Source organism: Narcine bancroftii, unplaced genomic scaffold (assembly GCF_036971445.1).
Source record: "Narcine bancroftii isolate sNarBan1 unplaced genomic scaffold, sNarBan1.hap1 Scaffold_1066, whole genome shotgun sequence".
NCBI classification, from domain to species: Eukaryota; Metazoa; Chordata; class Chondrichthyes; order Torpediniformes; family Narcinidae; genus Narcine; species Narcine bancroftii.
In genome coordinates this window covers 8,017-152,195 of record NW_027211824.1, presented here as the reverse complement: position 1 = coordinate 152,195, position 144,179 = coordinate 8,017, and the positions used below count along the sequence as shown (strand labels likewise).

The 144,179-nt window shown below is 44.4% G+C and overlaps 1 protein-coding gene and 3 long non-coding RNA genes across 6 annotated transcripts; 3 read left to right on the top strand and 1 right to left on the bottom strand.

Moving 5' to 3' along the window:
• Window positions 1-27,307: 27,307 nt before the first annotated feature.
• LOC138750215 (uncharacterized) lies at window positions 27,308-33,244 on the top strand. The gene is made up of 4 exons (XR_011349168.1): window positions 27,308-27,459; window positions 28,564-28,753; window positions 29,371-29,451; window positions 32,801-33,244. It is a non-coding gene; the product is annotated as an uncharacterized lncRNA (long non-coding RNA).
• Window positions 33,245-68,152: 34,908 nt separating this feature from the next.
• LOC138750218 (uncharacterized) lies at window positions 68,153-102,710 on the bottom strand. 2 transcript variants are annotated; one of them, XR_011349170.1, is made up of 5 exons: window positions 102,570-102,710; window positions 100,152-100,251; window positions 76,905-77,045; window positions 69,558-69,622; window positions 68,153-68,697 (listed from the first exon to the last, which is right to left on the bottom strand). It is a non-coding gene; the product is annotated as an uncharacterized lncRNA (long non-coding RNA). The 2 variants fall into 2 exon arrangements; XR_011349171.1 differs by lacking the exons at window positions 100,152-100,251; window positions 102,570-102,710 and adding exons at window positions 85,083-85,171; window positions 86,552-87,683.
• Window positions 102,711-103,346: 636 nt separating this feature from the next.
• LOC138750217 (uncharacterized) lies at window positions 103,347-126,430 on the top strand. 2 transcript variants are annotated; one of them, XM_069912346.1, is made up of 8 exons: window positions 103,347-103,407; window positions 104,288-104,390; window positions 105,451-105,526; window positions 113,552-113,646; window positions 115,196-115,255; window positions 117,089-117,229; window positions 119,984-120,142; window positions 125,125-126,430. In XM_069912346.1, the coding sequence occupies exons 1-7, from the start codon at window positions 103,402-103,404 to the stop codon at window positions 120,115-120,117; spliced, it is 615 nt and encodes a 204-aa protein (XP_069768447.1). In that variant the 5' UTR covers window positions 103,347-103,401; the 3' UTR covers window positions 120,118-120,142; window positions 125,125-126,430. The 2 variants fall into 2 exon arrangements, with proteins under 2 accessions (XP_069768447.1, XP_069768446.1); XM_069912345.1 differs by lacking the exon at window positions 119,984-120,142.
• An 8,560-nt stretch (window positions 126,431-134,990) lies between these two features.
• Window positions 134,991-140,885, top strand: LOC138750216 (uncharacterized). Its single transcript, XR_011349169.1, has 4 exons — window positions 134,991-135,122; window positions 136,223-136,412; window positions 137,069-137,149; window positions 140,469-140,885. It is a non-coding gene; the product is annotated as an uncharacterized lncRNA (long non-coding RNA).
• The last annotated feature ends 3,294 nt before the right edge of the window (window positions 140,886-144,179 follow it).

Here is a 144,179-nt window from a genome sequence, read left to right as displayed (position 1 = left end):
AAACATGACCTTCCTCCCACAAATCCATGTTGAGTGCTCCTGATCAGACCCTGTCTATCCAGATGTTTATAAGTACTATCTCTAAGAATTTTCTCCATTAATTTACCTACCACAGACGTCAAACTTACAGGCCGATAGTTGCCAGGCTTCCTCCTTGAACCCTTTTTAAATAACTACTATCTTATAATCTACATTTAATAAAGATATTGGTCGATATGAGGCAACTTTCATTGGGGCTCGTTCTTTTTTGCAATAGCTAAGTCTAGGTCTAGAAAAGGATTCTGGAAATGCTTTTGCTCTTCTGTAGCTTGTTTAAGAACATCCACCAAAAATTCTTTATAAAACCCTCCTGTAAACCCATCTTCTCCAGGTGATATTCAATATAGCTTCTTCAATTTCTAAGAAATTGAAAGGAACTTCCAATTCTGTCCTATCTTTATCGTCCAAAACTGTTATCTCCAAACTACCTAAAAAAGACTCAACACGTTCCTCATCCTGACTTACTTCAAAAGGATATAAATTCTGGTAAAATGAGTGAAATTCATCATTCATTTTCTGAGGTTTAAAAGTGACTCCTGTATTATCTCATCGCATTTATTGTCCTTGATGCCTGTTCAGTCTTTAATTGCCGAGCGAAAACCTTATGCGCTCTTTCTCCTTACTCATAGTATCGCTATTTGGATCATTGTATTAATTTTTCATATTTATATGTTTGCATTATATTATAACAGTTTCAACTGAATCAAAAAAGTCTTTTTATCCACAGTCGAATTTCATTGGAATTCCTTCTCTCAAATTGTTATTTCCTTCTCCAAATTTTGCCTCTCTGCCAAATGCTGTGTCTTAATTCTTGCAGTATAATTGATTATCAGACCTCTTAAATAAGCTTTTAAAACATCCCACAAAACAAATTTACTTTGTACTGAATATGTATTAATTTGAAAATAAGACTGAATATGGTCTTTGATATAACTTAGAAACTTTGGTTGCTTCAATAACATCCCATTAAACCTTCACCGATAAGGGGTGTCTACATTATGCAAACCAGAACATGTGCAGGTGCACAATCCTTTATCCAGAACCCTTGGAGGGGTCACTGTGGTTCGGCTTTCAGATTTTTCTGGATTTTGGAAAGCTAGATTTAAGCCCACCCGAATCGTGCTGCTGTATCCATTCCCTTCCAGTCATGCTGCCATTTCCCTCACCCACCCCTCTCCCACCTGACTTGAGCTGCTGTCTCTCTCCCCACTTGCTGGTGTTTGGAACTTTCTGGATTTTAGATGTCTGGATAAAGGATTGTGTACTTCTACTTAACAATGAAGAATGATCAGACAAATCCTACTCTTATACTCTGCATGTATAAATCTACCCTGTAATTATACTGACATTAAGCAAAAGTCGATTCTCGAAAAAGAATCATGTCTGGGTGAATAAAAATAAAAGTCTTTTTCTGTCAGAATTAACTTCCTCCACATTTCTACCAAATTCAAATCTTTCATTGAGTCTAACATCCATTTAGCTATTTTGGTTCCTTGTATAGTTTTTGGAAATTTATCCAACACTCAATTAAAATCCCCACCAACCAAAATATTTTCATTAGCTTGACCCAGATTCAAAAAAGTTTCAAAACTAACATCTTCATCATTTTCAATGGGTGGATAAACATTCATCAAAGTCCATGCTTCAGCAAAAATTTTACATTTCACCAACAGCTCTCTACCCAATGTGGCAGAGAATGATTCCAACTGAAACGGTATCATCTTATGAACCAAAGTATCAACTCACCTCGAGCTTTCGAATTAAATGGAGATGAAAAACATGTCCGACCCAATCTCTTTTCAATTTCATATGTTCTTTCTCAGCCATATGAGTTTGTTGCAAAAAAGCAAGATCAACCTTCATTTTCTTTATATATGCCAATATTCCCTTCCTTTTCATCGGATTATTAAGTCATTTAGCATTAAAGGTCACAAAATTTAAATGAGCCATAACTTAATTTCCTCCCGAGATTGACACTTCACACAGCAATTACAATTAGGTATAAATTTTTTAAAAACCCAAAACCCTCTTTCAAACAATAAGAAACCCCTGTAAAAAATGTAAAAACCTAAGAGCCCAAGAGTCGGATCCGCCTCTGTGGACCAGGTGCAGTCAATCCCACAAGTGGCAGATGACTTTAGAAGTAGTAGAGTCAACCATCACCCCTCCAACCGAACATTAAAACCCATAAGTCATCCCAGTGATAACACCCACATTGAGCTTGAGCTTCATCTTCAACATCACTCACCAATTCTGATTCCAACTTCTTTTTCCCGTTCCCATTCTCAATGTTATCCTCGGACATTTTCCCCATCGATTCCTTCAAATCTGGGAAGGAATTTGCAAAAGATAATGCACCATAAGAACTCTCAAAACATTGAGACTGATCTCGCCCATAAGTCACCTTAAATATCATCAGATACCAAAAAGTAAACTTGTACCCTTTCTTTCACAGCACTGCTTTGACCAGATTAAACTCTTTCCATCACTTAATAATCTCCCGACTTAAATCAGCATAAAAGCTGATCAAGGCAACTTTCTGATCCGCAAGCCACAATATAATTTCTCTTTCCTGATATCACAAACATCTTAAAAGAACTGCTCTTCACATTTGACCCAGAAAAGGTTTTCTCCTTCACACCCTATGAGCCCGATCTAAAAAGACTCGACTCCCAACATCTCTGGAATCCATTTCCAAAAATAATTTTACAGGATCTGAACCTTCAATATCTTCCGGTAAACCAACTATCTTAATATTATTACAACAACTTTGATTTTCCAACAAATCAATGTTTTTTAACAAATCTCTCTTCTGGACATCCCAGCCTGTAAACAAATCCTCAATATGATCCATTCTCTCCACATAATGGTGGTCCACACGGTCCTTACAGTCAATAGAAATGTCTTCTATCTTCTTAAATTGACCTTGTCCAGTGTCCACTGCAGTTAAACTCTTATTAATATCAACTTGAATAAATGTAATTTCTTCACACATACCAGCCATTATTTCCTTTATACCAGCAAATTGATCATTTAAAGTTTCAAAATTTTAGGTCATAGAAGACATCATCTTTTCATTTGGTTGGATCAGTTCTGTAGACATGAAGTTGACTTCTATCCCTGTTGCAGGGGCCTTGAAGATTGGGGAAGGTGTCTGTGGTTAAACAACAGCTTTAATTGAAGGAGATGTTCTTAAAGCCTAAGGCCTTCCTTCAGTGAGTCCAACTGCAGCAAGTAGTCATTCTTGCTCTTCTTCTTCTCGAATTTCTGAGTTGTCCTCCTCCACCTCATACCTGGCAGCCCTACTGTGGATCTGATCCAGAATTTCCTGCATGTGATAACATCCATCCATGCTGAGAAGCTCAGTAGCACGCAGGGGAGCATCTCCAGATGGGGCGCTGCATACTGTCAGTCGTCTTCCTGTTAATTCGTGCTTGCATTTGGGCACCCACCCCCCCCGCTCTCCTTAGTCAAGCCAGGCTCGGGTCAGATTCCATGCTCGCGCTCCTCCTGGCCCACCGCCAGGCCAAAGATCTTGGCGACATCTTGCATCTCTGGATGCGCAGAGGATGCGGACGTTTCTTCCAGCTTCTCCCGAGTTCCATGTTGAGGATTCGGATCTATCTCTAACTGCTCCTGAGGTTCCTTCTGAAAGGTCGGCCTTGCTTCTTCTGCACTTTTCAAAGGTTGAAAACCTAGGTTTTTTTCCTAAGTTGCTGGTAATGAAATGGTATTGAATGTACTGACTAGTACAGGCATGGGCTGGCCCACCCTCCTGATGACATCCTCTCCTACACTCCTCCCTGGACTCCTCCCCTGTGATCCAGGCCATAAAGGTCGAGCCACCTCTTCCATCCCTTCACTTCCCTCACTTGGACCCGGGCCTGCAGTCTTGTGTATAATAAAGCCTATCATTCCCCTCAGTCTTTGTCTCTGTGATTATTGGGGCAACTGTCAGTGCCCAACACTGCTTTTTTCCTTTCTTCATTTCCAGAATCCTACAGTAGAAAATTACTCTTCAAAACACTGATAAAGTCAAAAAAGTCACTACAGTTCGAGTATTGAACAGTTCAGTCAGGGAGAGGTGTCTTCTCATGTCATTTTCCGATGCCATCTTTCCACGACCCCGCACCCCCCTCCCCTCAGCTGACTCCTTGAACACCATCCAATCCAAGGACTCTAGGCAGCCCTGCAGCTGTCTTCCCTCCCGTGACCACCTTCTGGTTGTCCTGATGTCGTAAGTGTTGTGAGCAATTTTAGGCCCCATTTCTAAGAGAGGATGTGATGGCCCAGAGGTTGTTTGCAAGAATGATCCTGGGGATGAGAGGAATAATGTTGGAGGAGCATTTGATGGTTCTGGGCCTGGACTCGCCAGTGTTTAGAAAGATGAGGCAGGACCTCATTGAAATCTGATGAATAGTGAAAGAGCTGGAGAGAGAGGATTTTGCCAGTCCTGCGAGAGTTTAGGATCAATGGGCACAACCTCAGAATAAAAGGATGTCTGCTTAAAACGGAGATGGAGAAACATTTTCATCTAGAGCAGTGATTTTCAAACTCCTCCTCCACACCCCCAGCCCCACCCCCCGGATAATATTCCACTTAATCCTTGTGCCAGAAGTGCTCTGTTAGTAAGGGATTACTTAAGGTGGAATGTGATTGGAAAGAAAAAGTTTGAAAACCACTCTTTTAATTGTACGTCATTGACTTGTTCTGTGTGTGGTTTCATAACTCCAGAGGAAATGGGCCAATGAGAGTTTTCCTCAAGCAAAATATTTCCTTCACAATTAGGTCCATTGCAGTCTTTCTCAGCCTTTTTTCTCATTCATATGCCACTTTAAACAATCTCTTACTCATTTTTTGACACTCCAAGGAATAAAGTCCCAACCTGTTCAACCTTTCCCTGTAGCTCAACTCCTGAAGACCTGGCACCTTCCAAGTAAATCTTCTCTGCACTCTTTCAATCTTACTAATACCCTTCCTGTAGCTAGGTGACCAGAACTGCACACAATACTCCAAATGTGGCCTCACCAACATCTTATAAAACCTCACCATAACTTCCCAACTCCTATTTTCTTTTTGTTAATTAATGAAGGCCAAGATGACAAAAGCTGTCTTTAGAACCCTGTCGTCCTGTGACACCACTTTCATGGAATTATGTAACTGTGTTTTATCTCTTGCTGCAGATTTGTATAACTTCTCTGTTCAATTTCATAATGTTGGCTTCTGGACTATTTTATTGTGCCCCTTGATCTAGAGAGTTCTGGCAGAGCAAAGCAATTTTGTTTTCTTTTGTCAGCTCAAATTTTGTCACATTGATCCAAAAACAAGTATTTTCACCATTCCTTCATTTCAGATTCTCTGCAGCTGTGGTATTGTACCTCACAGTGACGGCATCATGTTTGTCTTGTTTATCCTTTTCTCCTCCATCCAGACAGATGTGTTGATCAATGAGTCGACTCCACTCATCCAGCACCACTGCCATTTCTGCTGCTCGGGCTTTTCACCTCACGTATTCATTTTGTTATTTCCCTTCTTCTTTTTCTCAGCAAAGAGAATCCGGTTTGTTTGATCATCTTTCTGAATCCCAGTGAAAGGTTATCGACCTGAATGTTTCAACTCCGATTATTTTTCCAGTAGATGACCTGCTGAGTATTTCCAGCATTGAGTTTTTATTTTACTGCCTTGGTGTATTACTGAGTGCTTTGAATGGGAGAAGAAATGTGGGCTGTGTTAAGTAAAGATGTCTAGATTATGGAGTGGATTTAGAAAAATAGATGTAAATGTGGAGGGTTCATGGAAATAGTTTAGTAATCTTTTCGAATTTTGAAGTCTCCTGCCGGAAAGCGTGGAATACTCACGGGGTTTAATTCAAACCTGCCGGCAGAAAACTCTTAATGATGTCCCACTTTGTCCCGTGGAGCCCAGCACATATAATCATAGGACAGTTTGCAGCATGGAAACAGGCCATATCGATCCTTTGAGTCTGTGCCAGTTCACATGAACAATTCCACTAGTTTTCCCCTCCAACACTCTGGCCATATCCCTCCAACACCGTCATATCCATGTACACATCCAACCTTCTCTTAAATGACAGAAAGGACCCTGCCGCAGTTCTCTCTTCTGGAAGATCATTCCATTCTGCCACCACGCTCTGAGTGAAGAAGCATCCTCTAACATTCCTAAAGTTTTGCACCCTTACCTTGAACTCATGCCCTCTTGTTCCAACCTCCCCTGCCCTCAGGGGAGAGAGTCTACTCACGTCTTGTCTATCTATTCCTTTCATAATTTTGAATACCTCTATCATAACCCCCTTCAACCGTCTACATTCCAATGAATAAAGTCACTGTCTCCTTAATCTTTCTCTGTCCTCTAGATGTTGTAAGCCACGTAACATTTTTGTAAATCTTTTCTGCACCCTCTCCACCTTATCTATTTCCTTCCTCTATTTGGAGACCAGAACTGAAAACAATTCTCCAAACCTGGCCTCACCAATGCCTTAAACAGTTGCAGCATCACTTTCCAGCTATACTCTAGTCTATGCTATGATTTATGAAGGCCAGCAGACCATATCTCAGGATAAGACCCACTGTCTTAACATCCCTCATATGCAAGATTTTGCCTCCCATCTTCACAATTTCTGTGCTTTCTCCAAGGTTGATCTTGTCATAAGATACCATCAGATCCCATCCATAAGGAAGACATTCCTAAAACGGTGATTATTACCCCTTCTGGGCTTTTTGAATGTCTTAGGATGCCACTTGAGTTGAAGAATGGTGCTCACACCTGCCAGCGGGTTATAGGTACTTTGGGCAGAGATTTAGGGTTCCCTTACATCTACTTGGATAACATCTTGTAAAAACAATGCCATCACGAATATGCTGTCCAGACTGACTATATATAATATTCAGGGTGACATTAATATTCCTGAATTACCCAGTGTCCAGGCAATGGGCCCCGATGTTCAGGCATACAGTATGGCCATTACTAACCTGACATACAGCAGGGGGCAGCACAAATTGGTGGCCAACCTTACTTTGTGACATGTCTTTGGGCTACATTAGACCAATGTTTCCTGCATCTTGGAGGAAACACCTTATTGATCAGAGACACAGCTTATCTCATCCATCCATCAGAACATCTGTCAACCTCATGTTAAATAAATATGTATAGCATGGACTGCGAAAAGGCATCGTGCAATGTGTTTGCACATGTACCTCCTGCCAGGCTGCCAAGATTCAGTGCCACACTAAAGCACCTCTTCAACATTTCCCGCCAGTATGCAGGGAGTTGGAACACGTGCATGTGGACCTGCTTGGACCATTGCCAGAATCTCAAAACATGAGATACATTCTCACAGTTGTAGAACATTTCACGTGCTGGCCAGAGGCCATCCCGTTGCCATCCAGTGACACTGAGACAAGGGCCAGAGCATTCATCGTCAACTGGATGGCTAGATTTGGTTTTCCGACACAATAATTCAGTCCGTGGAACACAATTCACTCACATTCCCACTGGCAATGCGCTCACATTCCCAAAGTCCACTTTGAAGGCCCGACTCACTGGTCCCAATTAGGTTAATGAGTTGCCATGCGTTCTTTTGGGAGTGCACACAGCTCCAAAATAAATACGTCTGCATTGTCCGCAGAGATGGTTTATTGTACGGTCCTTACAGTTTCATGGGACAATCATTTCCCAACCAACTCTGATCTGAATATCCTTTGGCAGCTTCAACATGTTATCGCGATCAGCAAAGCTTTTCCTACCCATTGGCTTGGATCCCCTTAACAGAATGTGCCCCACCACTCCTGGACGCTGATTTTGCTTTTGTGCGCAGACAGTACCCAGGAGTGCTGTTACAACGACCGTATGACAGCCTTTTCCACGTGGTGAAGAAGGATGGATTTGAGTATACTTTGGATATTGGGGGACATTCGCAGCTGTTTAGTTTGAAAAGACATAAGCCTGCCCATGTGGATCCCGCTTCAACCTTTCAGTGCCCCCATCCCAGATGATGAGGGTGTCCACCTAAGGTGAATGCAGCTGGTGTTTTACTTTCTGGCGACGGTTCTGGGGGGGTGTAGCAGCTGTGAAGCGGGCCGAGTGGGCATGGTTCTTTGGTGGGCGCATGAAATCATAAGGCAGACAGCTGGGAACTCATACATTTAATTGACCGCATCTACGTGGTGTTGAGTGCTGAGGAACAGCACGTTGATCTGTGAATTCTCCTGCTGGAAGGTGCGGGACACTCAGGGATTAATTTAAACCTGTGGTCCCGTGGATCTGCAACAAACTCATAATGATGTCCCACCTTGGCCCATGGAACCCACGACACGCTGTAAATAGAAGAAGCCTGTAAAGACTGAATAAAGCAGTCTTGTGTTGACTAACCTGGTATGTGTGTGTGTGTGTGTGTGTTCCTTTAGTAGCTCTATCGAAGTATCCGCTACATATATAAATATTTGGGAGGTTTATCGCACTTACAGGATACTTTTCATCCATCTCACAGCCTGTGGGAAGAAGCTATTCCCCAGCCTGTAAGTCCTCATTTTGATGATGGACATGGTTAAAGATGCTGTTCACTAGATCAAAATGGTCTTTGTACTATTCCTTGAACCCGATTTGAACTACACTCCCAGTAAATGTCATCTACAGAAAAAGAGAGACCCCAGTGATCCTCACAACTCTGCATCATTCCTGTCTGATGCTTTACAGCAACTAGACCATCCAATGGTGCAGCCAGACAGGAGGCTCAACTGCGCTCCTGTAAAATCTCAGGATGAGAGCCGTTCGCCTTGACCTCCTCAGTTTCCTTGGGAAGTGCAGGCCCTTCCTGAACAAAAAGGAGATGTGATTGTTTTGTGTATTAATACATGTGCTGTATGGATGAGAATTTTATGTGATTGTATTGTCTATTCTTGCTTTTTAACAATCTTTAGTGGATAGAAGTAGTCATTGTACTTTAGGATGTAAAATCATGTACAGATTGTCCTTCAATCGCCATTTGGCCCAGGTGTCTATTCAATCCAAGAATACTTTCAATCACAGGCAGATTTTGAACAATAATACCATTCATACTTAAACAAACATTGTTTTTAATTTTCTTTAAACAGAAACACAAACAGGATCAAACTTTAACTTATCACTATTAACAGCCTTTCATTACCACGTTCTAATTTTAAGCGCAGGTGTATTTAATGTGCATAAAGTTCTTTGACACAACTCCAAGTTCACCGGTGTCTATCAATTCTTATACTGTGCACAGAATTCAACATTTATGAATTTTCATCAAGCTCTTGTGCTTAAAAGTAAATGTTTACCCTCCAGGAAGGCTCTTGTTGGTTTCAGAGAGGGATTTCCTGCTCATTGAACACACATTAACTGATTCCCTCTGATCAGCCACTTTGGTGTCTTGCCAAAGAAACTTGACCCATTAGGGTTTTCCAAATGATAACCTCTTCTGCAGGTCACCATTGAGTTCCTTTTGTTTCCCTTATTTCAGGTGAAACATCATTTCTAGCCAGACATTTCCTCTTGTATGGACAACAAAGTTTTTCAACAGCCTGAACTGAAAACTCACAAACTGTCTTCAAAACAAAATGCCAGCTTGCCATCTCTCTCTCCCCCACCCCTCTCTCTCTCTCTCTCTTTTTAGAAAAAGCCTAATTGGTCTCTCCTCTCTGCTTGCAAAACCACATGACCTTCTTAGAACAGCAAACTAGAACCAGCCAGATGACTACACCAGACCCAAACTTCTGAGTCCAAACATTTGTTGTTTAAAAACAATAATCCATTTACACCTGCTTTTGAAATTCTTTAGCAAAACAGTATCCTTGTATTGTCTTTGCAAAGGCTCTTGGCGCCTGAATGACTCACTCTCAGCAAAGCTCTTACATTTTAAATAAAGGTTGTTTTGTGAAGTGTTTGTGTTTGTTTGTGACCTAAACGACTCCTCCAATCCATCTCTTTCAAAAACATCTCTATATAAAATGTAAAATATATAATCTGTCACAGGACAGATGCAGCAGAGGAGTTGTGATAAAATTAATGATGTCCTTGCAAACAAAAAGTGGGAAGAGGTATAATCTGGTGAGTGGAGTTTGTAATAGTTTGAAACTTGAACCTCTCTCTATTTCAGGAGACAATTTACTGTCATGTAATTAAAAAGTGTCATATCACACAAAATTGCTTTTTTCCTGCTGTCAGACAGACAGACTTACCTCTGGCAGAAATTGCCTGAAATGCCTCTTGCAGTCAGAGATAGACTGAGTGCTCCCCCCCCCCCCCCCCGCACAACACCCCAAACCCTGGGCCAAGTCACTGAGGGTCTGTGGATTCTCTTTCAATGCTCACAGACCATCCAAGTCATTGGCAATGTGAGCTCCAGTTTTGAACCTCTGACATAATTAGGAACCATTTAGCACTCACTTGTATCCCAGGTCTGATACTTGACACCCTTTTAGCCAGTTTTGACCCATTCTCTAGCATTCCACAGCCTGGTGTGAGTTCCTTGACTGCTTTGTCCAGAAGCCCGCAGCCTGCGTGGGTTCCTCTCCTCAAGTCACCAACAGCTTGCCACCTATGTGGGTCTTTTAGCTGCAGAACTCCTCACTGGTCTGCTTCCTTGGACACTGACCTTTGGATTGAATCCTCTGCTTCTGAGATGTTGGTGGGGTGTGGTCTTTCTGTTTTCTGGTGCTCTGCACTAGTTGTCCGCTTACCCAGAGTTCACGGTGGCAAGGAAATCAAACAAATCTCAATAAAAAAATTTAACTAAGAGGAGAATCTCACATATCTAGAGGGATGGAAAGGGCATTATTACAAATTGAAGCCTGATATTTGAATATTCAGGTGCCAAATTTGCAAAAGCATGGAGTATATATTTCTCAAGCTATATGTAATTTTCTCCAAAGGAATACAACTTTGAATATTTGCATGTCATCTTGGCATCCCTAAAATGTATGTATATATATATATAACTGATTTCCAAGTAAATGCAATACATGTCCTCATCACCGCTAACGTTAATTTAACAAATTTCAATTGATATATTAATAGATTTAATTTAGCCTTGTTCCTTCAATATTTCCTAATAAAAATAAGGTCAGATTCTGTGGAAAAACATCTCCTATAACTTGTTCCATTAATATTGTAATTCTCCCCAAAGAGATCTTGCATTAGGACAAAGATAAGTTGAATGCAAGAAAGTTGAAACATCTTCAACACACCTAAAATATTGATCTGATAATTCTGAATTTATTCTATTCAATTTCACTGGTGTAATAAGTAACTGAAGAAGAAAAACTAGTTGTGAATTCCTTCCTTACTGCTGCAGTGTGGAACTCTGGTCAATAGATCCAAAATGCTGCGTTGAAGTGAATTAATACAACTTCCCTGGATCACGTGATCTCTATTGCCAAATCAGCTTCCTGAGGAGGTTTTCAAATCCAACAGCCTGAGTCACCTGACTCAAGGTGCAGCTTTCAAATAAAATCCATGCTGACATCTGCTACATGACTGATGTAAAAACAATTATACTGAACTAATTTGTATCTTGCATTGAAATCCTTTTATGGATCTGCCCATATTTGCCAATCATTTACAATATTCAGATCCATTTCCCTCCTTTGTCTCAACTTATGAACTTCTCATTTAAAAGTTTCTACTTGTAATAAAGAGAACATCATCAAATAACTTTTTTAACAATTCCTCTTATAAGGAATTTCTATTTCAGTCCAACATGGTTGGTCCTAACTTATCCTTCAAATATGTTCTAAGTTGGAAATAGCAAAAACGATTGCTATACGATATTTATTTCTCAGTTAGTCAAATGGCATTAATTGACCCCTTTCATAACAATCTTCAACATTTATAATCCCCTTACGAAACCCGCTGTCCAGAAATTGATGATCCTTTGAAAAAGATACAAAGATTTTGAATCAAAGACATTCTGGGAGATGTACATCCACTTACACCAATTACATCATTTATTTTATTCCATATATTAATCAAATGTTTCAACAATTGTGTATCTTTATCACCAACCATTAATTTTGATTCCCATTTGTACATAAATTCTTCTGCTTTTCCCTCTCCTATTTTATTTGATTCTATTTTAACCCTTTCAAAAAAAGAAGCAAGAAATCTCATTTGAGCTGCTCCATAACAATTTTTAAAATGAGGAAGCTGCAGTCCTCTCAATGCAGAATTTGCATTGGGTTACTTGTAACATGGGATTCAATCGGAAATGGGTTCACATGACACAAACTCATGATGCAGACTGTTTTCTGAGAATGGAATACAAGAGGAGGGTTGACTAGGTCTCCAGCAGGATATAGATCACAAGATAAAGGGGAAAAGTAGGCATATTGAGTCTGCTCCACCATTCTTCCACTCACCCCCACTCCCCAGCTCTCTCCCCATTACCTTTGGTTCCTTGACTAATCAACTACCTGTCAATCTCTGCTTTAAATACACCCAATGACCTCAGTTCCACAGATTCACAACCAAATGACAAAATCAATTTTGCCACATCTGTTTTAAATTGACACCCTTTTATCCTGAAATTATTCTCTCCTGTCCTAGAATCTCCTACCATGGGAAACATCTTTGCCATATGTACTCTGTCCAGGCCTTCCAGCATTTGAAATGCCTCTGAGGTCCCCCTTATCCTTCTGTATTCCAACTAGTACAGTCGAAGAGTCGACAATTTTTCCTCATGCACTAACCCTTTCATTCCTGATATCGTTCCAGTAAATCATCTCTGACCTTCTCCAACACCAGCACATCTTTTCTCAAATACGGCACCCAAAACTCTAAACCTGATTGAATGGGAAGGCAATTCTCTAACGACACAAACACAACAGTGAAATGATATTATGTCTTGTTGATATTTACAAAAATTATTGAAGAGTCAATTCACAGTGATGTACAATAAATTCTGGCCTATAATTCTAGCCCATTAATGGACTATTATCATAACCTAAAGAATGAGGGTTGTTCTGAAGCTTGGTTCTGTGTTACGAGACCAGAGGATCCCAAAACCCAGCAGCAATAGATATTCACCAAGACAAATGGTTACTTAAACAAAAGCTGATTTTAATTATCTTTAAACATGAAAACAGATAACACTTTAACTTATCACTATTTTACTATTTTAACTTACTTTATCTAACTTACCCCCCTTCTAATTCTAAGTGGACGTGTGTGTAATGTGTGTGTAAGTTCAGAAAAGTTCTTTGGTTCACAGTCCAATCTCACTTCTCATTCCTCCAAGTCCACTGTTTGCAGGCCATTCTTATACTGTGCACAGAATTTAACATTTATCAAGTTCACCAGATTTTGGTGCTCAAAATGTGAATGATTACCACTGGGAAGTTTTTTGTTGGTTTTCAGAGAGAGGTGTGTTGTTCAGGGAAGCATTAGTGTTTTTGTGACTCAATGTACCAGCATCTGAAGTCCGCTATCTCTTCAGAAAAGCTCTGATAGCTTTAGCATGGAACAGAGCTGAACCAGGACTTTGCAGGTATTTAAGGGAGTGTGTGTGCAGGGTTTGTTCTAGACCAAAAATCTCACCAAATGACTCTGCTTGAAATCAAGATTCAAAGCATTTTGAGGAATACAACAGGAATTGTTCAACAAGAGCCTGGTTTTCCCTGAGGAGTTTTCTTTCAATAGTGGAAATGATTTTTTTTTTTAAAGCCCATTAATCTTCCTGATACAAATCTTTGCATTTAACTTTCAGGTTGCTATCTGTTGTTAACTTGGAGGCCTTTAATGGGGTGTCTGGGTGGAATCTTTGCTTTAACCAAGCAGTTCGCTTGCAATTTTCCAGCTGTAGGATGCGGTGCAGTTGCTTGCAAGTTTAGCAAGTGGGATTATGATGTGAAACTGCAAATCACAGCGTCATTTTTGTTTTTGAAAATGCAAATGTGAAAATGTTAACTTTGGTCTCCTTGGTTTCCTTAAGTTTACAGAGGAGACGTTGGGTCAAGCTGAGAAGACAGAGTTGGATGCCCATTTGGCGTATCGGCTGGGCAAAGCAGAAAGCACAAAACAAGGGACTGAAAAAATAATGAAGCAGACTGAAGTGCCGTTGAACCAAACCCAGGTAAAGAATTTAATTTTGTGCAGTGTACTTAAGAGACCAAACGATTTGGGCTTTTAGTGGTGACCTATTTAAATGAACAAAATATGATTAGAATAGAAGTTTATGGAATGTTTGGAAGTTGTCACAAAAAAATGGAGCATATAAATTAGATGTTGTAATTAAGATAAATGAACAATACAATGAGCTTGGTGTCACAGTATCTGCCTCCCTCTACCATACATCACCGTTAAACCTTTTCCCCAATATGAACCTGATGTCAAAATATCTGACACTGTTAATCGTACATCAATGTTAAACTTCTCAAGAATGTGAATCCTGTCTCAAAGTTTCTGCCTCAGTCTATCGTAGATCAACGTTAAACTTTCTCCCCCTATGAACCTGGTGTAATAGAATCTGCCTCAGTCTACCGTCCATCAACGTTAAACCTTCTCCTCACTGTGAACATGGTGTCATGGTATATATCTCAATTTACAGTATATCACCGTTAAACCTTCTCCACAAGGTTAACCTGCTGTCACAGTATCTGCCTCAGTCTACCGTATATCACCGTTAAACCTTCTCCCCATGTGAACCTGGTGTCACACTATCTGACACAGTTTATCGTATATTACTGTTAAACATTCTCCCCACTGTGAACCTGGTGTCACAGTATCTGACACAGTTTATCGTACATTACTGTTAAACCTTCTCCCCACTGTGAACCTGGTGTCACAGTATCTGACACAGTTTATTGTACATTACTGTTAAACCTTCTCCCCACTGTGAACCTGGTGTCACATTATCTACCTCAACATACCGTACATCACCGTTAAACCTTCTCACCATGTGAACCAGGTGTCACAATATCTGACACAGTTTATCGTACATTACTGTTAAACATTCTCCCCAATGTGAACCTGGTGTCACAGTATCTGACACAGCTTATCGTACATTACTGTTAAACCTTCTCCCCACTGTGAACCTGGTGTCACATTATCTACCTCAACATACCGTACATCACCGTTAAACCTTCTCCCCATGTGAACCAGGTGTCACAATATCTGACACAGTTTATCGTACATTACTGTTAAACATTCTCCCCACTGTGAACCTGGTGTCACTGTATCTGACACAGTTTATCGTACATGACTGTTAAACCTTCTCACTGCTGTGAAGCCAATGTCACAGTAACGATCTCAGTTGTCCACACATCAGCATTAAACCTCTCTCCACTGTGAATCTGGTGTCACTTTGCCTGCCACATTTTATTTTACATCAGCGTTAAACCTTATTCCCATTGTGAACATGGTGTCATAGTATCTGTCACAGTTTATTTTACATCACCTTTAAATCTTATTCAAATTGTGAACCTGGTGTCACAGTATCTCACACAGTTTATCGTACATTACTGTTAAACCTTGTTAATGTTGTGAACCCATTGTCTCAGTATCTCTTATCAGTCTACCATACATCATCGTTAAACCTTTACACATTTGTGAATGGGTGTCACTCTATCTCACAGTTTATCGTACATTACTGTTAAACCTTCTCCCCACTGTCAACCTGGTGTCACAGTATCTGACACAGTTCATAGTATATTACTGTTAAACCTTCTCACAAATGTGAATCCCACGATAAAATAATACTCCCCTTCTAAGTCTCGCTGTATTGAATCCCACCTATTTAAAAAATTCCAAAAAAAAGAGAAAAATCAATCCCAAAACAAGTTACTCAAAAGTAGCAGCCCCCTAAAAATCTGGGTGTGGTAAAGTCCACAAGTGGCAGGTGACTAAAGGACTCAGTGTCACCCACCCCAGTCAGACTTTCACAAAGTCCTGAAACAAAAACATTCAACCCAGTGATTCCAGTCCCAATGATTGTTCCGGATCATCAATATCGAGAAGACTTTGCGTCAATTCAACTTTTTTCCCATTCTTTCCATATTTTCCAATCTTCCCATTTCCATTCCCATTGACCCTTCCTTTCGGTGATAATGGTGAAGATCGCCCATTTCCTCGTACATCTGGCAATGAATTAGCAAATATTAAAGGATCATGGTCATTTTCAAAAAACTGAGATTAAAAATTCCCATAAAAATCTTTCAATACTGCTGCATAACGAAAAGCAAATTTATATCCCTTTCGCCACAATACTTCTTAAGCCGAATTAAATTCTCAGCATCTTCTGATAATTTCTTGACTCAGATCTGCATTTAAAAAAACCCTATTATTTTGAACCATCAGTGGAGCCTGATTTTTCCGTGTTTTCTGCACCACCAATCGGAGGATCACCTCTCTGTCTTGATATTTAAAACAGCGAATCAAAACTGCTCGTGGTAATTGGCCTGGAAACAGTTTCTTCCTTAACGCTCTGTTTGCTCGATCTAATTCCAGTCCATCCGGAACGAATTACCTGCCCTACACTTTTGGGATCCATTTCTTCAAAACCTTCACCGGATCCGAACCTTCCATATCTTCCGGAAGACCTACTATTTTAACATTATTTCTACGACTTTGGTTTTCTAATGAGTCAAACTTCTTCAATAATTCCTTCTTCTGAAACCCCCAATCTACAAAAGGATCTTCCACTTTTCCATTTTTTCTCTATTATGCTCCACTTGACTCTTGCATTCAAGAAAGCCTCCTCAATCTTTTTAAAATGATTTTGCACAGTATCCTCTGATCGTGTCCATCTCGTAACATCACTCTTAACTACATTAATATCTTGCTTCATCAAAGTTATTTCTTCACACACAGTGTTCATTTTAGATTTCATTTCCGAAAATCTGATGAGTCATCTGCATTGACATATTTGACATATCTTCCATGAGTTGAGCAATCCCTTCCAGAATTGGAAACACAGAATCCAGTCCAGGATCCATCACCTCCCTTTGAGGCCGACCTTCTTTTGCCACAGTCCCCAGTTCTTCAAATTCTAATGAAGTTGAGCATCCTCTTCCTCCATAGCAATAGGTCCTCTTCCGGTGCTGCTGCGTGTCTGGATACCCGACACAGTGTGCCGACCTCATCAGTTCACCGTCGCTCAGGCTCCCCCACAGCCCACACCTTCTCCAAAGGTTTGTGGACCCTCGACGAACTGTGCACACCCGGTAGGGCCACCGACTACGCAGGTGCGTCTTCTGATGCTACACTGTATCTCTCCCGACCACCAGGCAATGCTGCAGGCTCACGGGCCTGTCCTCGCTCAGCTGGCCCGCCCTCACGCCTGTGTTCACGAGTGCACGAGTCGAAACCGCTGAACACATCACTGAGCTGAAGCCATCTTGCGATAGCGCAAGTGGTACCTATGTAATACTTAGCCGGGCAGGAGTCCTCTGAGACTTGGGGACTCCAGTCGACAACTCCGTTGCTTCAACTTGAACTCGGCCTCATTTCTTCAACACTTTTGTAAGGTAATTTCTTCTGTAACTGAGTTTTCGATTTTTTCACATTTGCAGCCATTTCGATCCTCCACTATTCCAAAGTCTATAAACAGTATTTTTAATCACTTTTACAACTTTTAAAATCAAGCATTTAATAGTCTAACTGGGGAAGGGTGGAACCACACGTCTACCCATCAGTGCTTAAATATATTAATAATGAAATCATGAGGTTTCATCTCTTTGTGACCAACAGAGAGAATGAAAACCTGGACAACAGCAAATGGCAGATTTACCACAGGACAAAGTTTCACCTGATGAATTCCCATTTACATCCGTGGAAGTTGATTATTTTGGTCCTTTGAAAGTAAAGTGAGGACGAAGTGTTGAAAAACGATATGGAGTTATTTTCACTTGTTTGACTATGAGAGCAATTCATATTGAAGTAGCGTCATTGCTTGATACAGACTCTTTTATTAATGTTCTTTGGCGTTTTATTCCTAGACCTGGTCAAGTAAAAGAATTATGTTCTGATAATGGATCTAACTTTAAAGGAGCTGAACGAGAATTATGAAAAGTTATTCAAAATTGGAATCAACATCAAATTCCTGATGCGTTATTTCAGAATGAAGTTAATTGGATATTTAATCCACCCATAGTTATGGGTGTGGTACGGGTAAGGGTCAGTTGGTTGTGGAGAACGTTTACAAAGGTCTGTACTGGGCAGTACTGGGCAGCAATGCCTAATGTTGTAATGGATGCGGAAGCTCTGGGAAGGGTAAGGGAGGGACTGGCCAGGAAGTCTGCAGATGCTGGGGCCGAGGGAAATGGACAAACATGCTGGGGAAACTCATGGATAGTTTTGTGAGGAGCAGGTCCTGCTTCACGAGTCAAATTGAGTATTTTGAGAAGGTGTCAAAGGAAATAGATGAAGGTCAAGGTCTGTATGCGCTGCACGTGGATTTTAGTAAGGTGCTTGACAAGGTCCTCACAGTGGCCTCATTTAGAACGTCAGGAGGCATGGGATCCACGGAGCCTTGGCTGTGTGGATTCAGAATTGGCTTGTCTGCAGTAAACAGAGGGTAGTAGTAGATGGAACAATGACTAGTGGCTCTCCAAAGGGATCTGCTCTGGGACCCCTGCTCTTTGTGATTTTTATGAATGATGATGGGAGTGGAAGGGTGGGTACGTCAGGGGATGACACAGAGGTAGAGATGTTGTAGACAGTATAGAAGGTTGTCATAGGTCATCCAGTTTGCAGAGAAGTGACAGATGGAGTTGAATCCTGTAAATACAGATGTACTTAAACAAGCAACTGGTACAGGTTAATGTCCAGAGTCATTTTCAAGGGCACGAATAACAGTTATTCCAAAGAAGGTTGGAGACCCATTAAAATTAGCTTCATATAGACCAATATCTTTATTGAATGTGGATTACAAGAACGTGAGGGCAGAGCACATGGTTAATGGCAGGATTATGAACAGTGTGCAGGACAGAGAAATATTTAGATCCTGCGCCATAAATCGCTCAAGGTTGCTGTGCAAATTGAGAGGGAGTTTAAGATGGTGTATTGTGTGCTGGCCTTCAGGAGTCAGGGGATTGAGTTCAAGAACTGAGAGGTAACGTTGCAGATGTACAAAATTCTAGTCAGACCACACTTGGAATATTGTGTGCATTCCTGGGGCGAGAATACCAGTGGACGTCTAAATAAGGTGAGATGAGGGAACTTTAGACAAGATGTGAGGGGGATATTTTATTCACACAGAATGTAGTGGGTGGCTGGAATACATTGCCAGGGGTGTTACTGGAGGCTCATCCAAAAAAGGCATGAAAAAGATTTTAATATAGGGACAGGAATAAAAGAAAAACAGAAGGTACTGGTGAGAGGGAGGGAAGAGTAATATTGTTGTGGGGTAGGTTCAGATGGGTCAGCTGAAGGGACTCGACTGATCCATCCATGATTTGTCCAGCATCTTGCTGCCATGTCGTGGTGAACCAGGGTGTTGCCTGATGGAGACACGGTACTCTGAGCTCTGCAGATATAGATTGTGGTTTTCTCCATAACACACTTCCTCAGGTAAAGCAGAGGAAGGGAAAGGCCCTAGTGTGCAGGGGCAGGGAGGGGGGTGATGGGGGAGGAGTTGGGGCCCTCCAAAGTCATCGTGATCAGGCCTCGGAGACGGTATCTCTATCACTCGTATTTCTCTTCCCAGCAGAAGGACCGATCTCAGAGAAAAGACACGAGTCCAGAAGAACATTGCATCCCAGCTGAACAGAGGATGGACAACATCATGATGGCCTGAACCCCTCCCCTTCTCCCTCTGGCCCTGCCAACTCCATTCACCACCTCTTCCATATCCCTTCACCCACTTCCCCTCCCATTTCTCCCCTACCTCTTCTCCATTCCAACCCCCTCCCACTCACATTCCCCTTCACCTACCCTCACACCTATGCCCTAAACTTAGCCCTCCTCCCTTCACCTCCCCTTCCCCTCTCCTTTCCCACTCCCTTTTGTCTCCTACCCTTCCCCTCCTCCCCTTCCCTTCCTACCCCTAACTTAGGGGAAGGAGGGATAGGGGAAGGGGGTAGGAGAAAGGGGGGTAGTGAGAGGGTAGGAGTAGGTAATGGGGTAGTGGTAGGGGGTGCGTGTATGGGGTAGGGTTAGGGGAAGGGGGTAGATGTAGAGGATAGGGGTAGGGTTTAGCTTAGGGTTGGGGAAGGTGGGTAGAATTAAGATAGGGGTCAGGGACGGGTAGAGGTACAGTTAGGTTTAGGGTTAGGAGATGTGGGCTCGGGTTAGGTCGAGGTTTAGGGTTAGGTTTAGACTTCGGGGAAATGGGCTTGTGTTAAGTTTAGGGGAAGGGGGTAGGTGTAGGAGGTAGAGGTGGGGTGTGAGTTGGGGATAGGGGAAGGTGGGTAAGATTAGGGTTGGGTTTAGGGGACAGCGCAGGGATAGGGTTAGAGGACAGGGTGGAAATAAAAGTTAGGGTTGGGGACGTGGTGTAGTGTTTAAGGGTATCGGTAGTGTTAACGTTAAGGTTAGGGTTTGTTAGGGGTTAGGGTTAGGTTGGGGAGGGGAGCGTGGGCGGCGAGCGGGGCACAGGAAATGGGGAGGTGATGAGGGAGGGGAATGGGCAGGGAAATGAAGAGGGGTACGGTGTAGAGGAAATGGGAGGTGAATGTAGGAAGGCACCCCTTCCCCCACATTATCCCTGCCTCCTCTCCTCCTTCCAGAGGAAGCCGGACCTCATTCCGGCCAGAACCTCCCTGTAGTTTCAGAGCCTCCGTTTCAGGAAGTGCCTTCGACGCTTGCCGCTGGACAGACATCTTGTCTCTTGATTCATTCTATACCGTTGATATTAAATTTAAAAATGGTTTGATCTTTTAAAGCTTGAACTCAAAAGGCTGGTCCAGATAGACAACACAGAAACAGGCCCTTCGGCCCCACTCTCCTGCTGGCTGTGCTGTTGTAATCAGTCCATATTCCTCTCCACCTTTTCATTCTTAGCTCCCATCAAGCTCATGTTGCCTTGTCAATCTCACGGCCTGTGGGAAGAAGCTATTTCCCTCCCTGGCTTCTCTGCTTTTATTCTTCCATATCTCCTTCCTGATGGCAGGGGGACAAAGATGCTCTTTGCTGGATATCTGGGAGTCTATTTACAGAGCCCATCCCTGCAAAGATTCAGGGGTCCCTTGCCTTGAGGTTCCACCCATGTTGCCTCTCCCTCAGCACTCTCTCATCAGAACACAATTAAACCCTCCTTCCCCTCCTCTCCCAGGTCTCAGTATCCCCCTGACAATTCCAGTCAGCTGCCATATATACACCCTGCCCCACCTGCTATCGAATGCCCTGCATCCTCCTTCCCCATTGGTTTCCTCCTGTTATCAGGCATCAGAATGGACCCCACCCTGTTGAAACTATCCGTATTCTCACTGATCACTCTGCGCCTCTGCCCTCCATCCAGGGGTCTTGGTTGTCTTGTGGTGATGGTGGAGAACAAAGTACCAACTCAAGGAGATGGGGAGCTGTAAGGAGACCCCCAGTTCCAGGAGACAGGAAGAACCACAGAGATGCCCAACTCTGTCAATCCGGTAGAACCCGGTCATCAGGTGCAAGGAGCTCTTGGTACTGCTGCACGTGAGGCAGGTGTGGCCCATCCCCACACCTCCACCCTGTCAATTCCCAAAACACATTTCCTATTCATGTGGGGGTCCAAAATGGATAGAGTCTGGAGGACCATGTACATCGTCAATCAATGGGGGAATATCCCTAACCAGCATGGCTATTGTGTATGGCTGTGCTTGGAAACAAAGTTTAAGGGCACCAAAAGCCGCTATGTGCTGAGGTTCTACCTGGCTCAGGTGTTGTGAAAGATTGGTCTGGCCCTGATGCCACACAATGTCCTAGTCAGCAGGACTTTGCCCCATCACCTTCATGGGAATGGTTGCATAGACAAACACTATTGACCACAGGGCCATCAGGCAGTGGTCAGGATGGAATTCCTGCTGACACAGAGACTAGGACTTGATGAGATACTGCGGGGTGGTCCCCTGAGCAGAGCATCCAGAGACAGACATCCAGAACTGCTGGAAGAACAGAAACTCAGTGAAAGATGCCCTTTGGTCTGCCTGAAACCCAGATAAGAGAATCAAACACTAGAAGCCCAAAGCAAAGGGAGGAAGGTTTAGGGGAAATATAAGGGGTACTTGTTTTTACACAGAGTTGTGGGTGCCAGGAATGCCTTGCCAGGAGTGGTGATGAAGGCTGAAATATTAGCGGCATTTAAGGGCTTCTTGGACACATGAATGAAGGAAACATAGAAGATAGGAGCAGGAGTAGGTCATTCGACCCTTCGAGCCTGCTCCGCCATTCAACGAGATCATGGCTGATCTTAAAGTTCAGTACCCCATCCCCACCTTCTCTCCGTAACCTTTAATACCCTTATACGGAAGAAATATATCTAATTCCCTCTTAAACATATTTAATGAACCTGACTCTACTGCCCTCTGTGGCAATTAATTCTACAGATTCACCACTCTCTGGGTAAAGAAATTCCTCCTCATCTCTATCCTAAATGGTTTGCCTATTATTCTCAAACCATGGCGCCGGGTTCTGGATTTTCCCATCCTTGGAAACATCCCATCTGCATCCATTCTGTCCAGTACTGCCAGAATTTTATATGTCTCTATGAGATCCCCTCTCAATCTTCTAAACTCCAGCGAGTACAATCCCAATTTGCGCAATTTTTCCTCATAAGTCATTCCTGCCATTCCAGGTATCAGCCTGGTGAATTGCCTCTGCACTCCCTCCATTGCAAGAATGGAGGGTTATGAAGGAGGAAGGGTCAAGTTTTTATTTTGCTTGGAATTGATAGGTCAGCGCAACATCTAGGTCCGAAGGGCATAACTGTTCGACGTTAACCTGCTGGTCTTTTAGCACATGGAGATGTGGGTGAGGGAACGCTGCCCACCGGCCTATTCCAGGTTGCTGAGAGATGCACTGAGGCTTGGCGCAGCCAACACGAGGGCGCTGTGGGGAAGGACTCTAATCCTCCGGGTCTTGAGGGGCGGAGACTAAGGGGAACCCCTTCAACCACAGAGTGCAGGGAGTAACCACAAGGTGTCAAAGTGGTGGAATGATGTTAAACAGAGAACGTGTGCAGTGAAGGGAATATAGGCATGCAACACGAGGATGAGAAAAGACATGGAACAGTTGTCCTCTTGGTCAATAATTTTAGAATAAAGTTAATTTTGGGGTGAAAAAGAGAAAAGCCCGAACTCAGTCAACTTTGTTTCATGAGATACATTCTCCAATCCAGGAAAGCTCCTCTGTACCCGTTCAAATTTAACCTGAGGAAACTGTATTCATGGTGGAAACCTCTGCAAACACACAACTGGACCTAAGCACAGAGAGACAAATGATACACGTGCAGTCCCTCCCAAAAAAAATAAATTCTGTTGAATCAATAGCAGAGTCATGGAGTCTTTGTCTGAGCCGGTCATCCATCATTCTCCATTCTCACTGCTCGCAGGAAGAATCTGTTTCTGGGCCTGGTGCTACTGGCTCCGATATTCCTCGACCTCTTTCCTGATGAGAAGAGCTGCCAAATGCTGTGGGCAGGTGGAAGGGATCCTCAACGACATTGACAATGAACCCGGTTTATCCCATTGATATTTGGCGTGGGTGGGTTGGGGGGAGAGAGTCCCCATGATCCTATCTGCCACTCGTGGTCCTGCCAATCATTTAAAAAAAATATTTATAAACTTAAAACCACAACAAATTCACACAATTAATAATAATGCTCATCTAATTTGTGGCATCTATAAAAGAAAGAATAAAGAAACCACCCCCCACCCCCATCCCCAATATCCTACCCTCTCCCAATTCTCTCCTCAACAGAAGTGTCTGCTACAGTGGTGACCTCAGCAGGACCCAGCCCTTCAGTTGGACGTGAAGATCACGGTCCAGGCGGCTCTTCAGATGGTTTGGTTGAAGCTGTCAATGTTCTGGATGTCGCAGCCACACGTGGGGTTCAAACAGGCCAAGGACCAGTTCCACCTCCAAGAGATCACCGCTGATGACATCCATTACTCCTCCATGATGTTCTTGCTCATCAGGACATGGCAGCAAGGCTCATCGACTTCTGACATCAGCCTCCCGAGCAAGGCAAATAGGATGCCCTCAAGGAGCTCTTCACCCGCACCTTCAGGCCACGCCTTCATCCTCCACCACATTCTGTTCCTGCTCTCACTGTCGCATGGCCCAGACAGTCATCCCAACATGAGTCCCTTCAAGCTATTTCTTTTCAGCTCTCACCAAATGCCCTGGACCCACTTTTCAGGAACTCTTCCATCTTCCTCCCTATGTCATTGGTATCTCCATGTGCCACAACCTCTGTCCCATTTTAGGATGTCTTGGACACCAGCAGCAACACCCCAGACACTGGCACCAGGGAGGCACCACCTGGAAAAGGTCCAGGGTCCTTGTCCAACAGTCTTTTTCCTGAGCATCCAGGCAGCAGAAAAATATCAATGGTTGCTCAAAGCAAAATCCTCATTGCGGTGCCCACCAACAAGTTGAGGCACAAAGTTTTGTGTGTGTTTTGGGTTACTGGTGCCAACATCTCACCCTGTCCCTCCATCTACTGTACAATGTTGCCCAGAAAAAAAAACTCTCCGCTTCATTGATGACCGGAACAACAAATGGCTTCTTAAATGGTAAAACACGCTGTTGAACAACACTGCCACTGACCACAAGCACCCCACAACCCCTCAAAACTGGAAGACCCTTTGAATGACTTGTCTCTGCAATGAAGACAATGGTCTAGTGGAGCCTCGAGCAAAAGAGGCAAGATCGCTGAGTCCCACAGAGATTCTGGTTCAATTCCCTCCTGGAAGCTGCCTCCCGCGACTCCCCATCTGAGTGTCAGATGCTCGCCTGCTCACCACAGAGAACCAGATGGCAGCAGAGACAGTCACACTCCAGCCACACCTCCCCAACATGTGATGGGTTCAATCTGCGGATGCCACTCACAGCGGACCGAAGAAGTGGTACATGGCAGACCGCACAGAGGCCGGGCCCGAAGGGCTGAGCCACTTGCAAGAACAGATCATGTCCTGTCCGAAAGTGACAGCCTCCCACTTGAATGACCCCGAGAAGAGCTTGGCACCATGGCCTGGGGCAAACCGTTCAACACCCTCGATGCTGGACAGCAGGAAAAATCTTGGTTTACTGACGGCTCCGGCTGGTGGAGGTGCGAAAAATAACGGTGTAAAGTGGGAGCGCTCCAGCCCACCACAGATAAAGTACTGACACAAGAGGGTGAGGTGGAGGGGAGAGCCAACTGTCCAAGCTGGCAGCTGTGGCACTGATACGAAAAGGGACAACCAGGTGGACCCAGGAGCCTCTTTTCCGATCAGTGCAACAGGATTTCTGGGCTGTGCCAAACAGCACGTCAGTGTGGATGGGTCGGCGTCAGGAGACAAGGAGGCAGATCCATGGCTGCCTGCTCTGAGGACAACAGCACTGGCAGATCTTCTGAGAGGTGGAACAACAAAAGAATAGTCAGGGTCCACCACGTGGATGGACACTCCTCCAGGGCTGACGCGATGCCACTGTGGACTGAGCTGCTCAAATATGCTCTGCCACTATTTTCCCCAAGCAGAGTGACCCCGGAGCCTTGGCAGCATTGGTGCATCATAAATGTGGGCATATGGGGGCACTATGATGGACAGAGGTTCTGGGGGTCTCATGATGTTGCAAGAACTGTGATGGCCAAATGCCCTATTTGTCAGCAATTAAAACCAAGGGCCACATTCGCTGGGGTTCGGGAGCTGGGCAAGTCTGATAAATTGACTATATCAGGCCTCTCCCCAGCCAAAATAAAAAGTGATATGTTCTCACGATGGTCAGCACATACTCGGATGTCCTGCCAGCGGGCCGACCAAGCACCATTTAAGCGTGCTCCATATGTGGAATACCCTATCGGGTAACGTCTGACCAGCAATGGGTGGTGATGCCAAGTATTTGGGGCCACCTGCATATCCCCTACCACCCACAGGCATCCAAAATCAATGAGTGAATGAATGACCTGTTCAAGGTATCGTACGTGACAAGTTGATTGTCAAGTTTTCTATCCATGAGTGGTTGCAAGTGTATCGATTAATCCGGCGAGTTTGTGTCTGTGTGTGTGTTTTATTCCTCGTGCGACTTCACTACATGTGTCAATAAAAGACAACTGTGTTCAAATTCGCCACCCTTGGGACCCCTCGAATCAGTTTCACACACATAATAATTGGTGCAGTGAGCAGGGTCCTTCGAGTTCCGACTGAACACAGCTGCAGTGGAGATGCTTTGGAATCGGGGCAGGAAATCTAGTGCAGGCAGGGAGAACAAGATCTGCGTGTGTACTGACGAGAGTGCAGGGTTGGGGAGTTTGGCAAGCATGCTGGCGGACCACAGCAAACTGGTAGACTGGTCCAAGCTCCTGGATCCACATCTTGAGAAAATAGGTCACCACGTGTTGTCCCACTTCAAGAAGTCGGGGTTCCCAAAATCTAAGGGGAATCAGAGGGTGCCTTTTGGCTGCCAGTGTTTCTCCTGAGAAACCAATGTGAGATCATAGAAAGGAAAGATTTGGAGAGGGCCCAGGAAAATAAGGAGATAAAGATGGTCCAGCAGTGCTGCTGTGCACTGCAGGAGCCAGCACAGACTCCCCCAACCTGAGCCACTGATGTCGAGATGAGAGGGACAGAGGAAGCCAACAGCCATGCCAATCAAGGTCTGACTCCCCCCCACTCCCCCAGTGAGTGAGTTTGTACTGGCCATGGAGCGATTAGCTGAGGCCATTTGCCAGGATTCAGGCATTAAAGGTTTCAGAACAGGCCAGGAAGAGCATGAAATCAATTTATTTGCAGAAGTTGTTCTGATATATCTGACAGACCGGATACACTCATTGCCCAAGTTGTGCTCCACCCTGGAGGACTATGGGGAGATCTCTGGGTATAAGTTCTTTTGGGATATGTGCAAAATCATGTCACTTAGGAAGGGGGATTAGAGCCAATGTCAAGAAAATAGTCAACAAATGTGGAGGCAAAATGGAATCAAATGTCTAGAAGTTAGAATAGATAACAACGAGTAATTTAGACCAGCTGAATTATTCTCCCCTTGCTTGGGGAAATTGAGGAGGATTTAAATGGTTGGATGTCCCTGCCCATTACACTAGTGGTGTCACAGAGAGGGGAGGTGTCACAGAGGGGGGAGATGATGACACAGAGGGGGCGATGATGTCACTGCATGGGGCAGCCATAGCTGAGTCGTGTCATGGCACAGCAACAAGAGAAAGATGCCTCTCCTGGAAGGGGATTCTGGCCCCCATGTCGGAGTAGGACGCAGTCTCATCCCAGGGACCCTCTGATCAACAGGGTTGTGTTTAAATGCACCCTGCACCCATGGGTGAGATAAAGAGCCTGTTACAGGCTCCCTGACTGGGACAGAGCCTCCTCTGGCACCATCCTTCACCCAGTGTGGGCGGAGAGAATGGAGGCTGCATTTAATCCCCTCTCCCCATCCTGAGTGCAGGGCACTTTATGAGGCAGCTGGAGGGGGCTGGGGAGGGGAGAACAATGGCATGTGAGGGAATACAGGGATGGGGTCTGTAGGAGTGGAGGGGAGAACCAAGGAATGGGGTTGCACCACAGGCTAATGTCAAGGGAGATTGGATCAGAGGTAGGGGACATAGGGTTGAGCTGGGGGGATGGGGTGCGAGGGGACGGAAGGCACTGGGGAAACCATGGGGGTGGTGTTGGGTGGTGGATGAGAGTGTGGTAAAGGAATCGGGGCAGGGGAGAGTGTGAGGTGTCTGAGGGAGAAGAGAAGTTGCGAGGGGGATGGAAAGTAGACCTTTCAACAGAAATGGGACAGAGCTCCCCCTCCACCTGGAATGGGATCTGTCCACTGAGAGACAGGACCGCTACTCCACCCACCCACCCCCCCCATCCGGGTTACAAGATCCCTTCCTCCCTTGCATACACTCCCACACCCCCCCCAACCGGGATAGGATTCTTTCCCCCAGTGGACCTGGATGAAGGTGCTAGAAAGTGTTTCTGCTGCGGCGGACCCAGCAGAGTTGAGCGATGAAGCGTGGGGCTCTCTCCGCATCACCTTCTCCCTCAGGAGACGAGGTCTCGCTTGCATCATGGAAGATCATGGTGTTGCTGAGCTTCTGGGAATGTGGAGGGCTTCTGCTAAACCCGTGGTGGGGTTCAGAGTGCTTCATCTCCCCGGGACGTGCTCCCATGGAGGGAGGGTTGTAAACAAAGTGAATGGCTGCAGAACTGGCCTCAGTCTGAGGAGAGTGATCAAAGAGGGACCTGGGGTGGCAATATTTCTACTGAGAGGCTGGAACGAACCACCAGAGGATCAATTCTGACATTTAGGTGACCCTTGGAAGAGAGTTAGAGGGAGGGGTAGAGACTAACTCGGACAACAAGGCTGGGCTGGGATAAATCACCTGTTGTGTACCCTCTGGGTGTGTAAATGCTGATGCTTCTACCCCAGAGGACATGGCAATAAGGTCACAACAGAGGTGGCCACACCGGGTCATGGACCCAACGTCCCCAAGGTGGTGTCCTGCACAGATGTTAAAATCATCGACAATGGATCTTTCGGTGTGGTGTCCCAGGCAAGGCTGGTGGACTCCGGAGAGCTGATTGCCATCAAGAAGATCTTGCAGGACAAGAGATTCAAGGTGAGGGGGAGGAGCAGTTGTGTGGAAATGGAACACCCTGATATTTAATTTAGGCCTACAGCACGTTCACAGGCCCTTGCGACACATGAGACCGTTTTCACACCATTACACCCAATTGACAAACACCCCAAACACATTTTTGAAGGGTGGGTGGAAAGAGGAGCATCTGACAGAGGCCATGGGGTTTGGAAACAGAGAAAGTCACACAAACCCACAACAGCACCCCCCCTCCCACACACACACACACACACACACACACACACACACACACACACACACACACACACACACACACACACACACACACACACACACACACACACACCTGGCAAATATCAGAGATTTTCTGCAAATTAATTGTTTAGTAGAAGCTGGGAAAACAATCATAAAAACTGAAATGATACTTCATTGAACCCCCTGACGAGTCCCCACTCCAGCGACACGAAAAGTCCCCCCAACTGACTCTTGAAAAGTCCCCCACTTCGGCCTCCCTTGGAGTTCCCCACCTCTGACCTCTTGACGAATCTCCTCCCCGCCTCCCCCCTCAACTTGGACAAGTCGCCCCTCAGGTCCCCGACCCATCGCCCAGCCTTGCTGATGTTCCTCTCTCGCCATAGAACCGCAAACTGCAGATCGTGCGAAAGTTGGATCACACCATCATCGTCCCTCTTCTCAACTTCTACTCCTCTGTAGTCAAGGTAAGATCCACCTGCACCCACCCCACCCCCACTCTGATGCATATCATTTGCTGCTACCTTCCCCATTCCTTCAATCGATCTGTCTCGCTGCAGTCTCTCTGTTGCCTCCATCCTGCCCATCTGACCAGTGCCGACTCCTTGACGCTAGCTGCCCTGCTCCTCACCCATTAACTCATGACCTCTTGCCATTTCAACTCCAGACAGCAGCAGCCAAGACCACAAGACAAGGTCGCCAAATTCGGCCACTCAGCCCCTCCAGTCTGTTTCCCCAATTCATTTCACGAATGTATTTTCCCACATAACTCACTTCCCCAGAACCTTTTGGTGCCCTTCCAAATCAACGCCTGCTCTGAATTGTCCCAACAACTCAGCCTCCACATGTTCGACCCCAGCCAACACCCGGCTGCAAACATTTCTCATCTCGAAACGTCAATGGTTTTTCTCTCCCGGTGAATCCTTGCCTCACGAGGGAGGGCGGTCAGAGCTGCACATTTTGTGCAGTCTCACCAGAAGCCGAATGATGGGGCAGCGGACGGGTCCACTACGGCCTGTTGACGCTCTGCTCGCTGAGCACTTGGATTCATGCCATGTTGTGTTGAGCAGTGGGGGCATCAGGCCTACAGAGAGCAGGAGGGGCTGGCACTCCAGTTGGGAGAGGCACTGGGTGTTGGAGGGTAAATCCAGCTGACATGTTTGTATTGTGTCCAAGAGAAAGAGGGGGTTTATTTGAATCTGGGTCTGGACTATGTTCCCGAGACGGTTCACTGCATGGCCCAGCACTTCAACAAGGCCAAGCAGCCCATTCCCATGATCTACATCAAGGTGGTTGTGGGTCTGGGTGGTCAAGTTGTCCACTGGGGCAAGCTTGGATGGTGGGGTTGGAGGATATGAAGGAGTTTACTGGCTGAGTCTCGCTGGGGACTGGATATCGATGAAGGGTGCATGAGGGTCTCAATGGGTATTGGTGAGGAGAGAAAGGGTAGTGAGGGGAGAGGGGTGGAGAGGATGATGAGGATGGATGTTGATTGGCAGGGAGGGGCCTTTCACCCACCTCCCCTTACCCTCAGGATATAGACCCGGCAAGTGTGGAGGCAGAGTGGGTCATGTTATATCGTTGTGTTGCCAGATGTTCATGTACCAGCTGTAGCAGAGCATGGCCTACTTCCATCCTCAGGGGGTTTTCCATTGAGACATCAAGCCCCAGAAGATGCTGGTAGATCCCGAGATGGCCTTCTTATTGCTCCTTTATTTCGGCAGGTAGATCCACCCATGTCTGTCCGTTCACCACCTCAACGCGGTCCTGATCCCTCTCCACAACACGGCCTTGTCCCCTCCCCACCAGCTCTCACCCCTCTCCCACCAGCTCTCTCCCCTCCTCCCTCTCCCAACTTGCCCCTTCCACAGCTTACTAACTTATTCTAAATAAGATTGTGGGGGGCTTAGATGGAATGAACAGCCAGAAACCTTTCCTAAAGTGTCAGGTGCAAATCTCAGAGTGCATCCGCTTTAGGTGAGGGGAGATTTTTTTTATGCAGTGAGTTGTGAGAGCTTTGAATGCGTCACCGGAGAAAGTGGTAGCGGTTGGTAGAATAGGTACATATAAAAGTCTCTGAGACGAGCATGTGTATGTGAGGGAACAGAATTTTTACATGATAGAGGAATTTGGGGATGTGGCGAGAAGGCAGGGTAGGTCGAGTTAGGTCATAAATTAGATCAGCCATGATCGTATTGAATGGCGGAGCAGGCTCGATAGGCCATTTTTGTCCTACTCCTGTTCCCACTTCCTATGTTCCTATGGGTGTGGTACAGGTAAAGGTTGTGGAGAACATTTACAAAGGTCAGTACAGCCTTTATGGGCCAAAGGGCCTGTACTGGGCAGCAATGCTTGATGTTCTAATGGATGCGGAAGCTCTGGGAAGGGGTAAGGGAGGAACTGGCCAGGAAGTCTGCAGATTCTGGGGCCGAGGGCAATGCCCAAACATGCTGGGCAAACTCATGGATAGTTTTGTGAGGAGCAGGTCCTGCTTCACGAGTCAAATTGAGTTTTTCGAGGAGGTGTCAAAGGAAATAGATGAAGGTCAAGGTCTGTATGTGCTGCACGAGGATTTTAGTAAGGTGCTTGACAAGGTCCCCACGGTGGCCTCATTCAGAATGTCCGGAGGCATGGGATCCATGGAGCCTTGGCTGTGTGGATTCAGAATTGGCTTGTCTGCAGAAAACAGAGGGTAGTAGTAGATGGAACAATGACTAGTGGCGCTCCAAAGGGATCTGCTCTGGGACCCCTGCTCTTTGTGATTTTTATGAATGATGATGGGAGTTGAAGGGTGGGTACGTCAGGGGATGACACAGAGGTAGAGATGTTGTAGACAGTGTAGAAGGTTGTCATAGGTCATCCAGTTTGCAGAGAAGTGACAGATGGAGTTCAATCCTGTAAATCAGATGTACTTAAATAAGCAACTGGTCCAGGTTTATTTCCAGAGTAATTTTCAAGGGCACGAATAACAGTTATTCCAAAGAAGGTTGGAGACCCATTAAAAGTAGCTTCATATAGACCAATATCTTCATTGAATGCGGATTACAAGAATGTGTGGGCAGAGCACTTGGTTAATGGCAGGTTTATGAACAGTGTGCAGGACAGAGAAATATTTAGATCCTGCTCCATATATCACTCAAGGTTGCTGTGCAAATTGAGAGGGAGTTTAAGATGGTGTATTGTGTGCTGGCCTTCAGGAGTCAGGGGATTGAGTTCAAAAACCGAGAGGTATCGTTGCAGATGTATAAAATTCTCGTCAGACCACACATGGAATATTGTGTGCATTTCTGGGTCGAGAATACCAGAGGACGTCTAAATAAGGTTAGCTGAGGGAAATTTATGCAAGACGTGATGGGTACATTTTATTCACACAGAATGTAGTGGGTGGCTGGAATGCATTGTCGGGGTACTAGCGGAGACTGGTCCAAAAAAGGCATGAAAAGGATTTTAATATGGACAGGAATTAAAGAAAAATGGAGGGTACTGGTGTGAGGGAGGGGACGGTAACATTGTTGTGGGGTAGGTTCAGCTGGATCAGCTGAACGGTCTCGACTAATCTATCCATGATTGTCTAGCATCTTGCTGCCATATTGTGGAGAACCAGGGTGTTGCCTGATGGACACACGTTGCTCTGAGCTCTGCAGAGAGAGATCGTGGTTTTAGCCAAAACACACTTTCTCAGGTAAAGCAGAGGAAGGGGAAAGGCTCCAGTGTTCAGGGGTAGGGGGGATGATGGGGGAAGAGTTGGGACCCTCCAAAGTCATTGTGATCAGGCCTCAGAGATAGTATCTCTATCACTCGTATTTCTCTTCCCAGGAGAAGGAGCGATCTTAGAGACAAGACACGAGTCCAGAAGAACCTCGCATCCCAGCTGAACAGAGGACGGACAACATCATGATGGCCTGAACCCCTCCCCTTCTCCCTCTGGCCCTGCCAACCCCATTCCCTGCCTCTTCCATGTCCCTTCACCCACTTCCCCTCTTCTCCTCTACCCCTCCTCCATCCCAACCCCCTCCCGCTCACCTTCCCCTTCCCCTGCCCTCACACCTATGCCCTAACCCCAGCCCTCCACTCTTCACCTCCCCCTTCCCCTCCGCCCTTCCCTTCCCCTTTCCCCCTCCCCTTCCCCTCCCCCATCCCCTGCCCTAACCCTCCCCCTTCCCCTCCCCTTCTCCTCCTCCCCTTCCCCTCCCCTTCCCTTTCCCCTTCCTACCCCTAACCTAGGGGAAGGAGGGGGAGGGGAAGGGGGTAGGAGAAAGGGGGTAGTGGAAGGGGGTAAGGGTAGGGGTTGTGGTAAGGGGTAGGGTAGGGGGTAGTGGTAGGGGGTGCGGGGATGGGGAAGGGGTAGGAGGTAGGGTTAGGGGAAGTGGGTAGGTTGTAAGGGATAGGGTAGGGGTAGTGGTAGGGGGTGCGGGTATGGGGAAGGGGTAGTAGGTAGGGTTAGGGGAAGGGGGTAGGTTGTAAGGGATAGGGTAGGGGTTAGTTGTAGGGGGTGCGGATATGGGGAAGGGGTAGGAGGTATGGTTAAGAGAAGGGGGTAGTTGTAGGGGGTGCGGGTATGGGGAAGGGGTAGGAGGTATGGTTAGGGGAAGGGGGTAGGTTGTAAGGGATAGGGGTAGGGTTTAGTTTAGGGTTGGGGAAGTTGGGTAGAGTTAGGGTTAGTGTTAGGAGACATGGGGTAGGGCTATATCTTGGTTTATGGTTAGGTTTATAGTTCGGGGAAGTGGGCTTGTGTTAGGTATGGGGGAAGGGGGTAGGAGCAGGGGGGTAGAGGAGGAGTGAGGTTTGGGGTTAGGGGATGGTGGGTAGCATTAGGGTTGGGGTGAGGGGGCGGCATAGGCGTAGGGATAAAGTTAGGGTAAGTGGACGGGGTGGGGGTAGAGTTAGGGGATGTGCAGTGGTGGTAGGGGGTATCGGTAGTGTTAAGGTTAGGTTTAGGATTTTGTTAGGGGTTAGGGTTAGGAGTAGGAGGAAGGGAAGGGGGAGGGGAATGGGGGAGGCGAGCGGGGGACGGGAACTTGGGAAGGGAAGGGGGGGGGATGTGGGAGGGGAACGGGCAGTGGAAAGGGGAGGGGAACGGGGTAGAGGAAAGGGGAGGTGAACGGTGGACGGGATCCCTAGCCACGCCCCTCCCCTCCTCTTCCCTTCCCCCACATTTCCCCTGCCTCTCCTCTCCTCCGTCCAGAAGAAGCTGGGCCTCTTTCCATCCAGAACCTCCCTGTGGTTTCAGAGCCTCCGTTTCAGGAAGTGCCTTCGACGCTTGCTGCTGGACAGACATCTTGTCTCTTGATTCATTCTGTACCGTTGATATTAAATTAAAAAATGATTGGGTTTTTTAAAGCTTGAACTCAAAAGGCTGGTCCAGATAGACAAAACAGAAACAGGCCCTTCAGCCCCTCTCTCCTGCTAGCTGAGCTGTTGTAATCAGTCCATATTCCTCTCACCCTTTTCATTCTTAGCTCCCATCCTGCTCATGTTGCCTTGTCAATCGCACGGCCTGTGGGAAGAAGCTATTTCCCTCCCTGGCTGCTCTGCTTTTATTCCTCCATATCTCCTTCCTGATGGCAGGGCGACAAAGATGCTCTGTGCTGGATATCTATGAGTCTATTTACAGAGCCCATTCCTGCAATCAATCAGGGGACCGTTGCCTTGAGGTGGCACCCATGTTGCCTCTCTCTCAGCACTCTCAGAACACTACTGCACCCTCCTTCCCCTCCTTTCCCAGGTCTCAGTAACCCGCTGACAATTCCAGTCAGCTGCCATGTCTATACCCTGCCCCACCTAAACCGATGGATCGACCAGCGCCTTCTCCCCTGAAGAGTTCGAGGAATCCACTCTCTCGCAATGTCCTGCTATCGAATGCCCTGCATCCTCCTTCCCACTTGGTTCCTCCTGTTATCAGGTGCCTGGATGGACCCCACCCTGTTAAAACTACCCGTGTTCTCACTGATCTCTCTGCGCCTCTGCCCTCCATCCAGGGGTCTTGGATTTCTTGTGGGGGTGGTGGAGAACAAACCACCAACTTAAGGAGATGGGGAGCAGTACAAAGACCCCCAGGTCCAGGAGACAGGGAGAACCACCTTGATACCCATCTCTGTCATTCGGGTAAAACCTGATTAACAGGTGCAATGTGCAAGGAACTTTCGGTCCTACTGCACGTGGGCCAGGTTTGGCCCATCCCCACACCACCACCCTGTCAATTCCCAAAACAAATTTCCTATTCATGTGGGGGTCCAAAATGGATAGAGTCTGGAGAAGGACCGTGTACATCATCAATCAATGGGGACAAGGGTGTAACCAGCATGACCATAATTGTGTGTGGCTGTGCTTGTAACCAAAGTGCAAGGGCACCAAATGCTGCTATGTGCTGAGGTTCTACCTGGCTCAGGTGTTGCGAAAGATTGGCCTGGCCCTGGTGCTGCACAATGTTCCAGTCAGCAGGACTTTGCCCCTTTACCTTCCTGGGAATGGTTTCATAGACAAACACATTTGACCACAAAGCCATCAGGCAGTGGTCAGCAGAGAATGTCTGACACAGAGACTCTACGACTAGATGGGATACTGCGGGTTGGTCCACGGAGCAGAGCATCCAGAGACAGACATCCAGAACTGCTGGAAAACCAGAAACTCGGTGAAAGATGCCCTTCAGTTTGCCTGAAACCCAGATGGGAGTAGCAAACACTAGAAGACATCTGTCTAAAGCAAAGGGAGGAAGATTTAGGGGAGATATCAGGGGTATTTTCTTTTACCCAGAGTTGTGGGTGTCAAAAATGCCTTGCCAGGAGTAGTGATGAAGGCCAAAACATTAGGGGCATTTTAGGGGTTCTTAGTTACATTGAGGGGCTGAGACCAAGGAGGATATTCTCCCACAGCAGAGGGTGGCAGTAACCACAATATGTCAAAGTGGTGGCAATGAAGCTAAACAGAGGTCATCTAATGTGACTGCGCCTGGCTGCGGGAATTTGGACTTACTATATAAACCTTGCTAAGTGCTAGTTCAGGTTGGAAACGTTCGACTTCCTTGGGGGTCAAATCAACAGGCATGGAACTAAACCCTGCTTGAAAAGGTAGAGTTTGTTAAGTGCTTCCTCAAACCCCACATAATGAAGGGGCTGCAAGAATTCACTGGTACGATTAATTTTTATCACCGATTCATACCGGTAGTGGCCGACATCATTTTTTTGTTTTTAAACTTTATTTAAGATTTTATAACATGAATAACATATAGAATTACATTTAAAAAATTAAGAACAAAATAATAAAATTACAATACAGTATCAGTAATCTAAATAAACTATACCCTCCCAATAATTATTACACATTAATAACCCAACTCAAATTAGTCCAACTCCCCCTTCCCCCAAAATAAAGAGTGAAGAATTAATAAAGTTAATAATATATGTGAGAAAAAAACCCACTTACAAAAAAAAACAAAAACATAACCGATTAAAATACTAACAAAAAGAAAAGTAATTAATACTAAGATATCAGACTTAAAAAACATATTTAAATCAAACTTAAATGCATATATTTAACAGAGTTAAGATGAAACATATAATTAACAAACTTAATATAAAAAATTAGTAAAATTAGTAACATTGTCTATCAAAAATTCTTAAACAATAATCAATTCTTTAAGAAAAATTGTAGCATGAGAAAAAAAATGATGAAAAATAAAACTTTCTCTATAGAGATAAACCTTCACCAAATATCAACTAACTTCACATCTATCATCATATTAGTCACATAAACTGCCATCTTAAAACAAAATTCCAACCTCATTAAACTTTGTACAATTCAAATTTGGTACTCTTCCACCATTTTTCCCTTTTAACCTTGAATAATTACCCAATAAAAGCTCCAATACCACATTTAAATATCCCCAATCATTACGTTAAAATTCAGATATCCAAATAATAAAAATACATCAACAACAAAATCTATATCTTCAACAAATAGAGCATAAGCCACAAACAAAATTCAAGCCTCATTAAGAATTGTATAATTCAATTTATAACTTTCACCATTATTCCCTTCGTTCTATAACTAAAATAGCAAAATAATATACACCAGAATTACCACTCCTTTCACCTTAAGGTTAAAGAAAAAATATTTTAAAAAAACTTATCTATCCCATTCACATTTAAATTTCAAATATTCCTTATCTACTGAATAAACTTTACAAAAAAAACCACATGAATTTTTAGTTTTTTAAACAATCAAATACTTTCTTATGCTTTTTTTTATATTTAAACAAAAAAAACCCTTCACTCTTTAATCTAATAATACAAAAAAAAGGAAAAAAAACACGTAGGAGGTTAAAAATACCCCCTCCCGTCTAAACCTCGCAATGCGGTAACTCCCAAAAAAAATGGCACGAAGCAGATGACTTTCAGGAAATAGTGCCCATCCAGTTCTCTCCCCCAACTCTCACTTCATCTTAAACTAACATCATCATTATTTAATATTCCTTTTTTTTTTAAATTTAAAAAAAAGAACAATTCTTCTTTTAATCAGCTCCAACTGCTGAGTCACCATTACAACCATTCCTTCTTGGAGCACAGCTCTTTTCTTCCATCTCTTGTCTCCTTAGAGATCGCGGTGACTACGTCTCTGTTGAAACCGAGTAATTGGCAGCTCTTGAGCAAATGCTATAGCTTCCTTTGGAGAATCAAAGAACTTTGGTTGGCAACCATCTTGAAAAACCTTCAAGACAGCTGGATATCTAAAGGTTGCCTTATAACCTTTCTTCCACAACAACTCTTTAGCAGAATTGAATTCCCGTCATTGGAACATAACTTCTTGACTCAAATCCGCATAGAAGAAAACTCGATTATTTTGAATCATCAAGGGTGATTTTCTCTGTTGTGCATTTCTAATAGGACTCGTAAAATTATTTCTCTGTCATAATAATTCAAGTAACGAACCAAAACAGGTCTTGGACTTTGACCTGAAATAGGTCTTCTACGCAAGGCTCTGTGAGCACGTTCCAGTATTATACCTTCCGGGAATTGTTCTTGACCCAGCACCTGCGGAATCCATTCAGTATAAAATTTTCTTGGGTCTTTAATCTAATAATACAAAAAAAGGAAAAAAAAACAGGTAGGAGGTTAAAAATACCCCCTCCCGTCTAAACCGCGCAATGCGGTAACTCCCAAAAAAAATGGGTGTGAGATAACTCACACGTAGCAGATGACTTTCAGGAAATAGTGCCCATCCAGTTCTCTCCCCCAACTCTCACTTCATCTTAAACTAACATCATCATTATTTAAACCAATAATCTTTATATTGTTCCGTCTGGATTGGTTTTCCAAATAATCAATCTTTTTCACCAAATTTTTATTTTGAGTTTGTAAGTCTTTGACCATTTTGGTCACATCCGAAACATGATCTCGTATTTCGTCTATATCTTCACACGAATTAAATTTATCTCTCACTTCAAGCTTAAAAGCTCCAAACTCAGCCATCTGTTGAGAATGTATTTTCACCACAGAGTATTAAAGCTAGTACCAAGTTCAGTCATAATCTTGGATAATCCCTGCATTGTATAAGATCATTTAGATTCAAGATTCACAAGAATCTTTTCAATTGGAAGAGATTCTGGCTCCACAGATTCCTGCTTCTTCTGCATAACCAAAGGGTCTTCTTTTGCTTCCTTCATTCTGGTTGCCTTCCTTGTAGTATAGCTGCGTGTGGAAACGCCAGCCACAGCCTCTCCAGCAATGACTGGAGGACGCTGGCCGGGGTTTTGCCCAGTCCATCAAGTTGTATAGGTTATTTTATCTCAAAAGGTGCAGTTTGCAGTGCCACCGGTACAGTTGACAAATGCCTTTCCCCAGCCGGTACTTCAACTGATGTTACTACAAGTGGTTCATTCATAACATTGCCGTCAGATGCTACTGCACATGTGCGAACCTGAGTAACTCTTTGTTCTAAAGGCTGTTTGGCGCCCTCTTTAGAGGGCTCTACCGATGTAATATTGAACTCTACATCCGAAAGCTGTACCTTTCTCCTGGGATCCATTTCAGGCTGAGTCTCGATGTCTTTCCTGTAGGTAGGCTCCAAAACTTGAACTTTTGGAAAATGTAGTTTTTTGATAATCTGTTGTCGTTTTTTTTTTGCTCTTTTCTACCAATTTTACCATCATAAGTTAAATTAACAGCACTGAAGTTATCTAAACTTTTAAAGAATTTTAACGGGCATTTCTAGACAAAACATTAAGATAGAGTCAGGAGAGGACTGGAAGGCACGTCTGATCCTTACGCAATCTTGCCACGCCCCTCCGTGGCCCACATCATGCGGAGAAAGGTAAAGACATTACCTGGGACAATAGGATTTGGAGGCGTTCCAGAAGGCCAAGGACGCACTGGCCAACACAACCCTTGTGGTACACGCCAGGCCAGAGACACCCACCACTCTCACAGTAGATGCTTCGTGCACAGCAGTAGGGGGTGCACTGGAGCAATTCATCAAAGGGGAATGGCAGCCCCTGTCCTTCTTTAGCAGACATCTCTGGCCACCTGAACTGTAATACAGCGTCTTTGACTGAGAGCAATTGGTGCTGTACCTGGCAGTCAGGCACTTAAGGTATTTTTGGAAGGTAGACAATTCAGTGTCTTCATGGACCAGAAGCCATTAATTTTTGCCTTCCATAAAGTGTTGGACCTGTGGTCGGCCAAGCAGCAGCGACTCCTCTCATATGAGTCTGAGTTCACTACAGACATTCAACACATCGTGGGTGACGCACTGCCCCATCCCCGCAATCAAGTCTATCCAGGCCCTGTCCCAGTGAATAGACTACTTAGCCCTCGGCAGGGGACAGCAGGATGACCCTGAGATCCTTGCAAGCAAGACAGCAATGTCCAGGCTCAGGCTGGAGGATGCTAACATCGATCCTGGTAAGTAGACGCTCCTCTGCGACATTCCAATGGCAAACACCACCTCATCGTGCCGACAGAATTGAGATGGCCGTTTTATGATGAGGTGCACAATCTGACGCACCTGGCCATCAGTACTGTCAAAATGGTGGTCAATCGGCTGGTCTTGCTGAGCCTCCAGAAACAGGTTGTCAGTGGGCCAAGGCCTGCACACTCTACCAGATGACCAAAATGCAGACATACGTGAAGGCACCATCCCAGACATTCGAGCCAGCACCACATAGGTTCAGCCACATCTACAATGACATTGTAGGGTCACTACTGGCCTCCCGCGGGACGAGTTACCTTCTCACCATGATTGCCTGCTCCATGAGGTTCCCCGAGGCGGTCCAGCTGGCTGACACAACCACTTGTGTCCTCCATTAAATTGGAAGAAGTAATAAATATAAAGGAAAGTTTGATAATAAATAGTCTCCCTTGCAGTTGGGGTACAATGTATTTCTTGAAATCAGAGGAATCCTGGAGCCAAGACAAAGTGATCCTGTGTTTCCCAAGGATTTGATTGAGTTGTTGGGGTAGTTGTAAGTGGAAGGGCCGAAAGGTCTCCTGCTCCTTCCACTGCCTTTGTTTTCTGTCTTGCGATGCTGATTGGGTTCACCTGTGTGTTCGCTCGCTCGCTGATTGGTTGCTTCAGTTGCGCGAGCCAATGGGTTGATTCGGTGAGGCCGCTATTGCATTGGACGCTGAGGTCGGGTTGGATTGATGGGCGGTTTCGCGGGCTGATTGGCTCTAGCTGTGAGGAGGCGGGACGTTGGCAGCGGCGTCGTCTGCTCGGGGTCCGTCGCCACGGGCCTAAAGGGAAGAAATTGGCGGCAGCGCCGGGACCTTCCTCAGCCGCGCGGTCCAGGGAATGCGGGCGACCCGCAGCCCGCCGGGACCCACCCGGGAGTGGCCGGTACCGGCGGGGTGTTTGGGTGGAGCCGAGGCGTCGGTGCAGGGGGCGGGGAGGGGAGGGGGATGAGGGAGAGGGAGGAGGATGGGAGGGGCGGGAGCCCGGAGGGGGCGGGGCAGGTCAAGGAGGGGAGGGGGCGGGGCCAGGCAGTGGTAAGGGGGAGTTGGAGGGCGAGGGGGAGGCTGGGCAAGGAGGGTGAGGGGAGGGGAGGAGGGCAGGGGGGGGGAGAGGGCAGGGGGGGGGAGAGGGCAGGGGGGGGGAGAGGGCAGGGGGGGAGAGGGCAGGGAGGGGGGGGGAGGGAACCGCCTGTTTGCCCCAAGTATTTTCTTCCACCAAGATTTCATCAACTCAGTCAAGGGCTGAACTAAGTCTCCATTTAAAAATGGTTATGTTGCAAATGCAAGATTACTTTGGCTTTATTCATCAAAAGTGGCCATTTCCACGGTTTCAACGAGGCTGCTCTCTTGATCTCAAAGAGACGGTTAGAAATGGTCTTCCTCCTTCAAAATCCACTTGTTACTCCTGGTGAAAGGAGAAGACGATGTAACTGTACCTTCTCTGACGACTGTATCTTCAATCCTCTCTTCCCCACAGCATGGACAACATTTTCTGCCTCTCATTTCTCCAGAATGTTTCTCCAGAATGGCTCATCCCATGACACGTGCCGTCATTTCTGCCTTTGAAGTCCATTCAGCCTCTTCAAAAGTATGAATCATGAGCCAATGGACTCCAGCCTTGAATCAAGAACTCGCTTATTCGAACAGCTGCCATCTCTCAGCACTCTATTGACTTAGTTTCAATTTTAAGAACACAGATAATCAACAGATGGTCTCTCGATTTGATCAGCTGTCTTTCCTGACGACACAAATTCTTCCGTTTTTAATAAAGCAAACACTCCAGTATCTCAAGGACCATCATGAAGGTTTTCCTCTTTCGGTTTCAGATGTAGAATGAGCAGACGTTTCTTCTGCGTACAAGGCTTGCCTTCTGGCATCTCAAAGGATTGTGTGTGTGACCCTGAATCCAACCCACAAAATAACTTGATAATATATATAAACTAGTGTAACTTTAAAGATTAATATTCGCACAAAATTGTCCATGATAATTCACAGGACAATGGCATCTTCAAACAATAATTTTAATTGGTAAAGATTAATAACAATACTTTTTACTTCACTCTAACTCCACTCTGCACAAATATATATGTGTGTGTGTGTGTTTGTGTATCAAAACCAAAACCATTCCAATTCAGGCAGTGTCCATCTTTTTTTTCTTCCTACAGTCGACAATCATCTCCTTGGTTTTGGTGGCATTGAGTGCGAGGTTGTTGTTGGTCCATGATTGAACCCTGCTTTCAATCTCCCTCCTGAATGCTGACTCGTTGCCCTCCTCATGCAGCTCATGACTGTGCTATCGTCAGTGAATTTGTAGATGGTGTCGTCATACCAAGCCATGCAGCTATAGATGTAAAGCGAGTCGAGCAGGGGTGAAATATGCAACCCTCTGGTGTTTGGGAGCTGATGGAGATTTTGGAAGAGTTGTTCTTGACAATCCACACTAATTTGGGCCTGGAGATGAAGAAATTCTGGATCCAATTGCACAGTATGTTATGGAGTCCCAGGACTTTGGAATTTGCTCATCAGCTTTGATGGGAGGATGGTATGGAATGCCAGACTCTAGTCAATAAAGAGCATTCTGATGGATGCACCTTTGTCGTCTGGGTGTTTCAGGGTTTTGGCAGAGCCAGTGAAGATGGCATCTGCCATAGGTCTGGTACTGCCTTAACCAAATTGGAGTCGATCCATGTTGCCCCTTGGACAGGAGCTGATGTAGTTCAACACCAGCCCCTCAATCCACCTCATCACTGGATGTGAGTGTCACTCGTCAATCATCATTTAGGCAGGTTACCCCACTCTTTGGAACTGGTATGCCACTCCCTGTCGGAGTGAGATGTTGAAGATATCCATAGCCAGTTGGTCAACACAGGTTATCAGTCCTCTGCTGGGTTCTCCATCCAGGCTTGATCCTTTCCTTTGATTCACTCTCCTGAAGGCAGCCCATGTTGTCATCTTTGGTTACTGATAGCAGCGGATCATTAAGAGATGTAGTGGGGGAGGGGAGATTTGCGATGGTTCTTCCCTGTACTAGTGGTCATATCAGGTGTAGAAGGCATTGAGTTCATGTGGAATGAGGCTTTGCCGCCTCCCATTGCACCAGATTTGTTTTTGCACCACTTTATGTCATTTAGGCCCCTGTCACAGCTGATGGGTATCCTTCGTTGTTTCCATTCTTGTGCTGAATCTCCACCACCGGAGAGATGGCTTTCCATGGTTCGTATTGGCTCCTTGTGTATCTGTATCACCAAACTGTGATTTGGCTCTCAGCAATTTCTGGATATTGTTGTTCATCCAGGATTTCTGGTTGAGAAAACTCCCTGAACAATTTAGTGGGGATACCCTTGTCCACAGCTGTTTTGATAAAGTTTGCTATGGTCCTGGTACAGTGATTCTGTTCCTCAGCTGAGTTCTTGAACACGATCCAATCCAGAGACTCGAGGCAGTCCTGCAGCTCGCTTCCCTCACGTGACCACCTTCTGGTTGTCCTGATCTAATAAGTGTTGTGAGCAATTTTAGGCCCCATTTCTAAGAGAGGATGTGATGGCCCAGAGGTGGTTTACAAGAATGATCCTGGGGATGAGAGGAATAATGTTTGAGGAGCATTTGATGGTTCTGGGCCTGTACTCGCCCGAGTTTAGAAAGATGAGGCAGGACATCATTGAAATCTGAATATTGAAAGGGCTGGATGGAGAGTATTTTGCCAGGAGTGGGAGAGTTGAGGATCAGTGGGCACAACCTCAGAATAAAAGGATGTCTGCTTAAAACTGAGATGGAGAAACCTTTTCATCTAGAGCAGTGATTTTCAAACTCCCCCTCCACCCCACCCCCAACCCCACCCCCTCCCCCCGGATCATATTCTACATAAACCTTATACCAGAAGTGCTCTGTTAGTAAAGGATTATTTAAAGTGGGAGGTGAGTTGAAAGAAAGTTTGAAAACCACTGTTTTAATTGTACCTCATTGACTTGTTCTGTGCGTGGTTTCATAACTCCAGAGGAAATGGGCCAATGAGAACTTTTCTTAAGCAATTTTTTTCCTTCTTAATTAGGTCAACAGCAGTCTTTCTCAGCGTTTTTTCCCATTCATATGCCACTTAAAGCAATCTTTTACTCATTTTTCAACACTCCAAGGAATAAAGTCCCAACCTGTTCAACCTTTCCCTGTAGCTCAAATCCTGAAGACCTGGCAGTGTCTTAGTAAATCTTCTCTGCACTCTTTCAATCTTACTAATACCCTTCCTGTAGCTAGGTGACCAGAACTGCACACAATACTCCAAATTTGTCCTCACTAACAACTTATGCCACCTCACCATAACTTCCCAACTCTTATTTTCAATATGTTAATTAATGAAGGCCAAGGTAACAAAAGCTCTCTTTAGAACCCTGTCTTCTTGTGACACCACTTTCATGGAATTATGCAACTGTGTTTTATCTCTTGCTGCCGATTTGTATAACTTCTCTGTTCAATTTCATAATGTTGGCTTCTGGACTATTTTATTGTGCCCTTGATGTAGAGCGTTCTGGCAGGGCAAAACAATTTTGTTTTCTTTTGTCAGGTCAAATTTTGTCACATTGATCCAAAAACAAGTATTTTCACCATTCCTTCATTTCAGATTCTCTGCAGCTGTGGTATTGTACCTCACAGTGACGGCATCATGTTTGTCTTGTTTATCCTTTACCCCTCCATCCTGACAGATGTGTTGATCAATGAGTGGACTCCACTCATCCAGCACCACTGCCATTTCTGCTGCTTGGGCATTTCATCCCACATATTCAATTTGTTATTTCCCCTCTTCTTTTTCTCAGTGAAGAGAATCAGGTTTATTTGATCATCTTTCTGAATCCCAGTGAAAGGTTATCGACCTGAAGGTTTCAACTCCGATTATTTTTCCAGTAGATGACCTGCTGAGTATTTCCAGCACTGAGAGTTTATTTTACTTTCTTGGTGTTTTACTGAGTGCTTTGAATGGGAGAAGAAATGTGGGTTGGGTTTAAGTGGAGAAGTCTCGATCATGGAGTGGATTTAGAAAAATAGACATAAAAGGGGAGGGTGCATGGAGATAGTTAATTCATCTTTTGAAATTGTTTTTTGAGCTATGATTATTTTCTGATGTACGCGCAGTGTTCAGAATTAAAAATTTATTGTGATGAACATGTCAGAAAATTTGCCGTTTTGTGGCAACAATTTAGGTGCAAATATTGTTATAAATTACATTTTAAAAAAAGAAATCCATTTGTGCAAAATGAAGAGTAAGTGAGGGAGTGACTGTGGTTCCTTGTCCATTCAAAAATCTGATGGCAGATGGGGAGAAGCTGTGTTTGTACCATTGGGTGTTCGTCTTCATGCTCCTGGACCTGTTTCCCTGGTGATCACAGTGTGAAGAAGGCCTGGTCTGGGTGGCGAGGGTCCTTGAGGATAGAGGTTGTTTTCTTGAGACTCTGCCTCTTGGAGAAATCCTTAATACATGGGCGAAGGATGAAAGGGGAAAAGTTTAGTGGAAACATGAGGGGGAGCTTCTCCACAAAAGGTGGTGGGAAAGTGGAACAAGCTCGTAGCTGCATGAGGAAATGTGAGCTCAATGTTAGCATTGAAGAGTTTGGACAAGTTCAGGGATACGAAGGAGATGGAGGATGATGGACTGGATGCTTGTCAGTGGGACAAGGCTGAATAAGAGTTTGGCACAGACTAGAAAAGGTCTGTATCGGTGCTGTAATGTTCTGTGAATCCATGGAGTGATGCACTGGGTCGTACATCTACAACCCAACAAAACTACCATGGTGCCTGCACAAAAGCACACAATATGCAGCACGTAATGACCAAATGAATAATCTAAATAAATATATGTAGAGGGCCAAGCGGGCACACAGCCCACGTTGTGAACCGTCGGTGACGCGGTTCTCCGACGTCTCGCAATACCATAAAACAGACCACTGGGCACTCACCCATTTAATGGACCACACGTGCACGGTGCTGCATGCCGAGGAACGGTACGTTGATCTGTGGTGTCTTCTGCGGGTAGGTGCAGGATATTCACAGGGCTTAATTTAAACCTGCTGGTTCCATGGATCGATAGCAAACTCTTAATAATGTCTCACCATGTCTTATTTGGCAGCCTATAATATACCCCAATAATAGTACCCTCATCCTTCTTATTTTTTCATTTTACCCACACTGCCTCCCTCGATGAGCCCTCCAGTCTCTTTTATCTTTCTCTGGATTCTAGATGTTGTAAGCCAAGAAACATTTTTGTAAATCTTCTCTGCACTCTCTCCACCTATCTCTATCCTTCCTTTGACAAATGAGACCAGAACTGAACACAATACTCCAAACCTGGCCTCACCAATGCCTTCAACAATCGCAGCATCATTTTCCAGCTGTACTTTATGCTATGATATATGAAGGCCAGTTTGCCATAACCACCCTGTCTACCTGGCAATCCACCTTCAAGGAACTCTGTACCGTAACTCCAAGATCCCTCTCTTCCTCTGCATTCCTCGATGCCCTTTCCCTTAACTGCATATGTCTTATTTTGGTTATTTTTTCTGGAATGCAGCAACTCACACTTGTCGACATTAAATTCCTTCTGCCATCTTTCAGTCCACTTTTCCAAACAAACCAAATCCTGTAATCTAAGAAAACCTTCCTCACCATCCACCACTCCCCCTATTTTCATATCATCTGCATATTTGCTTACCCAGTTAACCATCCCATTTCATTCCCCAACCACAGATCGAACATTGCCCCCCCCGTAGTGGGCATCTCCACATACTGCTGCAAAAAGTAGTCCTGAACACATTGTTTAAACTCTAAGCCATCCTGCCCTCTCAGTGACTGTGTTTCCCAATCCATGTTAGGAAAATTGAAATCCCCAACCAACACCACCCTATTCCTACTGCAGATGTCAGCTAATTCCTTGCACATTTGCTCTTCTAGTTCTCCCTTCCCATTTGCCAGACTATAATGTACCCCTATAATAGTAACCTCACCCTTCTTATTTTTTAGTTTTACCCACACTGCCTCCCTTGATGAGACCTGCAGTCTTTTGCCTCAGCACCGCTGTAATATCTTCCCTGACAAGTAATGCGGAATATAAAAGAAGTCTGTAAAGTTTGAATAAAGCCGTCTTGTGTTGACTAACGTGGGTATGTGTATGACTTTAGTAGCTGTACCCAAGTTGCCGCCAGAAATGGTGAGCCCCGAATGCAAGATTCAGCCGAAGCTTGAATCTCCAGTGATCATGGACACAACAACTGCAGCAGCTGCCACCACGGCTGCAGTTCAACCAGGTTCTGCCTATTTCTCCTGGAATTGACTAGACATGAGCTTTTAAATATGGAGGGCCTGAGTGACAGGGATCCATCTGATCTAATGAATGAGATGCTCGTATTAGCAGATGGCCATTCTCATTGTTTACTTTTTGAGATTCTATTCCTGTCCAAACTCCCGGGTCGTGTCGCAATACCAATCGTTAACATGGATTTCTGCCATCCCCATGATGTAGCGTGGGAGGCTGACAGGCTCGATCATTCTCCAACGCAAGCATCTGCTCACAAACAGCCTCTTTGATCAGTAGATCCATCTCCTGTGTCCTACAAGCCTCCTATATCTGCAGTTCAGTTAAAAAAGGATGAGTGCACTGATAGGCGGTGAGAATTGTGTTTCTACCATTGCCAATGGGGAAAAAAGCACATAGATGTGTACCGCCATTTATCTATTAGAAAAAAAGGCAGGAAATGAAAAGAACGGCTGCCAGTTGGGGCCTCGACAGCTGGCACAAGTACCGATTGGCCTATTGTATCTTCAAGACGACGCTGGTAAGTACAAATATCCTGCCAACCTATTTTGAAAAAAACATATATATAACAACACCTGGCTCTTCAAGCAGCAAATGGAACTACAATTCCCTGCTTTGGCACAGGACGGGTCGCAATTGGGAAAGGAGGTGCAACATTCCTTTGGAATTGCATATTGTCTTCATTTGCACAGGTCATTTTGGGTGCAGATTTTTGAAGGTCGCATGACTTGCCAGTATTCGTGAAGCGGAGGAAATTGGTTCACGCCACCACTTTGAAAACATACCCACTGGTCTGCAGACAAGGGAGAGTTTCCCATATTGGGGTGCATATCCTGCACAAAGATGCCTATGCTGCCCTGCTCAATGAATATCCTGCTATTATCTCTCCTAATTTCAACACCTCCAAAACAGTCCCATTACATAGACGCTTCAGACCCGCTGATTTATGCCAGTTCTCGTCATCTTCCAACTGATTCACTGCGGCAGGCAAGGGCAGAGTTTATTGCAAGGGAGAAATAAGGCATCATTCAGTGCTCCAACAGTCCTTGGGCATCACCGTGACACATGGTACCCAAAATAACAGGTGGATGTAGACGCTGCGGTGATTACCGTAGGCTCATTAACTACACCCGACAGATACCCTCTCCCTCATATGCAAAATTTCGCTGCCCATCTGCACATTTTCCATGTTTTCTCCAAAGTTGATCTTGTCAAGGGATACCATCAGATCCCGGTGTATAAGCAAGACATTATTATTCCTTTAAGGCCATTTGAATTTTTTAAGGATACTATTTGGGTTGAAAAACGCCGCTGAAACTTTCCAGCATCTTATAGACGCATTAGGCAGAATCGCTTCCATACACTTGGACGACATCCTCATAGCCAGTCAAACTGAACAGGATATCTCCAACTGCATTTACGCCGGCTGTTCCAATGGCTGGAGGAATTTGGTCTTCCCATCAACCCTAGCAGATGTCAATTTAGCAAGTCCACCATCGATTCCTGGGACCAAGATCACACCTAACGGTGTCTTTCCCTTAGCCAGCAAGGTAGAGGCAGTCCATGCTTTTTCAACACCTATCACGATTCAGGGCCTGCAGAAATTCTTGAGCACGAAAAACTTCTATCACCGGTTCATTCCAGCAGCTGCTGACATTCTTCGACCACGGTTTCCGATCCTCACCACAAAGCACGGGGATGTTCCCTGGACAACAGAAGCAAAGGTTGCGTTTGTGATGCCAAAGACGCTTTAGTCAACGCAGAAATGCTCCCCCATCCTAACCCCAACACATCCTTGACATTTAGTCCTAATGCCTCGAGTACGGCCATGGGTGTGTTTCTTGAGCAGTATGTCGATGGCCATTGCCAACCCCTCACATTCTTTAGCCAACATCTATGGCCATCAGAGATGAAATATCGTGCATTGCATCGAGCCACAAGGCACTCCAATTTGTTTTGGAGGGTTGGCATTTCACTGTGTTCACAGACCACCAGCCACTCGTCTTTACCTTCAGCAAAATAACAGATCCATGGTCGGCAAGACAGCAGGGCCACTCTCATACATTTCAGAATTTACCACGGACATGCGCTATATTTCTGGTAAAAACAATGGCATCACGAATATTCTGTCCAGACTGACTGTATATCATATTCAGGGTGACTTTGATATTCCTGAATTAGCCAGTGTCCAGGCAATGGACCCCGATGTTCAGGCATACAATACGGCCATTACTAACCTGGACATACAGCATGGGGCAGCACAACTGGGTGGCCAACCTTACTTTGTGACATGTCTTTGGGCTACACTCGACCAGTGATTTCACCATCTTGGAGGCAATGCCTTATTGACCAGATACACAGCTGTCTCATCCATCCATCAGAACATCTGTCAAGCTCATGTCAAATAAATATGTAGGTCATGGACTGAAAAAAGGTGTCGCGCCATGGGTCTGCACATGTACCTCCTGCCAGACAGCCAAAATTCAGTGGCACACTAAGACACCTCTTCAAACTTTCACGGCATTATGAAGGCAGTTGGAACACGTTCATGTGGACCAGCTTGGATCATTGCCAGTATCTCAAAACCTGAGATATATTCTAACATAACATAACAATTACAGCACGGAAACAGGCCATTAGGCCCTTCTAGTCCACACCGAACCAAACACCCCTTTCTAGTCCCACCTCCCTGCACAATGCCCATAACCCTCCATCTTCTTCTCATCCATATACCTGTCCAACCTTTTCTTAAATAATACAATTGACTCCGCCGCCTCTATTTCTCCTGGAAGAGCATTCCACACGGCTACCTCTCTCTGAGTAAAGAAGATCCCCCTCATGTTACCTCTAAACCTCTGCCCCTTAATTCTTAACTCATGTCCTCTTGTTTTAATCTTTCCTCCTCTTAATGGAAATAGTCTATCCACATCCACTCTGTCTATCCCTTTCATAATCTTAAATACTTCTATCAAATCCCCTCTCAACCTTCTACGCTCCAAAGAATAAAGACCTAATCTGTCCAATCTCTCCCTATACTCTAGATGCTTAAACCCAGGTAACATTCTGGTAAACCTTCTCTGCACTCTCTCCACTCTGTTTATATCCTTCCTATAATTAGGCGACCAGAACTGCACACAGAACTCCAAATTAGGCTGCACCAACGTCTTATACAATCTCAACATCACCTCCCAACTCCTATATTCCATGCAATGATTGATAAAGGCCAGCGTACTAAAAGCCTTCTTCACCACCCTATTCACGTGAGTTTCTACCTTCAGGGAACGATGTACCGTTACTCCTAAATCTTTCTGCTCTTCTGTATTCCTTAATGCTCTCCCATTTACCACGTATGTCCTATTCTGATTCTTCTTACCAAAATGAAGCACCTCACACTTATCAGCATTAAATTCCATCTGCCATTTTTCAGCCCACTTTTCTAAGCAGCCCAAATCCCTCTGCAATCCTTGAAAACCTTCTTCATTATCCACTATTCCACCTATTTTAGTATCGTCTGCATATTTACTAATCCAATTCACCACCCCATCATCTAGATTATTAATGTATATAACAAACAACAATGGGCCCAATACAGATCCTTGAGGCACACCACTGGTCACCGGCCTCCAACCTGACAGACAATTATCCACTACCACTCTCTGGCCTCTCCCTTTCAGCCAATGTTCAATCCATTTGACTATCTTAAAATTTATACCTAAAGACTGCATCTTCCTAACTAACCTTCCATGTGGTACCTTATCGAAAGCCTTACTGAAGTCCATATAGACAACATCCACTGCACTACCCTCATCCACATTCCTAGTCACCTCTTCAAAAAATTCAATCAGATTGGTCAAACATGACCTTCCTCCCACAAATCCATGTTGAGTGCTCCTGATCAGACCCTGTCTATCCAGATGTTTATAAGTACTATCTCTAAGAATTTTCTCCATTAATTTACCTACCACAGACATCAAACTTACAGGCCGATAGTTGCCAGGCTTCCTCCTTGAACCCTTTTTAAATAACGGAACCACATGCGCAATGCGCCAATCCTCCGGCACTATCCCCATATCTAATGACATTTGGAAAATTACCGCCAGAGCCTCTGCTATTTCCTCCTTCACTTCTCTCAATGTCCTGGGGAAGATCCCGTCTGGTCCCGGAGACTTATCCACCTTTATATTTATATTTATATTGTTGAACGTTTCACGCACTGACCAGAGGCCATCTTGTTGCCATCCAGTGACATTGAGACAAGTGCCAGAGCATTCATTGTCAATTGGATGGCTAGATTTGGTTTTCTGACTCACATTACTTCACACCACGGAGCACAATTCACCCACAGTCCAATGGCCTTATAGAACATTTCCACCGGCAACTGAACTCAAACTTAAGGCCTGACTCACCGGTCCCAATTAGGTCAACGAGTTGCCATGGATTCTATTGGGAGCGTGCATGGCTCCAAAGGAAGATATGTCTGCATTGTCCGCAGAGATCGTTTATGGTACGGTCCTTACATTTTCATGGGACATTCATTTCACAGCCAACTCTGATCTGAATGTTCTTCATCAGCTTTGACATGGTGTCATGATCAGCAAACCTTTTCCTACCCACTGGCATGGATCCCCTAAACAGAATATGCCCCCACCACTCCTGGACGCTGATTTTGTTTTTGTGTGCAGACAGATCCCAAGAGCGCCGTTACAATGAACGTATGAAGGCCCTTTCCGCGTGTTGAAGAAGGATGAGGTTGTGTATACATTGGACATTGGGGGACATTCACAGCTGTTTCTGGCAACTGTTCGAGGGGGGGGGGGGTGGTTGGTGTAGCAGCTGTCTAGTGGCCGAGCTGGCAAAGTTCTTTGGCAGGCGTGCAAAATAATGAGACAGACAGCTGGAAACTCATCCATTTATTTGACCGCTCATGCATGGTGCTGCGTGCTGTCGAATGGCACCTTCTCTGTAAATTCTCCTGCCAGAAGGTGCAGAACATTCACAGGGCTTAGTTTAAATCTGTGGTCCCGTGGATTGGCAGCAAACTCATAATGATGTCCCAGCTTGTCCCATGGAGCCCGGGACATGCTGCAAATAAAACAAAGCCTGTAAAGTCTGAATAAAGCAGTCGTGTGTTGACTAAACTGGTGTGTGTATGTGTGTTGCTTTAGTAGCTCTATCAAAGTAGCTGCTACATATATAAATATTTTGGGTGATTATCGCACTTCTAGCTATTCCCTAGCCTGTCAGTCCTGATTTTGATGATGGACATGGTTATAGATGCTGTTCACTGGATGGAAATGGTCATTTTATAATTCCTTGAGCCCTATTTGAACAACGCTCCCAGTAAATGCAATCTAAAGAAGTAAGGGAGACCCCAGTGATCCTCACAACTCTGCATAATTCCTGTCTGATGCTTTACAGCAACTAGACCATCCAATGATGCAGCCAGACAGGAGACTCAACTGCACTCCTGTAAAATCTCAAGATAAGAGCTGTTGGCCTTAACCTCCTCAACCTCCTTGGGAAGTGTAGGTACTTCTGACAAATAAGGAGGTGTGATTGTTTTGTGTATTAATACATGTGCGGTATGGATGGGAATTTTACGTGATTGTATTGTCTATTCTTGCTGTTTAACAATCTTTAGTGGATAGAAGTAGTCATTGTACTTTAGGATGTACAATCATGTACAGATTGTCATAAAATAGCCATTTGGCCCAGATGTCTATTCAGTCGAAGAATACTTTCGACCACAGGCAGTTTTTGAACAATAACCCCATTCATTCTGCAACAACTGCCACTTAATTTTGCCAGTTGTTCAAAGTTAAGCTCTATGGGGAAAACACCACTGTCAACTCTTCTACCTTAAAGGAGTAAATATATTGAAATGGGCAGTAGATCAAGAGATGGAAACAGTGAAATCAGACAGAGGTAAATGGCTGCTTAAAATTAGAAACATTCGTGTTCATGCTATAGAGTTTAAGGCTGCCCAGGAGGAATATAATGTGTTTTCTATAAGTTTGTTTGCCCTCACCCTGGCGAAGGATGGGGCCAACAGATATGTTGCTGGAAGGGTTCGGGAATTAATATTTTAGGCCACAGGAAGCTCAAGGTTCGATCCACAGAGCACAGGTGTTTAGCAAAATGGCCACCCAGACTGTATTTGGTCTTGCGGATATCGAGGTCAACTAAGTCTACCAAATATAGTAGATTAGGTTCGATGGGATGCATGTGAAACATTGCCTCACCTCGAAGGTCTGATTGTGACTTTGGATGGAGGTGAAAGGAGATGTAGGGACAAGTTTGGTAATTTCTGCAGTTCCAATGGGGAGTGCGTCAGGTGGTGGTGGGAGGAGAGGGTAGTGCTGTCGAGGGAGTCACAGAAAGACATAACCCTGTGAAAAGAGGATATGAGTGGAGCAGGTTAGATGTAGCAGGTTATAGGATGGTGCTGAAGTTGGAAATGTCCAAGGATAACATGTCAAATGTGGCAGCTGATGGGTGGTAAGTGAGAAACCTAAGGGATTTTGTCATTGTTCTGCCAGAGCGGAGGTGGGGTAAGGGCAGAAAAAGAATTTGAGATAAGGGTGTAGGCTTTATCAAAGACAGTATGGGGGAATCAGCATTTATTGAAGAAATAACATATTTTGGGTATCCTGGAGTAGAAGTCCTCATCTTGGGATTTTTACAGGCCCAGAGGACCCCAAAACCTAGCAGCAATAGAAAATCACCAAGACAAATGGATACTTAAACAAACATCATTTTTAATTATCTTTGAACACAAAACAGGATCAAACTTTAATTTAACACTATTAACTTAATAGCCTCACATTACCCCCTTCTAATTCTAAGTGCCGGTGTATTTAACGTGTATAAAGTTCTTTGAAACAACTCCAAGTTCACCAGTGTCTATCAATTCTTAAACTGTGCACAGAATTCAACATTTATGAATTTTCACCAAGCTCTGGTACTTAAAAGTAAATGTTTACCCCTCCAGGAAGGCTCTTGTTGGTTTCAGAGAGGACTTACTTGGTCATTGGACACACAAAGACTGATTCCCTCTGATCAGCCACTTTGGAGTCTTGCCAATGAAACCCATCAGGGTTTTCCAAATGATAACCTCTTCTGCAGGTCAACATAGAGTTCCCTTTGTTTCCCTTATTTCAGGTGAAACACTCGAGCCAGCTATTTCCTCTTGTATGGATGACAAAGTTTTGCAACAGGCTGAACTGAGAACTCACAACCCGTGTTCAAAATGGGTTTCAACAAGATGCCAGCTTGCCATCTCACTCTCTCTCTCTCTCTCTCTCTCTCTCTCTCTCTCTCTCTCTCTCTCTCTCTCTCTCTCTCTTAGAAAAAGTCTATTTGGTGTCATCTCTCTGCTTGCAAAACCACATGAACTTCTTAGAACAGCAAACTGGAACATGCTTTTGAAATTCTTTAGCAAAACAGTCTCCTTGTTTTGTCTTTGCAAATGCTCTCAGTACCTGCATGACTCACTCTCAGCAAAGCCTTTGCAATTTAAATAAGAGCTGTTTTGTGGAGTGTTTGTGTTTGTTTGTGACCTAAATGACTCCTACAATCCATCTCTTTCAAAAACATATCTTTGTACAATGTAAAATGTATAATCTGTCACAGGACAAATGCAGTAGAGGAGTTGTGATAAAACCAATGGTGTCCTTGCAAACAAAAAGTGGGAAGAGGTATACAGTTAGTTCTGGTGAGTGGAGTTTGTAATAGTTGAAACGTGAAACTCTCTCTAGTTCAGGAGACAATTTCACATAAAATTGCTTTTTTCCTGCTGTAAGGTAGACAGATTCGCCATTGGCAGAAATTGCTGAAATGACTCTTGCAGTCTGAGAAAGAAGCAAAAGAGAGTAATGCTCTCCCCCCCCCCCCCACCCAACCATCCCAAACCCTGGGCCAAGTCACTGAGGGTCTGTGGATTCTCTTTCAATGCTCACAGACCAATCCAAGTCATTTGCAATGTGAGCTCCACTTTTTAACCTCTGACACGATTAGGAACCATTTAGCACCCACTCGTATCCCAAGTCTGATACCTGATACACTTTTAGCCAGTTTTGAACCAGTCTCTAGCAATCCATAGCCTAGTGTGAGTTCCTTGACTACTTTGTCCAGAAGCCCATAGCCTGCATGGGTTCCTCTCCTCAAGTCACCAACAGCCTGCCACCTTTGTGGGTCCTTCAGCTGCAAAACCCCTCACTGGTCTGCTTCCATAGTCACTGACTCATGGAATGAATCCTCTGCTTCTGAGATGTTGATGGGGTGTGGTCTTTCTGTTTTCTGGTGCCCTGGACTAGTCGTCCGCTTCCCCAGATTTCACAGTGGCGAAGAAATCTAACAAATCTAAATAAAAAAAATTTAACTAAGAGGAGAATCTCACATGTGTGGAGGGATGGAAAGGGCATTATTACAAATTGAAGCCTGATATTTGAATATTCAGGTGCCAAATTTGCAAAAGCATCGAGTATATATTTCTCAACCTATATGTAATTTTTCCTAAAGGAATACAATTTTGAATTTTTGCATGTCATCTTAGCATCTCTAAAAATATATCTGATTTCCAAGTAAGTGCAATACATTTCCTCATCACTGCAAATGCTAATTTAACAAATTTCAATTGATATATGAATAGTTTTAATTTGGGCCTTGTTCCTTCAATATTTCCTAATAAAAAATAAAGTTGAATTTTGCGGAGAAACAACTCCTGTAACTTGTTCCACAAAATTTGTAATTTTCCCCAAAAAGATTTCCATTTGGACAAAGCTAAGTTGAATGCAAAAAAGTTGTGACATCTTCACCACACCTCAAACATTGATCTGATCATTCTGATTTTAGTTTATTCATTTTCTCTGGTGTAAGAAGTAACTGTAGAAGAAAAACTAGTTGTGAATTCCTTCCTCACTGCTGCAGTGTGGAACGATGGTCAATAGTTCCAGACTGCTGAGTTGAAGTGAATTAATACAACTCCCCTGGATCACATGATCTCTGTTTCCAAATCAGCTTCCTGTAGAGCTTTTCAAATCCAAGTGCCTGAGTTACTTGACTCCAGGTGCAGCTTTCAGATAAAATCCTTGCTGACATCTGCTACATGACTGATGTAAAAACGATTATACTGAACTAATTTATATTTTATATTGAGATCCTTATACGGATCTACCCATATTTGCCAATCAATTACAATATTCAGATCCATTTCTCACCTTTGTCTGGACTTATGGACACATCAAAGTAATTTTTTAACAATTCCTCTTTATAAGGAATTTCTATTTCAGTACAACATGGTTGGTCCTAACTTATCCTTCAAATATGCTCTTGGGTGGAAATAACAAAAGAAATTGCTATGAGTTATACGATATTTATTTCTCAGTTGCTCAAATGACATTAATTGACCCCTTTCATAACAATCTTCAACATTTATAATCCCCTTACGAAACCAGCTATTCAGAAATTGATGATGCTTTGAAAAAGGCGAGGATTTTGAATCATAGCCATTCTGGGTGATGTACATCCACTTAAACCAATTTCATCATTTATTTTATTCCATATATTAATCAAATGTTTCAACAATTGTGTATCTTTATCACCAACCATTAATTTCTATTCCCACTTGTCTATAAATTCTTCTGCTTTTCCTCTCTTCTATTTTATTTGATACAATTTTAACCCATGGCAATTATTCCCTTTCAAACAAAGAAGCAAGAAATCTCATTTGAGCAACTGGACACTAATTTTTAAAATGAGGAAGCTGTCGTCGTGTCAATGTAGAATTTGCATTGAGAGAAACGCAGCTGTCTTTAGTTACCTTATTGAATTGGCTAAAATGGCAGAACATGAGAGCAAATGTCCTGGAGGAGTGTGGGTCACTTGTAACATGGGATTAATTCGAAAATGTGTTCACATGAAATAAACTCATGATGCAGACTGTTTTCTAAGAATGGAATACAAGAGGAAGGTTGACTAGGTCTCCAGCAGAATATAGATTACAAGATATAGGAGCAGAAGTCAGCCCACGGACCAACTTTCTCCCCTTAACCCTTGATTCTTTGATGAATCAAATACCTGTCAATCTCTGTACTAAATACACCCAATTACCTCAGTTCCATAGATTCATGACCCACTGACACAATCAATTTTTCCACATCAGTTTTAAATTGACATCCTTATATCCTGTAATTATGCTCTCTTGTCCAAGCATCCTCCACCATGGGAAACATCTTTGCCAAATGGACTCTGTACAGGCCTTCCATTATTTTAAATGGCTCTGAGGTCCCCCTTATCCTTCTGTACTCCAACTAGTACAGTCAAAGAGTCGACAATTGTTCCTCATACACTAACCCTTTCATTCCTGATATCATTCCAGTAAATCATCTCTGGCCTTCTCCAACACCAGCACATCTTTTCTCAAATATGGCACCCAAAACTCTAAACCTGATGGAATGGAAAGGTAATTCTCTAATAACACAAACACAACAGTTAAATGATATTATGTCTTGTTGAAAATTACAAAAAATTATTAAAGAGTCAAATAAAAATTTCAAAAGATGCCGTGGCTCATTTATGGACTCTTATCATAACCTAAAGAATTCAGGTTGTTCTGCTGTGTTACGAGACCAGAAGATCCCAAAACCCACAGCAATAGATATTCACCAAGGCAAATGGTTACTTAAACAAAAGTTGATTTTAATGATCTTTTAACATGAAAACAGAATTACACTTTAACTTACTTACTTTACCTAACTTATCCCCCTTCTAATTCTAAGTGCACCTGTGTGTAAGTTCAGAAAAGTTCTTTGGTTCACAGTCCAATCTCACTTCTCATTCATCCAAGTTCACTGGTTGCAGGCCATTCTTATACTGTGCACAGAATTTAACATATATAAAGTTCACCAGATTTGGTGCTAGAAAGGTAAATAATTACTGTTCAGAATGTTTCTTGTTGGTCTTCAAAGAGAGGTGTGTTGTTCAGGGAAGTATTAGGGTGTTTTTGACTCAACGTTACAGCATCTGAGGTCCGTTATCTCTTCAGAAAACCCCTGATAGCTTTAGCATGGAGCAGAGCTGAGCCAGGACTTTGCAGGTGTTTAAGGGAGTGTGAGGGCAGGGTTTGTTCTCACCAAATGTCTCTGCTTGAAATCAAGATTCAAACCATTTTGAGGAATACAACAGGAATTGTTCAACAAGAGCCTGGTGATCCCTGAGGAGTTTTCTTTCAATAGTGGACATTATTTTTTCTTTTAAAAAGTCCATTAATCTTCCTGATGCAGATCTTTGTATTTAACTTTCAGGTTGCTATCTGTTGTTAACTTGGAGGCCTTTAATGGGGTGACGGGGTAGAATCTTAGCTTTAACCAAGCAGTTCGCTTGCAATTTTCCAGCTGTAGGATGCGGTGCAGTTGCTTGCAAGTTTAGCAAGTGGGATTATGATGTGAATCTGCAAGTCACAGTGTCATTTTTGTTTTTGAAAATGCCAAGGTGAAAATTTTAACTTTGGTCTCCTTGGTTTGCCTAAGTTTACAGAGAAGACAGAGTTGGATGCCCATTTGGCGAATCGGATGGGCAAAGCAGAAAGCACAAAAAATAATGAAGCAGACTGAAGTGACATTGAACCCAAACCCAGGTAAAGAATTTAATTTTGTGCTGTGTACTTAAGAGATCAAATGATTTGGGCTTTTAGTGGTGACCTATTTAAATGAAAAAACTCTGATTAGAATTGAAGTTTATGGAATGTTTGGAAGTTACCAAAAAAAAATGGAGCATATAAATTAGATGTTGTAATTAAGATAAATGAACAATACAATGAGCCTGGTGTCACAGTATCTGCCTCCCTCTACCATACATCACCATTAAACCTTCTCCCCAATATGAACCTGATGTCACAGTATAGGCCAGAATTTATTGTACATCACTGTTAAACCTTCTCACTACAGTGAATCCGGTGTCAGCAGTATCTGTCAAAGTTAACTGTACATCACCTTCAGCATTCTTCCTATTCTGAACCCGGTGTCACAGTTTCTGTCCCAGTCTACTGTACATCACCATTAAACGTTCTTCGCACTGTGAACTTGTTGTCACAGAATCTGCCACAGTTTAATGTACATCTCGTTAAACATTCTCCCCACTGTGAACCTGGTGTCAAAGTATCTGCCACAGTTTATTGTACATCACATTAAACATTCTCCCCACTGTGAACCTGGTGTCACAGTATCTGATACAGTTTATCGTACATTACTGTTAAACCTTCTCACTGCTGTGAAGCCAATGTCACAGTAACTATCTCAGTCGTCCATATATCAGCATCTCTCCACTGTGAATCTGGTGTCACTTTGCCTGCCACAGTTTATTTTACATCACCGTTAAATTTAATCCCAATGTGAAAGTGGTTTTCACATTATCTGACGCAGTTTATAGAACATCACTGTTAAACTTTCTCACGACTGTGAATCCTGTCTCACAGTTTCTGCCTCAGTAAAGTGTACATCAATGTTAAACCTTCTCCCCCCTGTGAACCTGGTGTTACAGTACCTGCCTAAGTCTACTGTTCATCACCGTTAAAACCTACCCACTGTGAACCTGGTGTCACAGTATCTGACACAGTTTATCGTACATTAATGTTAAACATTTTCACTCTCGTGAACCCATTGTCCCAGTGTCTATCTCAGTCCACCGTACATCACCGATAAAAATTCTCCCCCCTGTGAAGCTGGTGTCAGAGTATCTGCGTACGTCTATCGTACGTCACCATTAAACATTCTCCCAACAGTGAAAACAGTGTCACTTTCTCTGTCACAGTTTATCATACAGAACTGTTAAGCGTTCTCCCCACCGTCAATCCCGTCAGTGTCCCAGCATCTGCCACAGTTTCTCGTGCATCACCAGTAAATCTTTTCCCCACTGTGAGGCCGGTTTTACTGTACCGACCACAGTTTATTGTACATCATCATTAAACCTTCTCCTCACTGTGCACCTAGAGTCACGGTATCTACCTCAATTCACCATATATCATCATTAAATTTTCTTCCCACTGTGAACACAGTGTTACAGTATTTGCCTCAGTCTACCATACATCACTGTTAAACCTTATTCCCCACTGTGCACCTGGTATCACAATATCTATCTCAATTTACCGTACATCACCGTTAAACCTTATACACAATGTGAACCATTTGTCAAAAGTTCCTGCGAGCATTTATCATACATTAAGTTAAACCTTCTCCCCACTGTGAACACTGTGTCATAGTATCTGCCTCAGTTTCTGTACATTACCAGTAAACCTTTTCCCCACTGTGACCCCTATTTTACTCTACCTACCGTAGTTTATCGTACATCACCATCAAATCTTCTCCGCTCTGTGCACCTAGAGTCACGGTATCTTCCTCAATTCACCATACATCATCGTTAAATCTTCTCCCCACTGAGAACACAGTGTCACAGTATCTGTCTCAGTCTACCGTACTTCACTGTTGATCTATCTCTCAACTGTTAATCCAGTGTCACAGTATTTGCCACATTATATCATACATCACCGTTAAACATTTTCCCCACTGTTGATCTGATGCCACAGCATCTGCTGTAGTTTATTGTACATCACTGTTAAACCAACTAACGACTGCTGTGAACCCGGTCACACAGTATTTTCCTCATTCTTCCGTATAGCAACATTAAACCTTCTCCCCTCTGTGAACCCGGTGTAACAGTATCTGGCTCAATCTGCCGTACATCACCATTAAACCTTCTCCCAACTTTGAACCTGTTGTCACAGCATTAGCCACAGTTTATCGCACATCTGTTTTAAACCTTCTCTCTTCTGTGAACTAATTTTCATGGTATCTGCCAAAGTTTACCATACATCACTGTTAAACCTTCTCACTACTGTGAATGCCGTGACACTGTATCTGCCCCAGTTTAACGTACATCACTTTTAAACCTTCTCCCCACTCTGAACCCAATCTCACAGTATCTGCCACAGTCTCCCTTGTATCAGAACTAAACCTTCTCCCCACTGTGAACCTGTGTCATGCTTTGTGCCGGAGTTCGTTGTACATTACTGTTAAAACTTTTCCCCACTCTGAACCTGGTGTCACAGTATCCACCTCAATATAACTTATATCACCCATAGACCTTCTCCCCACTGTGAACCCGGTGAAATAATATCTGCCTCAGTCTTTTGAAAATCACCATTATAATTTCTCCCCACTGTTAAATCTGTGTCTCTGTATCTGCAACATTGTTTAGCGTGTCACCTTTAAACCTCTTCCGCACTGTGAACCTGGTATCACACTACCTGCCACAGTTCATTGAACCTGAATGTTAAACCTTCTCACTAATGTGAACCCGGTTTCACAGTATACGTCTCAGTCTCCCATCCCCTCTGTGAATTCGGTATAACAGTATATGCCAGAGTTTATTATACATCACTGATAAACCTCCCCACTGTGAACCGGGTGTCATAATATCTGTCTCCATGCACTGTACATCACCATTAAAGCTTCCTCCCACTGTGAACTGAGTGAAACATTTTCTGACACATTTTATCATACAACACTGTTAATCCTCTCATTGCTATATAACCATAAAACCATATACAGCACAAAACAGGCCAGTTTGGCCCCATTAGTTCGTGCCGGAACAAATCCCCACCCTCCAAGTTCCACTGACCAGCACCTGGTCCATACCCCTCCAATCCTCTCCCCTCCATGTAATTATCCAGTCTTCTTCTTCTTCTTTGGCTTGGCTTCGCGGACGAAGATTTATGGAGGGGGTAAAAGTTCACGTCAGCTGCAGGCTCGTTTGTGGCTGACAAGTCCGATGCGGGACAGGCAGACACGGTTGCAGCGGCTGCAAGGGAAAATTGGTTGGTTGGGGTTGGGTGTTGGGTTTTTCCTCCTTTGCCTTTTGTCAGTGAGGTGGGCTCTGCGGTCTTCTTCAAAGGAGGTTGCTGCCCGCCAAACTGTGAGGTGCCAAAATGCACGGTTTGAGGCGATATCAGCCCACTGGCGGTGGTCAATGTGGCAGTCTTACATTAAATGTAAATAACGTCCCTGCTTCAATCACCTCCGCCGGAAGCTTATTCCACATCCCAACCACCCTTTGTGTCACAAAATTTCCCCTCGTGTTCTCCTTATAATTTTCGCCCTTCAACTCAAACCATGACCTTTGAATATCCCCCACTCTTAACTGAAAAAGCCTATCCACGTTGACACTGTCCCTTTTAAAATCTTGAACACCTCCATCAAATCCCCCCTTAATCTTCTACGCTCCAGAGAAAAAAGCCCCAGCCTGCTCAACTTTTCTCTGTAACTCAAACCCTGACATCCTGTCAACATTCTCGTGAACCTTCTCTGCACTCTCTCTATTTTGTTTATATCTTTCATATAATTTGGTGACCAAAACTGGACACAGTACTCCAAATTTGGCCTCACCAATGCCTTGTACAATTTCATCATAACCTCCCTGCTCTTGAATTCAATACTCCGATTTATGAAGGCCAACATTCCAAATGCCTTCTTCACCAAACCATCTACCTGAGTATCAGCCTTGAGGGTACTATTTACCATAACTCCCAAATCCCTTTGTTGCTCTGCTCTCCTCAATTGTCTACCATTCAATGTATATGACCTATTTAGATTTGCCTTTCCAAAATGCAACACTTCACACTTATCTGTATTAAATTCCATCAGCCATTTCTCAGCCCACTCCTCTAGCTTTCCTATATCTCTTTTTAAGCTATGGTAATCTTCTTCATTGTCCACAATACCACCAATCTTTGTATCATCTGCAAACTTACTTATCCACTTCACCACCCCTTCTTCCAGATCGTTAATATATAGAACAACCAATAGTGGACCCAGGACTGATCCCTGAGGAACTCCACTAGTCACTGGCCTCCAATTTGACAAACAATTTTCTACCACGACTCTCTGACACCTCCCATCCAACCATTGCTGAATCCATTTCACTACCTCCTTATTTATACCTAATGCCTCTACCTTTTTACCTAACCTCCTATGGGGAACTTTGTCAAAAGCTTGACCAAAGACTAAATAGACACATCCACAGTCTTCCTTTTATCAATCTTTTTTGTAACCCCCTAGAAAAACTCTATAAGGTTTGTTAAGCATGATCTACCCCTGACAAAACCATGCTGACTACTACCGATCAATCCCTGTTCTTCCAAATATTTGGAAATGCCATCCCTCAGAACACTTTCCATTAACTTCCCCACCACAGACATCAGACTCACATGTCTATAATTTCCAGGCTTACATTTGGACTCTTTCTTAAACAGCGGAACAACATGAGCCACCCACCCTCCAATCCTCTGGCATTACCCCCATGACCAGTGACATCCTAAATATCTCTGTTAATGGCCCCACTATCTGTACACTAGCCTCCCTGAGTGTCCTTGGGAATACTTTGTCCAGACCCAGAGATTTGTCCACCTTTATCTTTTTTAACATTGCCATCACTACCTCCTCGGTTATCCTTATATGATTCATGACCTCCCCACTATTTTTCTTTACTTCAACTGGTACAATATTTTTTTCCCTAGTGAATACCGAGGAAAAGAAATCATTTAAAATTTCCCCCTTCTCCTCTGACTTCTAACATAGCCTACCCTCCCTATCTAAAGGGGTCCAATTCTATCCCTCACTAATCTTTTACTTTTAATGTACCTATAGAAACCCTTTGGATTTATTTTTACTCTGTCTGCCAAAGCCTCTTTGTGCCTCTTTTTGGCCTTTCTAATTTCTTTCTGAAGATTTTTTCTACACTCCTTGTAGTCCTCTTTCAATTTCTCATCACCCTGCTGTTTATACCTCTTGTACACCTCCCTCTTTCTCCTAACCAAATTTCTAATATTCCTCAAAAACCAAGGGCTCCCTATGACTTCCAGCCTTTCCTTTGATCCTCACTGGGACACATCTACTCTGTACTCTCAAAATTTCTTCTTTGAATATTCTCCATTTTTCATTTACTTCCTTTCCTGAAAAAATCATGTCCCAGTCAATACTCCCCAAATCCATTCTTATTCCTTTGAAATTTGCTTTTCTCCAATCCAGAACCTCAACTTTAGGCCCTTCTTTGCTCTTCCCTAAAACTACCCTAAAATTAATAGAGTTGTGATCACTAGACTCAATTTGTTCTCTAACATTAACCTCAGACACCTGACCTATCTCGTTCCCTAACCGGAGATCCAGTATTACACCGTCCTGAGTCGGTTTCTCTACGTATTGATTAAAAAAACTATCTTGTACACATTTGACAAACTCTAGCCCTTCCAGCCTCTTACTGTATGGGTATCCCAATCAATGTGAGGGAAGTTAAAATCTCCCATGATCACCACCTTATATTTATTACACATATATGCTATCTCCTTACAAATATGTTCCTCCAATTTTCTTGTCCCATTTGGTGGTCTATAATACACTCCTATTCGTGCCCTCATGCCTCCTCCACCCCTCAATTCCACCCAAACAGCCTCACTGGACGATCCCTCCAAACCATCCTGTCACCTCACAGCAGTAATGTCCTCCTTCACAAGTAGAGCAACTCCTCCCCCTTTTTACCCCCTGTTCTATCACATCTAAAACATTTGTATTCTGGAATATTGAGTTGCCAGTCCTGTCCCTCCCATAACCAGGTCTCACTAATTGCCCCCACATCATAATTCCAAGTGCCAATCCAGGCTCTAAGCTCGTCTACCTTGTCACTCTGCTTTTTGCATTGAATGACATGCATTTCAGTATCTGTCTCAGCCCACTGTACAACAACATTAAACCTTCTCCCCACTGTGAAACTGATGTCACAGTATCTGACACAGTTTATTGGACATCAGTATTAAACATTCTCACTACTGTGAAACAGGTATCACTGTATCTGCAACATTGAATCGTGTATCACTGTTAAACCTCCATCCCACTGTGAACCTGGTGTCAAATTATCTGTCTCAGTCTACTGTACATCACCGTTGATCTATCTCTCAACTCTGAATCCATTGTCACAGTATTTGCCACATTATATCATACATCACCATGAAATCTTTTTCCCCACTGTTGACCTGATGCCACACCATCTGCTGTAGTTTATTGTACATCACTGTTAAACCTTCTAACTACTGCTGTGAACCCGGTCACACAGTATCTTCCTCATTCCTCCGTTTATCACCGTTAAACCTTCTCCCCACTGTGAACCCGGTGTAACAGTATCTTCCTCAGTCTGCCGTACAGCGCTGTTAAACATTCTCACCTCCATTAACCTTGTGTCTCAGTATTTGCCACAGTTTATCTTATATCACCGTAAAACCTTATTCCCACTGGAAACCTGTTGTCAGATTTTCTGCCCCAGTTCAACATACATCAAATATAAACCTTCTCCCCACTGAGAACCCGTTGTAACTGTGTCTGCCTCAGTCTGCCGTACATCACCATTAAACCTTCTCCCAACTGATAACCTGGTGTCACAGTATCAGCCAGAGTTAATCGTGCATCAATATTAAACCGTTTCACTTCAGTGAACTCATTTTCCTGGTATCTGCCAACATTTACCAAACATCACTGATAAACCTTCTCACTACTGTGAACCCTGTGTCATAGAATCAGTCTCAATCTACCGAAAATCACTGTTAAACCTTCTCCCTAATGTGAACCCACTGTCACAGAATCTGCCTAATTCTACCATACATTAATGTTAAACCTTCTACCTACTGTGAAACCGGTATCACTGTATCTGCAAAATTGAATCGCATATCACCATTAAACCCCCTTCCCACTGTGAACCTGGTGTCACAGTATCTGCCCCAGTTTATCTTACATCACTGATAAACCTTCTCCCGACTGTGAACCCGGTGTCACAGTATCTGCCCCAGTTTTTCTTACATCACTGATAAACCTTCTCCCCACTGTGAACCTGGTTTCACAATATCTGACACAGTTTATCGTACATTAGTGTTAAACCTTCTCACTGCTGTTAACCCAGTGTCACAGTGTTTGTGACAGTTTTTCGTACATCTCCGTGAAACATTCTCCCCACTGTGAAGCTGAGGTCAGATTACCTGCCTCAGTCTGCCAGGTACAGCACCGATTGCTCTCAGCCAAAGGTGCTGTAGTTGAGTTCGGGTGGCCAGAGGTATCTGCTCAAGAAGGCCAGGGGCTGCCATTGCCCTTCAATGAATTGCTCCAGTGCGCCCCCTACTGCTGTGCTGGAAGCATCTACTGTGAGAGTGGTGGGTGTCTCTGGCCTGGCGTGTACCAGAAGGGTGGTGTTGGCCAGTGAGTCCTTGGCCCTCTGGAACACCTCCTGGATGTCTCTGGATGCTCTGCTCAGTGGACCACCCCACAGTATCCCATCAAGCCTAGAGTCTCTGTGTCAGCAATTCTCTGCTGACCACTGGCTGATGGCTTTGTGGTCAAATGTGTTTGTCTATGAAACCATTCCCAGGAAGGTGAAGGGGCAAAGTCTTGCTGACTGGGACATTGAGTGGCACCCGGGCCAGACCAATCTTTCGCAACACCTGAGCCAGGTAGAACCTCAGCACATAGCGCCATTTGGTGCCCTTGCACTTTGGTTCCATGCACAGCCACACACAATGATGGCCATGCTGGTTACACCCTTGCCCCCATTGATTGACCATGTACATGGACCCCCACATGAATAGGAAAACTGTTTTGAGAATTGCCAGGGTGGAGGTGTGGGGATGCCCCACATGTAGCAGTACCGAGAGTTCCTTGTACCTTGCAACTGATCATCAGGTTTTATCTGATTGACAGAGTTGGGCATCTTTGTGGTTCTCCCTGTCTCCTGGAGCTGGGGGTCTCTGTACTGCTCCCCATCTCCTTGAGTTGGTGCATTGTTCTCCACCAGCCCCACAAGACAACCAAGACCCTTGGATGGAGGGCAGAGGTGCAGAGAGATCAGTGAGAACATGGGTAGTTTCAACAGTGTGGGGACCATCCAGGTGCCTGATAACAGGAGGAAACCAAGGGGAAGGCGAATGCAGGACATTTATTCGCAAGACATTGCGAGAGAGTGGATTCCTCGAACTCCTGAGGGGAGATGGTGCTGATCGATCCATTGGTTTAGCTGGGCCAGGGTCTTGATATGGCAGCTGACTGGAATTGTCAGCGGGATACTGAGACTTGGGAGAGGAGGGGAAGGAGGGTGCAGTAGTGTTCTGACGAGAGAGTGCTGAGGGAGATGCAACATGGGTGGAAACTCAAGGCAAGGGACCCCTGATTGTTTGCAGGGATGGGATTTGTAAATAGACTCATAGATATCCAGCACAGAGCATCTTTGTCCCCCTGCCATCAGGAAGGAGATATGGAATAAAAGCAGGACAGCCAGGCAGCTTCTTACACAGGCCATGAGATTGACAAGGCAACATGAACTGGATGGGAGCAAAGAATAAAAACGGGGAGAGGAATATGGACTGAATACAACAACTCAGCCAGCAGGAGAGAGGGGCCGAAGAGCCTAATTCTGTGTTGTCTATCTGGACCAGCCTTTTGCATTCTAGCTTTAAAAAACCCAACCATTTTTAAATTTAATAATAATGGTACAGAATGAATCAAGAGACAAGATATCTGTCCAGCAGCGAACGTCTAAGGCACTTCCTGAAACGGAGGCTCTGAAACCACAGGGAGGTTCTGGCCGGAATGAGGCCCGACTTCTGCTAGAAGGAGGAGAAAAGAAGCAGGGATAATGTGGGGAAAGGGGTGGGGAGGGGAAGGGGTAGGGATGGCTTCCTCCGTTTACCTCTCCTTACCTCCACCCCGTTCCCTGTCTTGCGTAAACTTGTACTTCTCACTTTGTTCGTTTGAGATTGGTCACAGTGTTTGAGCTACCGAAATAAAATAGACACCCACACCGAGAGCAGTTCAGTTTAAACAAATGTTTATTACAAATTCAAAAGCGGATTTCAAACTACAATATGCAAGCCCTTCCCAATTATACTTATCAACGCCTGGACTGGTCCCAACTGCCGAAGCGAGGCAACGACTGCACACTTGTCGTAGGTTGTCGGTCGCCGGTAGCAGCTTCTCCACCTCCCTCGACTGGGACGTTAGCTGGACTCCAGAAATTCTTCTTCTTGCTGACGGATGTTGCCACTTCTCAGAGAGTCTCAAACTTCAGCAGCGGGACCATAGCTTATATTACCCGAAAACTGCTTACCCAAGCATCTATTCCCAGCACAGTAAGAAAGATAAGCGAGTAAGCTAGCATGTTAGGCTTCGATTGAATAACATAATTCTCAGCTTATCACTTTGAATACAATGGTTATTTTGCATCAAGGCAAGGCCTCTGACAGTCTGTGACCAAAACAAGCAGGAAGATTAAATGTTCTTGGTACACAGATGTCCTTTTGTCAGATAACTGCATCTCTGGCCCCTTGGTGGAATTTAGCTTATGTCTGCTGATTGTAAAAAACAAGCAGGTTCTCAGCCTTGCAGAAGCAAAGTCTGCAAAAGTATAAAACATGGTTTAAATCTTCCATTACATTCCCCTCCCCCTTTCCTTCCCCCGCTCGCCTCCCGGTTCCCCTCCCCCTTCCCATTCCCCTACTCCTAACCTTAACCCCTAACAAACCTTAACCTTAACACTACCGATACCCCCTATCACTACTCTTCGTCCCCTAACTCTACCCCTACTCCGTCCCCTAACTCTATCTCTACCCCTATGCCGTCCCCTAACCCCAACCCTAATCCAACCCACCTTCTCCTAACCCTCACCCTACCACTACCTCCTACTCCCTTCCCCTAAACCCAACACAAACCCACATCCCCGAACTCTAAATCTCACCCTTAACCTACACCTAATCCGAGCCCATGTCTCCTAACCCTAACCATAATGCTACCTCTATCCCAGCCCTCTCTAACTCTAACTCTACCCACCTTCCCCAACCCAAACGTAAACCCTACCCCTATCCCCTACACCTATCCCCTACACCTATCCCCTTCCCCTAACCATACCCCTCACCCATACCCACACCCCCAACACTACCCCTTACTCTTACCCTTAACCCCTTCCATTACCCCCTTTCTCCTACCCCCTTCCCCTACCCCTCCTTCCCCTAGATTAAGGTTGGAAGGGGAAAGGGGAGGGGGAAGGGGGAGGGGGAAGGGGAGGTGAAGGGAGGAGGGCTGGGGTTAGGGCAGAGGTGTGAGGGAAGGGCAAGGTGAGCAGGAGGGGGTTGGGATCGAGGAGGGGTAGGGGAGAAGGGGGGGTGGGTGAAGGGACATGGAAGATGCAGGGAATGGGGTTGGCAGGGCCAGAGGGAGAAGATGGGGGAGGAATTCAGGACATCATGATGTTATCTGACCTCTGATCAGCTGGGATACGAGGTTCTTCTGGACTTGTGTCTTGTCTCTGAGATCGCTCCTTCTCCTGGGAAGAGAAATATGGGTGATAGAGATGCTGTCTGCAAAGCCTGATCACGATGACTTTGGAGGGTCCCAACTCTTCCCCTATCACCCCCCTCCCTACCCCTGCACACTAGGGCCTTCCCCCTTCCTCTGCTTTACCTGAGGAAGTGTGTTTTGGAGAAAACCACAATCTATCTCTGCAGAGCTCAAAGCACCGTGTCTCCATCAGGCAACACCCTGGTTCACCACGACATGGCAGCAAATGCTGGACAAATCATAGATGGATTGGTTGAATCCTTTCAGCTGACCCATATGAACCTACCCCACAACGATATTACCCTTTCCTCCCTCACACCAGTACCTTCTGTTTTTCATTTATTCCTGACCCCATATTAAAATCATTTTCATGCCTTTTATGGACCAGCCTCCACTACTACCCCTGGCAATGCATTCCAGGCACCCACTATTTTCTGTGTGAATAAAATATACCCCTCACATCTTGACTAAAGTTCCCTCCTTATTTAGACGTCCTCTGGTATTCTCGCTCCAGGAATGCAAACAATATTCCAAGTGTGGTCTGACTTGAATTTTATACGTCTGCAACGTTACCTCTCAGTTCTTGAACTCAATCCCCTGACTCCTGAAGGCCAGCACACAATACACCATCTTAAACTCCCACTCAATTTTCATAGCAACATTGAGCGATTAATGGAGCAGGATCTAAATATTTCTCTGTCCTGCACACTGTTCATAATCCTGTCACTAATCAAGTGCTCTGCCCTCACGTTCTTGTAATCCACATTCAATAAAGAAATTGGTCTATATGAAGCTACTTTTATGGGTATCCAACCTTCTTTGGAATAACTTTTATTCGTGCCCTTGAAAATGACTCTGGAAATAAACCTGGACCAGTTGCTTATTTAAGTACATCTGTATTTACAGGATTGAACTCCATCTGCCAATTCTCTGAAAACTGGATGACCTATGACAACCTTCTACACTGTCTACAACATCTCTACCTCTGTGTCATCCCCTGACGTACCCACCCTTTCACTCCCATCATCATTCATAAAAATCACAAAGAGCAGGGGTCCCAGAGCAGATCCCTTTGGAGAGCCACTAGTCATTGTTCCATCTACTACTACCCTCTGTTTACTGCAGATAAGCCAATTCTGAATCCACACAGCCAAGGCTCCATGGATCCCATGCCTCCTGACATTCTAAATGAGGCCACTGTGAGGACCTTGTCAAGCACCTTACTAAAATCCACATGCAGCGCATACACACCTTTACCTTCATCTATTTCCTTTGACATCTCCTCGAAATACTCAATTTGACTCGTGATGCAGGACCTGCTCCTCAGAAAACTATCCATGAGTTTCCCCAGCATGTTTGTGCATTGCCCTCGGACCCAGCATCTGCAGACTTCCTGGCCAGTCCCTCCCTTACCCCTTCCCAGAGCTTCCGCATCCATTACAACATCAAACATTGCTGCCCAGTACAGGCCCTTTGGCCCATAAAGGCTGGACTGACCTTTGTAAACGTTCTCCACAACCAACTAACCCTTACCCGTACCACACCCATAACTATGGGTGGATAAAATATCCAATTAACTTCTTTCTGAAATAATGCATCATGAATTTTATGTTGATTCCAATTTTGAATAACTTTTCATAATTCTAGTTGAGCTCCTGTAAAGTTAGATCCATTATCAGAACATAATTCTTTGACTTGACCAGGTCTAAGAATAAAACGCTAAAGAACATTAATAAAAGAGTCTCTGTCAAGCAATGACGCTACTTCAAAATGAATTGCTCTCATAGTCAAACACGTGAAAATAACTCCATATCGTTTTTCAACACTTCGACCTCACTTTACTTGCAAAGGACCAAAATAATCAACTTCCACGGATGTAAATGGGAATTCATCAGGTGAAACTCTGTCCTGTGGTAAATCTGCCATTTGTTGTTGTGCAGGTTTTCATTATCTCTGTCAGTCACAAAGAGATGAAACTTCATGATTTCATTATTAATATATTTAAGCACTGATGGGTAGACGTGTGGTTCCACCCTTCCCCAGTTAGACTATTAAATGCTTGATTTTAAAAGTTGTAAAAGTGGTTAAAAATACTGTTTATAGACTTTGGAATAGTGGAGGATCGAAATGGCTGCAAATGTGAAAAAATCGAAAACTCAGTTACAGAAGAAATTACCTTACAAAGTGTTGAAGAATCGAGGCCTAGTTCAAGTTGAAGCAACGGAGTTGTCAACTGGAGTCCCCAAGTCTCAGAGGACTCCTGCCCGGCTAAGTATCTCGTCGGTACCACTTGCGCTATCGCAGGATGGCGCCAGCTCAGTGATGTGTTCAGCGGTTTCGACTCATGCACTCATGAGGGCGGGCCAGCAGAACACAGGCGTGAGGGCGGGCCAGCTGAGCGAGGACAGGCCCGTGAGCCTGCAGCATTGCCTGGTGGTCAGGAGAGGTACAGTGTAGCATCAGAAGACGCACCTGCGCAGTCGGTGGCCCTACCAGGCATGCACAGTGCGTCGAGGGTCCACAAACCTTTGGAGAAGGTGTGGGCTGTGGGGGAGCCTGAGCGACGGTGAACTGACGAGGTCGGCACACTGTTGTCGGGTGTCCAGACCTGCAGCAGCACCGGAAGAGGACCTATTGCTATGGAGGAAGAGGATGCTCAACTTCATTAGAACTTGAAGAACTGGGGACTGAGGCAAAAGAAGGTCGGCCTCAAATGGAGGTTATGGATCCTGGACTGGATTCTGTGTTTCCAATTCTGGAAGGGATTGCTCAGCTCATGGAAGTTATGTCAAATATGTCAATGCAGATGACTCATCAGATGACTCAAGGATTTTTGGAAATGAAAACTCAAATGAACACTGTGTGTGAAGAAATAACTTTCATGAAGCAAGATATTAATGTAGTTAAGAGTGATGTTACGAGATGGACACGATCAGTGGACACTGTGCAAGATCATTTTAAAAAGATTGTGGAGGCTTTTTTGAATGCAAGAGTCAAGTGGAGCGTAATAGAGATAAAATGGAAATAGTGGAAGATCCTTTTGTAGATTGGGGGATTCAGAAGAAGGAATTATTGAAGTTTGACATTAGAAAACCAAAGTCGTAGAAATAATGTTAAGATAGTAGGTCTTCCGGAAGATATGGAAGGTTCGGATCCGGAGAAGATTTTGAAGAAATGGAACCCAGAAGTGTAGGGCAGGTAATTCATTCCGGATGGACTGGAATTAGATCGAGCAAACAGAGCGTTAAGGAAGAAACCGTTTCCAGGCCAATTACCACGAGCAGTTTTGATTCGCTGTTTTAAATATCAAGACAGAGAGGTGATCCTTCGATTGGTGGTGCAGAAAACACGGCAAAATCAGGATCCACTGATGGTTCAAAATAATAGGGTTTGTTTAATGCAGATCTGAGTCAAGAAATTATCAGAAGAGACCGAGAATTTAATTCAGCCTAAGAAGTATTGTGGCGAAAGGGATATAAATTTGCTTTTAGTTATGCGGCAGTATTGAAAGATTTTTATGGGAATTTTCAATCTCAGTTTTTTGAAAATGACCACGATGCTTTAATATTTGCAAATTCATTGCCAGATGTACGAGGAAATGGGCGATCTTCACCATTGTCACCGAAAGGAAGGGTCAATGGGAATGGAAATGGGAAGATTGGAAAATATGGAAAGAATGGGAAAAAAGTTGAATTGACGCAAAGTCTTCTCGATATTGATGATCCGGAACAATCATTGGGATTGGAATCACTGGGTTGAATGTTTTTGTTTCAGGACTTTGTAAAAGTCTGACTGGGGATGGGTGACACTGAGTCCTTTAGTCACCTGCCACTTGTGGACTTTACCACACCCAGATTTTTAGGGGACTGCTACTTTTGAGCAACTTGTTTTGGGATTGATTTTTCTCTATTTTTGGAATTTTTTAAATAGGTGGGATTCAATACAGTGAGACTTAGAAGGGGAGTATTATTTTATAGTGGGATTCACATTTGTGAGAAGGTTTAACAGTGATATACTATGAACTGTGTCAGATACTATGACACCAGGTTGACAGTGGGGAGAAGGTTTAACAGTAATGTACGATAAACTGTGAGATACAGTGACACCCATTCACAGATGTGTAAAGGTTTAATGATGATGTATGGTAGACTGATAAGAGATACTGAGACAATGGGTTCACAACATTAACAAGGTTTAACAGTAATGTACGATAAACTGTGTGAGATACTGTGACACCAGGTTCACAATTTGAATAAGATTTAACGGTGAAGTAAAATAAACTGTGACAGATACTATGACACCATGTTCACAATGGGAATAAGGTTTAACGCTGATGTAAAATAAAATGTGGCAGGCAAAGTGACACCAGATTCACAGTGGAGAGAGGTTTAATGCTGATGTGTGGACGAATGAGATCGTTACTGTGACATTGGCTTCACAGCAGTGAGAAGGTTTAACAGTAATGTACAATAAACTGTGTCAGATACTGTGACACCAGGTTCACAGTGGGGAGAAAGTTTAACGAGATGTACGATAAACTGTGTCAGATACTGTGACACCCATTCACAGATGTGTAAAGGTTTAACGATGATGTATGGTCGACTGATAAGAGATACTGAGACAATGGGTTCACAACATTAACAAGGTTTAACAGTAATGTACGATAAACTGTGTGAGATACTGTGACACCAGGTTCACAATTTGAATAAGATTTAACGGTGAAGTAAAATAAACTGTGACAGATACTATGACACCATGTTCACAATGGGAATAAGGTTTAACGCTGATGTAAAATAAAATGTGGCAGGCAAAGTGACACCAGATTCACAGTGGAGAGAGGTTTAATGCTGATGTGTGGACGAATGAGATCGTTACTGTGACATTGGCTTCACAGCAGTGAGAAGGTTTAACAGTAATGTACAATAAACTGTGTCAGATACTGTGACACCAGGTTCACAGTGGGGAGAAAGTTTAACGAGATGTACGATAAACTGTGTCAGATACTGTGACACCCATTCACAGATGTGTAAAGGTTTAACGATGATGTATGGTCGACTGATAAGAGATACTGAGACAATGGGTTCACAACATTAACAAGGTTTAACAGTAATGTACGATAAACTGTGTGAGATACTGTGACACCAGGTTCACAATTTGAATAAGATTTAACGGTGAAGTAAAATAAACTGTGACAGATACTATGACACCATGTTCACAATGGGAATAAGGTTTAACGCTGATGTAAAATAAAATGTGGCAGGCAAAGTGACACCAGATTCACAGTGGAGAGAGGTTTAATGCTGATGTGTGGACGAATGAGATCGTTACTGTGACATTGGCTTCACAGCAGTGAGAAGGTTTAACAGTAATGTACAATAAACTGTGTCAGATACTGTGACACCAGGTTCACAGTGGGGAGAAAGTTTAACGAGATGTACGATAAATTGTGTCAGATACTGTGACACCCATTCACAGATGTGTAAAGGTTTAACGATGATGTATGGTCGACTGATAAGAGATACTGAGACAATGGGTTCACAACATTAACAAGGTTTAACAGTAATGTACGATAAACTGTGTGAGATACTGTGACACCAGGTTCACAATTTGAATAAGATTTAATGGTGAAGTAAAATAAACTGTGACAGATACTATGACACCATGTTCACAATGGGAATAAGGTTTAACGCTGATGTAAAATAAAATGTGGCAGGCAAAGTGACACCAGATTCACAGTGGAGAGAGGTTTAATGCTGATGTGTGGACGAATGAGATCGTTACTGTGACATTGGCTTCACAGCAGTGAGAAGGTTTAACAGTAATGTACAATAAACTGTGTCAGATACTGTGACGCCAGGTTCATGGTGGGGAGAAAGTTTAACGAGATGTACGATAAACTGTGTCAGATACTGTGACACCAGGTTTACAGTGGGGAGAATGTTTAACAGTAATGTACGATAAAATGTGTGAGATACTGTGACACCAGGTTCACAGTGGGGAGAATGTTTAACAGTCATGTACGATAAACTGTGTCAGATACAGTGACACCAGGTTCACAGTGGGGAGAAGGTTTAACAGTAATGTACGATAAACTGTGTCAAATACAGTGACACCAGGTTCACAGAGGGGAGAAGGTTTAACAGTCAAGCACGATAAACTGTCAGATACAGTGACACCAGGTGCACAGTGGGGAGAATGTTTAACAGTAATGTACGATAAACTGTGTCAGATACAGTGACACCTGGTTCACATGGGGAGAATGTTTAACAGTAATGTACGATAAACTGTGTCAGATACAGTGACACCAGGTTCACAGTGGGGAGAAGGTTTAACAGTCATGTACGATAAACTGTGTCAGATACAGTGACACCAGGTTCACAGTGGGGAGAATGTTTAACAGTAATGTACGATAAACTGTGTCAGATACAGTGACACCAGGTTCACAGTGGGGAGAATGTTTAACAGTAATGTACGATAAACTGTGTCAGATATTGTGACACCTGGTTCACATGGGGAGAAGGTTTAACGGTGATGTACGGTATGTTGAGGTAGATAACGTGACACCAGGTTCACAGTGGGGAGAAGGTTTAACAGTGATGTACGATAAACTGTGTCAGATACTGTGACACCAGGTTCACAGTGCGGAGAATGTTTAACAGTAATATACGATAAACTGTGTCAGATACTGTGACACCAGGTTCACATGGGGAGAAGGTTTAACGGTGATATACGGTAGACTGAGGCAGATACTGTGACACCAGGTTAACGTTGTGGAGAAGGTTTAACGGTGATATAATGTAAATTGAGATATATACCATGACACCATGTTCACAGTGGGGAGAAGGTTTAACGTTGATGGACGGTAGACTGAGGCAGATTCTATTACACCAGGTTCACAGGGGGAGAAAGTTTAACGTTGATCTACGATAGACTGAGGCAGAAACTTTGAGACAGGATTCACATTCTTGAGAAGTTTAACATTGATGTACGATTAACAGTGTCAGATACTTTGACATCAGGTTCATATTGGGGAGAAGGTTTAACGGTGATGTATGGTAGAGGGAGGCAGATACTGTGACACCAAGCTCATTGTATTGTTCATTTATCTTAATTACAACATCTAATTTATATCTCCATTTTTTTGTGACAACTTCCAAACATTCCATAAACTTCTATTCTAATCAGATTTTGTTCATTTAAATAGGTCACCACTAAAAGCCCAAATCGTTAAGTCTCTTAAGTACACAGCACAAAATTAAATTCTTTACCTGGGTTTGGTTCAACGGCACTTCAGTCTCCTTCATTAATTTTTCAGACCCTCATTTTGTGCTTTATGCTTTGCCCAGCCGATTCACCAAATGGGCATCCAACTCTATCTTCTCAGCTTGACCCAACGTCTCCTCTGTAAACTTAAGCAAACCAAGAAGACTAAAGTTAAAATTTTCACATTGGCATTTTTAAACACAAAAATGATGCTACGATTTGCAATTTCACATCAAAATCCCACTTGCTAAACTTGCAAGCAACTGAATCGCATCCTACAGCTGGAAAATTGCAAGAGAACTGCTTGGTTAAAGCAAAGATTCCACCCAGTCACCCCATTAAAGGCCTCCAAGTTAACAACAGATAGCAACCTGAAAGTTAAATTCAAAGATCTGTATCAGGAATATTAACGGGCTGTTAAAAAAAAATTATTTCTGTTATTGAAAGAAAACTCCTCAGAGAACAACAGGCTCTTGTTGAACAATTCCTATTGTATTCCTCAAAATGGTTTGAATCTTGATTTCAAGCAGAGTCATTTGGCGAAATTGTTGGTCCAGAACAAACCCTGCCCACACACTCCCTTAAATACCTGCAAAGTCGTGGCTCAGCTCTGCTCCATGCTAAATGTATCAAGCTTTTGTGAAGAGATAACGGACTTTAGATGCTGGTTCGTTGAGTCACAAAAACATTAATGATTCTCTGAACAACACACCTCTATCTGAAAATCAACAAGAACCTTCCCGAGTGGTAAATATCAACAAGACATAATATCATTTCACTGTTGTGTTTGTGTCGTTGGAGAATTCCCTTTCCATTCAATCAGAATTGGAGTTTTGGGTGCCGTATTTGAGAAAAGATGTGCTGGTGTTGGAGAAGGTCAGAGATGATTTACTGGAATTATATCAGGAATGAAAGGTTTAGTGTATGAGGAACAATTGTCGACTCTTCGACAGTACTAGTTGGAGTACAGAAGGATAAGGGGGACCTCAGAGGCATTTCAAATGCTGGAAGGCTTGCACAGAGTACATATGGCAAATATGTTTCCCATGGAAGGGGATTCTAGGACAGGAGAGCATAATTACAGGATATAAGGGTGTCAATTTAAAACAAATGTGGAAAAATTGATTTTGTCAGTGGGTCGTGAAACCGATGTGAGATCATTAAGGCAGAGATTGACAGTTATTTGATTAGTCAAGGAATCAAGGGTTATGGGGAGAAAGCTCGGGAGTGTGGGTGAGTGGAAGAATGGTGGAACAGACTCGACGGGCCTACTTCTGCTCCTATATCTTGTGATCTATATCCTGCTGGAGACCTAGACAACCCTCCTCTTGTATTGCATTCTTAGAAAAAAATTCTGCATTGTGGTTTTATGTCATGTGAACCCATTTCCGATTGAATCCCATGTTACAAATAACCCAATGGAAATTCTGCATTGAAAGGACTGCAGCTTCCTTATTTTAAAAATAGTTATGGAGCAGTTCAAATGAGATTTCTTGCTTCTTTTTTTGAAAGGGTTAAAATAGAATCAAATAAAATCGGAGAGGGAAAAGCAGAAGAATTTATATACAAGTGGGAATCAAAATTAATAGTTGGTGATAAAGATACACAATTGTTGAAACATTTGATTAATATATGGAATAAAATAAATGATGAAATTGGTGTAAGTGGATGTACATCACCCAGAATGGCTTTGATTCAAAATCCTCGTATCTTTTTCAAAGGATCATCAATTTCTGGATAGCGAGTTTTGTAAGGGGATTATAAATGTTGAAGATTGTCATGAAAGGTGTCAATTAATGCCATTTGAGCAACTGAGAAATAAATATCATATAACTCATTGCATTCTTTTTTGCTATTTCCAACTAAGAGCATATTTGAAGGGTAAGTTCGGACCAACCATATTGTACTGAAATAGAACTCCTTGTAAGAGGAATTGTTAAAAAAAATTATTTGATGATGTCCTCTTTATTACAAGTAGGAACTTTCAAATGTTGAGACAATAAGTTGAGACAAAGGTGGGAAATGGATCTGAATAATTTAATTGATAGGCAAATATGGGGAGATCCATATAAGGATCTCAATGAAAGACATAAATTAGTTCAGTGTAATTGTTTTTACATCAGTCATGTAGCAGATGTCAACAAGGATTTTATTTGAAAGCTACACCTGGAGTCAAGTGACTCAGGCAGTTGGATTTGAAAAGCTCTACAGGAAGCTGATTTGGCAATAGAGATCACGTGATTCAGGGGAGTTGTATTAATTCACTTCAACCCAGCAGTCTGGAAGTATTGACTAGAGATCCACACTGCAGCAGTGAGGAAGGAATTCACAACTAGTTTTCCTTCTGCAGTTACTTCTTACACCAGAGAAATTGAATAGAATAAAATCAGAATTATCAGATCAATGTTTTAGGTGTGGTGAAGATGTCGAAACTTTCTTGCATTCAACTTATCTTTGTCCTAATGCAAGATCTTTTTGGGGAGAATTACAATATTAATGGAACAAGTTATCGGAGATTTTTTCCGCAGAATCTGATCTTATTTTATTAGGAAATATTGAAGGAACAAGGCCCAAATTAAATATATAAATATATCAATTGAAATTTGTTAAATTAACGTTAGTGGTGATGAGGAAATATATTGCACTTATTTGGAAATCAGATATATATATATATTTTTACAGATGCCAAGATGACATGCAAAAATTCAAAGTTGTATTCCTATGGAAAAAATTACATATTGATTGAGAAATATATACTCTATGCTTTTGCAAATTTGGCACCTGAATATTCAAATATCAGATTTCAATTTGTAATAATGCCCTTTCCATCCCTCTGGACATGTGCGATTCTCCTGTTAGTTACAATTTTGTTAGATTTCTTCGCCACTGTGAAATCTGGGAAAGTGGACGACTAGTACAGGGCACCAGAAAACAGGAAGACCACACCCCACCAACATCTCAGAAGCAGAGGATTCAATCCATGGGTCAGTGACCAAGGAAGCAGACCAGTGAGGGGTTCTGCAGCTGAAAGACCCACATAGGTGGCAGGCTGTTGGTGTCTTGAGGAGAGGAACCCACGCAGGCTGCGGGCTTCTGAACAAAGAAGTCAAGGAACTCACACCAGGCTGTGGAATGCTAGAGACTGGGTCAAAACTGGCTAAAAGTGTTTCAGGTATCAGACTTGGGAATTGAATAAGTGCTAAATTGTTCCTAATTATGTCAGAGGTTCCAAACTGGAGCTCACATTGCCAATGACTTGGATGGTCTGTGAGCATTGAAAGAGAATCCAGAGACCATCAGTGACTTGGCCCAGCATTTAGGGTGGTGGGGGTTGGGGAGCACTCAGTCTTTCTCTGACTGCAAGAGGCATTTCAGGCAATTTCTGCCAGAGGTGAGTCTGTCTGTCTTACAGCTGGAAAAAAGCAATTTTGTGTGATATGACACTTTTTAATTACATGACAGTAAATTGTCTCCTGAAATAGAGAGAGAGGTTCAAGTTTCAAACTATTACAAACTCCACTCACCAGATTATACCTCTTCCCACTTTTTTTTTGCAAGGACACCATTGATTTTATCACAGCTCTTCTGCTGCATCTGTCCTGTGACAGATTATATATTTTACATTGTATATAGATATGTTTTTGAAAGAGTTGGATTGGACGAGTCGTTTAGGTCACAAACATATACATCCACTTCACAAAACAGCTCTTTAAAATGCAAGAGCTTTGCTGAGACTGAGCCAAGAGCCTTTGCAAAGACAAAACAAGGAGACTTTTGCGAAAGAATTTCAAAAGGAGGTGTAAATGGAATATTGTTTTTAAAGCAACAGATGAATGGACTCAGAAGTTTGGGTCTGGTGCAATCATCTGGCTGGTACCAGTTTGCTGTTCTAAGAAGGTCACGTGGTTTTGCAAGCAGAGAGGAGAGACCAAATAGGCTTTTTCTAAAATTGAGAGAGAGAGAGAGAGAGAGAGAGAGAGAGAGAGAGAGAAATGGCAAGCTGGCATCTTGTTTTGAAGACGGTTTGTGAGTTCTCAGTTCAACCTGTTGAAAAACTTTGTTGTCCATACAAGAGGAAATGGCTGGCTAGAAATGATGTTTCACCTGAAATAAGGGAAACAAAAGGAAATCAATGGTGACCTGCAGAAGAGGTTATCATTTGGAAAACCCTGATGGGTCAAGTTTCTTTGGCAAGACACCAAAGTGGCTGATCAGAGGGAATCAGTCTTTGTGTGTCCAATGTGCATGAAATCCCTCTCTGAAACCAACAAGAGCCTTCCTGGAGGGTAAACATTTACTTCTAACCACCAGAGCTTGGTGAAAATTCATAAATGTTGAATTCTGTGCACAGTATAAGAATTGATAGATACCGGTGAACTTGGAGTCATGTCAAAGAACTTTATGCACATTAAATACACCTGCACTTAAAATTAGAAGGGGGTAATGGAAGGCTGTTAAATTAATAGAGATAAGTTAAAGTTTGATCCTGTTTGTTTTTCTGTTTAAAGAAAATTAAAACCAATGTTTGTTTAAGAACGAATGGTGTTATTGTTCAAAATCTGCCTGTGATTCTAAGTATTCTTGGACTGAATAGACATCTGGGCCAAATGGCTATTTAAAGACAATCTGTACATGATTGTACATCCTAGAGTACAATGACTACTTCTATCCACTAAAGATTGTTAAAGAGCAAGAATGGACAATACAATCACATAAAATTCCCATCCATACAGCACACGTATTAATACAAAAAACAATCACACCTCCTTATCGGTCAGGAAGTGCCTACACTTCCCAAGGAGGCTGAGGAGGTCAAGGCCAACGGCTCTCATCCTGAGATTTTACAGGAGCGCTGTTGAGTCTCCTGTCTGGCTGCACCATTTGATGATCTAGTTGCTGTAAAGCATCAGACAGGAATGATGCCGAGTTGTGAGGATCACTGGGCTCTCCCTTTTTCTGTAGATGACATTTACTAGGAGTGTTGTTCAAATTGGGCTCAAGGAATAGTGCAAAGACCATTTTGATCTAGTGAACAGCATCTTTAACCACGTCCATCATCAAAATCAGGACTTACAGGCTGGGGAATAGCTTCTTCCCACAGGCTGTTAGATGGATGAAAAGTATCCTGTAAGTGTGATAATCCTCCTAAATATTTATTTATGTAGCGGCTACTTCGATAGAGCTACTAAAGCAACACACACACACACACACACACACACACACACACACACACACACACACACACACACACACACACACACACACACACACACACACACACACACACACACACACACACACACACACACACACCAGGTTAGTCAGGCTTCTTCTATTTACAGCATGTCCCGGGCTCCATGGGTCAAGGTGGGACATCATTATGAGTTTGCTGCCGATCCACGGGACCAGAGCTTTAAATTAAGCCCTGTGAGTGTCCCGCACCTTCCGGCAGGGGAAATCACAGATCAACGTGCTGTTCCTCGGGACGCAGCACCACGTGCATGCGGTCAATTAAATGGATGAGTACCCAGCTGTCTGCCTTATGATTTCATGTGCCCGCCAAAGAACCTAGCCCAGTCGGCCCGCTTCACAGCTGCTACAACCCCCAGAATCGTCACCAGAAAGAAAAACACCAGCTGCATGCACCTTAGGTGGACACCCTCATCGTCTGGGATGGGGGCACTGAATGGGTGAAGCGGGATCCACATGTGCAGTCTGTCCAAACTAAACAGCTGAGAATGTCCCCCAATGTCCAAAGTATACTAAAATCCATCCTTCTTCACCACGCGGAAAAGGCTCTCATACGGTCGTTGTAACAGCACTCCTGTGTACTGTCTGCGCACAAAAACAAAATCAGCGTCCAGGAGTTGTGGGGCACATTCTGTTAAAGGGATCCAAGCCAGTGGGTAGGAAAAGCTTTGCTGATAGCGATACCATGTCGAAGCTGCTGAAGGATATTCAGATCAGAGTTGGTTGTGAAATGAATGTCCCATGAAACTGTAAGGACCGTACAATAAACCATCTCTGCGGACAATGCAAACATATCTTACTTTGGAGCTGTGAGCACTCCCAAAAGAACGCATGGCAACTCATCAACCTAATTGGGACCAGTGAGTCGGGCCTAAAAAGTGGACTTCAGTTGCCAGTGGGAACGTGGGTGAATTGTGTTCCGCGGACTGAATTAATGTGGGAAAACCAAATCTAGCCATCCAGTTGACGATGAATGCTCTGGCCCTTGTCTCAGTGTCACTGGATGGCAACGGGACGGCCTCTGGCCAGCGCGTGAAATGTTCTACAACTGTTAGAATGTATCTCATGTTTTGAGATTCTGGCAATGGTCCAAGCAGGTCCACATGCACGTGTTCCAACTGCCTGCATACCGGCAGGAAATGTTGAAGAGGTGGCTTAGAGTGGCACTGAATTTTGGCAGTCTGGCAGGAGGTACATGTGCAAACCCATTGTATGACACCTTTTCTCAGTCCATGCTATACATATATATTTGACATGAGCTTGACATATGTTCTGATGTATGGATGAGATAAGCTGTGTCTCTGGTCAATAAGGTGTTTCTTCCAAGATGCAGGAAACATTGGTCTAATGTAGCCCAAAGACATGTCACAAAGTAAGGTTGGCCACCCAGTTGTGCTGCCCTCTGCTGTATGTCCAGGTTAGTAATGGCCATACTGTATGCCTGAACATCGGGGTCCATTGCCTGGATACTGGCTAATTCATGAATATCAATGTCACCCTGAATATGATATATAGTCGGTCTGGACAGCATATTCGTGATGAGATTGTTTTTACCAGATGTTATCCAAGTAGATGTAAGGGAACTCTAAATCTCTGTCCAAAGTGTCTATAACCCGCTGGCAGGTTTGAACACCATTCTTCAACTTAAGTCACATCCTAAAACATTCGAAAAGCCCAGAAGGGATAATAATCACCGTTTTAGGAATGTCTTCCTTATGGATGGGATCTGATGGTATCTCATGACAAGATCAACCTTGGAGAAAGCACAGAAATTGTGCAGATGGGAGGCAAAATCTTGCATATGAGGGACGTTAAGACAGTGGGTCTTATCCTGAGATATGGTCTGCTGGCCTTCGTAAATCATAGCATAGACTAGAGTATAGCTGGAAAGTGATGCTGCACTGTTTAAGGAATTGGTGAGGCCAGGTTTGGAGAATTGTTTTCAGTTCTGGTCTCCAAATATAGGAATGAAATAGATAAGGTGGAGATGGTACAGGAAAGATTTACAAAAATGTTACGTGGCTTACAACATCTAGATTACAGAGAAAGATTAAGGAGACAGCAACTTTATTCATTGGAACGTAGACGGTTGAAGGGGGTTATGATAGAGGTATTCAAAATTATGAAAGGAATAGATAGACTAGACATGAGTAGACTCTTACCCCTGAGGGCAGGGGAGTTTGGAACAAGAGGGCATGAGTTCAGGGTAAGGGGGCAAAACTTTAGGAGGAATGTTAGAGGATGTTTCTTCACTGAGAGAGTGGTGGCAGAATGGAATGATCTTCCAGAAGAGATAATTGCGGCAGGGTCCTTTCTGTCATTTAAGAGAAGGTTGGATGTGTACATGAATATCAGGGTGTTGGAGGGATGTGGCCAGAGTGTTGGAGGGGAAAACTAGTGGAGTTGTTCATGTGAACTGGCACAGACTCAAAGGGCCGATATGGCCTGTGCCGTAATCTGTCATATGGTTATATGTGCTGGGCTCCACAGGACAAGGTGGGACATCATTAAGAGTTTGCTGCCGACAGGTTTGAATTAAGCTCCGTGAGTATCCCACGCGTTCTGGGAGGAAGAAACGTCCATATCCTCTGCGCATCCAGAGATGCAAGATGTCGCCAAAATCTTTGGCCTGGCGGCGGGCCAGGAGGAGCGCGAGCATGGAATCTGACCCGAGCCTGGCTTGACTAAGGAGATGGGGGGTGGGTGCCCGAATGCGAGCACGGTTTAGCAGGAAGGCGACTGACAGTATGCAGCGGCCCATCTGGAGATGCTCCCCTGCGTGCTACTGAGCCTCTCAGCATGGATGAATGTTATCACATGCAGGAAATTCTGGATCAGAACCACAGTAGGGCTGCCAGGTATGAGGTGGAGGAGGACAACTCAGAAATTCGAGAAGAAGAGGAAGAATTACTACTTGCTGCAGTTGGACTCACTGAAGGAAGGCCTTAGGCTTTCAGAACATCTCCTTTTCCAATGAAAGCTGTTGTTTCACCACAGACACCTTCCCCAGACTTCAAGGCACCTGTAACAGGGATGGAAGTCAACCTCATGTCTACAGAACTGATCCAACCAAATGAAAAGATGATGTCTTCTATGACCTAAAATTTTGAAACTTTAAATGATCAATTTGCTGGTATAAAGGAAATAATGGCTGGTATGTGTGAAGAAATTACATTTATTAGGGGGCGTGGCAAGATGGCGTAGGGAACAGACGTGCCTTCCAGACCTCTCCTGACTCTGATTTATTGTTTTGTCTTTAGGTGCCCGTTAAAGTTCTTTTAAAAGTTCATAAATAATAAGAGGTGTTGGATTAGTGCCTAATCGTTTATATGCAAAGAAAAAGGTAAAAGAAAACATCAACAGACTGTTAAAAAACTACATTTTCCGAAAATGTCTGAGCCTACTTGTTTACAAGAAGCCAGGACTCAGCGTAGAATGGATCCAGAGGAAGACGTACAGAGTTTGGCATTGAAACTCCATTTTATGCCGGTGAGGCACTCTGAAGGTCGCATTCAACAGCTTTCAGAACAAAGGGCTGGACGGGTGCCAGTATTTCACACAACGGCCACTGTGAGTGCTGTTACTGAGACTTTGACAGTTGAATCAGCTGCGGCGCCACCAGCTGGAGAGTTAAAGAGCTGTCATTCAACTGCTACAGTGGTGGCGCTGCAAAATGCATCTTCAATTACAACGGTTTTTCCAGACATTGATTCAGTGAAGATGATTAAAGAGATTTGGCTTAAAGATAACCCTGATCTTCAGTCTCCTGGCATTGCTGGGGGGACTTTGAGAGGGATTTTTATACAAAGTCAAACTGCTAGAAAAGATACTAAATTAAGGGAAGGGACAGAAGATCCCGTGGTCTCTAAGACCCCATTATGCCTGAATCTACTTCTGTTGAAATGTCTGTTAAGGATCTTGAAGATAAGATATATTCTGTATCGAGTCACTTAGCTAATTTTGTGAACCTGTTTATTTCCAAGATTAATGCAATGGCGGAAGTCATTAATGGACCTTTTAAGCTTGAAACCATTGAAAGATTTGAAATGCGTGATCAAGGTTTAGTCGATGCACAGGATCAACTGCAAGATGAAAATAGAATAATTGAAACATTGCAGATCCAAAATAAAAATTTAGCAAAAAAGTTTGATTATTTGGAGAATCAATCTAGACGGAACAATGTGAAAATTGTTGGTTTGCCAGAAGGCATAGAAGGACCAGATCCAAGAAAATTTTTTACTGAATGGATTCCACGAGTGTTAGGACAGGATAAATTCCCTGAAGGTTTAATACTAGAATGTGCTTATAGAGTTTTAAGAAAAAAATCTTTTTCAGGACAGAATCCAAGATCTGTTTTGATCTGTTGTTTAAACTACTGTGACAGAGAGACAATTTTACGTACGGCTATTAGAAATGCCCAGCAAAGTAGATCTCCTTTGATCGTTCAGAATAATCCTGTTTTCTTCTATCAAGATTTGAGTCAAGAAATTATGTTTCAACGATGCGAATTTAATTCTGTGAAAGAACAGTTGTGGAAAAAAAGACATAAGGCAACATTCAGGTATTCTGCGGTACTGAAGATTTTTTAGGATGGAAATTAGCCAAAGTTCTTTGACAATCCTAAAGAGGTTATGGACTTTGCTCAGTCTCTACCAATCATGCAGTTTCAGGAACGATGTAGTCCTTCAAGGTCTCCAAAGAGAGTAGAGATGTAAGGTGGGATCCAGTTTTTTAAAGGAAATGAAAGCAATGGTGATAGAAATGGTAACGTTGATTTAAAAAAATAAATCTTTTATCTTCTATTTTTGAGAAGAGTTTAAATAGTTTAAATAATGATGATAGTTTAATGAAATGGGAGTTGGTAGAGGGAACTGGGTGGGCACTAGTTTCCAGAAGTCATCAGCTACCTGTGAGTTATCTCACACCCAATATTTTGGGGGAGTTACCTCTTTGGACGGTTTAAACAGGAGGAGGTAGTTGTGACCTCCGACCTGTTTTTTTTTTCTTTTTAATTTTTGGGTTAAGAAGTGAAGGTTTTTATTATTTTTTAAAATAAATATTTTTTTAACTCTTTTTGTTTTCTGATTGTATTTGAGAGGGAATTAGGAGGTTTTTTTTCTCTCCTTTTTTTCTCTTTTTTTGGGGACGTTTTCTCTTTTTTCTTTCTTTTTTAAGAGGATGATGTCACAGAAGATAAAAGTCAAAAATTGAGGATGTTGAATTAGATGAAGAGGAAGATGAGGGGAAAGGTGATAAGAAGAAAAAGAAGAAAATTAAGTACAAATACATTGAGGGAGAAGAGTTTAATAAAATTAAGTTAATTTCGATAGAGAATTTTGAAGATGTTATAAATGAAGCATATGGAGAATTTTTTTAAGAGTTTGAACTTTTTTATTTTTTTATATAAGGGGAGGGGAAGGGAATAAAAAGTTTATCTGATTGTTTTTCTAAAGGATGCTTTTGTTCTCTCGATGAATTATAAAGGAAACTTGGTATTAATGGAAATTCTGTATTTATGTATTATTAATTATGATTTTTTGTATAACAGGTATGTGGTTGATATATGATTTTAATATTTGAACTTAGTTTTAAAGTGGATTTCATTTGTTAAATACATGTATTATGTTTGATTTAAATATATGTTTAAGGGTATTATTTTAGTATTGATATTTTTTTTTGTTGTTAGTAATTTTTTTGTTGTTAAGTTTTATCCTTTTTTTGTAAGTGGGGTTTTTTCTATTTTATTTACAACATTGTTAATTAATTCTTCACTCTTTTTTTGGGGGGGTTGGACTAATTTTAAATTAGATGATTAATGTTGTGTTATAATTATTGGGGGGGGGGTTAATTTGTGTAGTTTAACGATGTAGTATTCTAATTTTTATTATCTTATCTTTTATTATTTTTTTAAATATAATTTTTATTTTATTCATGTCATAAAATTTTAAATAAAGTTAAAAAAAATGACTATGGAAAGGATATCTTTTTCTGCCTAAAAGTGGACCACCACTCGAGTCCCGACACTCCGCATCATCCCACTACTCATCCATAGACCAAAGAAGTGTTGGTGCAGACTCCCCCACAGACACACCTCCACCCTCCCAGTCGGCAACAGTGATGACCGGCACAGAGGGTACCCGGGCTCTGCACTCACCACCTCCACTGATGTCACCAAGCTGGGGAGCCCCTGGACCTTGAATGGCACCCACTGGGTAGGCGGCCACAGTGCCTACCCCTGGCTTCCTACCACCTGGTAGGGCTGCCATTTCCCCACATACGAGGTGCCCTACATCCACTCTCTCGATGACCTAGGGGAGCACCCAGCCTTTGGCAACCACTGCAACAAGAGGGCCTTTACTGCAGCTGAACTGTTCTGGATGATCGCCTTCCGCAAATATGGCACCGCATGGCTCTCCAACGAAATGACCTGGTTGGCCACCCTCCTGGAGATGTTGGCCAATGAGACAGCAGTGTCCCTGCACCAAACAAAGGACACCCTGACCTGAAGAGTTGTGGAGCTGAAGGAGAGACGTATAGTGGCAATGCCAAATCGGATGGTCCTGGACTACTTGCTGGCAGCTGTGCTGTCATTGGCCAGGAGGGCCGCAGCAACATTCCCAAGGAATCCTCTAACATCACCCAGCTGACTGACCACATTCGGGACTCAGTGGCCAAAATTCAAAAATCCAAGGACCAGATCCACCAGCATCACCACCTCATGGGGACCCTGGGGGCCATTTGGCTCCACGAGGGGCATTTGGGTGACTATCGTTCATTGGGGGATTGCACTTATTTTTGTTATCATAGCTATAGTTATTCCATGATGTGATTGTCAATTTATAGGCACCTTTGCATTGCCCCGTTTGACCTTCTTATTACCTGTCGCACTTTATTGGCAAGCAGCATGTCTTCCGAAGGGGTGGATTGTCATGGAGAGGTAGTGTCCACCACCTGGTGGCGCTGCTGTACTCCTGTTCGGTGGACATACTACCTGTCAATCCAGGTCAAAGACTCACTCCAAGCCATCAAGGTGACCCTTGCGATTGGCCCACCTAAATCACCAGGAGCTGCAGTCCAGGCAGCCCGGCTAGACTCAGCCCTGACCTTCACCCAATTGCCCCACCTAAACCACCAGGAGCTGCAGTCCAGGCAGCCTGGCCAGACTCAGCCCTGACCTTCACCCAATTGGCCCAGGTGAATCACCTCGACTGACCCCTGCCGAGCCCCTGAACTTGGCTTCGAGCATTGGCCACAGCAGTCAATGGGGCCCAGCCTTTCCCGAGTGATCGGCCCTCCCAGCACAGTCCCCCAGAACTATAAAGAACCATGTCCCCCTTTGTTCTGCCTCTTTCAACTCATTGTGGCTAGGAAGTAGCACCTTCCACACTGGGTTGGGGTGAGTCTCGAGGTCAGCGAGGAAGAGCCGTGTCCATATCGGTCAAGGGGTGGGAGCTCACAGTATCACCTTGATCCTGAATGTTGAATGTGTAAGTTCATGTAATTTCCCCCAAGCTCTGTCGGTTTCTCCCTCCTAATTAGAAGTGTATATTTACTCCCTGCGTACTCTGTGTATAGAGGTTTGCCTAACATATCGACCCTGTTGTCATGTTTCCATCCCCGATATAAAAGTGTGCTTTGTACCTCCGCTTTGGTCTGATTCTTAACGTTTGGGACCCACATGAACCCGACAACAATGAAGGAGGGGAAGCAAAGTATTTTATCAGTAAATGGAGAGTCAAATTACTAGAAAAAAAGACAGATAGATCCGATCAGAATGTGGCAAGAAATTAATGTAGGTTTATGGAAAAAAGGTAGGGATCTCAAGAAAAACACCAGTGAGTAAAAATGTGTTATTGCCTATGAACAGAGGGAATAGAATATTAAATTTGTGGGAAGAAGATTTTATAGACATCAAATATAATATGGGGAAAAGGATTTATATTAATCGAAACAAAGGTGGAAAGAAGATTGAAATATACAAATTCAAGAAGAAAGAGGGTCAAGATTGTTTCAAGAGTGTTATAAATATGATTTATGTCAATTATAAAAGTACAATTGTCTACATCAATTCTGCTTTACTCCATATAAATTAAATGGACTTATCTCCAATTATTCCGAGAAATGTTTTCAATGTAATCAGGTGATCGGGATTTTTTTTTCCATTCGGTTTGGATCTGTGTAAAAGTGGAAGAATTTTGGAAGGATTTCAGTATATTATTAGGACAAATTATGAAGATAAAAAATCAAAAAGACACAAGAATATTTGTGCTTGGTCAACTTTATGAAGCAGATACAAAACTGAAGTTGGATAAATATCAAACAAACTTTCTGAGTCTAGCAACAGCAGCAGTGAAGAAATGTGCAGCACTAACATGGAGAGCAGAGAGATTTGTAACGAGGGATGGGACATTGAAATGCAAAACTGTGCCACCATGTAACCACATAACCATTTACAGAGCAGAAACAGGCCATGTCAGCCTTTTGACTTCGCAACGGTTCACTAGAACAACTCCACTAGCTCAATCCTCCCATTCTCCGCCAATATCCCACCAACCCCTTCACCTCCATGTACACATCCAACCTTCTCTTAAATGACAGAAAGGACCCTGCTGCAACTATCTCATTCGGAAGAACATTCCATTCTGCCACCAGTCTCTGAGTGAAGAAGCATCCTCTAATATTTCTCCTAAAGTTTTGCCCTCTTACCCTTAACTCATGGCCTCTTGTTCCAACCTTCCCTATCCTCAGGGGAATGAGTCTGTTTATGTCTAGTCTATCTATTCCTTTCATAATTTTAAATACCTCCATCAAGTCCCCTCTCAGTCGTCGACATTCCAATGAATAAAGTCCCAGTCTCCTTAATCTCTCCCTGTAATCCAGATGCTGTAAACCAGGCAACATCCTTGTAAATCTTCTCTGCACACTCTCCACCTTATTTGTATCCTTCCTATAGTTCGGAGACTAGAACTGAGCACAATACTCCAAACCTGACCTCACCAATGCCTTTAACAGCTGCAGCATCACCTCCCAGCTCCTGCACTCTTTCTTTGGCTTGGCTTCGCGGATGAAGATTTATGGAGGGGTAATGTCCACATCAGCTGCAGGCTCGTTTGCGGCTGACAAGTCTGATGCGGGACAGGCTGACATGGTTGCAGCGGTTGCAAGGGAAAATTGGTTGGTTGTGGTTGGGTGTTGGGTTTTTCCTCCTTTGTCTTTTGTCAGTGAGGTGGGCTCTGCGGACTTCTTCAAAGGAGGTTGCTGCCCGCCGAACTGTGAGGCACCAAGATGCATGATTTGAGGCGATATCAGCATACTGGCGGTGGTCAATGTGGCAGGCACCAAGAGATTTCTTTAGGCAGTCCTTGTACCTCTTCTTTGGTGCACCTCTGTCTCGGTGGCCAGTGGAGAGCTCGCCATATAACACGATCTTGGGGAGGCGATGGTCCTCCTTTCTGGAGAAGTGACCTACCCAGCACAGTTGGATCTTCAACAGCGTGGATTCGATGCTGTCGGCCTCTGCCATCTCGAGTTCTTTGATGTTGGAGATGAAGTTGCTCCAATGAATATTGAGGATGCAGCAGAGACAACACTGGTGGAAGCGTTCTAGGAGCCATAAGTGATGTCGGTAGAGGACCCATGATTCGGAGCCGAACAGGAGTGTGGGTATGACAACAGCTCTGTATACGCTAATCTTTGTGAGGTTTTTCAGTTGGTTGTTTTTCCAGACACTTTTGTGTAGTCTTCCAAAGGCGCTATTTGCCTTGGCGAGTCAGTTTTCTATCTCGTTGTCTATCCTTGCATCCGATGAAATGGTGTAGCCGAGATAGGTAAACTAGTTGACCGTTTTGAGTTTTGTGTAGCCGATGGAAATGTGGGGGGGGGGGGGGGCTGGTAGTCATGGTGGGGAGTTGGCTGATGGAGGACCTCAGTTTTCTTCAGGCTGACTTCCAGGCCAAACATTTTGGCAGTTTCCGCAAAACAGGACGTCATGCGCTGGAGAGCTGGCTCTGAATGGGCAACTAAAGCAGCATCGTCTGCAAAGAGTGGTTCACGGATAAGTTGCTCTTGTGTCTTGGTGTGAGCTTACAGTACTCCAAACCTGGCCTTACCAATGCCTTTAACAGCTGAAGCATCACCTCCCAGCTCCTACACCCTACACTATGATTTATGAAGGCCAGCAGACCATATGTCTTCTTAACTACCATGTCTACCTGGGAATCCACCTTCAGTGAACTCTGTACCATAACTCCAAGATCCCTGTTCCTCTGCATTCCTCGACCCCCTCCCCTTAACTGCATAGGTCCTATTTTGGTTATTTTTTCCGGAATGCAGCACCTCTAACTTGTCAACATTAAATTCCATCTTCCATCTTTCAGTTCACTTTTCAAAACAAACCAAATCCTGTAATCCAAGAAAACCTTCCTCACCATCCACAACTCCCCCTATTTTTGTATCGTCTGCATATTTGCTTTCCCAGTTCGCCATCCCCTCATCCAAATCATGAATATAAATGATAAACAACAGGGGACGCAGCACCAATCCCTGAGGCACACTGCTCGTCACAGGCTTCCATCCTAATAGAGAGTTGTCCACCATGACTCTCTGCTGTCTTTCTCCCAGCCACCTCTGAATCCATCTCACTATCTATTAATCCATAGTGATGAACCTTCCTAACTAACCTTACATGCAGTACATTATCAAAAGCTTTACTAAAATTTAAATAGATCTTGTCAACCGCCCTACCTTCATCCACATTTCTTATCACCTCTTCAAAAAACTCAACAAGATTCATCAAACATGATTTTCCCTTCACTAACACATGCTGGGTGCTCCCAATCAATCCCTGCCTATCCAGATATTTGTACATACTATCTCGAAGAATACCCTCCATAACCATCCCCACCACCGAACTCAAACTTACTGGCCGATAATTACTTGGCCTACACCTACTGCCTTTTTTGAACAACAGAACTACATTTGCAACCCTCCAATCCCGCGGCACCACACCCTCCTCCAGTGAAATTTGAAAAATCGCTGTCAGTGCCCCTGCTATTTGTTCCCTGACCTCGCTTAAAGTCCGGCGAAAAATCCCATCAGGACCATGAGACTTATCCACCTTAATTGACCCCAGAAGCTCCAAATCTCTCGCTTTACTAATCCCTATCCTTTCCATAACTAAACCATTTACCTCTCTGATCTTGTATAGCCCAATGTCCGTTTCCCTCGTGAATACAGATGAGAAAAATTTGTTCAATATTTCTCCATCTCATACGGTTCCTGACATAGTTCACTGGTCCCATCATCCAGTCGACCTATTCTATGTTTAACCCTCCTTTTACTGTTCACATATGTGAACAAACCCTGAGGATTCACCTTCGCCTTATTAGCTATAGACACATCCCTTTTTACCTATCTGCTCAATCCCTTGTTTTTTGTATTTGGTGTAGGTCTACCTCTTGTCCCGTACCAACTTCTTAATTTCAACAGAAAACTATGGCTCCCTCAAACCTTTAGTCTTCCCCTTTGGCCTAATTGGAACATAAAGATCCTGTACTCTCAAAATCTCACCACTAAATGTCCCCCAAATTTTCTCTACATCCTTTCCAGGAAAAAGTTCAACCCACACAACTCTCTGCAAATCCCTTCTCATTTCTCCAAATCTGGCCTTCCCCTACTCGAAGACCATCAACCTCGGACCCGACCTATCCCTTTCCATCATTAAGCTAAAGCTAATGGACCCATGATCACTGGATCCGCAGTTCTCCCTAACGCACACCTCTGTCACCTGCCTCATTGCATTCGTAAACAACAGATCGAACACTGCTCCCCCTCTAATTGGCGTCTCAACATATTGCTGCAGAAAGCAATCCTGAACACAATGCTTAGCCATCCTGCCCTTTTACTGACTGCGTTTCCCAATTGATGTTTGGAAAATTGAAATTCCCAACCAACACCACCCTATTTCACTTGCATATCTCACCTATTTGCACATTAACTCTCCTAGCTCCCTTTCTCCATTTGGAGGCTCATAATATACCCCCATAATAGTAACCTCACCCTTCTTATTTTTCAGCTCTACCCACACTGCCTCTCTTGACGAGCCCTCCAGTCTACCTTGCCTCAGCATTGCTGTAATATCCTCCCTGACATTTAATGCCACACCTCCCCCCTCTTAATCCACCAACTCTGTCACATCTCAAGCAGTGAAATCCTGGAACATTCAACTGCCAGTCACAACCTTCTTTCAACCACGTCTCGCTAATGGCCACAACATCATAATGCCGCATGTCAATCCACACCTTTAGCTCATCCAGCTTCCTTACTACGCTCCTCACATTAAAATAAATACAACTCAGGGATCTCCTACATCCTACCTTCTGAATATCCTCCTTTCTACTATTCTCACAATTTTCACTGCAACATCTGTTTACGACTTCCTGCTTTTCTTCCCTCAAATTATTTAAACTTGTCCCTTTCCTTATCCTACTAACCCTCACCCTATAACTCTTGCCCTTTTTCTTTTTTCCCTACAGAGGTTGACACCACACCTCTGCCCACCATGGTCTGACTATCCCCCTCCTCAGTATTCAAGGTGGAGTACTGATTTCTGAAGATTACAGACTCGGGTGCTTGCACATGAATTTGCCCCCTTCCTTTCCTCCTCCTAACGGTAACCCACTTCCCCTCATCCCGTGAGCCCCTGGGCGACCACCTGCCTGTAGCTCTTGTCTACGATAGCCTCATTTTCCCTAACCAGAGTAAGGTCATCGAGCTACAGCTCATGTTCCTTGACCTGGTCCTTCAGGCCACACTCCTTGTCCGTGATGGCCTCACTCTCCTTAACCAGAGGGAGGTCTGGTTGTCTGTCTCTGGATTCTCTGCTCAGAGGATCACCCCGCATTATCCATCAAGTCCTGGTATCTCTGTGTCAGCAGGAATTCCGTGCTGACCACTACCTGATGGCTTTGTGGTCAAAATGTTTGTCTATGAAAACTTTTCCACAAAGGTGATGTGGCAAAGTCTAGCTGACTGGAACATTGCACCAATCTTTCAGAACATCTGAGACAGGTAGATCCTTGGTTCATAGCGGCACTCGATGCCCTTGTACTTAGTTTCCATGCTCAGTCTGATGCAACCTCACACGATGAAGGCCACATTGGTTACGCCCTTAACCCCATTGTCATGGAATATATATTTGGGAGAATCTGGTAAAATTAGAGTAGGTTAAAGACATACACACATTTTAAAACATATTTTATTTGAAATACTGAAGAATTCATATTCAGTTACATCACAGAAACTATGGAGAATGCTATGCACATTTCACAAGTAGCTGCAAATTGAAATGAGGTCATGAAATAACTAGACCATTGTTTTGGTTTGGAGACAGGCTGGCTGGTTGAATATCTACAAAGTGCTGAAAGAAAGGTCACCCCTGGGTTTTGTTTAGCTAAGACAACAGCTTGACAAAGAAGGATAACTTCTGTTGTTTTCTGAAAAAGGTGGGGGGGGGGGTGGTTTTCAAGTGAGAGAGTCACATGCAATCTCAGTTGGAGTGAGAGAGAGAGAGAAAGGGGTTAAACAAGCTCTCTCAGCCAGAGTGGGCATGGCATTGAAAGCAGTTGAACAGTGCAAGCCAGGAGAATATTGTAGGAAACAGAAATCTCAAGAGTGGCGGATGGCTGGAAGTGCTATCTGTCTGATGTTTCTCTCGGAATAAGTGCAACAGGAAGGAACACTGTGGTAGCCTGAAAGAAAGAGGTTATCATTTGGAAACCCTGATGGGCCAAGTTTTATCAGCGAGACATTGTGGTGACTAATGGTGGTAGCTCAGTTGTGGAAATCCTGGAACAACAAATCTCTCTCTGCAAACCCTACGGAACTTTCTTGAGTGGCAAAGCCTGATGAACTTTATACATGTTCAATTGTGTGCACAGTATTAGAATTGCCTACAACCAATGAACTTAGAAGAATGAGAAGTGAGATTGAACTGTAAACCAAATAACTTTTCTTAAATTTACACACACATCATACACGGGCACTTAGACTTAGAAGGCGATTAAGGTTAGTTAGGTTAATAGAGATAAGTTAAAGTTTGATTCTGTTTTCATATTAAAAGATAAATAAAACAACTTATTTTTAAATAACGACTTGTCTTGGTGAATGTCTATTGCTGCTGGGTTTTGGGGTCCTTTGGGCTCATAACACCATAGTCTGGTGACGTACATGGATCTCCTTCCCACTCCATCCATTTTGGATCCCCACATGAAGAGGGAAACTGCTCTGGTAATCGCCAGGGCAGAGGTATGTGGGATGGGCCACGCCTGCATCACATGCGGCAGTACCGAGAGCACCTTGCACCTGATAACCAGGTTCTTCCCCATTTCTGAGAGGGAATGTCATTCCCACACACCCAATTTCTGGTGGACCTTTACAATCGGCTCTGACCAATTCTTGTTGCATGCCTTGGCCCCTCCAAGCCAGTTCCCCGACACCTTCAGGTAGTCAGATCTGACTGTGAAGAGGACAGCGGACTAATTTACCAAAGTGCATTGCCTCGCGTTTGTTCCAGTTTACCCTGGAAAATAGCATTGTATACTTCTGGGCCCAGCCACTTCCAGACTTGTGTACAACTCAGCCGTTCTCCCAGAACTGTGGGTCTCTGTGCTAGTCCCTGTCTCCTGGAGTTGGGAGTCTCTGCAATGTTCCCCATCTCACAGAGCTGGGGGTCTCTACATTGCTCCCTGTCTCCTGATATTGGTGCTTTGTTCTCCACCAGTCCCACAATACAACGCTGACCCCTGGACGGAATGTTGAATTACAGAGGGATCAGTGAAAATATGGGTAGTTTTGCCAGGGTGGGGTCCATACAGGAGCCTGATAACAGCAGGGAACCTGTGGAAGGGGGATGGAGGGCATTCGATGGTGCACCAGCAGGACACTGCTGAGGGTGCGGATTCCCTCGGGCTCTCGAGGGTAGAAGGCGCTGGTTATTCCAATATTTTAGGTGAGGCAGTGTCCAAATTAGAGCTGGCGCGGGTCAGCAAGGGTCGACATAACAGGTGCCTGGAACTGTCATGAGAATTCTAAGGGCTGGTAGAGGTAGGTAAGGAGGGGGTAGTTGTGTACCGACGAGGGATTGCTGAGTGAGAGGCCACATGCATGGGACTTCGAGACAAGGAGCCTCTGATTGTACAGGGATGGGGCCTGTAAATAGACCCGCAGACATCCAGCACACAGCATCTTTGACCCACTACCATCAGGAAGGAGATATGGAGGAACAAAATTAGGCTGCCAGACAGGGAAATAACTTCTTCCAACAGGCCGTGAGATTGACAATGCAATGCGAGTTGAATGGGTCCGTGGAATGAAAAGGATGAGAGGGATATGGACTGTTTGCAAGCAGCTTGGCCATCAGAAAAGAAGGGCCAAAAGGATGGTTTCGGAGTTGTCTATCTTGTCCACACTTTTGAGTTGAATCCTTAAATAATTCATGACAGGCTGGACTATCATTTTAGATGGAAATTTTAGATTGACACATGCAGCCCGGGAACAGGTCCTTTCAGCCTCTGAGCCACAACCACTCAATTACACCAATGACCTACAAACCCCGGTATGTTTTAAATGGTGGAAGGACCAGGAGCAACTTGTGGAAATGCACGCAGACACAGGAAGAATGTACAACTCCCCAGAGACAGTGTCAAATTTGAACCCGGCTCGCTGGCCCCTTATCAGCGTTTTTCTAACCGCGGCACTAACCTCGCCACTCTCAATTATTCCCAGGGTTATTCCTCCTACTTTCCATGAGCTGTGATTGCTTCCAATTCCAGTGCCCATGTTTCCCTGAGACTCTGACCCCTGCCCAGTGACTCTGTCCCTAATGCCTCTCCCTGGACAGATGATCACCAGTCTCTCCTGGCTCTCACCCAAATTTTCTTGCCCAATTCCACCACCTACAACCCCCTCGTCATGGCCCACCCACTCGCCCACAGGGCCAAGGGTAGCAAGGTGGGGGAAGGTCCAGCCTGTAGTCACAAAGCTTGTCGAAGGACAAGTGAGAGCAGGAGTCCTGGGGCAAGAGGTGAAGGGCAGTGTGTACTGTAGCAGCCAGCTACACAGGGTCACAGCCTCCAGGGTGGGGGGAGAGAGAGAACTGGCTCAGATGGGACAGATGTCCCGGTGCCAAGGGTCAGGGAATTCCCGGCTCGCTGGCCCCTTATCAGCGTTTTTCTAACCGCGGCACTAACCTCGCCACTCTCAATTATTCCCAGGGTTCTTCCTCCTACTTTCCATGAGTGTCTGGGACACTGCCACCGGCAAGGAGACTGGACCACTGCCCTCCCCACATCACCACCAAATGGGGGTCTCAGGAGCAGCTCAGGTTCCAAGGCCTGTCAGTGGGGGAAGGGGGAGGTTTGGGAATTGGGGAGGGGTAGTTCTGAATGGTGATCGAGAGGATCGGTCCAGTGGGAGGACAGACATGACAGACATGAGGGCTGGGGCTTCAGGACAGATCCCGTGGGGAGGCAGGAGCTTTGGGGACCAGCCGGTGGGGGACAATGGCTTTGGAAATGGACCTGGTGGGGGTCAGGGGCTTTGGGGAGAGACCAGTGGGTTTGTCGGAGGACCTGTCGGGCAAAAGAATTAGTGACAGACCAAGTTGGGAATGGCATTGGGGATGGACTCAGCAGGAGATGGGCTGTTGATGGACCCGGCGGGGATGTGTTTGGGAATGGATCCGGTGGGGGATGTTATTGGGATGGATCAGGTAGGGGACGGTATTGGGGTTGGACCCAGTGGGGGACAAGATTGGGGATGGACCCAGCGGGGGGTGGGATTGGGGATGGACTCGGAGGGAGACGGGATTTTGGATGGACCCGGCGTGCACAGAATTGGGGATGGACCCGGCGGGGGACGGTATTGGGGACAGATTCAGCGGGGGACGGTTTTGGGGTTGGACCCAGCAGGGGACGGGATTGTGGATGGACCCGGCAGGGGATGATATTGAGGATGGACCTGGCGATGTCAGTTTTGGAGATAGACATGCTGGGGGATGGACCCGGCAGGGGACTGCCCATTGACTCCGTCTTCAATGCCTCACACCGGCCGGATTATCACCGTTCTCTTTCCCAGGTCTCACCCAAACTTTCTTACCCCAATTCCACCACCTACAAACCCTTGTCATGTCCCACCCACTCACCCACAGGGCCAAGGTTAACTAGGAGGGGGAAACTCCTGGCTGTGGGCACACAGCTCGTTGAAGGACAAGTGGGAGCAGAAGTCCTGGGGAAGAGGTGAAGGGCAGTGTGTACTGTAGCAGCTAGCTGAACTGGGCCACATTCTCCAGGATGGTGGGGGGAGAGAGAGAGAGAGAGAGAGAGGACTGGCTCAGATGGGATAGATATCTGTGTGCCAAGGGTCAGGGGATTCCCCAGCTTTGTGAAGGTATGGGACACTGTCAACGGGAAGGAGATGGAGCACTGCCCTCCCCACATCTCCACTGTCTAGGGGTCCTAGGAGCAGCTCAGATACCAAGGCCTGTGGGTGGGGGAAGGGGAAGGTTAAAGAACTTTGGTGGGGTAGTTGTGATGGGTAATCGATTGGAGAGGGTCCCAGTGAGGGAACTGGTCTGGTGGGAGGACAGACCTGATGTTGGGCCTTTGGATACAGGTGAATTGGCGTGGGGGACGGGGACAGGGACTTTTGGCTGGGCATGTTGTGGGACAGGGGCTTGTTGAAAGCCCTGGTGGGAGACAGGAGCTCTGGAGACGGTCCAAGCAATGGGTGGAGCATTGGGGATGGGCCCAGTGGGGAATAGGGGCTTTGTTGACAGGCCTGACAGTATTTTGGGGATGATCTCAGCAGGGGGAGGGGTTTGGGGACAGGCCTGGTGGGAGATGAGGGCTTTGGGGAAGGGCCAGGTGGGTGACAGGGGACAGTATTAGGGAAGGACCCAGAGGACAAACCACCCCTGGAGCTCTGGTTCACCTCGGGTCACTCACCTTGGCCCACGGACGTGCTTTCAGAGATCTGCGGGAAGCTGAATTCGTTGCAGTTTGGGTTCATCTCCCGGATCTGCTCCCTGGATGACGTCCGCCACACCTGTTGGGACAGAAATCACCTTCACTACTGGCTCGGGGTGGGGGGAGCAGGAGGGTGACAAAGGGAGGGAATGCAGTGTATGTGTACCAGGTCATGGACATGGGACGAGCCCTAGAACTGGGGTAGTGGTGAAGGCTGAAACGTTAGGGGCATTTAAGAGGCTCTGAGTCACGTGGATGAAAGAAAAATAGAGGGTTATGAGGGAGGAAGGGGTTAGTTATTTTTATTTTGGTATGAATACATCGGTCGGCACAACATCGCGGGCTGAAGTGCTTGTACTGTGCTCTCATGTTCTATGTTAAACGTGTCCTGTCAGTCTTTCAGCAAGCGGATATGTCGGGGAAGGACCGCTGCCGACTGGCATATTCCAGGCTGCAGGGGTAGATGCTGAGGGATGCACGGAGGCTTGGCATAGCCAACACGAAGGCACTGTGGGGATGGATCATAATCCTTCCATAACCGTGCACTGAGAGGCTGAGACCAAGGGGAACTCCTCCAACAGCAGAGGGGGGCAGTAACCACACGGTATCAAAGTGGTGGCAATGAAGGTAAACAGAGACGTATGCAGCAATGTGCAGTGAAGGGAATATCTGGATACAACAGGAGGAGGAGAAAAGACTTGGAATGGTCTTCCTCTTTGGAAATAATTTGTAAATAAAGTCTATTTTGCGGGGTTGGGGGGAGGGGAAGAGAAAAGCCCTACTCAGTCAACTTTGCTTCATGAGATACATTCTCCGATCCAGAAAATCTATTCTGCACCCGCTCCAGAGTACAACATCAAATTTATTACCCTTGGATAGCACAAGTACGACCTGATAAAACAGAGTTCTTGGGATAAACATACGCAAACACACAACCAAGCCCTCACACAACAGACAAATGATACATGAGCAGCACGTCCAGAAAAAATTACTCGATATTGTTGAATAAATAGCAGAGTCGAGGAGTATTTGTATGAGCAGCTCATCAATCGTTCCACGTTCTCCCTGCCTGGAGGAAGAGGCTGTTCCTGGGCCTAGTGGTACTGGCTCTGAAAGTCCTGGATCTCTTTCCCGACGGGAATAGCTGGATGATGCTGTTGGCCGTGTGAATGGGTGCTCGATGATTTTGTCAATGATCATAGTGGATCACATTGATATTTGGGGTGGTGGGGGGGTGGGGCAGGAGGGTGTCCCCAGTGTTGCTCTAGCCCACTTTACGTCCTGTGGATTGACCTCTGATCATTTTTTAAAAATATTATTTATAAATAAAATCCACAAAGAATTCACAAAATTAATAATAACACAAATAATATATAAATACACTTGTCATAGTTAAAAGAAAGAATAAAAAAATCCCCCCCCCATTAAACCACCCCATCTCCCCTCCATCCCCTTTCTAAAAGAAAAAGAAGAAAAATGAGGACAAGGGACCCCCAACAGGAGAACCAATTACTTTAACGTTCCTTTTCAAAAACTGAGGCCTTAAGGAGAAAGGGAATGTTAGAGCCACCTTTGTAAATATGGGGTCCATATTCTTCCACAATATATGGTTGAGGCGGCCTGCTCACCAGGACGAAAGCCAGTACACAAGATGGATGACGAATGCGGTGACTACACAGATCCTGCGGCAACCAATCATCTTCGTCCCAGGTGACATCCCGCACAGTGGGAAGCAATGAGCAATGACGAGAACACCCACCAATCCGAGGCTGGCTTTGCCATCTCGAAAGACCTGTCATCAGTAGCGGGAGAGTATATAAGCAGAGCTGCCAGTTCAACGAACCAGTCTTCGACTTCGACTTCACGGGTGTGTATCATTCATTCCACACATCATGGTGAGTGTGCTGGATATCGGTGCAAAGGAAGAGACTTTCACCATTGACCACCTCAAACCAGCACATCTGGACATTAGCAAATTCAGTCCCCACGACCCAGATATAGGCGACCGAAAGCAGCGAACAGTGCTGGTTCTAGGGAGGTGGGGCATCATGCTAACTGGGATGCCACCCTGTACACAAGATGGCCGACGAATGTGGCAACTGTTCAGAGTCCATGGGGACCAACAACTTTCATACCAGGGGACAACGCACACGGCAGGAATCAACAAAGAAGGGAACACCGAACAATTGGAGGCCGGCATGGATGTGACATCACTCCAGTCGACAGCAGCAGGGAGAGAATAGAAGCAGAGCTGCGAGTGTAATAAAGGAGTCTTTGACTTTGAATGTTTGGGCGTGTGTCCGCCTTTCCACCCATCACAGTAGCGCGCACGCTCTAATTTCACATCGAATGGTCTTGCTCATCTTACATCGGGAGTCACGTGTACAGTTTCCTTACCTGAAGCATGAGAAGTGCACAAAGATCGTCAGATTTGTTTCTGGGGTGTTTTAAGCAGGTGATAGAAGGAAAGTTTGAATGTGGATCTCTTGGTCGTTGGTAAAAAGGGAGATGACCTTACAACATTATGAGAGGACACAGCAGCACGGATCGAGAGAGGATAATGCAAAGGAGCCGAACACCAAGTGTCACAATTTCCCAATAACCGATCAGCTGCTTAGACTTTAAGAAATGTCTTCAATGAAAATGTAATATCCTTGGAATTCTCTCCGCTTTTGAAGGTGCATTTGAAATTGGGATCCGTGGACTTGTGATGAGTTTATTGCCGTACCCACTCGTAGAGGGATCATATGCATTGAACTTAGATGTAGATACTTTGAAAAAAGTAGCAGACATTAAATTGGAAGCGGTAATAAATATGAAGGAAAGATTGAGAATAAATAGTCTCCCTTGCAGTTGGGGTACAATGTATTGCTTGAGATCAGAGGAATCCTGGAGCCAGGACAAAGTGATCCTGTGTTTCCCAAGGATTTGATTGTTGTTGGATTAGTAAAAAGTGGAAGGGCCGAAGGGTCTTCTGATCCTTCGACTGCTTGATTTGTCTTCTGATGCTGATTGGGTTCACCTGTGTATTCGCTCGCTCGCTCGCTGATTGGTTGCTTCAGTTACGCGAGGCAACGGGTTGATTCGGTGAGGCCGCTATTTGATTGGACGCTGAAGTCGGGTTGGATTGATGGGCGGGTTCGCGGGTTGATTGGCTCTTGCTGTGAGGAGGCGGGACATTTGTGGCAGCGTCGTCTGCTCGGGGTCCGTCGTGTCGCTTCTGGCGCGAATGGGAGTAAGTTGGCGGAGGCGCCGGAACCTTCCACAGCCGCGCGGTCCAGGGAAAGCGGGCGACCCGCAGCCCACCGGGCCCCACCCGGGAGCGGCCGGTACCGGCGGGGTGTTTGGGTGGAGCCGAGGTGTCGGTGCGAGGCCTGATGCCGCCGACAGGGCGAGGCTGGAGGCCGCGGGGTTACTTGCAGCGGGAAGGGGCGGTGTCAGGTGATTGGCAAGTCTGGTTTGCGCATGCGTGGTGAGTTCGCGCATATGTTGAAGATACGCATGTGCCGATTGAGGGCGACGAAACGAACCCTTTGCGCTAGCGGCAACTGACGACTGGCGCATGCGCACAGAAATTAAGATGGCTGCCCCCAGCTCATGGACCCTGAGTCACAAAGTCAATCCTGTGATTGTTCTCGTTTGTCAAATCATTTGATTTTAAATATAGGCTCTAAGACTTCAAGGCTCCTCGCACGGGGGCAAAACCCCGACTTGCGACCATTGTGGGGTCTGATTGATCCTTTGGACTACACTATGGTCGCAGGTCGGGGAGGACCTGTCGGGGTCATTGGGTCGGTGAGGAAGGGATGGAAAACCAATCCATTTTTTGCTTCCCAATGCTCATAGAATGTGTCTGATTCCATCCGTTTTTCCTGTTGTAGCATCACATTCTTCATAAAGCTAGATGTTATTTTTTAAAGTTGTGTCACCTGAACAATAATGCTCCAATCCTTCTGATCCTGACGTACCATGTGTTTAAAATGTAATGTTTCTCAGTTACTTGATCGAATGCCTTAAAAATATCGGGACTTTGGTGTTAAAAATACAGAGTAAAGATTTCACCAATCCTTTTGAATTTATGATCTCTGAGATTTCTGGTCATGTTTTCTATTTAGGTTGGTGTATCTTGCAGACCTGTTTGGTTGCAGCAAGTAAGAAGTTATCCATTTGTAGCATCCGCTGCGGCAGTGCGACCAAATAAAGAGACATCCACCCAAGGTGAGTGTAAAACAAAGACTGGCTTTACTGGTTTAAATTCCCCACGTGTGCTCACTGGCCCACCCACTTCTGGTGACGTACCCCTGACTTCCAGCATCACTCTCCAGCTGGCTGGCTGCTACGCGGAAGTGAAGGGCATCTCAGCCCGCACATGGTGCAAGGCCCAGGCTCCTGCTCAGTGGTAAAGGGGACTCTGTGCCATCTTGGACTGTCCAAGTGTTGCAGTGATTTGGCCTTTTTTGCTTGCCCAGTTGCCTGGTGCGCTACAATCTCAGCGTTGATAAGGGGGAAATTCTTTCAATGTTTCATTCACTTTTATTACAGAATTCTTCCTAGTTTATCTGTGTAACATTGAAAATTATGGGTTTTCATGAACAGGGATCATGATTTTACTCATAATTTGGTGAGCCAATGGATAGGACAGTTTTTGCTAATGCCCCATGGGAAGCAAAATAAAAATGAAGTGACAAAATTAGGAAGGTTTGTTGACCCTTTTTTTTTTAAGCAGTATGTCAGGATGATTTTCATCTTGCTTGCTGAATTAAAATGTGATTTTTCACTTCTTAATGGCAGCTGCCATTATTGGCATTGCAAGGAGAGATGGGAAATGGGTCAGGTCTTTGGTGGTCCCAGTAATGCAACGGAGAAAGATGTCACGGGGCTGAATGTGGTTTAGGGAGGGAGAGGGTATTAATTTTCAGGAAAAGTATGTGGCCAGCCACCTATCAATATTTTTTTATCAAATAGAAATTCCTGCTGGTAGAAGCCATTTCCTACTTTGAACAGGCCCAATGTCATTATCCAAGCAGATATTGTTAATAGCCCAAAGGATCCCAAAACCCAGCACCAAGAGACATTCACCAAGACAAGTGGTTTTTAAAAGAGAAGTTATTTTTAATCAAATTTAATCATGAAAATAGAATTAAACTTTATTCTAACTCTATACTTAACAAACCCAAATTAACCTCTTTTTAATTCTAAGTGCACATATTTGTAATGTGTTTAAATTTAAGAAAAGTGATTTGGTTCACAGTTCAATCTTACTTCTCTTTCTTCCAAGTTCTCTGGATGCAGTCAATTCCGCTGTGCACAGAATGGAATGTGTATAAATTTCACCAGGATTTGGTGCTCGAAAGGTAAATGTTTACCGCTCAGGATAGTTCTTGTAGGGTTTTTAGAGAGAGATGTGTTGTTCCAGAATTTCCACAACTGAGGTACCACCATTAGTCACCTCAATGTCTCACTGATGAACTTTGCCCCGTTAGGGTTTTCCAGATGGTAACTTATTTCTGCAAGCTACTACAGAGTTCCATTCGTCTTATTCCAAACAACAGGAGTTCTTTCTTCTGCTTAACCTAGTGTTAGATAAACAAAACCTAGGAGTGACTTTTCTGTAAGCAGCCTGCAGAAAGGTACTTGTAGCCATCCTGGCTCCATTTCCAAACAATGGTCATTCATTTTATGACATCAGTTCGCTTAACACCTACTTGTGAATGTGCAGAACATTCTCCAGAGATCTTCAATATTTCTTCAGTCTTTCAAATAAGATGTTTTAAAATGTATGTGTGTGTATGTATGTAACCTACTCTAAATCTTACCAAAATACCAAATATTACCAAATTCTCCAAATATATTTATCCATTACAATATCACGTAAGGAGCATTTTGAGAGACTCTTAGACAGTCATATATGGGTGAAAGAAAAACAGGGTTGTAGCGGATGCACAGCGCAGTATTACAAACCACCACCATCAGTTCACAGACTTACCTGACACGTCGCGGGCTAACAGTGCTCGGTACCAAAGTACAGTGAGTGGATCAGATGAAGCCCCTGCCTAAAGGCATGGGGCACTAATGGCTCGTAGCTTTAACCTGCTGGTCCTGTGGACCGGAAGGTGTTCACTAATATTCTCATTGACAGGCAGGGAATAAAAGGTCTGTGTATGTCTGCAATAAACCAGTCTTGAGTTGACTACCTTTGTATGTGTTTGCCTTTATTTAGTAGCATCTACCGCAGTAGCCGCTACAGGGTATTATTTTTTTGTTAGAAATATCAAGATCAACACATCGTGGGTCAAAGGGCTTGTACCGTGCCGTAATATTCTGTTATTTCTGTTATTGCTTGACTTTGAATATCTGTTGTAAGTACTGTGAGACTTCAATAATGTAGCAAATGTGCACAGCAACATTGCAGTCAGGAGTTTGTATCTCCTGGTTGACGAGCTTTTCTCTTTTTTACACAATGCTTTCTAGTTCTCGTCAGTAAGAAAAGAAATATTGTGCATGTTGAATATGTCATTATGTCTAAAATTAACACTGGAAAAGAGTCAGTAACACCAAGGTAAATAGCACCCTTTTGTGGCTGGTGCAGTTTCCTGACGGGCACAAGTTATCACTCAGTGGCGACAGTGATGTGAAAATGAGGGTAAATTATTTTGTATATGATGTATACATGTTAAAATTAGCTGTTGTTTGTTCCAATTTCAGGTAGGTGTGGTTGCAGAGTGGGTAATGATAGAAAATACTTGGGGATCAAAAACTGGGGCTTGCATTTGATGGTGTGAAAGTCAAAATGGAAACTCAGAATAAGGCTCATCTGATTTAGCAAGCCACTGGCTCTTATACTTCCACCAGAAGTGAGTCTAGAATTGAATTTTGAGTCATTTACGGTGGGTAACTTCAAAGTCTGTTGATTGTAAGACTACATTAAGAGCCCTTTTGCCCCTGGCTGTGCTGAAAGATTGTTTTGTTTATTAACTAAATCTTTTTCAGAGGGAGAATAGACTGAAGCTACTTTCCTACTCGTTGGTGATGAATCTTGCAGTAGGATCTTTCAACTAATTACAGACTCCTAATTCCTCCCTGTCCTCGGGCATTTTCCCCTGCAATCTACAACAGTTACCACCATCCAGGGATTCTCATGCAGGGGAAAGTTTCACATTCTCCTCCTCCAACCATGTCCGAGCCCTCTGTGGAAGGAAACCCAATGGAGAGTAAATGACAGATTGGCTGAACACCTGCACTTTGATCACAATTGCCATCTGGATCATGGTCACAAGGTATTTTAAATTCTCCCCACTAACCTTTGTCTTCTGCCTCCTCTTATTGCACTTGTGTATTCTATGACTCGATGGTATGAATATGGAATTTTCCAAGTTCATGGAACCTGCCGACCACCCACCGCCCCCTCCAAGTTTCACTCTCTCTCCTGCTGATTCACCCAGTTGCCCTCATATTCTCCCTTCCAAACCAGATGACATAAATTGGGCAGAGAAATGGCAGATGGAGTTTAATCTGGACAAGTGTCTTGCACTTTGAGAAGAGTTGTAGTAGAGTTGCAATGAGGGATCTTGGGGTGCAAGCGCGAGCTCCTTGAAAGTGGCAACAAAAGTGTAGGGTGTTAAAGAAAGTATTCTTCATTGAGCAGGGCATGAAGTATAAATGTGGTTAGACCACATTTCAAGTGTTTTCTGCATTTCTAGTTGCTGCATGACAAAAAGAATTTATCAGGGGGTTGCTTGGGATAGAGCATTGGTTCTGGGGAGAGGTTGGACAAATTTGGATAGTTTTCTCTGGAACATTGGAAGCTGAGTGATGACCTAGTTGAAATTTATCCAATTATTGTAGTCCTGGAGAAGGTAGATTTCTTCTTCCCCCTCCCCTGTGGGAGATGTAAAAATACTATGATGCCTATATTGAACATGAGAGGGGAAAAGGAGAGAAGTGAGGCAGGTTTTTGCACAGTGCGGTGGGGGTCTGGCCCACGTTGCCAGGATAGTGGTGAAATCACCACGATTTAAGAGGCATTTGGTTGGGCACATGAACAAGAGGGAATAATGGGTGATGTGTATGGACCATGTGCTGATAGATGGGATTAATTTAAATGAGCATCATGGTCACCACAGACATTGTTCACCAAATGGCCTATTCCTGGGCTGCTCTGTTGGGTGATGATTCATCTCTTTTCAAGGATTGTTGCCGAAGGGCAATAAACTTTTCACAAAGGTCTATCTCCAATGAATGTATTTAGAACATTTCCATGAGTTAATTCCCTGTAGAAACACCAGTTTATCATTCAAGCTGTGTAGCCACAGCAATAATGCAAAGTTAAAGGCCATCATTACTGAATCCATTTTAATCAGCCTTCACCTTGTACAATGTTCAGTTGAGACAAGAAAATCAAAATGCAACTTTTAACCTCAAGGAAAGATGAGTAATCCTCTGTACCACAGAATTATTGCTGAAAAAATATTTGGAAAATTTTGTGAATTCAGCTTGCAAAGAGGTGATGAAGAGGAACCACAACAACATTTTAAAACATTAAACCCAGAACATTTATTAGAAGATGTTTATCACAATAAACATGTTCAGGTTCAGTCATGATCGATTCTGGATTGGCATGTGGCAGTAATAAATGGAATGCAGGATAGATATATTCCAAGGAAAAATAAATTAATGATTTGAATTGTGGTTTAAATGGTTTTGTGGCCAAATTTGCGGAGGTCACCAAGATAGGGGACAGAGTAGGAAATGTAGAAACCGTAAAGTTGCAGAAGGGTGTCCTTGTGCAAGGGAAACTAAAAGTTAATGACCAGGTGAAATTGGTCATGAAGAAAGCGAATGCTATGTTGGCATTCATTTCAAGATGAATAGTGTACAAGGGAAAAGTGATGTTAATGAGGCTCTATGGGGCACTGGTGAGACCTCCTTTTGAGTACTGGGTGCAGTGTTGGGCCCCCTATCTGAGAAAAGATGTGATGTTGTTGGAGAGGGTGCAGAGGAGAATGATGAGGATGATTTCCAGAATACAAAATATAATGTAAGAGGAGTGTTTGACAGCTCTTGGATTGTATTCATTGGGGTATCGGAAATTAAAAAAGAAAGCTCATGGAGATATTTTGTATTTTGAAAGGTTTAGATAGGGTGGATGCGGGTAAGATGTTTCCCTTGGTGGGTGAGTCGAGGACAAGAAAATTAGAGGTTATCCATCCAAAACAGAGATTGGGAAGAACTTCTTTCGCCAGAGTGTCATGGAGCTGTGGAACTTAATGCCTCATACAGCAGTGGATGCCAGATCACTGGGAGTATTTAAACAAGAAATAGACAAGTATCTCGTTAGTGAGGGCATGAAGGGATATGCGGAAAAGGCTGGAAATTGGAAGGAGTGCAGAGTAGCTCAGTGTGTATTTACGGAGCAGATTCGATGGGCCTGGTGGCCTGGTTCTGTTCTTTTGTCTTGGGATCTTGTTCTCATTTGAGAGTGATTATCGAAGGCAACTGAGAAAAATGGAAACAATTTGAGGCAATTGTTGGAGTAGGTTATTTGTTTGCCATCTCTATGTAAAACTCCAAAATTATCTGTCACTTTGGATCAGTGCTGGTCCCTCCAATCCCTGAGGAACATAGTCTTTCTAATATGTCATGTGTTCTTTCAGCTACAAATGATTCTCTTTTTCAAACATGGCCACAGGTTACTCGTGCTTCATTTCTGTCTTGCAATCTTTTTGGGTGGTTTTTCAGTTGTAAATGTGGAAAATTCCATTTTGGGAGTGGATTTCTTGTCACATTTTTCCGTGATGTATTTGAAAAAACGTTGTTGTGTGGACTGCAGCTCTTGAATGCAACTGAGCTGCATTTGTTGTCCTTCCAATGCCATCTGCTGCCTGACAAGCCTTCAACCTGATTCCTGCCCTTTCCAAGCCTTGCTCAAGTGTTTTCCTCGCCTCGTGACCCCATCGTAATGGTGTACAGACATGCAATAAGCCACCATATAAAGGCAGGGTCTGAGACGCAGGTCGTAATACCCCCAGATTATCTTAAAATCGCAAGATTGGATTGACAAGAGTTGGGTGTCGTCCACAGATCTGACAGCTGCTGGGCTTCACGGTTGCATATGGTTCTGAAAAATACTAGGGATTGGCGGCCTTGCAGAGATGATCGTCCCCTGAACAATTCCACTGTGCCTGACTGATACAATATTCCAAATTGACAAGACTTCTCAGCCAACCTCCACGGCAAATATGTATTTGCTAAAATAGATCTAGTACATGCTTACTATTAGATTCCATTTGACTCTCCGGATGTCACGAAGACAGCAGTGATGCTCCCGTTCGGCATGTTTGAGTTTCTGAGAATACCATTCGGTCTATGGAATGCAGCTCAGACATTCCAGTGGTTCATGGACCACGAACTCACTGGCCTTGGATTTTTTTTGGTGCTTGTGTTGATCGAGGAGATTCTGGTTGTTAGTGTGGATGAAGAGAAGCACAAGAGCCACCTTATCTCATTGGTTCCGAGGCTTGAGGAATGTGGCATCGTGATCAATCCCAGGAAAGTGTTTCGGGAGCTGCTGATCTTGTATTTTTGGGACGTAGAGTTATGCAACATGGTATTTTGCCTGATGAATGGGAAATGCGTAAATTTTGAGAATTTCCTCCCGCTGTTAAAGTTGGCCAGTTGTGATGTTTTTTTAAGTTGGAGGAATTTTTATTGCTGTTCCCTGGTGAATGCCACAGCATCTCTATTACCTCTTTCTGAATGACTCAAAGGATCTGATGCCTGTTTCAAAAAGACCTTAACTTTGAAAGACAATGCCGTGTATGCTTTCCTTGATGTGAACACTGTTCTTACAAAGGCCACTAAGCTTGTACATCAAATGCCCAAGGCCTTGCTCTCTTACTACAGATGCATCTGTCAGTGCTGTGGGACCAGTGTTCGAACAACGAGTCTGTGGGCAATTGGAAACTTTGACATTTTTTTTCCAGCCAAGTGGTCACCAGCTCAGGAAAATATAGTACATTTGGGCAAGAACTCTTAGCTATCTATCTCGCAGTGAAATATTTCAGTTTTTTAAAAAAATATATGTATAGTTTTGTATACAGTTCAATATAATTATAGAATCGTATCCAAATGAAACTTACAATTATGAAAATAGAATAAAAAATAAATGGTTGAACTGTACAGAAAAGTGAGAAGAGAAAAAAGTATAAAAGATAAAAAATACAGATCTAGGTGCAAAGCTACTGTGATAACTATTCCCTCCCAAAAGGAAAGGCAGGATATTTATAAAATAGTAGAATTAAACCAACATGATAAGGTTCAACCATTAAGATTAAAGAAAAGTGGTGGTGGGGTGGAGAAGTGAATACATTAGATATCCAAACCCATATCTAAATATGGTTTCCAAACTTTGAAGTATGTATCATACCCAGTTCGAATATTATAAGTCACCTTTGCTAAGGGAATACAATTTTACATTTCCCCACAATCAATTTTAAGATGGGATTCAGATTTCCATGGAATTGTTATACATCTCCTGGTAACTGCCAATGCGACTTATTAAAATAATTAATTGTTCTTTGAGAAATTGAATTAGGCTTCCAAATCATAAACATTTCCCAAAAGTAAAAGCTCAGGTGTTAATGGTAAACATTATGATAATTTGTTCCAAAAACTTGCCCACATTTTTCCAAAATGATGTCACCTTGAGAGATCTCCAGATACAATGTATAAATGTACCAGTTTATGTGCCACATCTAAAATATGAATTTGAAAAATTAGGAATAAATTAATTGTTGTAGCTTTAAATATAATTGATGAATAAAGTTATTATTAACTAATCTATCAAAAACAATAATTATTGTCCCAACAAACGTCAGACCAGCAAAAAGGGTCAATTTCAGTTCCCAAATCCAATTCCCATCCTTCTTTTGATTTATTCAAGTTTGGATTTGGAGATTACTCTTGAAATAGTAGATACAATTTTGAAATAAATTTCTTTGTAATTCTCTCATGAATCCCATTTTCCAATTTGATATTTCAGCTTTTTATTGGAAGGTCATTCTTTGACCATCTGTACAGACCACCAGCCTCGTCTGCATACTGCAAGCAGAAGCACACATCTCTATTTGCCCAGAGAGATTCGGCACTTGGACTTCATCCTACAATTTTCATCGGACACACAGCACATCTGAGGAAAAGTGAATGCTGTGGCTGGTGCCCTATTCAGGCTCGACATTACATAAAACTACATCCATCAATTTCAGTGCCATGGCTCATGCACGGCACACTGATGCCGATTTCATCCGGTGAAACCAGATCAACTCTGGTCTCCATTTTCAAGATGTGATGCTGGATGAATCAGGTGAAAAGTTGGTTTGTGATTTTTTTTCCCCAACAGAAAGGACGAGGCTGTTTGTGTGGGTGGCTATGAGGCAGGAGATTTTCTCTTCACAATCTATCTCTTCCTGGTAGAAGAGCATCAATCAAACTGGTTAAGGAACATCTTACCTGGGTTCGTGTTAAACAGAATGTTGGATTATGGGCAAGGACTTGCTTGCTGAGTCAATGCCCTAAAGTCTCCAGGCACATGAAATTCAAGCTGGGGGATTTTGTTGTTTTGGATTCCCATTTCCAGCACATGCACCTTGTGGCTTGGAAGGTCCACTTCCGCCATCTTGGCAATGTACTTCTCTGCTCACGGGTGAGGACAGGACTACCAGGTGGAAGGACGAAATTCCTATCATCGGCATCTCTGCAGAGACAATTGCTTGGGCTTTTGTGGATCATTGGATTCCATCTTTTGGTGTTCTGGGCACTATTACAACAGATCGAGGGTCTCAGTTCGAGTCAGCATTGGTCTGAGCTCTCACTGATCCTCTGGTCACTACCTGAATTATGGCTAAGCATTTCAGGGCCAACAGCTTCTTTGAGCATTTCCATTGACGATCGAAAGCACCATTGACAGCAGGGAGAAAATCATCTACATGGAGCGAACGTTTGCCCATGGTTCTCCTTTGCGTGACTGCAGCTCTGAGGGCAGATCATGGATGTTTAGTGGTAGAGATAGTCTATGACTGTATGCTGACCTTGCCAGGTGAGTTTGTGAATCTGAGTCCAAACACAGTGCTCCATGAACAGGTCAGTTATCTTGACCGTCTTTGAGAAAATGAGATTACTCTGATGTTCTCATATGTGGCAGCATCTTCTGCAGTGGATGTGCCAAATGATTGTCAACACTGTACTCGTGTGTTTCTTTGACATGATGTTGTTCGTAAACCACTTAAGCCCATTTACGATGGTTCTTTCCAGGTCTTATGACACCATCCATAGTGTTTTGTTATTGACAGGAATGGAAAAGGTAACACTGTTTCCATCAACAGGTTGAAGCCAGTGTATTTCGAATGTCCACATTCTGCATCAGGGCCAGAGCAAAAGGACCAGTCGTATCCCTGCATCGCCTGTCTTCCAGTATCAGGTGAACTGTCAACCCTCCAGACCGTTACACTGGGGACAGTTCCATTCAGTCGCCTCCTTGCATGGCTCGGAGGCTGGAGGTGAGGGTGGGGAGGGGGCTGTCACGGTGATGCATCTGCCTGCTTTGGGAACAGTGCCATTTGCCGCTGATAATGTATTTGAAGCATCGCGCTGGAGGAATAGCCCATGTGTCCGAGAGTGTTAAACATCAGTGTATGGGTGATGGATCTCCGATGCAGGAGGAGTAGAGAGAGAGGGTCAGGATTACAATGTGGCAATGAGCCAATGCGAAGGTCAAACGGGTTTGGCTGGGTGGTCTTTGGGGAGTTGAAGAATGCAATGTTGTGTCTGAGGAGGATAAAGAAGGTCGACTCCATTGTCTTCTGGAAGAAACGAGTGAGGGTATTCTTTAATTGTTTGTAAACGATGGTATATCAGTGCCATTACAAATCTAACCCTTCCCTACCTCACACTCATTACCCTCTATTATTTTTCCATCCATGTATCTTAGAGTGTTTTGAATGTCCTTATTGCACCAGCCCCCACCTCCACCCCAGCAATGCATCCCAGACCCTCACTGCTCTGTAATTTTTTTTAAACTTGTTTAGACGATCAAATCAAAAGATGAATGAAGTTCTACTGCTTCATCTCGTGATCTCATCATCATTTCTTTGCAGATTATGGGCAAATTGAGAGAAAAAATGTTTGTCTTAAATAGACACTATGAAGGAGAGGGGGAAGGGTGGATCCCTTATTGTATCTGCTGTGCAAATACTGCGAGCTGCATTGTTACACCTCATAGCAACACATGTAACACCTCATCATCAGATTTTTAAGAATACCGGGGAATATTAATGATCTAAAATGCCCAAACTGGAGAAATAAGTCGAGATGAATGCCTCGTATTCCCAAATCGGAATGCACTTTGGAAGGCATCATTGGGTTTTAGTGACTTGCTCGTGAACCAGAACTTCTCTCCCATGGGTTCTTGCTCCTAAGACCATTCTCTTGCCTCCATTTTAATAAAGTGGCTACTTTCCCTTCCTGGCTCCCATGAAAGCTTGCTGTGCCTTCTTTTGTACTGTCTGTCATTATGTTGTTGCAAAGTACTGTCCATCCATCTTTTCTCAAAATCTGAACTAATCCATACCAATTCACGAAATATTGATGCTCGCCATTTATTGACTTTCTTGATTTGAGTTTCTTCCTGTCCAACATGGTTCGACAGTGGATGGCACAATCGGAACTCTGTTGCGCTGCCAGTGATAGGGGTGGGGTTCAAATCCTGCTCTCTCTATGAGGAGTTTCTATGTTCTCCCTGTGTGTGCTTAGGTTTTCCCCAGGGTGGGGGAGGGGCCTCCAAATTTTTCCCACTGTTCAAAAAGTATGGGGGTGTTGAAGGTCAACTGGGAAGCACAGGCTTGTGGGCCTAAACGGTCTGTTACTGTGTTGTAACTAATCTTAAAGTATCGCATTGACTCTGATATGTCACTAATGTAAATCTTGGTAGTAATGGTGTGCATGATTCTGCTTTGTCTTGATCTCTGCAGCTATTGGCCTCGTCTCTCATATGGAACCCCATAACTTGGATGATTTGGAATTACCTAGTTGTAAGCAGTATATTTGAATGAATAGCTTTGCTAATTCCTCACCATGTTCATGTTTAAAATCTATCTATCCTTGTCTGCCCAGGCTGGACTGGAAAATTGTAAATGTTACTCCACTCTTTAAGAAGGAAGAGAGGCAAAAGACTGTAAATTTTAGACCACATCTTCACATTAAAAAAATAATTATCACGTAAATTATGTTATCTTTTCCAAACAAATACAAGTTTTCATTTTGCCAACGATTCATATTTAAATCCACATCATTTTTCCACGTAATAACAATAGATTCCCCAACCAATGCTAATGCGAACCGAATAAACTAAATTTGAGATTTATCCATTCTTAAACCCATTGTTAAAGTTGTAATGTACCCCATTTAAAAAAAAGCAGTGGATCTAACATTAAAGTAGTCTCTAATAAATCTGCCTTAAACTCTTTAATTTTTATCCAAAAAGACTTACTTTATCACACAACCAGACAGAATTGAAAAAAAAAGTACCAATTTGAGTCCCACAATGAATACATAAATCTGAATGATGAAATCCATATCTTTTAACTTTTCTGGTGTTTAATTCAACTGATGGAGAAAATTGTAGTTCACCAAATGTAGTCACACTATCTTCACACAGAGTAGTCCATCCTTCTTGGGATAATTCTAAGGATAAATCTTTCTCCCATTTAAGCTTTGATTTATCTCAATCCAGTTTAGCCATTTTCTCTTGCAACAAAGAATACATTTCTGAAATAAATCAATTTCTGCCCCATTTACAATTAAATTTTTAAATTTAGTTAACTTTGGCATGTTCGATTCCCGCCCAAAACTCTTCACTACTGGAGCATGTACTTGAAAATATGCAAGCAAAGAATTTAACGGTACCTCAATTTTTTCCTGAAGCCTAACATAAGAAAAAGATATCCCATCTTCAAAACAATCTGCTAACACTTGAACACCTTTCATCTGGCAAATCTTTAAACACTGAGATTATTCATCGAGAAGGAGATGTATTTATCCTGATATGATGGAATTTGTAATGAAACCTTATCTCCAGTTCCTATTGACAGATTTCTTTTATACCAAGTATCACATACATGTCATAATACTGGCAAATTATAATAAAGCAAAAGACGAGGAGTCCATCTAAATATACACTAATGTATAATAAAATGTGAAATCTATGATAATAACACTTTAGCCCAGTGTGGAGGTTGATTAACATTGAACATCCTATTAATAAATTTTAACTGATAATTAACTATTAATTTAATAAATAATTCTGAAGATGAGGCCATTGTTGTCCCTAATGCATATTACCATGTTAAGTTTTGCAACAATACTCTAGACAATGAACCTTTCTATAAAAATATTCTGATTGCTGCATAACTCTTTAAAAAAATATGTTTGGACACGAACATGGAATTGATTGAAAAAGATATTGAATTCAAGGAAAAATATTCATTTTTAATACAATTCACATGTGCCATTCATGTCAAAGGAAGATCTTTCCATTTAATTAAATCAGCTTTAATTTTATCAATAGAGAAACATAGTTAAACTTACACATAATCCACATCAACCATTAGCTTTAAATATTTAATTTTCTTAGTCCATCTAAGCTGTGTAATCTGCTTACAAGCAGGATAATCTTCCTGTGTTTTTAGTAATATGTTCCTCTTATCCCGATTAACCTTATAACCAGACATTTTTCCATATTGAACCAAATAGGTTTGTCGATGTCATAATGATTACTGAAGATTTGTTAAATATATTGGTACAAAGGAACCTTATATTCTCTTCATTTATTTTAATCCCACTAATTTTATCATTTTGTCTTATAGCTTGGGCTAGCGGTTCTATCACCAATGGAGACAAAGGACAACCTTGCCTTGTGGAGTGTGTTAAATTAAACGTATCTGAAATTTGTCCATTTGTCACCATACTCACCAAAGGCTTTTTATACAAGGCTTTAAACCAACCAGGTAAAAAAGTTCCAAACTTAAATCTTTCAAGTATTTTAAATAAAAAGTACCTTTCAACTCGATCAAAGGCTCGATTAAACGTGTTAAATACTTCGCAAGTCTATTGCCCAATACCTTAGCTACTATCTTATAATCTACATTTAATAAAGATATTGTTCGATATGAGGCAACTTTCATTGGGGCTCTTTCTTTTTTGCAATAACTAATTCTAGCTCTAGAAAAGGATTCTGGAAATGCTTTTGCTCTTCTGTAGATTGTTTAAGAACATCCATCAAAACAGGAGACAAGACTTCATAAAATTCTTTATAAAACCCTCCTGTAAACCCATCTTCTCCAGGTGATATTCAATATCGCTTCTTCAATTTCTAAATAATTGAAAGGAACTTCCAATTCTGTCCTATCTTTATTTTCCAAAACCAATAACTCCAAGCGACCTAAAAAAGACTCAACACGTTCCTCATCCTGACTTACTTCAAAAGAATATCAATTCTGGTAAAATGAGTGAAATTCATTATTCATTTCCTGAGGTTTAAAAGTGATTCCTGAATTATTTCTTATCGCATTTATTGTCCTTGATGCCTGTTCAGTCTTTAATTGCCGAGCGAAAAACTTATACGCTCTTTCTCCTTACTCATAGTAATGCTATTTGGATCATTGTATTAATTTTTCATATTTATATGTTTGCATTATATTGTAACACTTTCAACTGAATCAAAAAAGTCTTTTTATCCACAATCGAATTTCGTTGGAATTCCTTCTCTCAAATTGTTATTTCCTTCTCCAAATTTTGGCTCTCTGCCAAATGCTGTGTCTTAATTCTTGCAGTATAATTGATTATCAGACCTCTTAAATAAGCTTTTAAAACATCCCACAAAACAAATTTACTTTGTACTGAATATGTATTAATTTGCAAATAAGACTGAATATGGTCTTTGATATAACTTAGAAACTTTGGTTGCTTCAATAACATCCCATTAAACATTCACCGATAAGGGGTGTCTACATTATGCAAACCAGAACATGTGCAGGTACACAATCCTTTATCCAGAACCCTTGGGGGGGGGGGGTCACTGTGTTCTGAATTTCAGATTTTTCTAGATTTCAGAAACCCAGATTTAAGCCCACCCAAATTGTGCTGCTGTATCCACCCCCACTCCCTTCCAGTCATGCTGCCATTTCCCCACCACCCCTCTCCCGCCTGCCTCGCGCTGCCGTCTCTCTCTCCACTTGCTGGTGTTTGGAGCTTTCCGGATTTTAGATGTCGGGATAAAGGATTGTGTACTTCTACTTAACAATGAGGAATGATCAGACAAATCCCACTCTTATACTCTGCATGTATAAATCGACCCTGTAATTGTGCTAACATTAAGCAAAAGTCAATTCTCAAAAAAGAATCATGTCTGGGTGAATAAAGAGAAAAGTTATTCTGTCAGATTTAATTTCCTCCAGATTTCTACCAAATTCAAATCTTTCATTGAGTCTAACATCAATTTTGCCATTTTGGTTCTTTGTGCAGTTTTTGGAAATTTATCCAACATACAATTAAAATCCCCACCAACCAAAATATTTTCATTAGCTTGACCCAGATTCAAAAAATTTCACAAATAGCGTCTTCATTATTTTCATTTGGTGGATAAACATTCATCAAAGTCCATGCTTCAGCAAAAATTTTACAATTCACCAACAGCTCTCGACCCAATGTGGCAGAGAATGATTCCAACTGAAACGGTATCTTCTTATGAACCAAAGTATCAACACCTCGAGCTTTCGAATTAAATGGAGATGAAAAACATGTCCAACCCAATCTCTTTTCAATTTCATATGTTCTTTCTCAGACAAATGAGTTTGTTGCAAAAAAGCAAGATCAACCTTCATTTTCTTTAATATTTCCTTCCTTTCAATCGGATTATTAAGTCGTATAACATTAAAGATCACAAAATTTAAATGAGCCATAACTTAATTTCCTCCTGAGTTTGACACTTCACACAGCAATTACAATTAGATATAATTTTTTTTCAAACCCAAACCCCCCTTTCAAACAATAAGAAACCCCTGTAAAAAATGTAAAAACCTAAGAGCCCAAGAGTCAGACCCCCCTCTGTGGACCAGGTGCAGTCAATACCGCAAGTGGCAGATGACTTTAGAAGTAGTAGAGTCAACCATCACCCCCCAACCGAACATTAAAACCCATCAGTCATCCCAGTGATAACACCCACATTGAGATTGAGCTTCATCTTCAACATCATTCACCGATTCCCATTCCCTTCCCAATCTTATCCTCGGGCATTTTCCCCATCAATTCCTTCAAATCTGGGAAGGAATTTGCAAAAGATAATGCACCATAAGGACTCTCAAAACATTGAGACTGATCTTGCCCATAAATCACCTTAAATATAATCGGATACCAAAAAGTAAACTTATACCCTTTCTTCCACAGCACTGCTTTGACCAGATTAAACTCTTTCCATCACTTAATAATCTCCTGACTTAAATCAGCTTAAAATAAAACCCTATTGCCTTGATACATCGTAGGGCTTTGATCAAGGCGACTTTCTGATCCGCAAGCCACAATATAATTTCTCTATCCTGATATCACAAACATCTTAAAAGAAGCGCTCTTGACATGTGACCCAGAAAAGGTTTTCTCCTTCACGCCCTATGAGCCCGATCTCAAAAGACTCGACTCCCAGCATCTCTGGAATCCATTTCCTAAAATAATTTTACAGGATCTGAACCTTCAATATCTTCCGGCAGACCTCGCACTCCTCCTGGCCCGCCCCCAGGCCAAACAAATTGACGACATCTTGCGTCACTGGATGCGCAGAGGATGTGGATGTTTCTTCCAGCTTCTCCCAAGTTCCACGTTGAGGATTCGGATCTATCTCTAACTGCTCCCGAGGTTCCTTCTGGAAGGTCGGCCTTGCTTCTTCTGCACTTTTCACAGGTTGAAAACCTAGGTTTTTTCTAAGTTGCTGGTAATGAAATGGTATTGTATGTACTTACCAGTACAGGCATGGGATGGCCCACCCTCCTGATGACATCCTCTCCTAGAATCCTCCCTGAACTCCTCCACTGTGACCCGGCCATAAAGGTCGAGCCACCTCTTCCATCCCTTCACTTCCCTCACTTGGACCCGGGCCTGCAGTCTTGTGTGTAATAAAGCCTATCATTCCCCTAATTCTTTTTCTCTGTGATTATTGAGGCAACTGGCAGTGCCCAACACTGCTTTTTTCCTTTCTTCATTTCCAGAATCCTACTGTAGTAAATTACTGTTCAAAACATTGATAAAAATCAAAAAAGTCACTACAGTTCGAGTATTGAACAGTTTAGTCAGGGAGAGGTGTCTTCTCACGTCATTTTCCGATGCCATTCTTCCACGACAATCCCCCCTGCCCTCAGCTGACTCCTTGAACACCATCAAATCCATGGACTCTAGGCAGCCCTGCAGCTGTCTTCCCTCCCGTGACCACCTTCTTGTTGTCCTGATCTAATAAGTGTTGTGAGCAATTTTAGGCCCCATTTCGAAGAGAGGATGTGATGGCCCAGAGGTGATTTACAAAAATGATCCTGGGGATGAGAGGAATAATGTTGGAGGAGCATTTGATGGTTCTGGGTCTGGACTCGCCTGAGTTTAGAAGGATGAGGCAGGACTTTATTGCAATCTGATGAATAGTGAAAGGGCTGGATAGAGAGGATTTTGCCAGTAGTGGGAGAGTTTAGGACCAGTGGGCACAACCTCAGAATAAAAGGATGTCTGCTTAAAACGGAGATGGAGAAACCTTTTCATCAAGAGCAGTGATTTTCAAACTCCTCCTCCACCCCCCACCCCACCCCCCGGATCATATTCCACTTAATCCCTTTTACAGAAGTGCTCTGTTAGTAAGGGATTACTTAATGTGGTATGTGATTGGAAAGAAAAAGTTTGAAAACCACTGTTTTAATTGTACGTCATTGACCTGTTCTGTGCGTGGTTTCATAACTCCAGAGGAAATGGGCCAATGACAATTTTTCTCAGGCAAAATATTTCCTTCACAATTGGGTCCACTGCAGTCTTTCTCAGCCTTTTTTCCCATTCATATGCCACTTTAAGCAATCTTTTACTCATTCTTCGACACTCCAAGGAATAAAGTCCCAACCTGTTCAACCTTTCTCTGCAGCTCAACTCCTGAAGATCTGGCAGCGTCTTAGTAAATCTTCTCTGCACTCTTTCAATCTTACTAATACCCTTCCTGTAGCTAGGTGACCAGAACTACACACAATACTCCATATTTGGCCTCACCATCATCTTATCCAACCTCATCATAACTTCCCAACTCTTATTTTCAATATGTTAATTAATGAAGGCCAAGATGACAAAAGCTGTCTTTAGATCCCTGTCGTCCTGTGACACCACTTTCATGGAATTACGTAACTGTGTTTTATCTCTTGCTGCCGATTTCTATAACTTTGCTGTTCAATTTCATAATGTTGGCTTCTGGATTATTTTATTGTGCCCCTTGATCTAGAGAGTTCTGGCAGAGCAAAGCAATTTTGTTTTCTTTTGTCAGGTCAAATTTTGTCACATTGATCCAAAAACAAGTATTTTCACCATTCCTTCATTTCAGATTCTCTGCAGCTGTCGTATTGTACCTCACAGTGACGGCATCATGTTTGTCTTGTTTATCCTTTACCCCTCCATCCAGACAGATGTGCTGATCAACGAGTCGACTCCACTCATCCAGCACCACTGCCATTTCTGCTGCTCGGGCTTTTAATCCCACATATTCAATTTGTTATTTCCCCTCTTCTTTTTCTCAGCAAAGAGAATCAGATTTATTTGATCATCTTTCTGAATCCCAGTCAAAGATTATCGACCTGAAGGTTTTAACTCCGATTATTTTTTCCAGTAGATGATCTGCTGAGTATACCCAGCATTGAGTCTTTATTTTACTGCCTTGGTGTATTACTGAGTGCTTTGAATGGGAGAAGAAATATGGGTTGGGTTAAGTGAATATTTCAAGATCATGGAGTGGGTTTAGAAAAATAGACATAAAAGGGGAGGGCTCATGGAAATAGTTAATTCATCTTTTCGATTTTTGGAGTCTCCTGCCGGAAAGCGCGGGATACTCACGGGGCTTAAATCAAACCCGCTGGCAGCAAACTCTTAATGATGTCCCACCTTGTCCCGTGGAGCCCAGCACATATAACCATATGACAGTTTACAGCACGGAAACAGGCCATATCGGCCCTTCGAGTCTGTGCCAGTTCACATGAACAACTCCACTAGTTTTCCCCACCAATACTCTGGCCATATCCCTCCAACCCCCTCATATCCATGTACACATCCAAACTTCTCTAAAATGACAGAAAGGACCCTGCCGCAATTATCTCTTCTGGAAGATCATTCCATTCTGCCACCACTCTCTGAGTGAAGAAGCATCCTCTCACATTCCTCCTAAAATTTGCCCCTTACCTTGAAGTCCTGCCCTCTTGTTCCAACCTACCCTGCCCTCAGGGGAAAGAGTCTATTCACGTCCAGTCTATCTCTTCCTTTCATAATTTTGAATACCTCTATCATAACCCCCTTCATCCACCTACGTTCCAATGAATAAAGTCGCTGTCTCCTTAATCTTTCTCTGTACTCGAGATGTTGTAAGCCACGTAACATTTTAGTAAATCTTTTCTGCACCCTCTCCACGTTATCTATTTCATTCCTATATTTGAGACCAGAACTGAAAACAATTCTCCAAACCTGTCCTTACCAATGCCTTAAACAGTTGCAGCATCACTTTCCAGCTATACTCTAGTCTATGCTATGATTTATGAAGGCCAGCAGACCATATCTCAGGATAAGACCCACTGTCTTAACGTCCCTCATATGCAAGATTTTGCCTCCCATCTGCACAATTTCTGTGCTTTCATCAAGGTTGACCTTGTCATGAGATACCATCAGATCCCATCCATGAGGAAGATATTCCTAAAATGGTGATTATTATCCCTTCTGGGCTTTTTGAATGTCTTTGGATGCCTCTTGAGTTGCAGAATGGTGTTCAAACCTGCCAGCGGGTTATAGACACTTTGGGCAGAGATTTAGAGTTCCCTTATATCTACTTGGATAACATCTGGTAAAAACAATGGCATCACGAATATTCTGTCCAGACCGACTGTATATCATATTCAGGGTGACATTGATATTCCTGAATTAACCAGTGTCCAGGCAATGGACCCCGATGTTCAGGCATACAGTACGGCCATTACTAACCTGGACATACAGCAGGGGGCAGCACAACTGGGTGGCCAACCTTACTTTGTGACATGTTTTTGGGCTACATTTGACCAATGTTTCCTGCATCTTGGAGGAAACACCTTATTGACCAGAGACACAGCTTATCTCATCCATCCATCAGAATATCTGTCAAGCTCATGTCAAATAAATATGTATAGCATGGACTGAGAAAAGGCGTCGTGCAATGGGTTTGCACAACTATCTCCTGCCTGACTGCCAAAATTCAGTGCCACACTAAGGCACCTCTTCAACATTTACTGACAGTATGCAGGCAGTTGGAATATGTGCATATGGACCTGCTTGGACCATTGCCAGAATCTCAAAACATGAGATACATTCTAACAGTTGTAGAACATTTCACGCGCTGGCCAGAGGCCATCCCGTTGCCATCCAGTGACACTGACAAAAGGGCCAGAGCATTCATCGTCAACTGGATGGCCAGATTTGGTTTTCCCACATTAATTCAGTCCATGGAACACAATTAACCCACGTTCCCACCAACAACTGAAGTCCACTTTTAAGGCCCGACTCACTTGTCCCAATTAGGTTGATGAGTTGCCATGAACTCTTTTGGGAGTGCGCACAGCTTCAACGCAAGATATATCTGCATTGTCCGCAGAGATGGTTTATGGTCTGGTCCTTACAGTTTCATGGGACATTTATTTTTCAACCAACTCTGATCTGAACATCCTTCAGCAGCTTCGACATGGTATCATGATCAGCAAAGCTTTCCTACCCATTGGCTTGGATCCCCTTAACAGAACATGCCCCACCACTCCTGGACGCTGATTTTGTTTTTGTGTGCAGACAGGACCCAGGAGTGCTGTTACAATGACCCGTATGAGGGCTTTTTCTGCGTGGTGAAGAAGGATAGGTTTGAGTATACTTTGGACATTAGGGGACATTCACAGCTGTTTAGTTTGGACAGACACAACCCTGCCCATGTGGATCCCGCTTCACCCATTCAGTGCCCCCAGCCCAGACAATGAGGGTGTCCACCTAAGGTGCATGCAGCTGCTGTTTTACTTTCTGGCGACGGTTCTGGGGGGGTGTAGCAGCTGTATAGCGGGCCGAGAGGGCAAGGTTATTTGGCGAGCACATGAAATCATAAGGCAGACAGCTGGGAACTCAGCCATTTAATTGACCGCATGCACGTGGTGCTGCGTGCCGAGGAACGGCACGTTGATCTGTGATTTCCCCTGCCGGAAGGTACAGGACACTCACAGGGCTTAATTTAAACCTGTGGTCCTGTGGATCTGCAGAAAACTCATAAATGATGTCGCACCTTGACCCATGGAGCCCGGGACATGCTGTAAATAGAAGAAGCCTGTAAAGAATGAATAAAGCAGTCTTGTGTTGACTAACCTGGTATGTGTGTGTTGCTTTAGTAGCTCTATTGAAGTATCCGCTACATATATAAATATTTGGGAGATTATCACACTTACAGAAATATTTAGATCCTGCTCCATAAATCGCTCAAGGTTGCTGTGAAAATTGGGGGGCGTGGCAAGATGGCATAGGGAGCGGACGAGCATTCCCGGTCTCCGCCAGGCAGTTATATATATATACCCACTTTAAGAATATTTCTTTTCTGTTAAAAGTCTTTGTTTTGTTTATCAATTGTTTTTAGTTTAAAATGGCAACAAAGATTAAGGAAAATAGAGTTCAAATACAGAACAAAACTACACTCTCCTACTTTGGAAGAAACTCGGCCTACTTGCCCAGACAGAACCACGGAGTCAAGGCTGGAATTTTCTTAAGAACGGAGCTCATTAATTGGACTGTCGGATAAGCTGGCCTTGGACACCCCTCTGAAAGATGGTGATGAATATTGATTTGAAATGTTTTATAAAGATAAATTGCAGTAATTGGCATTGGTTGCCCGTGAGTTTTAAAAATCCAGATAACATTAAAGTTTATTAGTGATTTTTTTTGGATGGAATATCGGAAGGATGAATTTATTATCTATAAATACAGAACAAAATTACATTCTTTGACTTTGGAAGAAATTTGACCTATTTGCCCAGACAGAGCCGGAGTTGGTGCTGGAATTTTCTCCTCAACAGAACTTATTAAAGTTGATTTCGGACTCCTTTTTGAAAGATGGCGACGAATGTTGATTTGAAATATTTTCTGAAGATAAACATATATATGGAACTCCTTGACCTGCAATAAGGTTTATCAGTGATTTTTTTTGGGGATGGAATATTGGAAGAGTGAATTTATTATCTGTGAGTATGCATACATTGCAAACAGATTTTAATAGTTTTGAAAAGGTTTTTTTTAAACTAAACAACAAGATCAGTTTAATATTAAGAAAATTGGAAAAAACGGAAACTTTATTATTAAATTTGGAAATTCAGTAGAAAGAAACTATGAACAAGATTGATGATTTATAAAATTAAAGTCGAAGGAGCAATGTCCAAGAGGAGTTAAAAATTTTGAATAAGTTTTTCTTGAAAATAAACAATAATTTCAACTTAACATTGAGAAGATTGACAAAGTGGAAAATTTGGTATTAAATTGGGAAACACATAAGAAAGAACTTATGAATAACATTGATGCTTTAGAAGATCAAGACCGAAGGAATTATGTTCAAGAAAATTTTAAAAGATTTGAAAAAAACTTTTTTTGAAAGTAAGCTACAAATTCAACTTGAGACTGAGAAGAATGGAAGATTCGGTGTTGAACTGGGATGTTCAGAGGTGTTTTAATTCAGTGGATGAAATTCAGGAAGACTTGAAAAAAAAATTAAAAAAAAAACTTTTATTGATTGTAAACAATGTTTAACTCAGTGTTGGGAGGGTGGAAAGGGTGAAAATTTAATATCAAGTTTGGATTTTCAAAAAAAGTGTTTATGAATAAGATTGGTTAAATTGATGGACCGGGGTTTTATGGATATAAGAAATGATGATTTTTCGGTTTATACATGTATTTTGTCTGCATGGGGGTGGGGGGGAGGGGGTGGTACTTCTGCTCCCGAAGGTCATATGCCACTTGTGGTTTATACCACACCCATTTGGGTTTTTGGGAATTAACCACCACAAGGTGGTATCCTAAGGGGTTAGGGGAGGTGGGGGGGGGGGTGAAAATTTGAAAATTATTTAGTATCTATTATGTAATATTATACTAAGTCAATTTCAAATGAATGTATGGAGAACTATAAATAAATTTTGAAAAAAATTGAGAGGGAGTTTAAGATGGTATATTGTGTGCTGGCCTTCAGGAGTCTGGGGATTGAGTTCAAGAACTGAGAGGTAACGTTGCAGATGTATAAAATTCTAGTCAGACCACACTTGGAATATTGTGTGCATTCCTGGGGCGAGAATACCAGTGGACGTCTAAATAAGGTGAGATGAGGGAACTTTAGACAAGATGTGAGGGGGATATTTTATTCACACAGAATGTAGTGGGTGGCTGGAATGCATTGCCAGGGGTAGTAGTGGAGGCTGGTCCAAAAAAGGCATGAAAAAGATTTTAATATGGAGAGGAATAAAAGAAAAACAGAAGGTACTGGTGAGAGGGGGGGAAGAGTAATATTGTTGTGGGGTAGGTTCAGATGGATCAGCTGAAGGGACTCGACTGATCCATCCATGATTTGTCCAGCATCTTGCTGCCATGTCGTGGTGAACCAGGGTGTTGCCTGATGGAGACACGGTACTCTGAGCTCTGCAGATATAGATTGTGGTTTTCTCCATAACACACTTCCTCAGGTAAAGCAGAGGAAGGGAAAGGCTCTAGTGTGCAGGGGTAGGAAGGGGGGTGATGGGGGAAGAGTTGGGGCCCTCCAAAGTCATCGTGATCAGGCCTCGGAGACGGCATCTCTATCACTCGTATTTCTCTTCCCAGGAGAAGGAGCGATCTCAGAGACAAGACACGAGTCCAGAAGAACATTGCAGCCCAGCTGAACAGAGGACGGACAACATCATGATGGCCTGAACCTCTCCCCTTCTCCCTCTGGCCCTGCCAACTCCATTTCCCACCTCTTCCATATCCCTTCACCCACTTCCCCCCCCACCATTTCTCCCCTACCTCTCCTCCATTCCAACCCCCTCCCGCTCACCTTCCCCTTCACCTACCCTCGCACCTATGCCCTAAACTTAGCCCTCCACCCTTCACCTCCCCTTCCCCTCTCCTTTCCCCCTCCCCTTCGCCTCATACCCTTCCCCTCCTCCCCTACCCCTCCTCCCCTTCCCCTCCCCTTCCCTTCCTACCCCTAACTTAGGGGAAGGAGGGATAGGGGAAGGGGGTAGGAGAAAGGGGGGTAGTGAGAGGGTAGGGGTAGGTAATGGGATAGTGGTAGGGGGTGCAGGTATGGGGTAGGGTTAGGGGAAGGGGGTAGGTGTAGAGGATAGGGGTAGGGTTTAGGTTAGGGTTGGGGAATGTGGGTAGAATTAAAAAGGGTCAGGGACGGGTAGAGGTACAGTTAGGTTTAGGGTTAGGTGATGTGGGTTCGGGTTAGGTCGAGGTTTTGGGTTAGGTTTAGAGTTCAGGAAGTGGGCTTGTGTTAGGTTTAGGGGAAGGGGGTAGGAGTAGGAGGTAGAGGTGGGGTGTGAGTTGGGGTTAGGGGAAGGTGGGTAGGATTAGGGTTGGGTTTAGGGGACAGGGTGGAAATAAGAGTTAGGGTTGGGTACGTGGTGTAGTGTTTAAGGGTATCGGTAGTGTTAACCTTAAGGTTAGGGTTTGTTAGGGGTTAGGGTTAGGTTGGGGTGGGGAGCGGGGAAGGCGAGTGGGGCACGGGAAATGCGGAGATGATGGGGGACGGGAATGGGCAGGGGAATGAGGAGGGGTACGGTGTAGAGGAAATGGGAGTTGAATAGAGGAAGGCATTCCTACCCCCTCCCCTCCCCACCCCTTCCGCCACATTATCCCTGCCTCGTCTCCTCCTTCCAGAGGAAGCCGGGCCTCATTCCGGCCAGAACCTTCCTGTGGTTTCAGAGCCTCCGTTTCAGGAAGTGCCTTCGACGCTTGCTGCTGGACAGACATCTTGTCTCTTGATTCATTCTATACCGTTGATATTAAATTTAAAAATGGTTTGGTCTTTTAAAGCTTGAACTCAAAAGGCTGGTCCAGATAGACAACACAGAAACAGGCCATTCGGCCCCACTCTCCTGCTGGCTGTGCTGTTGTAATCTGTCCATATTCCTCTCCATCTTTTCATTCTTAGCTCCCATCCAGCTCATGTTGCCTTGTCAATCTCACGGCCTGTGGGAAGGAGCTATTTCCCTCCCTGGCTTCTCTGCTTTTATTCCTCCATATCTCCTTCCTGATGGCAGGGGGAACAAAGATGCTCTTTGCTGGATATCTGTGAGTCTATTTGCAGAGCACATCCCTGCAAAAAATTCAGGGGTCCCTTGCCTTGAGGTTCTACCCATGTTGCCCCTCCCTCAGTACTCTCTCGTCAGAACACAACTGCACCCTCCTTCCCCTCCTCTCCCAGGTCTCAGTATCCCCCTGACAATTCCAGTCAGCTGCCATGTCTACACCCTGCCCCACCTGCTATCGAATGCCCTGCATCCTCCTCCCCCGTTGGTTTCCTCCTGTTATCAGGCATCAGGATGGACCCCACCCTGTTGAAACTACCCGTATTCTCACTGATCTCTCTGTGCCTCTGCCCTCCATCCAGGGGTCTTGGTTTTCTTGTGGTGATGGTGGAGAACAAAGTACCAACTCAAGGAGATGGGGAGCAGTAAGGAGACCCCCAGTTCCAGGAGACAGGGAGAACCACAGAGATGCCCAACTCTGTCAATCCGGTAGAACCTGGTCATCAGCTGCAAGGAGCTCTTGGTACTGCTGCACGTGAGGCAGGTGTGGCCCATCCCCACACCTCCACCCTGTCAATTCCCAAAACACATTTCCTATTCATGTGGGGGTCCAAAATGGACAGAGTCTGGAGGACCATGTACGTCGTCAATCAATGGGGGCATAACCCTAACCAGCGTGGCTATTGTGTATGGCTGTGCTTGGAAACAAAGTGCAAGGGCACCAAAAGCCGCTATGTGCTGAGGTTCTACCTGGCTCAGGTGTTGCGAAAGATTGGTCTGGCCCTGATGCCACACAATGTCCTAGTCAGCAGGACTTTGCCCCATCACCTTCATGGGAATGGTTGCATAGACAAACACTATTGACCACAGGGCCATCAGGCAGTGGTCAGCATGGAATTCCTGCTGACACAGAGACTAGGACTTGATGAGATACTGCGGGGTGGTCCCCTGAGCAGAGCATCCAGAGACAGACATCCAGAACTGCTGGAAGACCAGAATCTCAGTGAAAGATGCCCTTTGGTCTGCCTGAAACCCAGATAAGAGAAGCAAACACTAGAAGCCCAAAGCAAAGGGAGGAAGGTTTAGGGACAATATCAGGGGTACTTGTTTTTACACAGAGTTGTGGGTGCCAGGAATGCCTTGCCAGGAGTGGTGATGAAGGATGAAATATTTGCAGCATTTAAAGGCTTCTTGGACACATGAATGAAGGAAACATAGAAGATAGGAGCAGGAGTAGGTCATTCGACCCTTCGAGCCTGCTCCGCCATTCAACGAGATCATGGCTGATCTTAAAGTTCAGTACCCCGTCCCAGCTTTCTCTCCGTAACTTTTAATACCCTTATACTGAAGAAATATATCTAATTCCCTCTTAAATATATTTAATGAACCTGCCTCTACTGCTCTCTATGGCAATGAATTCCACAGATTCACCACCCTCTGGGTAAAAAAATTCCTCCTCATCTCGGTCCTAAATGGTTTGCCTATTATCCTCAAACCATGGCCCCGGGTTCTGGATTTTCCTATCATCGGAAACATCCCATCTGCATCCATTCTGTCCAGTCCTGCCAGAATTTTATATGTCTCTATGAGATCCCCTCTCAATCTTCTCAACACCAGCGAGTACAATTCCAATTTGCGCAATCTTTCCTCATAAGTCATTCCTGCCATTCCAGGTATCAGCCTGGTGAATCACCTCTGCACTCCCTCCATTGCAAGAATGGAGGGTTATGAAGGAGGAAGGGTCTAGTATTTATTTTGCTTGGAATTGATAGGTCAGAACAACATCGAGGTCCGAAGGGCATAGCTGTTCGACGTTAACCTGCTGGTCTTTTAGCACATGGAGATGTGCATGAGGGAACGCTGCCCACCGGCCTATTCCAGAGAAGCACTGAGGCTTGGCGCAGCCAACATGAGGGCGCTGTGGGGAAGGACTCTAATCCTCCGGGTCTTGAGGGGCAGAGACTAAGGGGAACCCCTTCAACCACAGAGTGCAGGGAGTAACCACGAGGTGTCAAAGTGGTAGAATGATGCTAAACAGAGAACAGGTGCAGTGAAAGGAATATAGGCATGCAACACGAGGATGAGGAAAGACATGGAACAGTTGTCCTCTTGGTCAATAATTTTAGAATAAAGTTAATTTTGGGGTGAAAAAGGAAAAAGCCCAAACTCAGTCAATTTTGTTTCATGAGATACATTCTCCAATCCAGGAAAGCTCCTCTGTACCCATTCAAATTGAACCCGAGGAAACTGTGTTCATGGTGGAAACCTCTGCAAATACACAACCGGACCTATGCACAGAGAGACAAATGATACATGTGCAGTCCCTCCCAAAAAAGAAATAAATTCTGTTGAATCAATAGCAGAGTCATGGAGTCTTTGTCTGAGCCGGTCATCCATCATTCTCCATTCTCCCTGCTTGCAGGAAGAATCAGTTTCTGGGCCTGGTGCAACTGGCTCCGATATTCCTCGACTTCTTTCCCGACGACAAGAGCTGCCAAATGCTGTGGGCAGGTGGAAAGGATCCTCGACAACTTTGACAATGAACCCGGTTTATCCCATTGATATTTGGGGTGGGTGGGTTGGGGGGAGAGAGTCCCCATGATCCTATCTGCCACTCGTGGTCCTGCCGATCATTTAAAAAAAATATTTATAAACTTAAAACCACAACAAATTCACACAATGATAATGCTCATCTAATGTGTGGCATCTATAAAAGAAAGAATAAAGAAACCACCCCCCACCCAATCCCCAATATCCTACCCCCTCCCCCTTCTCTCCTCAACAGAAGTGTCTGCTACAGTGGTGACCTCAGCAGGACCCAACCCTTCAGTTGGACTTGAAGTCACGGTCCAGGTGGCTCTTCAGATGGTTTGGTTGAAGCTGTCAACGTTCTGGATGTCGCAGCCACACGTGGGGTTTAAACAGGCCAAGGACCAGTTCCACCTCCAAGAGATCACCGCTGATGACATCCATTACTCCTCCATGATGTTCTTGCTCATCAGGACATGGCAGCAAGGCTCATCGACTTCCGACATCAGCCTCCCGAGCAAGGCAAGAAGGATGTCCTCAAGGGGCTTTTAACCCACACCTTCAGGCCACGCCTTCATCCTCCACCTCATTCTGTTCCTGCTCTCACTGTCGCATGGCCCAGACAGTCATCCCAACATGAGTCCCTTCAAGCTATTTCTTTTCAGCTCTCACCAAACGCCCTGGACCCACTTTTCAGGAACTCTTCCCTCTTCCTCCCTATGTCATTGGTATCTCCATATACCACAACCTCTGGCCCACTTTAGGATGTCTTGGACACCAGCAGCAACACCCCAGACACTGGCACCAGGGAGGCACCACCTGGAAAAGGTCCAGGGTCCTAGTCCAACAGTCTTTTTCCTGAGAATCCAGGCAGCAGAGAAATATCAATGGTTGCTCAAAGCAAAATCCTCATTGCGGTGCCCACCAACAAGTTGAGGCACAAAGTTTTGTGGGTCTTTTGGGTTACTGGTGCCAACATATTCCCCATCTCACCCTGCCCCTCCATCTACTGTACAATGTTGCCCAGAAAAAAAAACTCTACGCTTCATTGATGACCTGAACAACAAATGGCTTCTTAAATGGCAAAACACGCTGTTGAACACCACTGCCACTGACCACAAGCACCCCCCAACCCCTCAAAACTGGAAGACCCTTTGAATTATTTGTCTCTGCCATGAAGACAATGGCCTAGTGGAGCCTCGAGCAAAAGAGGCAAGGTCGCCGAGTCCCACACAGCTTCTGGTTCAATTCCCTCCTGGAAGCTGCCTCCCGCGACTCCCCATGTGAGTGTCAGATGCTCGTCTGCTCACCACAGAGAACCAGATGGCAATAGAGGCAGTCACACTCCAGCCACACCTCCCCAACATGTGATGGGTTAAATCTGCGGATGCCACTCACAGCGGACCGAAGAAATAGTACATGGCAGACTGCAGAGAGGCCGGGCCCGAAGGGCTGAGCCACTTGCAAGAACAGATCATGTCCTGCCCGAAAGTGACAGCCTCCCACCTGAATGACCCCAAGAAGAGCTTGGCACCATGGCCTGGGGCAAACCGTTCAACATCCTCAATGCTGGACAGCAGGAAAAAGCTTGGTTTACTGACGGCTCCGGCTGATGGAGGTGCGAAAAACAGAGGTGTAAGGTGGGAGTGCTCCAGCCCACCACAGATAAAGTACTGACACAAGAGGGTGAGGTGGAGGGGAGAGCCAACTGTCCAAGTTGGCAGCTGTGGCACTGATCCGAAAAGGGACAACCAGGCGGGCCCAGGAGCCTCCTTTCCGATTAGTGCCACAGGATTTCTGGGCTGTGCCAAACAGCACGTCAGTGTGGATGGGTCGGCGGCAGGAGACAGGGAGGCAGATCCATGGCTGCCTGCTCTGAGGACAACAGCACTGGCAGATCTTCTGAGAGGTGGAACAACAAAAGAATAGTCAGGGTCCACCACGTGGATGGACACCCCTCCAGGAAAACCGCTGAAGCTGACGTGATGCCACTTGGAACTGAGCTGCTCAAATATGCTCTGCCACTATTTTCCCCAAGCAGAGTGACCCCGGAGCCTTGGCAGCATTGGTGCATCATAAATGTGGGCATATGGGGGAACTATGATGGACAAAGGATCTGGGGGTCTCATGATGTTGCAAGAACTGTGATGGCCAAATGCCCTATTTGTCACCAATTAAAACCAAGGGCCACATTCGCTGGGGTTCGGGAGCTGGCCAAGTCTGATAAATTGACCATATCAGGCCTCTCCCCTGCCAAAATAAAAAGTGATATGTTCTCACGATGGTCAGCACATACTCGGATATCTTGCCAGCGGGCCGATCAAGCACCATTTAAGCGTGCTCCATATGTGGAATACCCTATCGGGTAACGTCCGACCAGCAATGGGTGGTGATGCCAAGTATTTGGGGCCACCTGCATATCCCCTACCACCCACAGGCATCCAAGATCAATGAGTGAATGAATGACCTGTTCAAGGTATCGTATGTGACAAGTTGATTATCAAGTCTTCTCTCCACGAGTGGTTGCAAGTGTATCGATTAATCCGGCGAGTTTGTGTCTGTGTGTGTCTTTTACTCCTCATGCGACTTCACTACATGTCAATAAAAGACAACTGTGTTCAAATTCTCCACCCTTGGGACCCCTCGAATCAGTTTCACACACATAATAATTGGTGCAGTGAGCAGGGTCCTTTGAGTTCCGACTGAACACAGCTGCAGTGGAGATGCTTTGGAATCGGGACAGGAAATCTAGTGCAGGCAGGGAGAACAAGATCTGGTGGTGGACTGACGAGAGTGCAGGGTTGGGGAGCTTGGCAAGCATGCTGGTGGACCACGGCAAATTGGTAGACTGGTCCAAGCTCCTGGATCCACATCTTGAGAAAATAGGTCACCACGTGTGGTCCCACTTCAAGAAGTCGGGGTTCCCAAAATCTAAGGGGAATCAGAGGGTGCCTTTTGGCTGCCAGTGTTTCTCCTGGGAAACCAATGTGAGATCATAGAAAGGAAAGATTTGCAGAGGGCCCAGGAAAATAAGGAGATAAAGGTGGTCCAGCAGTGCTGCTGTGCACTGCAGGAGGCAGCACAGACTCTCCCAACCTGAGCCACTGATGTCGAGATGAGAGGGACAGAGGAAGCCAACAGGCATGCCGATCAAGGTCAGACACCCCCCCCCCCCCACACCCCCAGTGAGTGAGTTTGTACTGGCCATGGAGTGATTAGCTGAGGCCATTCACCAGGATTCAGGCATTAAAGGTTTCAGAACAGGCCAGGAAGAGCATGAAATCAATTTATTTGCAGAAGTTGTTCTGATATATCTGACAGACCCGACACACTCATTGCCCAAGTTGTGCTCCACCCTGGAGGACTATGGGGAGATCTCTGGGTATAAGTTCTTTTGGGATATGTGCAAAATCATGTCACTTAGGAAGGGGGATTAGAGCCAATGTCAAGAAAATAGTCAACAAATGTGGAGGCAAAATGGAATCAAATATCTAGGAGTTAGAATAGATAACAACGAGTAATTTAGACCAGCTGAATTATTCTCCCCTTGCTTGGGGAAATTGAGGAGGGTTTAAATGGTTGGATGTCCCTGCCCATTACACTAGTGGTGTCACAGAGAGGGGAGGTGTCACAGAGGGGGGAGATGATGACACAGAGGGGGTGATGATGTCACTGCATGGGGCAGCCATAGCTGAGTCGTGCCATGGCACAGCAACACGAGAAAGATGCCTCTCCTGGAAGGGGATTCTGGCCCCCATGTCGGAGTAGGACGCTGTCTCATCCCAGTGACCCTCTGATCAACTGGGTTGTGTTTGGAAGCACCCTGCACCAATGGGTGAGATAAAGAGCCTGTTACAGGCTCCCCTACTGGGACAGAGCCTCCTCTGGCACCATCCTTCAACCAGTGTGGGCGGAGAGAATGGAGGCTGCATTTAATCCCCTCTCCCCATCCTGAGTGCAGGGCACTTTATGAGGCCACTGGAGGGGGCTGGGGAGGGGAGAACAATGGCATGTGAGGGGATACAGGGATGGGGTCTGTAGGATTGGAGGGGAGAATGAAGGAACGGGGTTGCACCACAGGGTAATGTAAAGGGAGATTGGATCAGAGGTAGGGGACATAGGGTTGAGCTGGGGGGATGGGGTGCGAGGGGATGGAAAGCACTGGGGAAACCATGGGGGTGGTGTTGGGTGGGGGATAAGAGTGTGGTAGAGGAATCGGGGCAGAGGAGAGTGTGAGGTGTCTGAGGGAGAAGAGAAGTTGCGAGGGGGATGGAAGGTAGACCTTTCAACAGAAATGGGACAGAGCTCCCCCTCCACCTTAATGGGATCTGTCCACTGAGAGACAGGACCACTCCTCCACCCACCCCCAACCCCCCCGGGTTACAAGATCCCTTCCACCCTTGCATACACCCCCACACCCGCCAAACCTGGATAGGATTCTTTCCCCCAGTGGACCTGGATCAAGGTGCTAGAAAGTGTTTCTGCTACGGCGGACCCAGCAGAGTTGAGCGATAAAGCATGGGTCTATCTCCGCCCCACCTGCTCCCTCATCCGACGAGGTCTCGCTTGCATCATGGAAGATCACGGTGTTGCTGAGCTTCTGGGAATGTGGAGGGCTTCTGCTAAACCCTTGGTGGGGTTCAGAGTGCTTCATCTCCCCGGGACGTGCTCTCATGGAGGGAGGGTTGTAGACAAAGTGAACGGCTGCGGAACTGGCCTCAGTCTGAGGAGAGTGATCAAAGAGGGAACTGGGGTGGCAATATTTCTACTGAGAGGCTGGAAAGAACCACCAGAGGACCAATTCTGACATTTTGGTGACCCTTGGAAGGGAGTTAGAGGAAGGGGTGGAGACTAACTTGGACAGCAAGGCTGGGTTGGTATAAATGACCTGTTGTGTACCCTCTGGGTGTGTAAATGCTGCTGCTTCTGCCCTAGATAACATGGCAATAAGGTCACAACAGAGGTGGCCACACCGGGTCATGGACCCAACGTCCCCAAGGTGGTGTCCTGCACAGATGTTAAAATCATTGACAATGGATCTTTCGGTGTGGTGTACCAGGCAAGGCTGGTGGACTCCGGAGAGCTGATTGCCATCAAGAAGATCTTGCAGGACAAGAGATTCAAGGTGAGGGGGAGGAGCAGTTGTGGGGAAATGGAATATCATGATATTTAACTTTAGGCCTACAGCATGTTCACAGGCCCTTGCGACACATGAGCCCGTTTCACACAATTACACCCAATTGAAAAACACCACAAACACATTTTTGAAGGGTGGGTGGAAAGAGGAGCATCTGACAGAGACCAAAGCAGCCATGGGGTTTGGAAACAGAGAAAGTCACACAAACCCACAACAGCACCCCCACTCCCCACACACAACCACCCACCCTCCCCACCACACACACACACACACACACACACACACACACACACACACACACACACACACACACAACACACACACACACACACACACACACACACACACACACCTGGCAAATATCAGAGATTTTCTGCAAATTAATTGTTTAGTAGAAGCTTGGAAAACAATCATAAAAACTGAAGTGATACTTAATTGAACCCCCTGATGAGTCCCCGCTCCAGCGACACGAAAAGTCCCCCCCACCAACTCTCGATGAGTCCCCCACTTCGGCCTCCCTAGGAGTTCCCCACCTCTGACCTCTGGACGAATCTCCTCTCCGCCTCCCCCCTCAACTTGGACAAGTCGCCCCTCAGGGCCCCGACCCATCGCCCAGCCTTGCTGATGTTCCTCTCTCGCCATAGAACCGCAAACTGCAGATCGTGCGAAAGTTGGATCACACCATCATCGTCCCTCTTCTCAACTTCTACTCCTCTGTAGTCAAGGTAAGATCCACCTGCACCCACCCCACCCCCACTCCGATGCATTTCATTTGCTGCTACCTTCCCCATTCCTTCAATCGATCTGTCTCGCTGCAGCCCCTCTGTTGCCTCCATCCTGCCCCTCTGACCAGTGTCGACTCCTTAACGCTGGCTGCCCTGCTCCTCACCCATTAACTCATGACCTCTTGCCATTTCAACTCCAGACAGCAGCAGCCAAGACGACAAGACAAGGTCGCCAAATTCGGCCACTCAGCCCCTTCAGTCTGTTTCCCCAATTCATTTCACGAATGTATTTTCCCCCATAACTCACTTCCCCAGAACCTTTTGGTGCGCTTCCAAATCAACGCCTGCTCTGAATCGTCCCAACAACTCAGCCTCCACATGTTCGACCCCAGCCAACACCCGGCTGCAGACATTTCTCATCTCGAAACGTCAATGGTTTTTCTCTCCCGGTGAATCCTTGTCTCACGAGGGAGGTCGGTCAGAGCTGCACATTTTGTGCAGTCTCACCAGAAGCCGAATGATGGGGCAGCGGACGGGTCCACTACGGCCTGTTGACGCTCTGCTCGCTGAGCCCTTGGATTCATGCCATGTTGTGTTAAGCACTGGGGGCATCATGCCTACAGAGAACAGGAGGGGCTTGCACTCCTGTTGGGAGAGGCGCTGGGTGTTGGAGGGTAAATCCAGCTGACAGGTTTGTATTGTGTTCAAGAGAAAGAGGAGGTTTATTTGAATCTGGGTCTGGACTATGTTCCCGAGACGGTTCACTGCATGGCCCAGCACTTCAACAAGGCCAAGCAGCCCATTCCCATGATCTACATCAAGGTGGTTGTGGGTCTGGGTGGTCAAGTTGTCCACTGGGGCAAGCTTGGATGGTGGGGTTGGAGGATATGAAGGAGTTTACTGGCTGAGTCTCGCTGGGGACTGGATATCGATGAAGGGTGCATGAGGGTCTCCATGGGTATTGGTGAGGAGATAAAGGGTAGTGAGGGGAGAGGGGTGGGGAGGATGATGAGGATGGATGTTGATTGGCAGGGAGGGGCCCTTCACCCACCTCCCCTTATCCTCAGGATATAGACCCGGCCAGTGTGGAGGCAGAGTGGGTCATGTTATATCGTTGTGTTGCCAGATGTTCATGTACCAGCTGTAGCAGAGCCTGGCCTACATCCATCCTCAGGGGGTTTGCCATTGAGACATCAAGCCCCAGAAGATGCTGGTAGATCCCGAGATGGCCTTCTTATTGCTCCTTTATTTCGGCAGGTAGATCCACCCGTGTCTGCCCGTTCACCACCTCAACGCGGTCCTGATCCCTCTCCCCAACACGGCCTTGTCCCCTCCCCACCAGCTCTCACCTCTCCCCCACCAGCTCCCTCCCCTCCTCCCTCTCCCAACTTGCCCCTTCCACAGCTTAATAACTTATTCTAAATAAGATTGTGGGGTCTTAGATGGAATTAACAGCCAGAAACCTTTCCTAAAGTGTCAGGTGAGGCGAGATTTTTTCTATGCAGAGAGTTGTGAGAGCTTTGAATGCATCACCGGAGAAAGTGGTAGTGGTTGGTAGAATAGGTACATATAAAAGTCTCTGAGACGAGCATGTGGATGTAAGGGAACAGAATTTTTATATGATAGAGGAATTTGGGGATATGGCGAGAAGGCAGGGTAGATCGAGTTAGGTCATAAATTAGATCAGCCATGATCGTATTGAATGGCGGAGCAGGCTCGATAGGCCATTTTTGTCCTACTCCTATTCCCACTTCCAATGTTCCTATGGGTGTGGTACAGGTAAAGGTTGTGGAGAACATTTCCAAAGGTCAGGACAGCCTTTATGAGCCAAAGGGCCTGTACTCGGCAGCAATGCTTGATGTTGTAATGGATGCGGAAGCTCTGGGAAGGGGTAAGGGAGGGACTGGCCAGAAAGTCTGCAGATACTGGGGCCGAGGGCAATGCCCAAACATGCTGGGCAAACTCATGGAAAGTTTTGTGAGGAGCAGGTCCTGCTTCACGAGTCAAATTGAGTTTTTCGAGGAGGTGTCAAAGGAAATAGATGAAGGTCAAGGTCTGTATGTGCTGCACGAGGATTTTAGTAAGGTTCTTGACAAGGTCCCCACGGAGGCCTCATTCAGAATGTCTGGAGGCGTGGGATCCATGGAGCCTTGGCTGTGTGGATTCAGAATTGGCTTGTCTGCAGAAAACAGAGGGTAGTAGTAGATGGAACAATGACTAGTGGCGCTCCAAAGGGATCTGCTCTGGGACCCCTGCTCTTTGTGATTTTTATGAATGATGATGGGAGTGGAAGGGTGGGTACGTCAGGGGATGACACAGAGGTAGAGATGTTGTAGACAGTGTAGAAGGTTGTCATAGGTCATCTAGTTTTCAGAGAAGTGACAGATGGAGTTCAATCCTGTAAATCAGATGTACTTAAATAAGCAACTGGTCCAGGTTTATTTCCAGAGTCATTTTCAAGGGCACAAATAACAGTTATTCCAAAGAAGGTTGGAGACCCATTAAAAGTAGCTTCATATAGACCAATATCTTCATTGAATGCGGATTACAAGAATGTGTGGGCAGAGCACTTGGTTAATGGCAGGATTATGACCAGTGTGCAGGACAGAGAAATATTTAGATCCTGCTCCATAAATCACTCAAGGTTGCTGTGCAAATTGAGAGGGAGTTTAAGATGGTATATTGTGTGCTGGCCTTCAGGAGTCATGGGATTGAGTTCAAGAACCGAGAGGTAACGTTGCAGATGTATAAAATTCTCGTCAGACCACACTTGGAATATTGTGTGCATTCCTGGGGCGAGAATACCAGAGGACGTCTAAATAAGGTGAGCTGAGGGAAAATTAGTCAAGACGTGAGGGGTACATTTTATTCACACAGAATGTAGTGGGTGGCTGGAATGCATTGCCGGGGTAGTAGCGGAGGCTAGTCCAAAAAAGGCATGAAAAGGATTTTAATATGGACAGGAATTAAAGAAAAATGGAGGGTATTGGTGTGAGGGAGGGGAGGGTAACATTGTTGTGGGGTAGGTTCAGATGGATCAGCTGAACGGTCTCGACTGATCCATACATGATTGTCTAGCATCTTGCTGCCATATCGTGGAGAACCAGGGTGTTGCCTGATGGAGACCCGTTGCTCTGAGCTCTGCAGAGAGAGATCGTGGGTTTCGCCAAAACACACTTCCTCAGGTTAAGCAGAGGAAGGGGAAAGGCTCCAGTGTTCAGGGGTAGGGGGGATGATGGGGGAAGGTTTGGGACCCTCCAAAGTCATTGTGATCAGGCCTCAGAGACAATATCTCTATCACCCATATTTCTCTTCCCAGGAGAAGGAGCGATCTCAGAGACAAGACACGAGTCCAGAAGAACCTCGCATCCCAGCTGAACAGAGGACGGACACATCATGATGGCCTGAATCCCTCCTCTTCTTCTCCCTCTGGCCCTGCCAACCCCATTCCCTGCCTTTTCCATGTCCCTTCACCCACTTCCCCTCTTCTTCTCTACCCCTCCCGCTCACCTTCCCCTTCCCTCACACCTATGCCCTAACCCCAGCCCTCCACCCTTCACCTCCCCCTTCCCCTCTCCCCTTCCCTTCCCCTTACCCCCTCCCCTTCCCCTCCCCCTTCCCCTCCCCTAACCCTCCCCCTTCCCCTCCCCTTCTCCTCCTCCCCTTCCCCTCCCCCTTCCCTTTCCCCTTCCTACCCCTAACCTAGGGGAAGGAGGGGGAGGGGAAGGGGGGTAGGAGAAAGGGGGTAGTGGAAGGGGGTAAGGGTAGGGGTTGTGGTAAGGGGTAGGGTAGGGGGTAGTGGTAGGGGGTGCGGGTATGGGGAAGGGGTAGGAGGTACGGTTAGGGGAAGTGGGTAGGTTGTAAGGGATAGGGTAGGGGTAGTGGTAGGGGGTGCAGGTATGGGGAAGGGGTAGGAGGTAGGGTTAGGGGAAGGGGGTAGGTTGTAAGGGATAGGGTAGGGGGTAGTTGTAGGGGGTGTGGGTATGGGGAAGGGATAGGTGGTAGGGTTAGGGGAAGGGGGTAGATTGTAAGGGATAGGGGTAGGGTTTAGTTTAGGGTTGGGGAAGTTGGGTAGAGTTAGGGTTAGGGTAAGGAGCAGTGTAGAGGTAGCATTAGGGTTAGTGTTAGGGGACGGGGTAGGGCTATATCTTGGTTTATGGTTAGGTTTATAGTTCGGGGAAGTGGGTTTGTGTTAGGTATAGGGGAAGGGGGTAGGAGCAGTGGGGTAGAGGAGGAGTGAGGTTTTGGGTTAGGGGATGGTGGGTAGCATTAGGGTTGGGGTTAGGGGGCAGCATAGGCGTAGGGATAAAGTTAGGGTTAGTGGACGGGGTGGGGATAGAGTTAGGGGACGTGGAGTGGTGGTAGGGCGTATCGGTAGTGTTAAGGTTAGGTTTAGGATTTTGTTAGGGGTTAGGGTTAGGAGTAGGAGGAAGGGAAGGGGGAGGGGAATGGGGGAGGCGAGCGGGGGATGGGAACTGGGGAAGGGAAGAGGGGAGGGGATGTGGGAGGGGAACGGGCAGTGGAAAGGGGAGGGGAACGGGGTAGAGGAAAGGAGAGGTGAATGGTGGACGGCATCCCTAGCCCCTCCCCTCCCCTTCCCTTCCCCCGCATTTCCCCTGCCTCTCCTCTCCTCCTTCCAGAAGAAGCTGGGCCTCTGTCCGTCCAGAACCTCCCTGTGGTTTCAGAGCCTCCGTTTCAGGAAGTGCCTTCGACGCTTGCTGCTGGACAGACATCTTGTCTCTTGATTCATTCTGTACCGTTGATATTAAATTTAAAAATGATTGGGTTTTTTAAAGCTTGAACTCAAAAGGCTGGTCCAGATAGACAAAACAGAAACAGGCCCTTCAGCCCCTCTCTCCTGCTAGCTGAGCTGTTGTAATCAGTCCATATTCCTCTCACCCTTTCCATTCTTAGCTCCCATCCAGCTCATGTTGCCTTGTCAATCGCACGGCCTGTAGGAAGAAGCTATTTCCCTCCCTGGCTGCTCTGCTTTTATTCCTCCATATCTCCTTCCTGGTGGCAGGGTGACAAAGATGCTCTGTGCTGGATATCTATGAGTCTATGTACAGAGCCCATCCCTGCAAACAATCAGGGGACCGTTGCCTTGAGGTGGCACCCATGTTGCCTCTCCCTCAGCACTCTCAGAACACTACTGCACCCTCCTTCCCCTCCTTTCCCAGGTCTCAGTAACCCGCTGACAATTCCAGTCAGCTGCCATGTCTATACCCTGCCCCACCTAAACCGATGGATCGACCAGTGCCTTCTCCCCTCAAGAGTTCGAGGAATCCACTCTCTCGCAATGTCCTGCTATCGAATGCCCTGCATCCTCCTTCCCACTTGGTTCCTCCTGTTATCAGGCGCCTGAATGGACCCCACCCTGTTGAAACTACCCGTGTTCTCATTGATCTCTCTGCGCCTCTGCCCTCCATCCAGGGGTCTTGGATTTCTTGTGGGGGTGGTGGAGAACAAAGCACCAACTTAAGGAGATGGGGAGCAGTACAAAGACCCCCAGGTCCAGGAGACAGGGAGAACCACACAGATACCCATCTCTGTCATTCGGGTAAAACCTGATTATCAGGTGCAATGTGCAAGGAACTTTCGGTCCTGCTGCACGTGGGCCAGGTTTGGCCCATCCCCACACCACCACCCTGTCAATTCCCAAAACAAATTTCCTATTCATGTGGGGGTCCAAAATGGATAGAGTCTGGAGAAGGACCGTGTACATCGTCAATCAATGGGGACAAGGGTGTAACCAGCATGGCCATAATTGTGTGTGGCTGTGTTTGCAACCAAAGTGCAAGGGCACCAAATGCTGCTATGTGCTGAGGTTCTACCTGGCTCAGGTGTTGCGAAAGATTGGCCTGGCCCTGGTGCTGCACAATGTTCCAGTCAGCAGGACTTTGCCCCTTTACCTTCCTGGGAACGGTTTCATAGACAAACACATTTGACCACAAAGCCATCAGGCAGTGGTCAGCAGAGAATGTCTGACACAGAGACTCTAGGACTAGATGGGATACTGCGGGGTGGTCCACGGAGTAGAGCATCCAGAGACAAACATCCAGAACTGCTGGAAAACCAGAAACTCGGTGAAAGATGCCCTTCAGTTTGCCGGAAACCCAGATGGGAGTAGCAAACACTAGAAGACATCTGTCTAAAGCAAAGGGAGGAAGATTTAGGGGAGATATCAGGGGTATTTTCTTTTACCCAGAGTTGTGGGTGTCAGGAATGCCTTGCCAGGAGTAGTGATGAAGGCCAAAACATTAGGGGCATTTTAAGGGTTCTTAGTTACATTGAGGGGCTGAGACCAAGGAGGATATTCTCCAACAGCAGAGGGTGGCAGTAACCACAAGATGTCAAAGTGGTGGCAATGAAGCTCAACAGAGACCGTCTAATGTGACGGTGCGCCTGGCTGCGGGAATTTGGACTTACTATATAAACCTTGCAAAGTGCTAGTTCAGGTTGGAAACGTTCGACTTCCTTGAGGGTCAAATCAACAGGCACGGAACTAAACCCTGCTGGCAAAGGTAGAGTTTGTTAAGTGCTTCCACAAACCCCACATATTGAAGGGGCTGCAAGAATTCACTGGTACGATTAATTTTTATCACCGATTCATACCGGTAGTGGCTGACACCATTTTTTTGTTTTTAAACTTTATTTAAGATTTTATAACATGAATAACATATAGAATTACATTTAAAAAATTAAGAACAAAATAACAAAATTACAATACAGTATCAGTAATCTAAATAAACTATACCCTCCCCAATAATTATTACACGTTAATAACCCAACTCAAATTAGTCCAACCCCTCTTCCTCCCCAAAATAAAGAGTGAAGAATTAATAAAGTTAATAATATATGTGAGAAAGAACCCACTTACAAAAAAAAACAAAAACATAACCAATTAAAATACTAACAAAAAGAAAAGTAATTAATACTAAGATATCAGACTTAAAAAACATATTTAAATCAAACAGAGTTAAGATGAAACATATAATTAACTTAAACGTAATATAAAAAATTAGTAAAA

What these genes read in the sequence shown, in the direction of transcription:
- LOC138750217 (XM_069912346.1), top strand. An exon ending in CGCCTGTCTTCCAGTATCAG is followed by an intron (nt 113,647 to 115,195) that starts GTGAACTGTCAA and finishes TGATCTCTGCAG; the next exon opens with CTATTGGCCTCGTCTCTCAT. An exon ending in CAAGGCTTTAAACCAACCAG is followed by an intron (nt 117,230 to 119,983) that starts GTAAAAAAGTTC and finishes ATCTTCCGGCAG; the next exon opens with ACCTCGCACTCCTCCTGGCC.